General features: G+C 39.1%; 1 protein-coding gene across 2 annotated transcripts; it reads left to right on the top strand.

Annotated features, from left to right (window-relative positions):
* The first annotated feature begins 45,796 nt into the window (after nt 1-45,796).
* On the top strand, nt 45,797-121,654 carry gria1a (glutamate receptor, ionotropic, AMPA 1a). 2 transcript variants are annotated; one of them, XM_058397618.1, is made up of 16 exons: nt 45,797-46,045; nt 46,257-46,391; nt 55,776-56,015; nt 71,769-71,953; nt 75,809-75,862; nt 84,679-84,837; nt 85,268-85,435; nt 86,781-86,885; nt 87,269-87,379; nt 91,221-91,427; nt 92,419-92,843; nt 110,378-110,576; nt 110,799-111,043; nt 114,757-114,871; nt 115,936-116,070; nt 119,572-121,654. In XM_058397618.1, exons 1-16 carry the CDS (start codon nt 45,964-45,966, stop codon nt 119,737-119,739), a joined length of 2,733 nt encoding a protein of 910 aa, XP_058253601.1. In that variant the 5' UTR covers nt 45,797-45,963; the 3' UTR covers nt 119,740-121,654. The 2 variants fall into 2 exon arrangements, with proteins under 2 accessions (XP_058253601.1, XP_058253602.1); XM_058397619.1 differs by lacking the exons at nt 45,797-46,045; nt 55,776-56,015.
* The last annotated feature ends 242 nt before the right edge of the window (nt 121,655-121,896 follow it).

The raw sequence follows: 121,896 nt of genomic DNA on the forward strand, positions 1-121,896 counted from the left end.
CTTGGTGATGTATGGCTTGGATGCAGCTGCTCAGCCATGGAAACCCATTCCATGAAGCTCTCTGTGCACTGTTCTTGAGCTAATCTGAAGGCCACATGAAGTTTGGAGGTCTGTAGCGATTGACACTGCAGAAAGTTGGCGACCTCTTCGCACTATGCGCCTCAGCATCCGCTGACCCCGCTCCGTCAGTTTACGTGGCCTACCACTTCGTGGCTGAGTTGCTGTCGTTCCCAAACACTTCCACGTTCTTATAATACAGCTGACAGTTGACTGTGGAATATTTAGGAGCGTGGAAATTTCACGACTGGATTTGTTGCACAGGTGGCATCCTATCACAGTTCCATGCTGGAATTCACTGAGCTCCTGAGAGCGACCCATTCTTTCACAAATGTTTGTAAAAACAGTCTGCATGCCTAGGTGCTTGATTTTATACACCTGTGGCCATGGAAGTGATTGGAACACCTGATTCTGATTATTTGGATAGGTGAGCGAATACTTTTGGCAATATAGTGTATAACAGCTCTCGGCAACAACAAAAAAATATATATACATCCAGATATGATATTTAACAAGAATATTAACAGGAAATATCATATTAACCGCTGGATGATCTCAAATATGACACGATTTCACAGAGAGCATGCAACGACTCTTCATTGCTCACTGCATGTCATGCAACTTGTCTGAAAACTAGAGTGCATGTGCGTTTCTCCCAGGTATTCCAAAATACAGGTATCCAAAATACAGGTATGCACCGTTTCCTTTTACTTTATAAATCTTGAACAATAAATTACAGTGAAGTAGGAAATTTCACCATGAAAAGAAAGAAATAAACCTCTCCTATTTACCACCTGGTTACATTTTCCCCTGCAACAAGTCAACGCCCTTGATGGCTTACTCAGTTACACATTCAGTATTCATGGCACCCTGTAGTGCTTTCTCAAACAATGCAGTACCAATATTGGTTAAAACCTGAGACACCATATCGGTGCTGACACTTATTGAACGACATGCGGACCTGGGGGTGTTGAAGGGATTTGTGTGAAAACCTGCAGTTGTTTGCTTGCTCCTGCGCACAGCTGGAACTGGTATTTCTCTTTGAACCCTAGGGCACGTTTCACAAGACTCCTGAGACTGAGAACACTCATCTGCAGCCTCAGTGTTAAGACCCTCACCATCAGATCCCGCAGTGTCTCTACCAGTGTCCCCTGTACCTGGCACCAGGTTACCCTCGATGCTGTCACCTCCCAGCTCCAAAGTACCTGGAACCTCTGCATTAATTGGAGTGTCTGTAGCACCTCTCACAGTCGGTTGTACCACCTCCTCCACTACTACCAAACATGGCTCAGAAGTCTCATTCTCACATATGACGACAGACTGGGTATCTGGCTGAGATTTGTCCACACCCCTAGGCCTAGGAGTGGGCACGGCACCTGGACGTAACTCGGATCTTTTGGATGGCCCACCCTCTATGGGTTCCACAGTGCAAGTCATGCCAATTATATCAACTACCTGATAAACGATAGGGCTCCAGGCATCTTGGATCTTATTTCTGCCTTGAGGCCAGTGACACAAATACACAAACTCACCCACACTGACCTGGGGACAGAATGCTCTTTCAGTGAGACAAGTTACCCTCTCCAGTGCTTTCTCCTCCGAGAATTCCCTAGCTTTCTCATGAGCGTGCTGCAGTGTCTCTTGATGTTCAGATAACCAATCCTTCCCCTCAGAGATTTCCCCACCCCCCAACACACTCTGCAGCACTCGTTCATTTAGACACACAGGTAACAACAACTGTCAGCAGTCCTGCCAGCCATCTACTTCTCGGTACAACAGCCCATTATCTTCTTTGATAGAGCTCCACTGCTTCAGAAGACACTTCATTGGCTTGGACAAAGACTTCCTTTCTGAGTGCATCAGTACCCCTGTTAATCATGCTACAAATGGCTACACACCCATCCCAGTCACCATCAGGATCAGATCCAGGCTCCCCTGCAAACTCCTGCCTAGACAGAGCATCGGCTGCAGTGTTACGCTTTCCTGGTCTGTACTTCACCTCAAAATTAAAGACAGACAGTTGAGCTACCCACCTCTGCTTGATCGCTCCTAATTTGGCAGTTTGCAAGTGACAGAGCGGGTTATTATCTGTGATCACCTCAAACCATGACCAAAGCAAGTAACTACGAAACTTCTCGACTACCGCCCACCTAAGGGCCAGTAACTCGAGCTTCATGCTACTGTAATTGTGATCATTTCCCTCAGCATTACGTAACCTTCGACTTGTGTATGCAATAACCCTCCTTTCTTCACCCTGCTTCTGATACAAGATGGCACCTAAACCATTCTGGCTTGCATCTGTCTCAAGAATGAAAGGGTGACCGAAATCTGCAAACCCAAGTACAGGTGCTGTTTTCAGTTTCCCTTTTAACTGGTTAAATGCATAATCACATTCATTAGCCCACAGAGCACTAAAGTGATGACCACTCTTTGCATACCTGCCTCCACTCAAACACACATTCACCAGGTCATGTAAAGGTCCAGCTATCTTTGAGAAGCCCATGATAAACTTTCTATAATAGTTGCAGAAACCCAAAAACAACCTCAGATCCTTCACTGTTTCTGGAGTCTTCCAATCACTAAGTGCAGCAACCTTATCTGGGTCAGAAGAAATCCCCTGCGCTGACACCTGATGGCCCAGGAAACGCACAGAGTCTTGGAGGAAACAACACTTCTCTAGCTTCACCTTCAACCAGTATCTGCCAACCACTTCAGCACCAACTCTAATCTTTCCAGGTGTTCTTCAAATGTTTGTGAAAACAGCAAGATGTCTTCTGTGGGAAATTTTTTTTAAACATTTGCTTTCCATGCACCTAATCATTAAGTACATTTGATTCCTATTCAGTAAGGGTAGGTTAAAATTTACCTTAATCAACTTATAAACTTGATTTCTTTCCTTTAGTCTTTAAGACAAATCTAATTCAGTTTTAATCATTAAATCTAACAAAGAGACATTACTAGGTAAATCGAGACGAAGTGTTTAATCATTAAACTTACTCAGGTATGCTTAATCAAATGATGATTTTAAGGTAATATAACTAAGTTACTTCGATCATTTTTATAAACAATGTTGCCTGTCTAATTATCGTATCTAATCTACGGGTTATTTGATTATCTAATAATCCTTTCAGTATTAAGCACCTTTCATAATCATTAGTCAACAGCTAAACGTATAGCAAACAGATGGAAAAAAGAGAGATGAGCAAAACCGGCTGAGTCAACGTTAGTTAGAATTATTTGAACTTTCTGGCGCCTATGGTTTTGACGTAAACAACATAAGGGCACAAGCTAGCATAATATAGCATATTATGGAGCTGGCTCCACTGAGATCGAAAAAACATGTTGATGAAGATCCAGAATCTTTGGGCTTAGGGAGGAGAACACCATAACAGGTTTATCTGACACATTCGAGAGAGAGTGTAAGGTCAATCTAAAAGTACTTAAAGTTCGTATAAATTGCATATAATGTACAGAAATTATATAGAACATGAAGTAGCTTACCCAGGTAAGTGGAAGAATAGTAAAATTCCTGGTGGCAAAAGTATAGAATAAACTAACAAGTGCCAAGACGGAAGTGTGTTTGGAGAAGATGTTATTGAAATGCCAGGAGAAGCAAGCAAAATATTATTGTAGTGGCTGATGTTAATGTAAACATAGGGAGAAAATGCTGAATAGGTGTAATGGAAATATACAGACTTAAAAACATGAAGCAATGGAAGATTTAGAGAATTAAATTAAACTAGATTAAAATAAACTGGAATCCTAGCCTAAATACATAAATAATAAAATAAAATAAAGTAAATGACTAAATAAATAGTTTAAAGGTAAACTAGGTTAGTTAACCTAAATTAAAAAAAAACTAGACTAACATCACAGAGCCATTTTACCCCTTTTACCTTTACTACTAGCAAAATAAGGGCAGCACCCTTTCCTTAAATAATAATAATCCTTAAATAAAAATCCTCAGGATTCTAAGTAATTGCCAGGCAGTCACCATGAACCACACAGGGACAACAATCAAATACATGGAACATGTGGGTGAATGTTGAATTAAAGGTGTAATGGGTATAATGAAACAAATATGTTTTTGGGTTAAATAAGTTTTCAATAGAAGTTTAGATACATCAACAACTAATATGTGTCAATATTAAAACTTGTGACTCATAGGCTGTATGAAGGCCACAGAAAGGTGGGGCTGTTTTTCAGGGGGGAAAATTAGTGAACGTCAAAACAATCCATAGAAAAATAGAGCCCAGCAAGTTTAGGCAGCTGGGCTAGAAAGTATATATACTGGGGGATTTGTGAAGGGGGGTGTGCTTGACTGCATCGATTCATAAATCTGTGTATTTGAGTGCAAGTTTCGGTGATATTTTTTCTAAATAAAACCGGTTGCTTTTTCTCATCCAAGCCTGAAGGAGTTCTTTTTTCTTTGTTTTTCTTGCAATTTATAATTTGAACTACAAGACTATTGGATTATATTGGTAATTGGAGAAGGCTCTAGGACCACCCTGAAGTGTCCACCCAGAGGGAGGCTCTGGGTTCCAACACTTCCAAATATACTATCAACACCTGGAAGATCAGATCACTCATGACAGCCTGCATGAGTCGCTGAAATGTTGATGGACCATTGCAGACCCCAAACGGCATCCTCCAGTACTCAAATAAACAAAAAGGTATCGTGAAGGCCATCTTGGCTCTGTCCCTGTCATTCACTGGTATCTGATGATACCCAGAGGCCAAGTCCACCGTCGAGAAAAACTTGGCTCCTCTGAGGGCATCGAAGCTCTCATCAGTCCTGGGTAGTGGAAATGCATCATGCCTTTTCTTAGCGTTAAGCTTCCTATAATCTATGTGTAGCCGTGTTTGAAGTGTCTTAATAAGAACAAAACAAGGACTTCACATTAAGGACTTCTTTTATTTCCGACTGCACCCCATGAGAGATGCAGCATTAAAGGTTAGTTGGGTTAACAGAAACAATGTTCTTGTGTATGGACAAACTAGATTAAATAAATCCAATAATTTCAACTGGTATGTGAAAAGGTATTAAATAAAAAACAAAAAACTTTATACTCATCTCTGGGTCTATGCAAATACTTCACGGCTTAATTTCACCTCGCCCCCCTTTTTTTAGTGACCCTCTGAAAATAAGAGGAGAAACAAAGAAATTCACAACATGGGCCAATAACAGGTCACTTACAGCACAGAATTAATAATAACTAATAACTAACTAATTAATATTCATATTAACACATTTATAGCACTTTATGCCATACTCTTGCAGTTTAACATGCATATCTGGTCAACAGTAACTATTAACTTACAATGCTCAGTCATATTCTGTGAAACAATAACATATAAAAAAGGAAGAGCAAATAATCAAAACTCACTTTACTGCAGTATACCAGAACCAAATTCCCACGTGACCCGCAGCTCACATGTGAGTTCACGTGCTTCACGTCTCCCCTCTAGAGATTATATACTATATATCATAAAGTGTATATTACATCTCTCCTTGCAACATTACATTCATACAGATTGCACATCACTATTTTAGTGTTTTATGAACTTTTAGTCTCAAAACTCAACATACTTTCTCACCAAATCGAGGACCATGCGCTACCCGGAGTCACACACACAGCATCGGTGCTCACTCTCTCCGCGCACGCACACAAACCCGTAACTTCTTAAAGGGGCCGCAACACATTACTATAGTGCATGTCATTGATCACTTTTTTTTCCCTCTAAGCAAATGTATAGGGCTCACATAGTACATAAATATACACAGGGGATTAAAAAGGGTTGCATAGTTTCTTTGGTTGTTTTGATTTGACCCAGTTACACTTGCACAGACGTAACGACCCATCGTTTTGCGCACCAATACCACAGGCGAGGCATAAGCACTCACACTCTCCTGGATGACTCCCTAATATAGCAACTTGTGATGTGCTCTATTACCTCTTGGTACTGATTTGGTGGAATGCATCTATAAGACTGATTTACCGGTATGTCATCGGTCAAACAAATCTTGTGCTGAACTCTATCTGTATAACCCAGATCATCATCACCTGAAGTAAACACACCTGAATACTTGCCCAACATGGTTTTTAACTGAACCTGCTCTTCAGGTGTGCCTCCCATGACGATGTGATCCAAAACTGATTGGAGGTGAGATTCAGAGCCCTGACCTACACCCACAGTAACCCACTCTGTGTCGGCAGAGATTCGCTGAAACTTCACTTCGCAGGATGAACCCGCACCATTGTCATCTACCAGGGAGCACATGCCCACACGGGCCCTGGGCTGCAGCCAAAGGTCTTCCTGAGACAGGTTAAGCACTCTTACTGGGCACACAGGCAACTCAGATGTGACCAAGGTAGGCACCACAACTAAACCTCCTGGTAAGGGGGTGCTTACTGGCTCTACTAACCATGCAGAGTCATTCTTTTTACCATGGTCTATCCCCTTGACCAGAACAGTAGCTGACGACCAAACAGGCACATGAGTAGGTGTCTTACTGGTGACACAGGCAAATGAAACTCGTTTGATCAACTCAACTGACTGGGCCTGCTGGAATGCCACCCACCAATTAGAATCAACCACACAAAAAGTGTCGTGTCAAATTCAGCACGCACGATCTGTCAGCACTTACTGATAATGTTCACTCCAATGAGCACAGCCACAGATGATGAACTAGGGGTTTCTTTAATGATCAAAAACCCACACTCAGGCAAAGTCATCCCCATAACCTCCATGTCCAGCTCAATGTAACCTAAATAGGGAATATCTAAACCATTGGCTGCTGTGATCTTTAGCCAACCTGAAGTGGACATCACATCACTGTCATTCCCAAATAAATGCTCTTGGAAGAACCTTTAGGTAATAATGCTAACCTGACTACCAGTGTCAAGTAGACATGACACAAACACGCCTCTAATTTTCAAATCCACCATTGGGCAAGTTCCAACTGCCCATTCAAGAAACCTGTCGCGACTGGTTCCTTCAGGTGGTGGAAGGACCTTGCCTTTCTCGCCCCTCAGCTGTCCTGGTATCACTCTTTGGCCTCCCACCCCGTCTCAAAGTGCAGCGCCTAGCGACATGCCCAGCCTCATTGCATCTGAAACAGATAGGTTCTCCCTCCTGTGTAAACTTAGGAAGAGACTTTGATGAGGACTGCTGTGGAACTGATGCTAACCATTGTGCAGTCAACTCTTTGACAGCCTTAGTGAGCTCTGAAATAGTTTGCTCTTGCTTGCTTATTCACTTGTCCTGCCGGGAAATCACCTGCAAAATATCATTCAACACAATAGATGTGCGAGTTCCAGAACGAGAATTATCTTTGGTTTCACCCAGTATTTCTGAATGGACAGGTCGACTATTTACGACTCTAGTCGGTCTGCTCCCCTCCATAGACCAAAGAAGGGCTTCATTACGAATCTCAAGAAGGGTCAAGTGGGGCTTTTCTCTGATCATATTACGCAACTCTCGTCTTAACTCAGCATCTTGCACACCCTCCACAAACTGATCATGCAAAATCCCCTTCTTGTTAGCCAAGCTGCCTGGGGACTGTTTTGTGATAGAGAGTTTTGTTTTGAGATGTTTCTGGGATGTCCCCTGCCTCTGCAAAACATTCACCACTGCCGTATTGCCTAACCAAACCACACCGCTTGTCAAAACCGAATCAGACTGAATAAACTACCCCACTCCTGGTACCAAAATGTGTGACCAGGGATTTTGATTTACCACCAGGAACACATGGAGCGGTTTCACTTACTGTGTAGTTTATTCAATTATTATTTTCAAAAGCATTTGTTCTGACACTGTTCTCTCAAAAATGTACAAGAAGCAGTGCAGGCTCACAGATTTCACGGTACAGGTAAAAGAGAAGAAAAATAAATAAATAAAAATATTAAGCAAACTTTTGATTTTAGATAAAGAAAATAATTGTGGGCAGAGCTGATACAACTAAAATTTTCACAGCTCTATATTATACAGTTCACATAAAACTACTATGCAAAACAATGTGGTATTACACCATACAATACGGCAGTGGGAACACTGTACAAAGAAAAAACATGATAAGTACATTGTTACATTACTCACTTGCCCATTTCTTAAGGAAATAACACTCACATAACCATGCACTCCTACTATACATCCCACATTCACTTTACAAAAGCTGAAATTTCCAGCATCAAGCAGTACACTGTATAAATAATTACATAAAGTTTAAGGCACATGAAAATACTTGAAACATTTGCAAAATTAAGTGTATACCATTTTGTACATTCACTTCTGAACAGGCCTACACCACATGTGTCAGCATACTATCAGACATCATTGTACACAATATAAATTTACAAATATAACAGCTCTAGGCAACAACAAAAAAATATATATACATCCAGACATGACATTTAACAAGAAAATTAACAGGAAATATCGTATTTACCACTGGATGGTCTCAAATATGACACGATTTCACAGAGAACACAACTCCTCTTCATTGCTCACTAAATGTCACGCAACATGTCTGAAAACTAGAGTGCATGCGCGTTTCTCCCAGGTATTCCAAAATACAGGTATCCGAAATACAAGTATCCAAAATACAGGTATGCACCGTTTCCTTTTACTTTATAAATCTTAAATAACAAATAAGAGTGAAGTAAGAAATTTCACCATGAAAAGAAAGAAATAAACTCCTCCTATTTACCACCCAGTTACATTTCTGCTAAGTCAGATGAGAGACACTAGGTTATTAAGATTGAAGAATGTGTAAAGGACACTAGACAATGGATGCTTACTAACTTCCTTCTGCTTAACTGTGATAAGAAGTGCTCATCCTAGGACCACATACAGCCAGAAGTAAGCTTTCTGATTACAGATTAACTATGAATGGTCTTTCTGTTTCATCATGTTCAGCAGTAAAAGACCTTGGTCTGATTATTGACTCTAGTCTTTCATTTGAAGCTCAGGTAGATAATATCTCTAGGGTAGCCTTCTTTCATCTCAGAAATATTGCTAAGAAAAGAAATATGATGTCACTTTATTTTCCATTATTTACTGTACAGTGTCACCCAAATGAGGATGGGTTACCTTCTGAGCATGGTTCCTTTCAAGGTTTCTTCCTCATATCATTATATCAGTTTTTCCTTGCCACCATTACGTCAGGCTTGCTCAAAAGAAAGAAATGTTAGGGATAAATAGTAACTTAACTTTAAACTTTAGAATGTTTCTATATTTCTGTAAAGCCGCTTCGAGACAAAATCAATGTCTCGAGGTGTTACCTTGTGAGGGGGCAAGCCAGTAACAAAATTCAAGGCAATGGGAGATCAGGAGAGGTTGGGGACAGGCAGTAAGTGCAGCAGGCTAGCCGGCAGGTGGTGCAAGCCTTGGCTTTAGAAGCACTCCAAGCAGACAGTGATGAAGGCCCAGGTATCATGTCAGCAGCCCCAGGGTATTGCTGGATCCCAGATGGCAGATGATCTGGGAGAGTAACCCCAAAGGATGATCTTGGAACACACAGAATCAAGGACAAAGAAACAACCCAGAAGGCCCTTCACCCTCCACGTACTCCAGCATCAGGTCAACCAGATACAGCTGGACTTTGAACACACCAAGGCTGAGGTTACTACTATGGGAAAAGCAGCTTGACCAAGAGCTATGTATGGCAAAGCTGGAGGACAACAATGACATTGAACATTACCTCACAACCTTTGAACTCGTGGAACTGGAGGAAGCCTTTAAATGGCCAAAGGAGGACTGAGTAGGCTGAGGGGACTGTGGTTGATTCAAACTCTCATACCACTAGCCACACCAAGATACTGAAGCCCATCAGAAATAAAACTTGTACTGCTAAGGCCCCACCAGTAGAACAGCTGTCTGACAGAGCCAATGTTGTGTATTTCATTTGTGGAGAACATGGTCACACTAGCATCCTCTGCCCCTTGAAAAAGCCCCAAACCACCAGATATGGGCATTTTGGTTCCCAAGGATGGTAGCCTTCGACACTGAACAGTAAATGATGTAAATAGAAATAAAGTCCTTTCTTCAACAAGAGTTTATAGTCACATGGAACTATGCAACCAAGAGATCTTGAAGAATTAATAGGTCAGTGTAATTTGGGTTCCTCATAGACTTAGCACTAATTCCTTTCTGTGGAAAGCTGACTGATGCATTGGCAGTTCAAAGACGGTGTGATAGTCTCCAAATAGTCCCAGGCTGTCCATGCAGACCTATTCCCTAGCAGCAGTGAACACCTCCAAGCAACAAGACTCCAACCAAAGGTAGAGGGTCTGGATGGATCAGGTAGGTCTGTAAAGAAGAAATGGTCACACTGGGAACTCAGAACACTGGGAAGTGGGATGTATAGCTTGGTAGAGAGAGAGAGAGAGAGAGAGAGTATATTATATAATATTAGGTATGTGATAATTATGTGCAAAGTGCAGACAGGGACTCAGGTAAGACTAGCTATGACAGCATAACTAAAGCCAGAAGATGACATAGAAGAGGACAAGAGGGCTTCCTGTGACATAAAGCATCAAACTCGGTTCTGTAGCGCAAGACCATTATGGATCAGTAAAAGTATTTTATAATCAATGCAGTGTGGATAAGATATGAGTGATGTGTTCAAATATTTTGGTTCTAGTTAGGACTCCGGCTGCTGCAATGTGGACTAACTGGAGCTTGTTTATGGTTTTACTGGAACATCCAGATAGTAAAGCATTACAATAATCCAACCTTGAGTAAAAAAAGCATTGAATTAGTTTTTTTTGCATGATGTAGTGACACCATATTTCTTATCAGAGCAATATTTCTGAGAGGAAAAAAGGCTACCCTAGTGATATTATCTACATGAGCTTCTCAAATGCTAGACCAGAGTCAATCATCCAGATTTACTCTGTAATCAGAAAGCTTACTTCTGGCTGCATACAGTCCTAGTACAAGCACTTCTTAGTAAATATCCACTGTCTTTTGTCCTTTACACATTCTTTAATCTTAATAAGCTAGTGTCTCTCATCTGATTTAGCTGTGTGTCCTCAGCATAACAGTGTAAGCTAATACCATGTTGATGAATATTTGCACCAAGGGGCAGCATATATAAAGAGAAAAGCAGTGGGTCTGAAACTGAACTGTGTGGAACACCAAACATAAGCTAGGTATGCTTAGGGAAGTCAAATAAGACCTGAGCCAGGAGAGAGCTGTTCCATTAACGTCAACAACATTTTCTAGCATATCAAGTAGAATAGTATGGTCAGTGGTGTTAAAAGCTTCACTAAGATCAAGTAACACCAGCCAGTCAGAAGCCAGTGAAAGGTCATTGACCACTTTAACTAATGCTGTCTCTGTCTAAATAAAGGCCTAAATCCCAACTGATACATTTCATGAATGTTTTTCCTATGTAGGGAGCATAATTGCTGTGCTACAATGTTTTCTAGGATCTTGGAGATAAACAGGAGGTTTGATAGTTTGACAGCTGACAGGATGAGGTTGGGATTTTTCAGAGGGTTGATAACCACTAATTTGAAAGATTTAGGCACATAGATAGTGCAAAGGGAAGAAATTACCATTTTTAGAAGGGGTTGAGTAGCTACTGGTATTATCTGTTTAAAGAAATGTGTAGGTAAGGGATCTAGTATGCGGGTTTTGAAAAATAAATTAGTGAAATTAAATCTTAAAGTGAAAATAAGTCTCTTGAAGGGGAGTAAAGAATTCTAAGCACTGATCAGAAATAGTAAAATTATCTGCAAGATTTATTAAATTGTATAGTTTTAAATGAATCATCTGATTTATTGCCTGATTTGATTAATTTTTCCAATTAAATAATTTATGAAGTCATTGCTGCTGCATATTGATGGTGTGCACTTTTTTTTTTTTTACTTTTAGTTAATTTTGCTACTGTACTAAATTAAAATTTAGGATTATCTTTGTTATCTTCAGTTAGGATGGAGAGATATGCTGATCTAGCAGCACTAAGAGATTTTTTGTAGCTCAGAAGACTTTCCACCCATGCTAATTAAAAAATACTGATAATTTAGTTTGACACCATTTATGTTCTAAGGGATCTGATTATGCTGGGTCTATGGTGGCCAAATTTTATTTACTATCTATGTAAGTTTTATTAAAGATTATTGTCAGAGAATGTGATAAGGAGAATGTGATATGGTTCACCTGTCAATGTACCATAGGGAGGTAAGTGTGAGAGTAAGCAGGAGTCAGACTTGAGCAGTAGGTTAGTGGCATGTGTTTTTTAATCGTACTCCCACACAACCCTGAGTGAATTCAAAATGCCTCCTTTCTGTCTTTTAAAGCCAACAAAAATAAACATAACAAATAAAACAATTTCTCTGTGGTATAGTAAATTCCATTGTGACTAGATCAATGTGAAATTTTTTTTTTTGCTTTGCTGGCTATCAAACAATACCAGCAGCAAGTTAGGCTGACCTGTGTCACAATCAACCAGCCACAGGATGCCCAACTTCTCTCCATTGTCCCATTAGCTACTATCTGGACGCTATGGGAACTTGATGCTATTGTAATGCTTCATTTAGGAAGTTGGCCAGAAGCTCTGTGTGTACACATGCCAATTTAAAGGCTCAGATAGGACACGTGGATAGGATATACACACCAAGTCCATATAAGGGCATCTACATCCCATTCCTGCAGCTTCCAATTGTCTAAAGGAAGTGAGAGTGGATGCTCTGTGTGTGGCAAGCAACGCAGCGTCTCGTTCCCTTCACAGGGAACCTTGTTACATATGTAACCCAGCATAGTTCCCTTTCAAGGGAACTCAATGCTGCATCATGGCTTGATGCTATGGGAACGGGAAGATGTCTGTCCTGTAGGGTCGTGAGAGAAGCACGAGCAACTATGGGAGCAGAACACCAACTAACCCTGTAAGACGCAGGATCCCTGAGTGGGATCCATGTCCAGACTCCGAATAGGTCAACAGAGGATGTTATTTCCACTGCTCTTCATCTAGCTCTCACCCACCTGGACAATAACAATAAATACATTCGGATGTTGTTCATTGACTTCAGCTCTGCTTTTAATACAGTCGTCCCTAGTAAACTGATTGCTCAGCTCAGGGTATCTGCACATCCATTTGCAGTTGGATTATGGACTTCTTAACAAATCGACCTCAGTCTGTAAGGTTGGGTAATCACATATCCTCAACCCTCATCCTGAACACCAGCATCCCACAAGGCTGTGTGCTGAGCCCACTGCTCTACTCCCTGTTCACCCATGACTGTGCTGCATGGCATAACTCCAACATCATCATCAAATATGCAGATGATACCACAGTTTTGGTTGAATCAGCAACAACGATGAATTGGCCTACAGGGAGGAGATCCAAAGCCTGTCAGCATGGTGTTTCATGAACAATTCATGTCATTGTGGACTTCCAGAAATCTAAGAGCAGCATCAACATGTCAGAAGTAGAGTGTGTCTCCAGCTTTAAGTGCCTGGGTGTCCACATCTCTGAGGATATGTCTTGCCATCTGAACACCTGAACTCTCGTTCGGAAGGTGCAACAGCGTCTTTACTTCTTGAGATGACTAAAAAAAGTTCACCTATCCCCCAAGATCCTGACCAACTTTTACCACTGCATTATTGAGAGCATCTTAACAGTGTAGTATGGCAGCTCCACAGTGTGTGAAAAGAAATCACTGCAAAGGGTTGTGAAAACTGCCCAACACATCATCGGCACCCAACTTCCTGCCATTGAGTCTCTTCACCACAGTAGATGTCTGCACAGAGCACACAAAATCATCAAGGACTATGTGACAATGACAATAAAGATCTATCTATCCGTCCGTCCGTCCGTATTCCTGCCACATTATTGGTCAAATCACTCCCCTTCGATGATCTGGGTGATATCTCTAACATGAAATCCAGCACTTATCTCACAGTTATTATTCTTAAACTGTGGGATACTCTCAGCCTCAACAAACATAATTAATACTTACCTTACTATTTGGAAAGTGTAATGATGACACTGAGGTGGAAAGATTAGAATCCATTTACAGAGTATAATGGTAAAAATCCCAAGAACAAGCAATCCCAATCAGCAAACAAAAATCAATGTGAAAGAAAATGGCACAGTTCAATAATCCAGCAAGACTGTCCATGAGGCAACAAATCCAAAAATTACAAATCCAAGAAGCACAAACCAGAAATACAAACAAAGCGTGACCTTTTCCCCTCTGGTGGCTAGGAGGAGGAATTGCAGGTGCCGGTGTAATAGAATCCCCCCCCTAAGAACACCTCCAGGTGTTCTCCTTCTTCGGCAACCCTGGGATCTTGGAGCTGATTTGTCTGGGTGTTCAGTATGCAATTCTGCCCTTAGGGAGGGGTTTAAGATTTCATGTGCATCAACTCAGGATCATTCCTCCAGGCTATATCCCTCCCAGTCAACCAGATATTGTAACTGACCTCTTCTCCTTTCAGAATTAAGCATTGCATGGACTGTGTATACCAGGAACCCATCAATGTCCAGTGGCAGAGTGGGGGTGGTGTTTTCAATTTCGGCATTGGGGGAGTGTGGGCAGGTTTTAGGAGTGAGACATGGAAGGAGGTCCTAATTTCAATTCAATTTAATTCAATTTATCTGTATAGCACCTTTTACAATGGACATTGTCTCAAAGCAGCTTTACAAAAGAAGATAAAGAGAGAAAGAAAAGGGGAAAAATAACTAATTAACTAGAAATAAAAATAAATTATTAAATTAAATGATTAAAGTATTTTATCTTTTTTTATTTTATCCCTAATGAGCAAGCCTGCGGCAATGGTGGCAAGGAAAAACTTACTGAGATGATATGAGGAAGAAACCTTGAGAGGAACCAGGCTCAGAAGGGAACCCATCCTCATTTGGGTGATACTAAACAGTAAATAATGTAACTGTAACTGATTAATGTCCTTTCTATAACAGCAATCAATGGCCCATGAGGAACTATTAGGTCAGTGTAGTTTCTGAGGTCATTATAGACACTAATTCCATGCTGTCACAAGCTGACAGATGTAATGGCAGATCTGTGATGGTGTGAAAGTCCCCAAGTGGCTCTGTCCATGGCTATCTCCTGGGTCACAGGCTGTCCACACAAATCCATCCACAGCATCAGTGAGCACCACCAAGAGACGAGACTCCGACCAGGGGTAGAGGCAGTGGTCATACTGGAAACTGGCAAACACTGGCTCAGGAGTGGGGTGTATAGCTCAACAGAGAAAGACAGAGAGAGAAAGAGAAAGATATTAAGTATGCATGTTGTATGACAATGTATATTATGTGTAAAGTGCAGGTCAGGGACTCCGGCAAGACTAGCTATGACAGCATAACTAAAAGGGAGAGCCAGAAGGTGACAGACATGAAGGCTTCCCGCGACATAAAGCGTCCAACCACTTCACAATCAGCAAACCTGAGTGACTTGTGTGGGTGGTAAGATGACAGCATCCAAACATCCCAGTACAGCAAACACTCTATGCCCATGAACCTTCCAGATCTGCTCCTTTACCTAAGAAAACTATACATTAAAAGCTTGACTAAACAAATGTGTCTTCAGCCTAGACTTAAACATTGAGACTGTGTCTGAATCCCGAACACTAATTGAAAGGCTATTCTATAACTGTGGGGCTTTGAAAGAAAAAGCTCTGCCCCCTGCTCTGGCATTTGCTACTTGAGGTAATACCAAATAACCTGCACCCTTTGATTGGATTAGGCATGGCAGATCATAAAAGACTAAAAGATCGCTCAGGTACTGTGGTGCGAGACCATTTAGTGCTTTATAGGTTAGTAACAGGATTTTATAATCAATGCGAAATTTGACTGGGAGCCAATGTAGTGTGGCTAAAATAGGAGTGATGGGTTCATGTCTTCTGGTTCTAGTTAGGACTCTAGCTGCTGCCTTCTGGACTAACTGGAGCTTGTTTATGCTCCTACTGGAACATCCAGACAGTAAGGCATTACAATAATCCAACCTAGAGGTAACAAAAGCATGAACTAGTTTTTGTGCATCATGAAGTGACATCATATTTCTTATCTTGGCAATATTTCTGATATGAAAGAAGGCTACCCTAGTGATATTATCTACGTGAGCTTCAAACGAAAGACCAGAGTCAATAATCACATATTTTACTGCTGGACAAGATGAAACAGAAAGACCATCCACCATTACTCTGTAATCAGAAAGCTTACTTCTAGCTGCATGTGGTCCTAGTACAAGCACCTCTGTCTTGTCAGAGGATTAGTGACCATCCAATGTCTAATGTCCTTTACACATTCTTCTATCTTAATAAGCTGGTGTCTCTCATCTGACTTAGCTGAAACATATAGCTGTGTGTCATCTGCATAACAGTGGAAGCTAATACCATGTTTACAAATAATTGCACCAAGGGGTAGCATATATATATATATAGAGAAAAGCAGTGGGCCTAAAACAGAACCTTGTGGAACATGAACATAACCTTGGTATGCATAGAGAAGTCACCATCTAGCTCTACAAACTGATAACGGTCAGTCAAATAAGACCTGAGCCAGGAGAGGGCTGTTCCTTTAACACCAACAACATGTTCTAGCCTATCAAGTAGAATAGTATGGTCAATGGTGTCAAAAGCTGCACTAAGATCGAGTAACACCAGTATGGAGACACAACCCTGATCAGAAGCCAGTAACAGGTCATTGACCACTTTAACCAGGGCTGTCTCTGTGCTATGATGAGGTCTAAAACCTTAAATGATACATTTCATAAATTATATTTCTATGCGGGTATAAACATAACTGCTGTGCTACTGCCTTTTCTAGTATCTTGGAGATAAAGGGCAGGTTTGATATTGGTCTATAGTTAGACAGCTGACAGGGGTCAAGGTCAGGTTTTTTAATTAGGGGTTTGATAACTGCTAGCTTAAAAGATTTAGGCACATAGCCAGTGCTAAGGGAAGAATTTATAATTTTTAGAAGGGGTTCGGTAGCTACTGGTAATATCTGTTTAAATAAAGACATGGGTAAAGGATCTAGAATGCAGGTTGAAAGTTTTGAGGATGAAATTAGTGAAATTAGATCAGACTCTTGAAGTGGAGTGAAGCATTGTAAGCTCTGATCAGAAATAGTTATATTATCTAAAGGATTATATATCAAATAATTTGGTTTTAAGTTAATAGCCTGAATGTTTTGGCTGATATTGTCAATTTTTTCATTGAAAAAATTCATGAAGTCATTGCTGCTGCATATAGATGGTGTGCGCTTTTCTACAGTGGTTTTACACCAAGTTAGTTTTGCTACAGTTATAAATAAAAAGATGCTTGCTGCACAAAGTGGATAAAATGACACAGCCCTACAAGCTGTCTTCCGCAAAGGACTAAACCCTCTCCTCAGAGCGGAAATGGCCTGTAAAAAGGAAAATCTGTCACTCTCCCATTAAGCTGGATAATCTGTTGTGCCAACAACCACATCCCTTGACGAATCATGGAGGAAACACCAACTAAGTGACTACAGGGATACTGGGACCCTTACGGCGGGGAAAAACCCGTGTTGGAAGAAGAGCATCGACACAGACTTTACCACCAGCTCTGTTTCCACTGCAGCCAAGCAGGACACCACAACACCCTTTGCCCAGAAAAGACTGATCAGCAAGCCTCCGAGGCCAACCTGCACCCTTGCCCCACAGCCTGCCATTGCCTGTCCACCTACGTGTTGCTAATAAGGTCCATCCTTTCTCTGCCTTAGTGGACTCAGGATCTGCTGTGCACCTCCCTCCTGTACTCTGTACCATCCCCTTGAGGATTACAGCATTGTACAATCAGCTCATAGGAGATTTTATTACCAAACAAACCTATTATTACCCAGCAAGAAACAAGCCACCAAACTGCCCCCACACAGACCCTGGGACTGCATATAGACCTGCTTCCAAACACCTCACCACTACAAAAAGAGGATTTATCTGTTGTCTATACCAGAGACCCAGGCCATGGAAAACTATATAGAGAAGGCCCTATCAGCAGGCTTCATTCATCCCTCCACTTCTCCTGCAGCCATGGGATTCTTCTTTTGGAGAAAAAGGACGGAAGACTCAGACCATGCATTGACTATCGACACCTGAACGCCATTACGATCTGATACCACTACCCTCTGCTGCTTGTTTCTCCTGCCTTAGAACAACCCTGGAAGTACAGTTCTTTACAAAATTAGACCTATGGAGAGTCTGTAATGTAATATGGACACAGGAAGGGGATGAGTGGAAAATGGCACTCCATACAACCAGAGGGCACTATGAATATTTGGTTATGCCATATAGACTCACTAATTCAGCTTCTCACAGAAGCTGGCCAGCACAAAAGCCAACTATGATGTAGGGATTAGAGAACTGCTAGCTATCAATCTGGCTTTAGAAGAATGGCAACATTTGTTGGAATTTGTCCATTCCAAGTGATACAGACCACAAAAATCTATATATTAAATATATTTAAAAGCACCAACCCAAGGCAGGCCATGTGGGAAATTATGGGAAACCAGGGGACACAGTTCACTGCAAGAGTATGGAATGCATTTTGGACCTGCTGGTCATTAATGTCAGCTTCACTTCCAGGTACAATCCCCAATCAAATGGCCAGGTGGAATGAGTGAATCAGGAACTCATTACCTCAGGTCCTATTGCAGGCAGAAACAGAATTGCTGGATTAAGCTCCTACCCTGGGCAGAACTCTTATTCCCTCATTCACAGGCATCAACCTCTTTCAATGTGTACTAGGGCATCAACACCCCCTTTTTCCCTGATCTGGAGGGGCTTCCGATATTCCCACATTGTAGCCGTGAAGTTTGGGAGACAAACGGTCCTGGGTCAACACCAATCATGCAATAGACCACTCCCTTATGGCAGAATTCCACCGTGCCCACCAGTGCTTCCAGCTCCAACACCCTAGGGATGACCAAGAAGAACACAACGAGGTGTTATTAGGAGGGGGTTTCTGTAACAAGACCTCCTGTTACTCCCACTCCGACCCACCAGAGTGAACCATCACCAGAGTTTTGATTACTTCCAGGTTAGCATTCTTTCCAGCACTGAAGGACATTTAAACCACACTGACACATTGCACATTGATGTCACAGGTACCCGCGATCCTGAACAAGAACATGTGGAGCTGTGGTCCTCCATGCTGGCATGAATGACATCAGGCTGAGACAGATCCTGAAGAAGGACTTCAAAACAATTTCTTAAGTTTGGGCTTCTCAACATTAGATCCCTTGCACCGAAAACAATTATTGTTAATGAAATGATCTCAGATTATAGTTTTGATGTACTTTGTCTTACCGAAACCTGGCTTAGACCAAATGAATACATTGGTCTGAACGAGTCTACTCCGTCAGGATATTCATATAAGCATGAGCCCCGTCAGACTGGTCGTGGTGGTGGTGTCGCAACCATCTATAACAATTCTCTTACCGTTACTCAGAAAACAGGACCCAGGTTTAGCTCATTTGAAGTGGTTATCCTTAATGTTGCACCCACTGACATACATAAAAATCCCTACTATATCTTGCTCTGGCCACCGTGTATAGACCCCTGGGGCCTTACACTGATTTTCTTAATGAGTTTGCACATTTACTCTCAGATCTTTTGATTAGTTTTGACAAAGTGTTAATTGTAGGAGACTTTAACATTCATGTAGATGATGCTAACGATGCGTTAGGACTCGCATTTATAGATTTACTAAATTCCTTTTGGGTTAAACAAAACATTAATAGACCAACTCATCATTTTAATCATACACTAGACTTAGTTATATCACATGGGACTGATGTTACTGATATAGCCATTCTACCTCAAAGCAATGACATCACAGACCATCACCTCTTAGCGTACACTCTATCTGTAGAAAATATTAGACATGTCTCTCCACATTATCAACTTGGTAGAACTATAACTCCGACCACTAAAGACTTACAAGCAATCTGCCAGATCTGTCTCAACTTCTTACTAGACCCCTAAATGCAGATGATTTATATGAAGTAACTAACAGCATAGACACTATTTTACCAGCACACTAGACACTGTTGCCCCCATCCGTCTAAAAAAGGTCAGAGATAAAACACCTGCACCATGGTACAATAGTCATACTCATGCCCTCAAGAGAGCAACCTGTAACCTCGAGCGAAAGTGGAGAAAAACCAAATTAGAAGTTTTTAGAATTGCATTTAAAGACAGTTTGTCCAGCTATAGACAGGCTTTAAAAGCTGCTAGGGCTGAGCATCTGAGCAAACTGATAGAAATAAACCAAAACAATCCCAGATTCTTATTCAGTACAGTGGCTAGACTAACAAAACATCAGATTTCTGGAGAGAATATTTCAACACAGTTTAGTAGTGAGGACTAATGAAAAAATGTATAGTATCAGGAACAAAATATTGCATGTTCAACCTTTGACAGCATCTGGTGATCTAGACCAGCCTAATGCTCCACATTTAAAGCTACAATGCTTTACCAGTATAGGGCAGGAAGAGCTATTTAAACTTATCACCACGGCTAAATCAACAACGTGTTTGTTAGATCCAATTCCAACTAGATTGCTGAAAGAAGTGATACATGCAGCTGGAAAGTGTCAGGAACAGCTGGACAGTTCCTTGGAAGCCTGCTTCTTTGTGTGTCTTTTGTTACGCCCTTCCTATTGTTCCTATCCTGATTGTGTCACCTGTATCCCATTAGCCCTAATGTCTACCCCTATAAATAGGGATCCTTGTGTTTGTGTCCTTGTCCATGATTGTTATCTGTACCGTGGTTTCTGTTGGGGTTTTGTTTGCTAGGTTCCATGTCCAAGCTAAGGTCTAGGTTTTGTTTTCGTTTTGTTTTGTTTTGTTTAGTTAACCACGCCATGTCTAGTGTTACGTTTGTTTCCCTATGTCGTGTCTTAAATGTAATAAAAGCAGTGCTTCACTGAATCCTGCGCATGGGTCTCATTACACCGTGTGCTGGCGTGCGCACACACACCACGGGCATCTGGGGTCGAGCCCCGCATAGGGCGGGGGTCCCAGATGTTACAGAAAGCCTCTTCTCAATATTATTAACTCCTCGTTATATCTAGGTCATGTCCCAAAATCTCTCAAGTTAGCAGTTATTAAGCCTCTTCTTGAGAAACCGAAACTAGACCCTAATGAAATATCAAATTACAGACCTATTTCAAACCTTCCGTTTATATAAAAAATACTAGAGAAAGTGGTGTCAGCCCAATTATTCTCCTTCCTACAGGAAAACAATATCCTTGAAGAATTTCAGTCAGGTTTTAGGCCCTATCATAGTACAGAACCTGCACTAGTTAAAATCATAAATGACTTGCTTTTAGCTTCGAACTAAGGCTGCATCTCAATTTTAGTCCTGCTTGATCTTAGTGCTGCATTCGACACTATAGATCAAAACACTCTTGTAGATCGCTTACAAAATTACATAGGTATGCAGGGACAGGCATTAAAATGGTTTAGATCCTACCTGTCTGATCAATACCACTTTTTAGATTTAAATGGAGAACTGTCCAGTGTAGTGCCAGTGAAATACGGGGTCCAACAAGGATCAGCTTTAGGACCTCTGCTTTTCTTGGTATACATGCTTCCATTGGGTAACATCATTAGAAGGCATGGGATTCCATTGTTATGCCAATGATACCCAGTTATATATCTCATCAAAACCAGATGAAATATCTAATTTGTCTAGATTAACTAAATATGTTAAAGATATTAAAGACTGGATGACCGATAATTTTCTATTACTAAATTCTGATAAGAAAGAGATATTACTTATTGGTCCAAAAACCAGTACACAGAAGCTCTCGCAATTCAGCTTGCATTTAGAAGGATGTACTATTACTACTAGCTCAACAGTGAAAGACCTGGGTGTAATATTAGACAGCAACTTGTCCTTTGAAAATCATATTTCCAATATTACAAAAACAGCTTTCTTCCATCTTAGAAATATTGCCAAGCTTTTGTCTGTATCTGATGCAGAAAAGTTAGTTCATGCATTCATGACCTCCAGACTGGACTATTGTAATGCACTGCTAGGTGGTTGTCCTGCATCTTCAATAAACAAGCTACAGTTAGTCCAGAATGCAGCCGCCAGAGTTCTTACCAGATCAAGAAAATATGATCATATAACCCCAATATTATCATCCCTGCACTGGCTACCTGTTAAACTTAGAATTTACTATAAATTAGCACTACTTACGTTCAAGGCTCTAAATGGTTTAGTTCCCACATATCTAGCAAGTCTTCTAACACGTTACAATCCACCACGCTCTTTAAGATCAAAAAACTCCAGACTTCTGGTAGTTCCCAGAATATCAAAGTCACAAAAGGGGGTAGAGCATTTTCATATTTAGCTCGTAAACTTTGGAATAACTGTCCTGACAGTGTTTGGGGCTCAGACACAGTCTCCTAGTTTAAATGTAGACTAAAGACTTATCTCTTTAGCCTGGCATACATTTAACACATCCCATAACCTTGTGCTCCAGTTCATCTGATTAAATGCACATTATCATCTAGTGCTGCTAATATTATGAACAGCAGCTATGCTAATTCTGTTCCATTGTTTCCCTTCTTCTACCCATCCCGAGGCATACAGAGACTGTGCCGGCTCCAGTGGCATCCGGAGATGGACCAGCTCCAGCTAGGTTCTGCTTTGTCAACACTGTCACCCTTTTGTGGATGACAACAACCTCCTTATTAATTTACATAATATGCTACACATGCTGTATCGGCTTCACACAATTGACTATGCATAAATGCACAATGTAATCACTTTTTTTTTCCTTGCCACAGTCTCCTCAGTCACCTCAGGCTTGCTCACTTTGGATAACATCTAGGACTGTTTTTCTGTTTATATGTTTGTTGTTTTCTTATGTTGTTTCTTATGTAAAGCTGCTTTGAGACAATGCTCTTTGTTAAAAGCGCTATACAAATAAAGTTGAATTGAATTGAAATAGATTTGGATGTATTGCTGTGCTGTTTTCAATAAAACTCTGCAAAAGGATTTTGTTTGGCTGTCATCAGTGCCTCTGTCACAGGAAGAGAGATTGCAGGAGAATTCTCTCCTTCACCCTAAATTGGTCCTTGTTAGCTCACGCAATCTAAAATTTATTTCATGCATGTTCCTCTTTTCAACCTTTGTCGGATAATTTTTTATCAGTGCTTTTTGCTCACAGTTTTCTATTCTTGCTTTTGCAAGCTTCTGATTATCTCCAAAAGGGGTCATGTGTTGTCACCTCGCTTTTGCTGTAGATCATGGAGTTTTTCCACTTTGCAAAGCCGATAGCTTGTCTGTACTTTTTACTTCATATCACTCTGACACTTATGAAGCTTCAAGAGTATACCTGCTATAGGTTTCTTGTTTAAAATCTATTTTCAGGTCCTCTTTCTTTAATATTCTCCAGTGATAATGGTGTTTGTGAGTTTACTCTATATTGTGTGGTTATCATACTCTGCAGTGATGCACTATGAGACCTTACATGTAAAGGAGTGATGTGTCCTCTCTATTCCTTTTGGCCAAAAATGATCCCATTGTTTCCTTACTGGTTTTGGCTTTTTCCACTGACTGTGGAATCTTAAATTAACTTCCTTTTTGCAGTCCATCTGGGGTAGCTGCCTGTACTATCCTCACTTGATTTTTGCTCATAACTTTTTTGTTCAATGGTTTTCTACTTCTTTAGTTTATAGCAATGTTTGATATTTAAAATTTGATACAAGATCATATCTTTTTTTAGTGTCTCTACACTGGGTTTATGAAAAATAGAGAATAGAATTGTAAACACATGGCACCCATTTACAGTATATTTATGAAATTCATTTATATTCTGTCAGGATTCTGGAATTGTTATGTTGTGTTTTGGCCACTAGAGGCTCTCTCATATGTTTCCTCATGTTGTTTTCCCCTCTAGTGGTTTATTGTTACATTACTACCATGTCTCATTTTCCTGTTTGTTTTTATGTTGCTATGTTCCCCTTAGTCTATGCAAGCATTTGTTGCTGGTTCATTCACAACTTAAACTCTGTGGCAGCCCCACTCTCTGACCTCTCCAAACATAAAAGAGCAGATGTCAAAGGAGTCCAGTATCCAGAACTAATTGTTTGTTTTTGCCCAGGCCTGCTAATTTCCAGGGTCTCCAGTAGCGTCACTCCTCCCAGCTTACATGTCCCCAACCAGCACTCACACCCTTGAGTTGCCTAGAACACAGTTTTGCATCAAAAGAGGATTTCAAGTCATTTTACACTACTCACAAAAAGTTAAGGATATTTGGCTTTTGGGTGAAATTTATGGAAAATGCAAAAAGTTCACGCTACAGTGATATTATATCATGAAAGTAGGGCATTTAAGTAGAAGCATGCAATGGTGATTTCCTCATCTCAAACAATTTATTGAAACAAAAGCCAACAACAGTGGTGGGTACACCACAACAAAAAATGTCAATGTCTCAATAATTTGCCATTTGCCCTTGCTGTTCATGCTGTTCATGAGTCGACTTATTGTCTGCTGAGGCATGGCATTCCACTCATCTTGAAGGGCAGCCCTCAGGTCATTGAGGTTCTGGGGTGCAGGGTTACAAGCCTCTACATGGTGACTCAGCTGATCCCACAGGTTTTCTATGGGATTCAGGTCTAGAGAAAGTGCAGGCCACTCCATTTGAGGTACCCCAGCCTCCAGCAGCCATTCCCTAATGATGCGACCTCAATGAGCTGGAGCATTGTCATCCATGAAGATGAAATTAGGCCTGTGTTGTTCATGCAGGGGCACAATGACTGGATTAGTGATGTTATTCAGGTAGTATTGGCTTGTCACTGTACCATTCACAAGATGTAGGGCAGTTCTGTATTGAGTAGACACACCTGCCCAGACTCGTTGGCGGCCATCATTTCTGCTCAACATGAATTGACTTTCATCAGAGAATAGCACTGAGGCCCACTGGTCCCTTGTCCAGTGTAAATGCTCCCTGGCCCATACAAGATGCCTGGTGGTGTGGTCAGGTACCCTTGCAGGTCGTCTAGCACGCAGACCATGCTGATGTAAACAGTTTCAAATGGTCTGACGTGACACTTGGGTGCCTCTCACCTCCCTTAAATGTGCCTGGAGTTGAGTGGCATTCATCATCTGGTTCCGCAGGGCACTGTTCACAATGAAGCGGTCACCAATGTGGGATGTGGCCAAAGGACGTCCACTTCTATGCCTTTCTGTGACTCTTCCAGTCTCTCTGTATCTCTGTCGCAACCTGCTGATGACACTCTGTGACACTCTAAGCTCAGTGGCCACTTCCCTCTGAGAACATCCTGTTTGAAGCCTCGCAATGGTGAGGTACTGTTGATCAATTGTTAGGTGTTGTCTTGGTCTCATGATGTCAAAATGTGAACAGCATGATGAAGAGGACTGTTTAAATACCGATTCTAATTGAACCAGAAAATTTATTGGTCGATTCATGGATCAAACACCAGTTGTGAATTTTGCCATTAAGCACCTTGTTAGAGAACAGCAAGTTATGCAAAAAGTACTGAAACACTGAACAGTTGGACATGTGCATTCAAAAGTGTAGAGATGGTCAAATTAATTCACCTGTAAAGGTTATAGTGCATTTTAGGTGCATCCTGAAATTTCACCCGAAATCCGAATATCCTTAACTTTTTGTGAGTAGTGTATAATATATTGCCAGCCTCTATGAGATTTGTATCCCCAGGAGAGTCAGAAACATTTCTAAAGTAAAGAAGGCTTTCATCTGAGCTTGATGGTCTTTTAGAGCATGGTCAAGACTTAAGACTCAAGACACACCCTGTAACAGGCTAAGGTAAGCACTGGTCATCCAACTCCTCTTCCTCCTACACCTGTCTTACCAAGATCCCTGGTTTCTTTTCAGGATGAGGAACCCATTCCTTCAAAATATTGATGAGTAGTATTCGTCTTTCAGCCATTTCAGAAGGCTGTGGGTCATAGACCGGAAGATTGGGGTTCAAGCCCCAGTACTGCCAAGCAACTTAATGGGAAGCTTGGGCTTCCATGTCATTGATGTCTGTGAAAGTGTTCACAGAAAAGCTTTACCATGTCGGTTAAATCTTATAGTTAATTGGTTACTATTCTAGAAAAGGCACAGATGCAAGCACAAATTGTCCAAAACCCAATTTGTCTATTTACAGATTAAAGGGGTAAAACCCATTGGGGGGACTGTGGTCAGATAAGTTGTGGTTGGATTGGACCATGGTGTACAGCATATTAGCAGAGGAAACTGGCTAATATGCTGTGCTGAAAAGCCATTAGGCTGCTTTCAGAGATGAGTTGAGGAGCATGTAATGAATCAAAGTGAAACTTTGCTCACAAGCTTAAGGTATATTCATTGAGGTTTAGTTCTTGAGCAGTCCCCAATCTTTTTTGCACCATGGACCTGTTTTAATTTTTTCCATGAACCAGGGGTGCTGTGGGAGGGAATAACATGCATAACAAAATACAATAAAGTACAATAAAGTGCATAATCTTTTTCTTTCGGCTTTTCCCTTCAGGGATCGCCACAGTGAATCATCTCTCTCCACCTATCTGTATCTTCTGCATCCATAACACTTGCACCCACTAGCTTAATATCCTCATTTATTACATCCATATACCTCCTCTTTGGACTTCCTCTTTGCCTCCTGCCTGGCAGCTCCATGTCCAACATTCTCCTACCAATATACTCACTCTCCCTCCTCTGAACATGTCCAAACAATCTTAATCTGGCCTCCCTAACTTTGCAGCCCAAATGTCCATCATGTACTCGTTCCTAATCCTGTCAAACCTGGTCAATCCCAAAGAGAACTTCAACATCTTCAGCTCTGCTACCTCCGTCTCTGCCTTCTGTCTCTTCCTCAGTGACACTCTCTCTAAACCATACAGCATGGCCGGTCTCACCACTGTCTTGTACACCTTCCCCTTGATTCTCACTGATAAATTTTCTATCACACAGAACTCCCGACACCTTTCTCTATCCATTCCAACCTGCCTGCACTCGCTTCTTTATCTCTTTCCCACACTCTCCATTACTCTGCACTGTTGACCCCAAGTACTTAAACTCCTGTACCTTTTCACCCTGTAATTTTACTGTTCCACTTCCCTCCCTTTCATTCACACACATGTACTCTGTGTCTTACTACGACTGACTTTCATTCCTCTTCTCTCCAGTGCAAACCTCCACCTCTCCAGGTTTTCCTCCACCTGCTCCCTGCTCTCACTACAGATCACAATGTCATCTGCAAACATCATTGTCCAAGGAGACTCCTTTCTGACCTCCTCTGACAACTGGTCCATCACCATAGTAAACAGGAAGGGGCTCAGAGCCAATCCCTGATGCAGTCCTACCTCCACTTTAAACTCCTCTGACCTACAGCACACCTCACCACTGTCCTGCACCTCTCATACATTGTCCTGCACACTACATTGTCCTGACATACTTCTCTGCTATTCCTGACTTCCTCATACAGTACCACAGCTCTTCTACTGGCACCCTGTCATACACTTTCTCCAAGTCTACAAACACACAGTGCAACTCTTCCTGACCATCCCTATACTTCTCCATCAAAATTCTCAGAGCAAAAATGGCATCTGTTGTGCTCTTTCTGGGCATGAAGCCATACAGCTGCTCACAAATTTCCACTACCTTCCTTAACCTAGCTTCCACTACTCTTTCTCATAGCAGCACTAATACACTTCTTCTTCATTCCTCAGGCATCTTGTCACTCTCTAAAACCCTGTTAAACAAATTAGTTAAAAGATTTTACTGCTGCCTCTCCTAGATGCTTCCAGACCTCCACCGGGATGTCATCAGGACCAACTTCCTTTCTACTTTTCATCCTCTTCAAAGCCTTCCTGACTTCATCCTTTCTAATCTTATCTTCTTTCTGTTACACAGAGAGTAGTATAAGTAGTATAATAGTAGAAGTTCATCCCTTCTACTATTTTTCCCTCTCATTTTCCTCATTCATCAGCTCTTCAAAGTATTCCTTCCATCTCCTCTGTACACTTTCCTCACTTGTGAGCACCTTTCAATCTCTGTCCTTAATAACTCTAACTTGCTGCACATCCATCCCATCTCGATCCCTCTGCCTAGCTATCCTGTACAAGTCCTTCTCTCTCTAGTGTCTAACCTAGTGTACAACTCGTCATATGCCTTCTGCTTGGCCTTAGACACCTCCCTCTTCACTCTGCGCTGTAACTTCATGTCTATTCTTTTCAGTCCTGTCCATGTCCCACTTCTTCTTGGCTAAACTTTTTCTCTGAATACTATCCTGAACTTCCTCATTCCACCACCAAGTCTCCTTGTCTTCTTTCCTCTTTCCAGATGACACACCCAACACCTTTCTTCCTGTCTCCCTGATCACTTCTGATGTAGTTTCCCAGTCATCTGGCAGCACTACCTGACCACCCAGAGCCTGCCTCAACTAATAAAGTGCATAATATATAAGTTAATTATTACATTCTGTATATAATGTAAATGTAAATATTACATTATATATTATGCACTTTATTTTGACTATGGCCTAATTGGATAGCTGATTGCAACATATACAGACCATGCTTGGAGTTTGAATCACCTGTTGCGATGAACCCATGGTATGATTTTGTTGGCAGTCCTAAAGTCTGCTATCTCAACAAGCTATCCGGCAAAGTTTGTTTTATACTAATTATTGCTAGGATCAGCTTGACAGCTTAATTTATCAAGAAAGAGGAACAGATGGAAGTGGTCATTTTTCAAAATAAAACACACTGCAGACTGTGATAATCAATCTAGCCATGGTGGTCACAGTCCAGTGACTTCTGTGCTGGTCCCAAGCCGGATAAATAGAGAGGATTGCATCAGGAAGGGCATCCAGTGTAAAACATTGCCAAATTTAATCATGAGAATCATCAGTACTTTGAATACTCTCTGTATTCTGTACTCTGAATGGATCGGTCGAGGCCCGGTATAACAATGACCGCCATCAGCGCTGTTGACCTACAGGGGGAGAGTGTGTAGACAGAGAGAAAAGAGAAAAGGTAAGAATGTAGGACTGAGAATAGGGACTCTGAATGTTGGTACTATGACAGGGAAAGGTAGAGAGCTGGCTGGTATGATGGAGAGAAGGAAGGTGGATATACTGTGTGTACAGGAGACCAGGTGGACGGGTAGCAAGGCTCGTAGTATAGGAGCAGGATTCAAGCTGTTTTATTATGGTGTGGATAGTAAGAGAAATGGGGTAGATGTGGTCCTGAAGGAGGAGTTTGTGAGGAATGTTCTGGAGGTGAAGAGATTGTCGGACAGGGTGATGAGTCTGAAGTTAGAGGTTGAAGGGGTGATGTTGAATGTTGTTAGTGGTTATGCCCCACAGGTAGGTTGTGAGTTAGAGGAGAAAGAGAGATTCTGGAGTGAATTAGATGAGGTGATAGAGAGTGTTCTCACGGGTGAGAGAGTGGTGATAGGAGCAGATTTTAATGGACATGTTGGTGAGGGGAACACAGGTGATGAGGAGGTGATGGGCAAGTTTGGAGTTGAGGAAAGGAACCTTGAAGGGCAGATGGTAGTGGACTTTGAGGATGGACATGGCTGTGGTTAACACTTATTTTCAGAAGAGGGAGGAGCATAGAGTGACTTACAAGAGTGGAGGTAGGAGCACACAGGTAGACTACATCCTATGTAGACGAGGCAATCTGAAAGAGATTAGTGACTGTAGAGTGGTAGTGGGAGAGAGTGTAGCCAGGCAGCATAGGATGGTGGTGTGTAGGATGACTTTGATGGTCTGTAAGAAGAGGTCAAAGATAGAGAAGAAAACCAAGTGGTGGAAGCTGAAAAAGGAGGAATGTTGTGAGGAATTTAGACAGAAGTTGAGGCAGGCTCTGGGTGGTCAGGTAGTGCTGCCAGATGACTGGGAAACTACAGCAGAAGTGATCAGGGAGACAGGAAGAAAGATGCTGGGTGTGTCATCTGGAAGGAGGAAAGAAGACAAGGAGACTTGGTGGTGGAATGAGGAAGTTCAGTATAGTATTCAGAGGAAGAGGTTAGCCAAGAAGAAGTGGGACATGGACAGGACTGAAGAAAATAGACAGGAATAATTGTGATAATCCACAAAATAAAATAAAATAATAAAATAAAAAGATGTCATTATTTTTGTGCAGTCTGCTAACAAATGATCCATGGTACTGGTCTGCAGCCCGGTGGTTGTTGAACCCCAATTTAACCTATGGATTCAGTGGAAGTCATCCCGTACCTGTGACAAAGCTATTGGGATTTGCTGATTCAGCCTTTTATGTGCATGAGTTAGTGTGTATGCACTTGTGTTTGTCTGCTTGCTGTCTTGTTTGGTTGCTTGCTTGAGCTCTCACTCTCTCCCCGCCCCCCTTTTTCTGTGCAGCTCTCTGACAGATTGGTGGACTGGGAATCTGTCATTATTGCTAAACCATTTGAGTTTGAATTATATTTCTAAATTTCTACATTTTTTGGGTTTCTGACTTGTGTTCTTGGGGATTCTAGTCTTGGGGTGTCTTGGGGACTTCACCTCACACACCCACAAGACTGGTCTTCACTGGAGCTCATAGGAAGCTGTCCATGACAACTCTCTCGAACACTTCTGCAGCAACTTTGATGAGGGCCAATAAATAAGTATCTACATTATATTAAGAAAGCTCTTCAAATGGCTGATTTTCTTCATAATCATATGTATACATTGTATCAGTCATGGCATTAAAACCACCTGCCCAAAATTGTGTAGGTCCCCTTGTGCCCCCAAAAAGAGCTCTGAACCACTAATCTATGAACTTCACAAGACCTGTGGTATCTGGCACCAAAATGATAGCAGCAGGTATTTTATGTCCTGTAATTTATGAAGTGGGGCCTCCATAGATTGTACTTGTTTCTTCAGCATATTCAGCAGATGCACAATCCGAATGAGATCTGGGAAAAATTAGAGGCAATTCATCAGACCTGGGCACATTCTTCCATTTTCCCATGGTCCAGTTCTGACCATGTGCCCCCTGTAGGTGTTGTTGTAATGAGGTAATAAATGTTTTTCTTATCACCTCTCAGTAGTTCTTATGTTATGGTTAATTGTGTGAATGTGTAACATACCCGAAGTACTTTAAAAAATGTGGAGTTAAAAAAACATTGAGTGGACATATTTGCTTCATCTACTGTAATAGTGCAGGGTATTTATGATCATGAACTTATTAAGTAGTAAGCATTTAATTTTATACACAAAACTGGTTATACTGTTTACTTTTTTATTTGAAATTTTATCTAACAGCAAGCAATAATTAGGAAACCACATCAAACAAAAAACATTAGAAAAACATATTAGTCGTATTTACATTTTTTAAATTGTTTGGCCCACTCTGCTTAATGACACATTTGAATCTCCAGAAGCCGCCAATCAAATCAGAATGCACAGCACTCAATCTATGCCATTTTCTCTACCACAGATATGGTCAAAATTGCTGCATGTGCATCATTCTCCCTAAAAATCCTTCATGGTGCATAGGATATTGGTTACATGCATCTGTGGCCAAGTCCCTGAAGAACTGAAGAAGAGTTTTTAGAATTTGTGGGAATTGTCCTGGACACAAAGAACAGAAGAATGAATCCAAATTGTCTGATCATTATACCAGTGAATATTATCTTCATTACCATCATGCTGTCTTCTACTCTCGGGTGGATTCCTACAAAATGCCATCTTTCCATTTTATTTTCAGCCTTTGTAATGGCAAAAAGGGGAATCAGAGACAGAAGACAGACTAAGCAATAACAATAAAAAGCAAACAGTGGAGAGAAGAAAAGCAATAGAAACATCAGGTGGCCCATACACAGCCCCAAGCCATCTGTGAGGTATCTGATCCCCAACCCACATTTATTGTGAAACATTGAGGAATTAATGAAGATAAAATTTAACTGGTCCTCTGTTTTTGCCTTTCAGTATTTTAACAAGATCCAGCTTGAAGTGGGGTCACAATGAAATGGTCAGTATTGTTTTGACAATGTGTCACACCAAAAACCATTGCCTAATGCCTACTGGTGTATATACTTATCCATACCATTTATTTAAGAAATACAATAAGTATCTGCAGTTTGTTTATGTAGTGTTATTACATTTGTCTATCAAAAGAGCCACTCCTCTATCCACTCATGGCTGTTTTTACTTTTTCTTTGACTTCTCTCTCCCCTTGCAGGTGGATATGTTTATCAGACTCTGAACCATGTGGTCACTTCTTCCCTTGAGACCAGTATGAAATCTGTAATGGTTTCCAATGTGTTGCCACTGTTTCCATAGCAACAAAAATGGAAGCAATTACAGCAATTAGGGGAGAATGAACAGGATCATTGTTTTGTAAATGTTGCTTATTATACCATCAGCAGTTTTATTATGATCTTTCACTTCTATCAAAATTGTTCAGGTAAAGTACAGGCAATTTTATTTAGCAGGTTCTATCCCTCATCATTTTACATACTCTGTCAAAACAGTAAGTTTCAGACATGTTTAAAGCATTAGTGCTTTAATGAACATTTGAATATTGTTTCAGGCCTCATTGGGGAAAAGTAAAAATACATCTCTTGAAAATCAAAGAACATCACTCATTATGATTGATCCACCACCTTCCACCACTGTTGAGATTTCCTTCGATATTATCTGGTAATTCACAACCTGTACTGTTCATTCTCCATCATTGACAAGAATGAAGTCATACTTGCTGATCCTGATGTAAATGACAGTTTGAATGGCCTTGAAGGATTGCTTCATTATTTGTATTTGGTTACAAAAATTAATAGCAGTGTTCAGAATTTAACTTCAATATTTAACTCCTGAATCAGATGCACTCTGGGACTTTCTGGAAAGTCTACTATCTAATGAGACTTTAGAAACTCTAACATTATTTTTTTTTTTACATTTAATTAAATGGTTATTTTGTAACCATTTAATATTTTCACTGAGCACATGGAACACCTGTACACCTACTTATTCATGCAATTATTTAATTAAACAACTATGTGGCAGCAGCACAATGCATAAAATTATGCAAATACGACCCAGGAGCATCAGGTAACATTCATATTAAGCATCCAAATGGAGAAAAATGTCATGGGATTTTGATCATGGCATGGTTGTTGTTACCAGCTGATATTGCTGATTTACATATTTTTATAACTAACAATCTCTAACTAACAGTCTCTAGGGTTACAATAAAGAAAGAAATATGATTAAAAAAAATACAGTCAGTAGCAGTTGCAGTAGCAAACTACTTGTTGATAAGTAGTCAACAGAGAATGTCCAGACTGGTTTGAGCTGACATAAAGGCTGCAGTAACTCAGATAAACATTCTGAATTATTGTGGTGAGCAAAAAACACACAGAATGTGTAATCACAGAATGCACAGCACCTTAAGGAAAATGGGCTATAACAGCAAAAAACCAGTTTCAACCTCTGTCAGACGAGGCTGTAATGGGAAAAGGCTTGCCAATATTGGACAGCTGAATAACACAACAATGGACAGGTGGTGGTGGTGCAGGGGAATGTTTTATTGGCACATCATTTATTTCAATCTGTAAGTGGATTTTTGATTATTACCAAATTACCTAATTATCTAGCACATGCTCACTGAAATTGGCCACTGGGGGTACTTGTGCATGCAGAAACAAACATATTTCATGGAAAATACACTGCATGGTGAAAAGCTGCTGAATTGCTCTTTAGGAATAATTATACATTTTTATTTTAAACTTGTTATTTTTATTCTGTTATTTTTTTTATTCTATTATTATTTTAAGTGTGTCTACTATGTGTCAATCGAATCTAAGGAGGAAGAGTAACCTGAGTTTACTTTAGCACTTTTTGACTGGGGTGTGGTCACTGAATGGGGAAAGAGTTAGGTTCAAATATCTTTGTCTCAGGGACCACCTGAGATGAAATTTGGTGTCGCATCATTATTCTAATCTTTAACTAGATTTGTAATTCTAGTAATCTTAGTAATTCTTTAACTAGAATTCTAACAGCCAGTCATTTGAACAGGCATTGAACATTGAACAGGCATTTCTCTTAATTAGCATTTACCTATCATCACAAAACATATATTTCTTTCCCACTCAGAGTCTCAGTATTTAAACATGGCTCTGATCCAGGCCCTTATGCAGAGACTTGAAACACTTTAAAGCCAAAGCAGATCCTCTGTCCTCTCTCTCCACTAAATGCCAGACTGTGCTCCAACCAATCACTCCTCCAACCATTTCAACAATTTCCACAAAGATTTGTTCACCGTCTTTAGTTACTATCACTAGACAGCTACTGCACACTTGAGATGGGCAGCCATTAGTCAGTAAGATGCTGTCATCCCATGGCCTGCCTGCTACACTGGGTGTGTGGAGCTAGAGAACCAGCTCGAGGAGTAGGCCACAAATACCACACCAGGCAAAAACCTAAAAAGAAAGCAGACTACAGCTCTTCAATTCACAAGCTGGAACATCAGGACCATGTGTCTCAGCTCCACTGCTGACCTGCAGAAGATTGATTATGCTCCCAAAACTGCTGCTCTTCTTGACAGAGAGCTCTCCAGACTGAACATCAACATTGCCTGCCTACAGGAGACTTCCATGAGGACACAAACAAGACCTCATCATCACCAGATGCCTCCTCACCTGCAGCCAACACAGCCCTGACTGTGACATGGATCATTCCCTTGTGGTCAGCAAAGTGCAAGTAGCACTGAAAAAGCTGCATCACATAAAAAGAAGGGACATCCATGCACTAACATCTGCAGCACAAGAAAACCAACAAAGACACAGCAATTCACTAGCAACTTGCAGGAGGCTGTTGCTGAGGAATTATATGACAGTAACAACATTTAGTCCAAATGGTTATACAAGATGACTGTGATTAAGGCAAAAAGAAAAGTCCTCTTGACTTACAAGGCCATCTGTGGGTCCAAAAACTGATTTGCAATGATAATCCTGAAGGGTGCCTATCTTCACATAGGCATCTTGCTAGAGCACAGAAGACGGCTACTAAAAGTGTACTGGTGCCGGGTTCTCCCTTTAGGCCTAGTCTTATTGCTCACCCTCACAAAGTGCATGGTGGCTGCTCTGGCATTATTGCACCCCGGAAAATCCATGTACTCAATTATCCAGATGACCAGCTTATCTTGGTTCAGTCAAGGGAAGTGGTAGTCAGGCATTGATCCTCCTGGAAATCAAGGGCTACTTTTGGTGGCCCCCATCATCAATCATTAGGGCAGTCTGTGTTTGCAAACTCTGTTCAGGTTGGTGCACCTGTTCTGGCCCTATGTAGAAAACGAATTTCTCTTGCTGAGAGTGATTTACACTCCAGAGAACATGATCTGGAAACAGGCTTCCTTCTGTGGCAGTGGCTGAGGCCCAGGGTATGGCATTTCCATCCATTTTTTGACCAGGTGGAAGTGGTTATGTCCTACCATGAGGAGTTGACCCACTGTTCCCTTTGGCTTTCTCTTTTCCCTTTTTGATGGATCTCCTTAGGAGTTTGCCGTGAGGAGCAGCCTCCTCTCTCAGATGCAGGGGGCAGTTCTCCACCCCCACCTTGAGAATTAGAACCTCTGGTCTGGCCCCTGAGGGGGACCAGCTCCTAGACTCCCAACCCAGGCTGTAGAGACTATTTTGAACTTTCACCTCTGATGTAGTCAGCATCGTAAGGATCTATTTCACTGCCCTGTCAGTAAACGAACTAATTGCCCACTTTTATAAGTCAGGCAACTTCTGTGTTGACTATAGAAAAGTCAATGCAGTGTCTAAATTTGATGCATATACAGTGCCTTATATTGATGAACTTCTTGATCGGTTAGGCACAGTCTGATTTTATTTGACACTGGATTTAACATATATTGGCAGATCCCCTTGACTCTTATGTCCCATGAAAAGACAGCCTTTTCAACACTGTTTGGTTTACCATGTGGTATCTGAAACCTTTTCCTGAATTTGCAAGGTGGCCATGAATAGACTTGTTTAAAACATGATTCATCAGAACAGACCACTTTCTTTTATTGGTGCAGTTCTGATGCTTAAATGCCCATTGTAGGTACTTTTGGCAGTGGTCAGATGGTCAGATGGTCAGCATATGCAGCCAGCTACGATAACAGCTTTAACCTTTTCAGCAATTTGTTTTACATTAGCCCCTCTGTGGGATCTGAGCACACAGGCTAGCCTCTGCTCCCCACACACAACAGTGAGCCTTCATTGCCCAGTTCATCAATTTTCTGTTCTTGGTTCACTTTTGGTAGGTACCAAGCACAGCATACAGAAAACACCTTGCTTGACCTGCTGTTTGGAGAGTTTGGAGTTGGTACATCTAATGTGTTGGAAATTCTTTTATTCTCATGATGCATTTTATTCTTATGATGCAGCAGTTCAAGCACCATCTACTTCTAAAAAGGCTTGTCACACTAAGGCTGCTAAAACTGTTATTACCACTACACAGGCTGCTCAAATAGTAGTCTGATACTACTCATGTCTTCTTGCTTTTCCCTACACAAACAGAAACTGAATACCTTTTAAATATCATTAATTCTCCCACAACATCCAGTAACTCAGCTATTTGGACATCTAGGGGAAGTTCATTCCACCACCTTGGTGCCAGAACAGAGTCTAGATGTAGACCTTTTACCCTTAGAGATGGTGGGACCAGTTGAGCAGTGCTAGTAGATCAGAAGGAGCGTACTGCAGTGTGAGGAGTAATAAGAGCTTTGAGGTAAGAGAGAGCTGGTCCATTTTTGTCTTTGTAGGCAAGCATCAGTGTTTTGAATCTGATGCATGGGTATTTAGCAGTATGTCAGTCTTTGCACATAAAAGGCATTACATACTATCCCTGTTCACCAGAAGATGAAGGCAGATGAAGGCAGAGATGTTCCTTCTCAGACAACGGTCTTGCAACATGGTATAATTTACAACCATTAAACAGCATGCTGTAGAAGGGTGCTGGCTAAGTCCTGGTTTGCCAGCTTAGATCTGGGAGAAATGGTGAATGGAATATCTCTGGAGAAATCTGCAACTCCTCATTCCTGAACAATCCCAGGGAAGTGTTATACTAGTGCTAAAACCTGGGAATTATGGAAGATATGCCGTGAGGCCTTGTCACTAGCCAAGAAAGGATGGTTTGGTGCCACCATCTGCCATCACTAGATCTGGTGGTCCAGCTGATGTTTAAACCATTGTGACATTTTTATGTTTTTGGAGCCCTGGAGAAGTTTTAGCAACTCATGTTTCATCCATATGTTTGTGCCACAGACTGCAGATGCAGCATCTGAGGGCTGTCCTGAGCTCATTGGACAGGACACATATTGAATCCAAGAATTGTGTGATTAGATTGGTGAAAGTACAGTATTTGGGCTTCCACTTGGGTCATAGGCATTTGTGTCCCTAAATTGATAAGACAGCAACAACTGCAGCATGCCTGAGACATAAGTCCAAAATGGAGATGAGACAGATGATGGGGCCATCCTGCTGACTGATCTAGGTCCATGTGAACAAGCATTTGCTCAAGTAAAAGCTGCATTCTGCATCATGTACTCCTGACTTCTTGGTACAAGCTAGGGGCTATATTGTCCTAGGTGGTGGATGGGGAGGACTACCCCATGTTGTACATCAGCCTCAAACTTTCTGTGTGAAAGAGTAAGTACAACACAGTAAAGAAAGCATGCCTGGCCATCAAGTGGGCAGTTTTTACCCTCCATGGGTAGAATGGTTGTGTGCTGGTTTGTGAATAAAGCGTGGAGCCAGAAGTGAGTTGTAAGGGTTTACATCTGTACAGGATAACTGTAAAGTGTTTTGCATTGCAGTGAGCTGGAGAAAGGATAAAGTAGGGAGTGAGGAGAGATTAGCACCATGCAAGAGAGAGACCTGAACAGCACAAAGCTGTTAGTGTGTATGTGTGTGGGCAAGTAAAATTAACGAAAAGCAAATTAATTTTTAAATTAATCACAAAATATTAAAAAAAAAATCTCCTTATTACTGGCCAGGGAAGTGTTATACATGCTTAACGTATCAATGCAACTAACAGATTGCCCATGAAAGAAGTTTGTTTGTTTACTGATCACTAAGGCTGATTGTTAATATTGGCTGTGTAACAATTACAACTATGTTAATTCTGTAACAATCCTTTGCCTTATTAGTAACTGCCATTTATAATTTTTCTACACCATCAGTTTTTGGGTATGGCGGGGTGCTATCAAAGTTTATGTAAAAGCTTTTCTACAGTTGCTTCCTTTTGAGGTAACTCAATGCTGTGTCATGGCTGACGCTATGGGAATGCTTCTTTGCAGAAGTTGTGTCTGATGCTCTGTGTGAAATCACTCTGATTTATCAGCTCGAGTAGTTCATGTGACAAAGTGTATTCCTAGCCAAGCATCTGCACCACATGGCTCAAGTCCTGTATCTGTCCTCCACCTCCATGCAGGCATCTCCCATTTTTCCCAGACCTAGGCCACTACTATTCAGAAAGTGTGGGCCTAGATGAATATAGTTTTGTGGCAATGCCTAGGGTTGAAGAGACGCTTCCAAGCAATCTCTTCCCTTCATTAGCCACATGTAGAAAATCTGCAGACTAAAGAAAAAGGCTATAGAATCCAGTTTGCCTCACCCCTCCTTTCACTTTACTGTCCACTGTTGTTGGCACAGATCAAACTTTATTCCTCCAGGAGGAACTCTTGCATCTGAGAAAGGGGCCATAGAGCATATTTCCCTCCTAGATCAAGCCTCTGGGGCTATGCCCAATTTTAGATCTGCATGCTCTGAATTATATGCTGAGTTTGAGATGTTAATGCTCCAGGTCATTGTGTCCAGGTCAGAGGATTGGTTTGCAAAAATAATCCTGAAAGATCTTCACATAGGCATCTTGCCTAAGCATACCAGTTTCAAGTTCTCCCTTTTAGCCTAGTCTCATTGCTCACTATCCTAGACAGTCATGACATTTGGAAGGGCCCCTGTCTCTCATGGCACACAGATTGCCTGAAAATGGGGGCTTTGTTTCTTTTGCTAAAATGCTTCCTACTGGAACTCAAGGGCTACTTTTGGTGGTCCCCATCATGAATCATTAGGGCAGTTCAAATTTCAAATTCAAATTTTATTGGTCACATACGAAATCATACACAGTACGACATGTAGTGAAATGCTTTTTACGACTGTCTTACACAAAAAGAAAGAATAAAAAAAAGAGAAAAATTTAAAATTAAAGTGTGGACAGTGTGGAAAGTCAGTGTCAGATCAGATATGCATATGCAAATATATGTCTATGTATATACACTATATTGCCAAAAGTATTCGCTCACCCATCCAAATAAAATTGAGGGGCTGGTAATTCCTCTCCTGCTTTGTGCTAAAGTCCACTATCAGCTCCTTAATTTTGCTTTTCGTTCAGGAGGAGATTGTTGACCTGGCACCATGTCTCCAGGTTTTTAATCTCCTCTAGGTAGGCCGTCTCGTCGTTATTGGAGATCAGGCCCACTACCACAGTATCGTCTGCAAACTTCATGATGTTGGTGGAGCTGGAAGTGGCCACACAGTCAAAAGTGTACAGTGAGTACAGCGGGGGGCTCAGAACACAACCCTGGGGGGTTCCAGTGCTGAGGGTGAGTGAGGGTGAGACATGGTTGCCAACCCGTACTGCCTGAGGACTGTCTCGCAGGAAGTTGGAGATCCATCGACACAGGGATGGGCTGAGTCCCAGGATCTCCAACTTAGTGGTGAGTATGAAGGGAATTATGGTGTTAAACGCTGAACTGTAGTCAACAAACAGCATTTTGACATAATTCCCCCTTCTGCTGTCCAGATGGCTCAGGGCTGCATGATGGAGGTGTGCGATGGCGTCCTCAGTAGACCAGTTGGGACGGTACGTGAACTGTAGCGGGTCCAAGGTGTCAGGTAGAGAAGAAGTGATGAAGTCTCTGATGAGTCTTTCGAAGCACTTCATCACCACTGAGGTCAGGGCCACTGGGCGGTAGTCATTCAGGCAGTCGGGCTGGGGTTTCTTGGGGACAGGAACAATGGTGGACTGTTTGAAGCAAGTCGGGATTGTAGACTGTTCCAGGGAGAGGTTGAAGATCTCAGTGAACACAGGAGCAAGCTGGTCAGCACAGGCCTTCAGGACCTGACCTGTGTTGCCATCTGGTACTGCTGCCTTCCTGGTATTCACTCTCCTGAATGCCTTTCTCACGTCGTGCTCCGAGATGATGAATGCGCTGTCCTCTCCGGCATGCTCCTTGTGTGTGCTGCCTGTAGCGCTGTTAGCACTGCTAATGCCGTTAGCGCTCTGAGCTGCAGCGTCGAAGCAAGCATAAAAGGTGTTTAGCTCGTCTGCCAGAGAAGTGTCCGCATTCACCGATCTGGAAGATGGTATTTTGTAGCCCGTCATAGTTCTTAGCCCCTGCCACAGACTCCTAGAGCCACTCTGTTGAAATTGTGACTCTAGTTTCTGTCCATAGCGCCGCTTCGCCTCCTTCACCACTCTGCGCACGCTGTAGGATGCAGCTTTATACTCGTCCATGTTACCGCTGGCGAGCCCCATGTTGTACGCAGCGGAGCGGGATCTCAGAGCATCGCGGACGGATTTATCCACCCACGGCTTCTGATTAGGAAACTTTCTGATGATAGTCTTGTGAACTGTGTCATCTGCTAGTTTCCCGATGAATCCCACAACCACTTCCGTAAACATGTTGACGTCGTCAGAGCTGCGCCGGAACATATCCCAGTCTGCGTCCTCCAGAGCGTCCTGTAGAGCGGCCACCGATTGGTCCATCCAGCGTAAGACCTCCCTCTGAGCCGGAACTTCCTGCTTGAGCCTTTGTTTATATTTTGGCATGAGGAAGATGGCGGCGTGGTCGGATTTCCCAAACGGTGGGCAAGATTGTGCCTTGTAGCCGTCTCTGACTGTAGTGTAGCAGTGGTCTAGTGTCCTTTCACCCCTGGTGGGGCAGCTGATGTGTTGGTTAAAGTTCGGCGCTGTGCATTTGAGGTTGGCACTGTTAAAGTCCCCCGCCACAATAAGCACAGTGTCCCGGTGTTGAGTCTGGTGTTGTATGAGTGCTTCATGCAGCTCGCATAAAGCAGTGTCCGTGTCCGGCTGAGGCAGAATATAAATAGCGCTGACTATGACTGATGTAAACTCCTGAGGAAGATAAAAAGGACGACATTTGATGGTCACTAGTTCCAGGTTGGGTGTGCAGGAGTGTGTGAGAGGAACAATGCTCGCACTGTCGCACCAGCTGCACCAGCTGCAGTTCAGGTTGGTGCCGAACAGATTTCTCTTGCTGAGAGCGATTTACACTCCAGAGTGCATGATTGGGAAGCAGGCTTCCTGCGGAGGCAGGGGCTGAGGCATGTCCACCCATAGGCGATTTAATGCATATAACAATTTTTGGACAAATGGAAGTAGCTTTGTTCTCCTCTTGTGGACCTAATTCTCCTTCTGGACAGTGTGATTCCTGGCAGGAGGAACCTCCTCTCTCAGACGCAGGGGGTGATTCTCCACCCCTCCCCAAGATTTGGAACCTCGTGGTCAGTTCCAAGACACCAGTCTCCCAACTGAGATTGTGGAGACTATGTTGAACTTTTGCCTCTGGTGTCATCAGGATCTAGTTCACTGCCCAGTTAGTACAGTGCTAGAGTTCCTTCAGACAAGCCTCTTTGAGGGCCTTTTACCCTCTACATTGAAGTATATGTATTAGCAATTGCTTCGAGTCATGTTCCTATTCTCTGGACTCTCGCTTTCTGCGTTGTGCCAGGCAGTTGTGCAATCCAGTCTGCAAGCAGCGCCTTGTGCTGGGTAGTGATAGCTATCTCCTAGGCCTATTAAGCACACTGTGTGCTTCACCTCTAGAGATTATGGCTCACTCCACTAGGTGTATTGACTTGTCCAGCACTCTGGCTAGGGGCATTCCCCTCCTTGATATTTGTGCTACGGCGGGTTGGTCCTCTCCGCACACCTTTATCAGGTTCCATAACCTGGACCTGGACCCCACTGCTAGGTCCTGGGTCTTACAGGACTAATGGTGCTCTGCTTCTGGCTCGTTTGTGCCCTTTCACGACATCTCCTTGCATGTGGCTGTGTTGGTTTTGGCTTTCCTAAAGTGTCAGCCATGATGCAGTGTCATTATGTATGTTATCTAGTTCTCTGAGAAGGTAAAAAGATGCTGTGTCACTGGCCACACTCTGGGCATCCATTAGCCCCTCCTTCAGATATGTAGAATCTGAAGTAATGTGACATACATAGATGCCCTTCAGACACAACTTCTGCAAAGAAGCGTTCCCATAGCAGACATCTCAGGGAACCAGGTTACATATGTAACCTGGTGTAGTTTTTTATCCCCCACCCAAGCCTTCCCCTATCCAAACTTTTTATTTAAGCAAATTTAAGTATCTAACTAAAATACTAATATATAGCAGGAATCCCAAGCATTGTTATTATCTTTTTATTACAGTTGTTTGAAGTGTTGGTTCCCTAGCCAGCACTGGGTACACAGACAATAACCCACTGCCATTTTTGTCCTGTATGTACAACCAAAATCAAAGGATCATGGTCCATTCTAGTACAAATTATAAAGCAATAAAAAAGCAGAAGAATGGGACTGAAAAGGGTACTATATCATCCCCACATCACTGGCTCGTAGAAAAATTTCACACTGATTATGAAACACTACTAAAAAACAATAAAGCTTTAAATGGTCTTGCACTACAGTACCTAAGTGATCTTTTGGTCTTTTCTGAATCACCTGCTTCAGTTAAAGGTACAGGCTCTTTCTTAGTACCTAGAATAATGAAGACTCTAGTAGGAGTAGAGCTTTATGGCAGTTATGTCAGAATTGCTTCTTTACTGTTTTGTGTTTGCGTAAAAATCAAAACAGATGGAAATCCCTTGCTTAAGATGTTATAGGTACACAATGTATTCTTTGTTTGTTTGTTTGTTTGTTTGTTTGTTTGTTTGTTTCTTTCTTTCTTTCTTTCTTTCTTTCTTTCCTATTTGTCAGTCATACATGTGCCCCAGGATTGGAAGGAAAAATTGGAATGATTGGCAGCTGTGTTACTGGTTTTCATTACAAATCTTGTGCATGCTCTCTACAGTGCCCATCTTCATTTAGCCGGAGCCAGTTATCACTGTCAGTGCTCAATTAGTTTTAATTAATTTTAATGGTAATCAAATAGTTATTTTTATACGTTTGAAAACACCACGATGGTGTGTTTGGTTTGGTAAAGCCTACTGATAAGTCTTGTCACACATTTCATCACCTTTTTTAATCCCCTTTCTCAAGGTGGCTAAAAACATATATACTGAAAGATGTATTTTATTTTAGATGTTGTTTTATTGCCTAACAGGAATGTGTGAGGAATCATTTGGATACAGTTTACTTTAGATGGCTTTGTATTCTCCTTTCCTGCAAATTACTAGGTATCATTCAATTTATAGTTAGTAACAATATTCCCATTTTCCCAGAGAAAAGTCATCATAAGGCCAGTGATCATAATTCACCACCCCAAGATTTATGTGTGGGGGCACCTGATGTGGAACCATGCAAAGTTTCAACTCCATCAATCAGAATAACTGTAGTAACATTCTAAAAGTCCTATATCTCTCTTAAGGCAGCATAATGGAAAGGCAAATATGCAAGGAGCTTGGAGGAAAGTGAGAGAGATGGGATGGGGTTGGGGGTAGTATATAGGAGAGAAGAGCCACTGAATTTGGATCTGCACCAGAGTTGGAGAGCATTTGAATTCCATTAATTTCCATTCCATTCCTTTCTATGCTGCCACCACTAGGTAGTGAAAGCATTATGTTTATGGGTCTGTGCACCTGTCATTGGGTGTGGGCATCTACATGTCCATTTAGTAAAAAATTATTCTTAGTGCAGTATCTCAAAAATAAGTCAATAAATATAGGACTGTATCACTGACCGCCAGATGAACTGATTACATTTTAGCATTGATCCAAAAATATGTTGTAAGGGTTTTTGATAATATTTGAGGTATATGAATCAGAAACAAGAAGAACTAGACTTGATAGTGGAGGCATACATTTTGTACTTGTTTTTAATTACTTTTATTTTGATTTCATTTTTTGGGTTGCCCATGCATCCCATTATGTGTTCTAGTTAACATGATATCTTTTAGTAAGTAGTTGAATAATATGTAGTAAGTATATCAAAATATCCCGATAACCAGCAGACAAAGTAATTTGATTTTGGAATTGATCCAAATTAGTTCAATGTCACAGCAAGTCAAATAATTATCAAATAAAATAGTTCTTCTACAATTTTCCTTCCTGTCATTGAGATGTTATTTACAAACTCATGTTCAGGGCCTCAAGGCCCATTTTCTGGCCATCTAAGATTCTTGCCAACACTCTGTCTGGAAATTCCCATTAATAGGTGTCTCATAAATAAGTTGTTAGATGTAGGACTGTATTTACTTACTCTTGCTACCATAAGAAAAATTTATTCATAGCATAAATATAACATAGTGTAGAACATAGTTTGAAGGTTCTGTAGACATATCTGTGATAAATGATGAGATATCCGGAACCACTACTACATAAATGTCAAAATATACAAGCTTACAAGCAGGAATTGCTGAAGGCCAAAGAGATGTAATGACTTACTATGAATGGTCTAAGGACAACAATACTGGTTTGATGCATACAATGATAAGGAAATCTGCATACTGTCAGACATTTATATAAAATCTACCAATTCAATTCGATCACCAAATTATATAACGTCTGCTGTTATATGATATCTTTGGCTACATTCACACAGTAATTCAAATTCACAAAGCTCATGTCAAATTTGTTGTTATGCTCACATTATCTTGCATCCAGGTCTAAACAGGCCATGGGTCTAAAATGCAAAAAAGAAAGATATTGTCTGTGATTGGGATACATTTTCATCTATCTTATGGATAATGGTTTCATTATGCTTGTTTTGTGATAAAAACAAACAATAAAAAATCTGTATCATGAATATCATGAATACTCAACAGAGATGTTGTTAATTAAACTAACCGATTTGTTATTTTTATAGTTATGTTTTATTTGGCGTGTGGTTTGTTTTATGTTTATGGGCAATTTACATTGCAAAAGCAATCAACATATCTGTAAATTTATTTTGTGATTTTTTCCTTCCTTTAAAAGCAAATGACTAATACATATACAGTTGAAAGCCATGCAAATCAGGACCAACAAGTGATGTACAGGTGGGAAGTGGTAACTCAGTGGACTGTTCTCAGGTTGGAAGTTTGAATCTCAGCATAACCCTTAACTTAATTGATCAGTTGTATAAAATAAGATAAATCTAAGGTGCTTGGTGTAAGGGCGTCTGCCAAATGTTGTAAATGTACATTTTGTTGAAGCATGGATTTATTACCAACAGTAATTTTTACTTCAGCAAATATTTTTGGCTTCTATTTAATATTTTGTTGCATACAGGTTGCATCTCACACATGCAGTTAAGGACTATGTAAAGTAGGTTCTTTTGAAAAAAAAATTGCCATTGCAGTAGATAAGAGGATATTAATGTTCATTTTCACACACTTCAGATATCAAATGTATATTTTGTAAAGAAATAGGCTACCACTTAATGGTGTGATATTGGGGTGGGATACTTCGGATATGGGCTTCAACATTAAACGTTCCTGTAGCTGGGAGGCAGAGCTGTACATAACAGCTCAGTATAAGGGAGCGCGCGCGCGCGCACGGATACACACACACACACACACACACACACACGCACACACACACACACACACACAAAAGACGTCAGTGGCGAGCACGAGCAAGGAGAGCTCGGTCACTCAGTGTTGGTTTTGTTCTTAGAACATCCGGGAAGATTTCATACGGAACCATCGTGCTATACCCATGCTGGGAATTCGGCTTTGTTTCTTTCCGCAAATGCAAAAGGAAAAAATATGCAACGAAGCATCGCTCTGCTCTGCACCAGCGTTATCGGACTCTGCTTTGGTTCGAGTTTTCCAAGTAACATCAACATAGGTGGGTGCACAGAAATAGTCACCTGTAGGTGCCCAAAGTGCTCAAAATGGACAGTTTTTACTGATTAATTTACAAGCTCTTTTTAAAAGATGATCGATTTTACTCCATTCCATGCACACGAACAACACCGTCGATGTGACTTACTGTATAGGCTAGGATTTGACCTATTATGCATGATCGCTTGCATTTTCTCGTCTATTTTCACACACAGGAGGATTATTCCCGGCCGACTCGCACGAATATGAAGTGTTCCGATTTGCGCTTTCGCACCATCAGGACATTCCCAAACTGGTACCTCAAGTAGATATGGTGAAGATGGGCAACAGCTTCTCCATGACTTATGCCTGTGAGTATGAGAATGGAAAAGAAAGACGACTAGACTTAAAATGTTCACTTTTTCTTTATTTCATTCTTTTCCTTTCTTTTAGCGATCAGTTTATGGAAAAATGTAAACACTGCGCTTCAAAAGTTTAGCTTATCTCCCTGTTGCATACGCTCATGTCATCTGTTGTGAGTGTCCTTGCGTAATGTATGGAAACGACTGATCAGTGTGTAGTCTTCAGCTGAAGCTTTAGTATAAGGCGGGTCTAGCGAAATTTACATAAGGACGATGTACGTACGCAAATGTCATCTATGTCCGTTTTGTGTCAGCTTCGAGCGAAGCCTGAGTTTTTTATTAAGCAGATAAAAATCGTGATATATCAGTATTTCAAAAGCCGGTTCTGAAACTACAGTCTAAAAATCGATCAGGTTGCGAATCTGTGTAGAGTTTGCGTGGCACTGTGGAAGGCAGGACTGCAGTCATATATTCATATCGTTTTGGGTAAATGTCGCAATTCGAATTTGGGCGCTTTTGACATGTCGAAGTCAGACTGCAGATGCCACTGCATAATTATCTGGGCTGCGCTCAACGAAGAACGCAAAAATAACGTAGGCCTGTTTTGCATATGGGCTATTAAAATAAAGAACAATATAATAAATCGGACCAGTGACTATTTAGAGAAACATCTAGCTTTTTTTCCCTGTGTTTTAGAAGGCCTAATGAGCCACTTTGCTTGTCCACAAGACATGTTACTAATAATAAATGTTGAGGGTATTTGGGTGTAGATGTTTTTGGCGTGTTTGACATGGTAATCTTCCCACTATAACATATCTGAAACGTGCAGATTCATTTAAGACGTGCATATTCGTTACAGACCTATATCAGCCAACGGTGTATTGGTTACATTGATCATTTACTGGAGAAGCATAGCACAATAAGTCTACAGTTCTGTATACAGTAGCTAGTTACAAAGAATGTATCTTGCTTGTCTTTTATTACCCATGGCTTTTTAAACAACTTTTTAACTGTGAATCAAGCAAACAATAAGTTTATTTTTATTACTACTTATATAGTATAACGTATACTTACACACAAGTATAATCTATCTATCTATCTATCTATCTATCTATCTATCTATCTATCTATCTATAGATAGATAGATAGATAGATAGATAGATAGATAGATAGATGTAGATATATATACATTGTCACAAATTGTGTATTTTGCTGTTTCAGTAAAGTCAAAATGTCACTTTGTGGTCAGAATAAATTATTTTGAGCTTTTTATTTCTTGCTTAAATATAGCATTGTTTTTCTATATAAAAACAAACTAGAAAGACACAAAAAGAGTCAAACAGAATCTCTACCTCTTTCCGATTGTGTGTGTGTGTGTGTGCATGTGTGGGTGTGAGTGAATAAAAATTAGAAGTAGATTCAGCCATCGAAAGCTACTCCAGCCTTAAAAAAGCTAAGAGAATAGCTTTGAACAGGCAGTACAATGCAGTCAGTACCAATGTAGTACTTTCTGTATGTCAGATGTCAGGTGGTGCATTGCACGATGTAGCTACAATCACAGTGCGTCTATAGTTAAGGTGATTTTCACACTGGGCTCGTTTGCTGCTGTTCGAATCTGAGTGTGATTGTTCCCGGCGCCCCAGCAGCCTTGGTCTGGTTTCAGACTCACTTGATTCTGTTGAACATTTGCACTTATCTTATGGCATCAGAAATGCACATGGAAACTGCAACATGACTCACCATTTATATGTTGTAGAAATGCTGAAAAATAATGCCACGAATTTAAACATGAAATAAAAAATCAAAACAGATTTTTCTGACCACAAAGCAGAATTATTTAGTATTTTGGCATTATTTTGCTGCACTGGGAGCCTCATCTCTTCTGTGTCAACACAGCATTCCCCTGCCACTCAGACCTGAGTTGCATTCACATTCACAGGAATCACGGCACAGTTACAGTGCAAGCGAACCCAGGTTACCTCCGACAAGTATTCTTGGTTTCAGTACTCTTAATGTGGTTTATATATGATTTGTTTACTATTTTTTACTTTACAAAATAACAAAATAAAGTGGCTACAGTCATACAAACGTGTGCAATTAAACAGCATTCCATTTTTCTTAAGGTTGACTGATTTTCCAACATGTCAAACATTTCAATTGCCAAAGGGCAGAAAAATTCTGTTTAAAGTTTTGATTTTCTTTGTGATGAAAATTGATTCATGTGATCCTGACATATGGACTATGGCCAGGGTTGGCAGATTTGTGTGACAAATCCCAGTTGACAAACAATAAAAAAAGACATAGTTTTCCTAAATAAATATTAAACTAATCTCATATTATTTTATAATTTGTCATAAATTTAAAATATCTACAAAACTGAATAAAAAAGCTGGCACTGGCAGTTCAAAAGTAGCCAAATTCTGTGGGAAAACATAGTAACATATAATTACTTAAATTTTAGTACATGAATATAAGAAGCTGCACTTTCTAGTTCCTGATCCTTTGTATATTCCAACATCTCACTTTATACTCTGTCTTTCTTCATGTGAATATGCATGAAGGGAGAAGCACGCTTTCTCTGTTGCTATATGCACAGTGCTTAATTTGTGAATTAAGACTTGTATGTCCATTATTTACATTATGCAGTTTTTTTTTTGGTGCAGAATGAGGTCCAATTAGGCATAAAAACAGTGGAAAACTGCCTAGTACATCTCACCCAAAAAGATTTTAATCAGTCTGTCTGTTAAAAAAGCATAGTAGTGCAATGGGTTTATGTGTGTATAAAGTAAACTTGTTTGCCGTGATCTAACATCATTTAAAAAATTACAGTTTTCCTTTTACCCTAACTGAAGCATTAGCTTCTCATTTCTTAAACAATCATGTCAGAACATGTATCCCATGGGTTTGGAAAAGACATTGCTGTGTTTCAGAAGGGGCAAGTTTTTGGCCTGCATCAAACAAAGAGAACAACTCAGGAGATTGCTAAAATCACTGAAATTAGGATAAGACCTGTCCAATACATTAGTAAACCCTGAAATGATATGGGTGAAGAAATGTGGTTCACTTAAAAATCTTGAATGCTTGTGACCATTAAGACCATTGAGTTCATTAAAATGCTTGTTTTAAGTCACATAATAAAAAACAGCAGTAGAAATAAATGTTTTGAAATAAATCAAGAGTAGCAACTAAATGTTGTGATAATGAATAAGGTTGTCGAAGCAATGCCATGGCAAATGCACACTGTAATTAAAGCTAAAGTTGGTGCAATGAAATGATAAAAGAACTGATAAGACAGGGTTGTACTCAAGCGGTTGTGCCTACAGGATTTCATTCCCATCAAGCAGGTGACGCACACCATGTGCAACGAAATACTTGCAGTTCAGCTAATTATCCAAGTTAAACTGGATTTGTTCTTGACAAAAACATGGAGCCAAATGGGCCATTTATGGTTGCCTATGTCCAGTCTAGAGAAGTACTTTATCCACATGAAATCAGAATCAGATTTTCTCTAGATGTTTTTCTCAATTTGTTCTAGTAATTTCAAACACATTTTTAAGGTTACAATGATACTGAACACAGACTTTTCTTCATAGAACATAAAAGCCTTTAAAAAAAACGTTTAATCATAGTGTCTAAATTGCACTTTTATCATTGCATGATGTGTTGTATAGAGAGTATTTATAAAGTATGGGCAATTATATCCTGGAATCTTCTTTAGGTACATGCTGTAGCTCAGATTATTTGTGTTGCTGTTTGATTTTCTAAAATAGATGATGGTTCATATATTTGAATACTTCATAAAAAAATAAATAAATAACAGAATTGTTACATTATCACAATTTACCATTTGTGGTTAAATATTAACAGGTATAATATTTGGAAATATTGAAGCTTGAATAGTGCACCATTGACAAGCAAATGCTGAAAATAATATGTTCAGGGATGCTAGCTGACTAATTGGCTAATTCACTCCATTGTTAGGGTGCTGCATTTGCTTTTGCTATTAGCATGAGAAAAGCAGGATGATTAGGAGAAGCTTGTTTTTTAAACCCTGTAGTCTCTTCTGATTTGAGCTTTTCAGAAATGGGGGTGTGGCCTTGTTTAATTGTTTATTACAGTTCAGTGTAAGGGTTATTTTTATAAGGGCTATTTGTAATATAAGCCTATTCTAATATATATCAATTAATATATCAGTTTGATATATTATTTGATACACTGAGATATAGAATCAAGAAAGTTTTTTTGAATGAAGTGATATAATATGCTGTATTTTTAGGGCCCTAGTGATACAGTCTTATGATATGACAGTATTTTACACAGTGTAATTAGTACTTTTGTCCTTAAGTCTTTTCTCTTTTCTTATGTTATATGCCATTTGATTATATATACCTACCATACACCTTCCTTTGATCACCATTTTATTAGGTACATTTACTATTAACTTTGTAGGTGTGAAAGGACTAACTGTAGCAAAACTGTTTCTATGCAGTTTGTCTATGTTTCTCAACACCACCCATCAGTGTAATGTTGTAGTGGCTGCTGCCTTACATTTGAGCTCAGGTTAATGTGTGAATTTTTCAAATATTTTCCCTGTCTGCAAGGATTTTCACCAGTTTTTGACCTCACAAAGATATGGTGTGTGTGGTTTGGAGACTCTAAATTCCCCCATGTGTGAATGAGTATGTGAATGTGTGTATGACACCCTGCATTAGACTGGTGTCCCCTCCTGAATTCCCTCCTTGTGCTCAGTGTTCCCAGGACAGGCTGTTTCCACTGTTCTTTCATAATTCATCAAAGAAGCTTGATCAGCTGTCTGTAGAATGTCAGATGGGTTTGGCGCATAAAGTTTTCATAGCTGCTGCTTTTGTTACAGCTACAGGCTGAGATGTTGAATCTGTGTGTTTTAAGCATGGGAGAAGAGCTGTCATATTTCTATTTGAAAGGGCTTTTCACCACGTGTTACATTAATGAGAGACAAAAGGGTGTGCTGCTTTTTCCTGTTGTCCCTGCTTGTGCAACATGACAGCTGTAGTTTTTTTGCCTCTGGTGTATTCTTTAATAAAATAAAACACAGCAACAAACAGTTTAAAAGAGGGGAAGAAACCTGCAGGGATTTGCTGCTTGACAACTGCACTGACAGCAAATAATATGTGTAACAGAGCGAAATAGCACCCCCAGTCCTCCACCCCATGCACCATGCACACACACACACACACATATGCACTATTGTACATAAAGTAGAACAAGGTATTTTATCAGTAATTTATACTGGCTCAGCTTCTCTTATCTAGTCCAAAAGACTACTTGACATGGTGCCATGTGAAATCATTCTAGTAGCCCAATTAAGAGCTCATAAAGAGCCTGGCCCACATAGCTTGAGTAGACTCTTCTTCTGATAATGAGGACACGCATTGCTCCTGGCAGCCTTCACTATAGGAAAATATGAGCTTGAGTCTTTAACCTTCAGCACTGTAGATTATGGTACATATGGATTAGTAATTGTGCTTCCTGCTTTCTGTCATACAGAGCTGCTGTCTTCTCTGGTCTTGCGTTGGATTGCAAAGGTGTGTTTTTGTGTGGTCTGATGCTTCAGACTGACAGCAGGATGAGCCTGCTGTGGGTAGCTGATAGGTGCAGTTAGCAGACTGGGGTCTAGCTCTTTAGATTAATTAGCCATTGAGCAGCATTCTTACATTTTGTTATGCTAAGCTATCTCTACTTTCTACTCAGCAATGTATATCCAGCTTTTATTATTAACACACCTGCATCAGTGTGTGCTGCTTTTGCACATAAGTAGGAAATTGTTTCTGTTTTGCTAAGCACAAAGGTAGGCATTGTGTGTTTGTGTGTGTGTGTGAGAGAGAGCGAGAGAGAGAGAGAGAGAGAGAGTGTGTGTGTGTGTGTGTGTGTGTGTGTGTGTGTGTACAACCCAAAAAAACACAAAGTGTAATCCAACCCTAATAGACAGTAAGATAATCACAATATTACAAACAAAATAAAACAAACACCAAACATTCTGACTATATCACCCACATGGCCAAAAAAAGTTACACATTTTAGTCAGTGTTGTTTTAGTAAGCTTATACAATGTCACATTTTTTTTCATCCAGAGTTGTATTCATCTCTCACCAAGATTTTGTATTGATGATTGGAGAGTCGGACCGCTGCGTAATGTCTTCCTAATGATTCTCAATGGGTTAAGGCCACTTCTTTGTGCTGGCCAATCCATATATAAAAATGATGTCTCATGTTTCCTGAATCATTCTTTCACAATTTGAGCCCGATGAATCCTGGTGTTGTCATCTTGGAATATGCTTTTGGAATCAAGTCCACTGATAAATATTTGGTCATTGTATATTCAGGTAGGCAGCTTATTTTTGAACCTTGACCTGACTAACTGAAGCAACCCCACATCACAACACTGTCCCCCACAGGCCACATCAAGCTTACAGTAGTCAATAGGCATAATGGAACATGGTAAATCCATCACTCTGGAACAGGGTAAATCCGGCTTCATCAGACCACATGACCATTTTTTAAAAAAATTTTTCCAGAGTCTAATATTTATGCTCCCAAGCAAATTGAAGCCTTTTTACCAACTGGCCTCACTGAAGTAGTTTTCTTAAGGCTACACAGCTGCTTTATCCCAATCCCTTGATTTATCTTTGCACAGTGCATTTGGAAATCCTTCCCTTTTTTGGGCAGTATAGATATTGATTCTGGATAATCACATTCTTAAATTGTTAAAATGCATGCATAACTCACTTTAAAAACTTACATTAAAACATTAAAACATTACTGCACACATGCACAAAATGTACCATTTTTATGCTATGCATTATGAAATATTACAGATTTTACAACAAAGCTCAATCACATGTAACATTTTTTTTGACCCATGCATCAGGTAAATTGTACAGTGATCATAATTTAGTAGAAATTGTATACACAACCAGAAAGTAATTGCTTCTTGGCACTAGCTGAACCCAAACATGTATTTCTGCATTTTCCCAGAGTGCTTACAGTAATATGCTCCACTGTGCAGTGTAATGACATGCAACTCCCATGAGTGTGTGCGTGTGTGTAGCTAAGTAAGCTGTAGCAAGGCTTCCCATGCATGATTTTTTTTCTATGTGAACAGTTACATCTCTCGCTCTCTCTCTCTCTCTCTCTCTCTCTCTCTCCTTGTGTGTGTGTGTTTGGGGTGGTGTGTGTATACACACCAAGTGTGCAGAAAGGTGATTAGAGAGGTGGAGCCACTTGGCTGCACACCATACAAATCAACTTTATTCAAAGGCAGATACATTTCTCTATCAGCATGAACAACAAAACATCTGATGAGAAACTACCTGGGGCTTCAAACAAATCCCAGCAGTATGGAAATAAAAGAAATGAAAGAAAAATAAAAGAGAGTTAGATGAAGAGAATAGTCAAATCATATTTAATTTCCAAAATCTCCAGAGAGTCTCTTTTTGAAAATCATTGGATTTTTTACAAACTGCCAGCTGAATAGGTTTTTTTTTCTCATGCAGATGAAATGGATCCAATGAAATGCAAAGCAAGAACAGACTGACATATCACAAATGGTAGCTTGGACTCAGGAAATGCAATTTGTTGGAGCAGTACAAACCCTAAACTCAGCATGCATCAATGCCAAACAGACAGCAAATAGAGAGAGGAAGCTAAAGCTCTTGAGATTTGCTGAGCTGTTGAGGAGAATAAGAGTCTGCTCAATGGGCATAACAAGAGATGCCAGCCGGAGCATCACCATGGCAGCTCTGATGGGCTACACAGCACATGTAGCCACAGTCAGCCAAGTTCTAATCGGCTAGACTCAAAAGCTTTAATAATTACCTCTCTGCTGTGTCTCATTAGATCAGAACATGAGAAACCAGGTCAGAGTGACCAAAGAGCCATGGTCTCACATCTATAGATGGAACAACTATTCAGCTTAGAAACATTATCAATAATCTTGATGGTTTGGCAGAAGCTGTGAGGGGACATGACATGCCTTTGCTTTTTAGGGCCAGTGCTGGCAAGGCTGAAGTTATGTACCTGATGGTAGTTTGTCTCATAGCCTCCTGCTACAACAGCTTCCAACCTCACTGTTGTTAAGTCTTGACCCTACGTGGCCAAGCTTTTACTGTCAGTGAAAGAGCATTTAAAATACAGATTTGTAGCCTTATTAGCCATTCAAGAAGTTACATTGCTTAAAGCTCAATCAGTGTCAGATAACACAAGCTAAACATAACATGATATGTACAAGTTGCTAGTTCAAGGTATAAAGCAGTTGCTAGTTTGTGGTAAAAAGTGACCTTACAAGATGGCACAGATGGCTTATAGTAATGCGTGGAAACTGATCTGATGTGCCATATGTCTTCAGTAATAGATAAATCAGAGGGAGGCAGACTCCACCTCTTTTAGTCTCATTCTCTCTCTTTCACCCTAAGTAGAATTATATTGAGAATTGTGATCAGGTACATGTCTAACAGCTTTGTAAAACACTACATATTAAATATTACCTGTGAGGTAATTGTAGCTCCTGTTACCAGCATTTTTTTGCTCATTTTTGTTGTATGGAAAAATATTTATAAAGAAAAAAAATAGCATAGATATTTTAGAAGATAAAACAAATTTATTATGTTACTCTGCCCTTACTGCTGTATGTGTAATATGGCTCAGTTTACTCTGATGTCTGCATCAAATTTAGCGCTCAAGAAGCTCACTGATGGTACCACACATAGGCATTTGCCGGTATCCTAGGCACAGATGCCAACTTTCTCCTGCTTGTGTGCCACATAGTAGTGGCTCAGCCTGTTTGCTGGGTGATAGCCATGCCAGTTTGCCCTGCGCCCCCAGTACTCCCTCAGGCATCTCCTGCTGAACCCTGGGCTTTCAACAGAAAACTGACTTCTATTTCAATCTGTTTGAAATAAGCAGCAAAATATGAGGCAAAGAAATACAGTAAGAAGAAAATCCTAACCAGGACACAGATAGCAGCAAGGAAGGTATTGCCAGATTCTAAATTAACCTAGTGGAGAATCCTGGGAAAATGGAAACAGTTGAAGAAACAGATGGTGGCTATTTTGCTACGCTTGGGAAGCAGGGATTGTGGTATTTAGGATTAGTGGCGTGTATTGATTAGCATTCTTCATGAGCCACCCAGCCCCCATAAGCACTCAGCATGAGGCAATTCGCACTGAAGGAACAGCCACATTTCATGCATTTCTATTTATTTATTCCTATTGCAATGATTTCTGGATATTTGAATGTCATTAACTACCAAAACTCTTTTTATTCATTGCTTTTGCCTTAACAGTGCAAAAAGTTTTAAAGTGTTCTGTTTTTACAATCTGCATACCTTAACATTTATCTTATCTTGTTATGTTGCAGTTTGTTCACAGTTTGCAAAAGGAGTATATGCCATCATTGGTGTGTACGACAGGAAGACGGTGAGCATGCTGATGTCATTTTGTGGTGCACTGCACGTCTGTTTTGTGACACCCAGCTTCCCCATTGAGACCTCCAACCAATTTGTGATTCAACTGCGGCCCGAGTTGCAGGATGCCTTGGTTGGGGTCATTGAACACTACAAGTGGACCAAGTTTGTCTACATGTATAGCTCCGATACAGGTGGGCATGTGGTTGGAATCATTGAGTTTCAAGATTTTAATTTTGTACATAGAAAGATTTGAGTTTAAGGTTCAGATTCAAAATTTGATTAGAAGCTTGCAGAAGTTCCTATGCGTGGCTTACGTGGGAGAGTTGTTTCAATAAATGTGTTTCAGATTGAGATAGAGATAGGCAAGACATATTGCTGGAAAGTGTCATGGAAACCAAGAAAGCTTTATTATGGCTACTAAACACTGTTTTCTAAATAGTACTGTAATGTGATGTAATATTTTATCATAGGCTACTATAACATGCACATTACCATAAATTACAGTGTAATTCCAGTGCTATTACACTGCAACACTTCTTTGCTTGCATAATTTTCTCATGCTTCTTTCAGAATATGCATGTAACAGTAGTTCATGGAACAATTCTCTTAAAATGTTAAGTAGCAAACATATTTTGTGTTTTTGATTGTTCAACCAATACTGGTAAACTAGTTTGACTGTGACAGGTGGACTTGTTCCCTGTGTGTGTTTCTAGCATTCTGTTATAACTTTGAGCCCACTGCTTCCTGCTCTCTGTGCTTGTTATGTTAATTTATCTATTCAGTATAGATATCATATCTTTTGGATGATGATTAAATACCCTTAGTAGAATGCAAAGTGTCTGTCTGAGGTAGCACAAAGCTAGGTACATTTCAGTTTGATTACTTATCAAAATGAATGTTTATTTCCTAACAGATGTTTCTTATGTATGTCACTTGCATGACCATTTGCATGGAAACTTCCTATTGCATCATTACTGCATTGGTATAACATGCTTTAAAAAATACCATTCAAATTTAGTTTAAGAAAAAACCCAAAACAATTCCCAAAACCCCAATTTATATGTTTTCCCATGTTGTGCCTTCCATTTATCCTGCATCACATGCAAACACCTAAAAATAAACACTAAGAACATGAACCAGAAAAACAAGAACTAGGCAAATGTAGGAACACAAGAACATAATGTCATTGTGTCAAGACAAAGAGACAAAATTTAAATAGTAGTGCTTATTAGACATTAATGTAAGTCAGGTGCATGTGATCTGATGTGCAGGGGTAATAGTCCTGACAGAGGTGTTTAATTTGAAGAAAGCCATAACATCTGTGAAACAAGGGGTTGACAGCATCATGCTATGTGGGCATTTGCTGGAAAAGAGATGGGTATCATCATGAGGAAGGCATCACGCAAAAAGTAAAATCTTTCAACTAGGTTTTTCAGCAAGTCTATGCATAACACCAAAGTTGTAACAAAATGCCTTATAAAATTTGTGGACTGAACTGAAAAATCATGTCCAAGCAAGGACGTCAAAAAAACCAGACTGTGTTACACCCATTCTATTAGGAGTATGGGCAAAAAGCTTTTGGACGGCTTTCCCAAGTTTTTTTTGAAGTTAAGCAATTAAAAGGTAAGAAAATACTAACTGTAGAATGGGAGGTGAGGTTAGCCAGGATGCATGTGCGTGATAGCATGTAGTTTATTGTGCAAAACAAAAATAATTGTAAAAGATCAAAGCATTGGTCAATACATGGGCATGCAGCATAAAAAAGGGATCTGTAATCATTCAACAAACGCGCACTACCTGGTCAAACCTAGGAAGTAACTATGAATTCTAGGACAAAAGAAAAAACAGGAAAACAATAATTCAGATAATTCTGACATTGCACTGAATCTAGGACGCACAAGGATATAAATAGGTAAACTGATTAGAAACTAATACAAAACACATGAGTACAATTAAGTCACAAAATGGTAATAAACCAATGAGAAGACAGGCAAGGCCCAAACCAAAACATAATGCAGTGATATAAACAAACATGGGGGTGCTGTTCATGCTGGGAAACATGCCGTATACTAAGTGTTGCAGAGCGTGCAGAGATGAACCCAGAAAAAATCTGAAAAAATCTGATATAGAAATTAATTGCTGAGATAAATATATTTCGTAACTATTATATTGAAATGACATTTGATATAGTTTCTGTGAAGTATAATTTGTACAAGTCTTAAATAAGTCTTGTACAATGTCTTAAATAAAGCTCAGACATAATGCTATATTCAGAATTATACTGATTTGCTGATTGTAGAATTATCTAGCTCTTGTGTCTCTTAATGACTGAGTAAATTCTGAGCCTCACTGCAGATTGTCTTTGCTGTGTTTGCCCATCTAATCTTTGGCCAGTTCTTTGGTCCTCCCAAAGTTAGCCTGTACCTCCATGTATTTTCACCTTTGCCTGCCTTACCAGGTGAAGGTCTGAATTGTGTTACCTGCTTAGTCCTGTATTTGGTCTTGACCATATGTTTTAAGCTCATTTCAAAAATATGTTATTATACCATGCAAAATCTGTATATTAATTGACATTTTAATAATATTTTCACAATTTGGACAGATTATTTATACTAAAAAATGTGTTTTGCTTCTTCACTGCATACTGCGCAGTGCAGCTTGTCTCTGTCCTTGGATTTTAAAACCATACTTTTTGTTTGTCTGTTTTGCAAAAAGGCAATAACAGAAACAGCTGGATAATGACGGTTTCTATAGAAACTCCTACATTAGCTGCATAATTACTACACTCTACCAAAACTGTTATAGACTAACAGTGGTCTTAGTCTTCATCTACTTTTTCCCCATGTTGAAAATAGAAAGTGACAGGTGTCCATTCTCTATGTACTCAGAACTGGCAAAAACAATCTTTTAATTAATTCTTTTTTCCAGTTATGTGCATACTAAGTATAATGTGGTAAAAATGTGATTCATACAATTGGCTTGAATGATTAGACAGACCAATACAGTGGTCTAATTAGTGCAATCCCCTATTCACAACTTAAGTTTGTACCTGCAATTAGTTCCCATTGCTGTTGGATGTGGAAAAAAATTAAGAAAAAAATTATTACCATGATTTTCCTGTCATTTACAACCTCCCAGTAAATGTGTAATGTAAGACATTATGAATAAAAATAAATCTTAGAACAAAGTAAACTTTATGGACAAAGGTTTGTGAACAACTGCCCATATGTGGGCCTGTTACCATATGTGTGGACACATAATTATATAGAATATTGTTGTAGCATTACAATTTCCCTTTACCAGAACTAAGGGCGTAAAATGAAATTTTCAAAAGGCCATGTGGCCTGATCAGCTGATCTACAGTGATGTTAGGGTAAGAAGAGAGGTATGAAGTGATGCCCCTATTATGCCTAGTGTCTGCCGTACAAGACTGTGGTGACAGTGTTATAGTCTGTGGTTGCTAATTACTTGAATATACTGAATAACCAGGTTTTTCCATTAATGGATATTTTGGATATGGATATACCACAGAGATCAGACCATAACTCTATTGAGAATTTTTTAGAAATGCTAGTGAAAACTTAACGCAGCTGTCCAGCTCTCCCATCATCAATACAAGATCTTGGTGAGAAATTAATGCAACTCTGGATGGAAATAAACATTGTGACATTGCATAAGCTTATCAAAATGATGCCATGGCGAATACATACCTTAATCAAAGTAAAAACATGTCTAGCGAAATATTAGTGTATCACATTTTTTGGCCAGGCAGGGAAGTATGCACCACTTCCATGGCCATTTATGTCTGTACTTATGTCTGAGAATAGTAATTGAAAATCTGGGTACTTTTTATTCTCATGTATGTTGTTTTAATCAGCTGTCAGCACCAGGTGTACCACCTTCAGCACCAACATCCAATCAGCTGCATTAGCTCTATAATATAATCACCTGTCACTGGCTTTGAATGTAAAATCAATTTAACTGCATATTGTAGCATATCTTTAAGACAGACAGTGAGAAGTACGAATAAAGAAGCTGCCTCTCTTTCCCTCTTTTTCATCTCTTTCTCTGTCATCTTTTTTATTGCCCTGTCCTCAGGATGAGCTTGTGTGTGTGCTGGGCTATTGTGATGGCTGGGCTTTTGATGTATGTCTCTGTGACTTGCTGATGGTTTTATCTGCTGGAAGCTCTAAGGGGCTAGGGCTGTAGGGCCATTAACTCTCTGTGACTAAGAGGAACCATATTGCAGGAATCCATATTACCAACCTCCTGTTGCCTAGATACAGCCCTGCACCATTCCTGGGTTATTTTAAGCCCTTTAAGGAAATGCTTGTTTGTGGAGAGGTCTGTGTGTGTTTGTATGTGTCACCAATGTGAATTTTGATACCACCTAGAGTATTGCCTTCTGTGTGTCTATCTTACAGTGTAGGCCACTCTTGTTTAGTGCCAGTCAGGAAGAGATGGCTCTATTAAGTTTATTGACTACTACATAATGTTGTACTTGGTACATTAATTTGTACAGATTCTGCAGATTATGGCATTACAAATTTACATACATATATTTGATTAATTTTGATTGTGATTAATTCCATATGTATCTACCAAGCATTGACTCTTAAACTCTTAACCTTTAATGTCTTAAAAGCAATTAATTTTAATAAATGCACCTTTGACTCACACGAGCAATGTAATGGTTGATATCACTCAATTTCTAATCAAGAAGCACACTATCATCAGGTGTAAATATCTGTACACTAAATGTACTCCATGCTTAGAGTTGTGCTCACACTCACGCTTATTAACTTAACACACACTTGATAACTCACACTTTTTGAGACAAACTTTACACAACCTGACTAACCATTTTTGAGATATATTTTTATTATTATTTTGGCTATAGCCATCTCATTTATATAAAACAATATTCTCTGTTGGTGGCCCTAAACCCTACTCATTTAACCTACCACAGTTAAATGAGACAATTGCCCCATGTACACTGCAGGTCTATTCTTTCTATAGCACTTTTAATACTGGTTTAGTGCTGGGTTTTGTTGTTGTTAAATACTGTTAAATTCAAGTGTATTCCCCCCGACAAATGAATAATAGTCTTGAAATGTCCATTAAAACATTTATGAACAACCCTCTACAAATGTCTGCTGAGGCTTATAAGTGTCGGTCCGTTGTCCTTACTTTGCAGCTTAACTGATTGCACAAAAGCAACAAATGAGTACACACTTATATAGACATGTACACTGGCAAAAGGTCAGAAGAAGAGTGAAGGTAGTTCTTTCAGGTCTGGTTCTTTCAAGAGAAGTTAAACAAAGTCATGCCAACTGTCTGAAGGTGTCAGTCTGCTCATTAGATATTGCTAGATCAAGCTCTTAATTAGATAAACTATTGTTACATTACAAATTCTACAAGAAAACTCCTTTGGTAGTATTCATTCATATTTTCTATATACTTTATGACCTATCTATCAAGACAATTTGAGCAAAATCCTGAATTCCTCCAAGCAAGCTAGCTAAATACTGAACATACATGCTCCAGACAGGTAAATTTGCTTAATTTCAAAATGCATGACTGTTTAAAATAAACTTGCACAAGCAAGAGGGGACCCATTTTAGAGGGGTTCCTGGTATAGCGGTGTACATTACCCATCAGAGGTTTTGGGGGAGTTTTGCACAATATCGGCCTTCAGGGGACCCCCTCAAATCTCAGAGCCTAAAGCAATTGCCTGCATTTCCTGCCCTCTAGCAATGCTTCTGGCTCTGATGCATAGAATAATCACTGATTAATGTGAAATATTAAGAAAAAATAATAGATCGAAGACTTCTGAAGTCTATTTCTTCAACATAATGACAGAGCACATTCAGATTGGTCTTTCTCTGGTAGTCAGATTTAGAAACTACTTTTATGCATGATTGAACCCTAGAGGGGCCTTGACTTGAATGGACATTATTCAGTGCTATGCACAACATACCTGAAAACCTTTTTTTTTATGTAGTGCTAAACAGTGAGTTTCAGAAGTAAAATGCCAGTAATTTTTGATAATTAGTAGTAATTATCAAAAATGATGGGGGTTACAGCCATGGGGTCACAGTCCAGTGACTTCTGTGCTGGTCCCAAGCCCAGATAAATAGAGAGGGTTGCATCAGGAAGGGCATCCGGTGTAAAACATATTTAACCATGCGAATCGCCAGTACTAATTTCATACCGGATCGGTCGAGGCCCGGGTTAACAACAACCGCCATCGGCGCCGTTGACCTACAGGGCGCTGGTGGAAATTGGGCTACTGTTGATTGCAGAAGTAGAGGAGGGAGGAGACTGCGTAGACAGAGAGAGAAGAGGAAAGGTAAGAGTGTAGGACTGAGAATAGGAACTCTGAATGTTGGTACTATGACAGGGAAAGGTAGAGAGCTGGCTGGTATGATGGAGAGAAGGAAGGTGGATATACTGTGTGTACAGGAGACCAGGTGGAAGGGTAGCAAGGCTCATAGTATAGGAGCAGGATTCAAGCTGTTTTATTATGGTGTGGATAGTAAGAGAAATAGGGTAGGTGTGGTCCTGAAGGAGGAACTTGTGAGGAATGTTCTAGAGGTGAAGAGAGTGTCGGACAGGGTGATGAGTCTGAAGTTAGAGGTTGAAGGGGTGATGTTGAATGTTGTTAGTGGTTATGCCCCACAGGTAGGTTGTGAGTTAGAGGAGAAAGAGAGATTCTGGAGTGAATTAGATAAGGTGATAGAGAGTGTTCTCACGGGTGAGAGAGTGGTGATAGGAGCAGATTTTAATGGACAAGTTGGTGAGGGGAACACAGGTGATGAGGAGGTGATGGGCAAGTTTGGAGTTAAGGAAAGGAACCTTGAAGGGCAGATGGTAGTGGACTTTGAGGATGGACATGGCTGTGGTTAACACTTATTTTCAGAAGAGGGAGGAGCATAGAGTGACTTACAAGAGTGGAGGTAGGAGCACACAGGTAGACTACATCCTATGTAGAAGAGGCAATCTGAAAGAGATTAGTGACTGTAAAGTGGTAGTGGGAGAGAGTGTAGCCAGACAGTATAGGATGGTGGTGTGTAGGATGACTTTGATGGTCTGTAAGAAGAGGTCAAAGATAGAGAAGAAAACCAAGTGGTGGAAGCTGAAAAAGGAGGAATGTTGTGAGGAATTTAGACAGAAGTTGAGGCAGGCTCTCGGTGGTCAGGTAGTGCTGCCAGATGACTGGGAAACTACAGCAGAAGTGATCAGGGAGACAGGAAGAAAGGTGCTTGGTGTGTCATCTGGAAGGAGGAAAGAAGACAAGGAGACTTGGTGGTGGAATGAGGAAGTTCAGGATAGTATTCAGAGGAAGAGTTTAGCCAAGAAGAAGTGGGACATGGACAGGACTGAAGAGAATAGACAGGAATACAAGGAGTTACAGCGCAGAGTGAAGAGGGAGGTGTCTAAGGCCAAGCAGAAGGCGTATGATGAGTTGTACACTAGGTTAGACACTAGGGATGGAGGGAAAGACTTGTACAGGTTAGCTAGGCAGAGGGATCGAGATAGGAAGGATGTGCAGCAAGTCAGAGTTATTAAGGATAGAGATGGAAAGGTGATCACAAGTGAGGAGAGTGTACATGGAGATGGAAGGAGTACTTTGAAGAGCTGATGAATGAGGAAAATGAGTGGGAAAAAAAGAGTAGATGGGGTGAACTCTGTGGAACAGAAAGTAGATAAGATTAGAAAGGATGAAGTTAGGAAGGCTTTGAAGAAGATGAAAAATGGAAAGGCAGTTGGTCCTGACGACATCCTGGTGGAGGTCTGGAAGTGCCTAGGAGAGGCAGCAGTGGAATTTTTAAGTAGTTTATTTAACAGGGTTTTAGAGAGTGAGAAGAATGGAGAAGACGTGTATTAGTGCCGATCTTTAAGAATAAGGGTGATGTGCAGAGTTGCAGCAACTATAGAGGGATAAAGTTGATGAGCCATACAATGAAGCTATGGGAAAGAGTAGTGGAAGCTAGGTTAAGGAAGGTAGTGGACATTTGTGAGCAGCAGTATGGCTTCATGCCCAGAAAGAGCACAACAGATGCAATTTTTGCTCTGAGAATGTTGATAGAGAAGTATAGGGATGGTCAGAGAGAGTTGCACTGTGTTTGTAGACTTGGAGAAAGCGTATGACAGGGTACCAAGAGAAGAGCTGTGGTACTGTATGAGGAAGTCAGGAGTAGCAGAGAAGTATGTCAGAGTGGTGCAGGACATGTATGAGTGGAGCAGGACAGTGGTGAGGTGTGCTGCAGGGCAGACAGAGGAGTTCAGAGTGGAGGTGGGACTGCATCAGGGATCAGCTCTGAGCCCCTTCCTGTTTGCTATGGTGATGGACCAGTTGTCAGAGGAGGTCAGACAGGAGTCTCCTTGGACAATGATGTTTGCAGATGACATTGTGATCTGGAGTGAGAGCAGGGAGCAGGTGGAGGAAAACCTGGAGAGGTGGAGGTTTGCACTGGAGAGAAGAGGAATGAAACTCAGTCATAGTAAGACTGAGTACATGTGTGTGAATGAAAGAGAGGGAAGTGGAACAGTAAGATTACAGGGTGAAGAGGTGAAGAATGTACAGGAGTTTAAGTACTTGGGGTCAACAGTCCAGAGTAATGGAGAGTGTGGGAAAGAGGTAAAGAAGCAAGTTCAGTCAGGTTGGAATGGGTGGAGAAAGATGTCGGGAGTTCTGTGTGATAGAAAAATTTCAGCAAGAATCAAGGGGAAGGTGTACAAGACAGTGGTGAGACCAGCCATGCTGTATGGTTTAGAGGCAGTGTCACTGAGGAAGAGACAAGAGTCAGAGCTGGAGGTATGGAGCTGGAAATGTTGAGGTTCTCTTTGGGAGTGACAAGGCTGGACAGGATTAGGAACAAGTACATCAGAGGGACAGCTCATGTTGGACGTTTGGGGGACAAAGTTAGGGAGGCCAGATTAAGATGTTTTGGACATGTTTAGAGGGGGGAGAGTGACTATATTGGTAGGAGAATGTTGGACATGGAGTTGCCAGGAAGGAGGCAAAAAGGAGGTATATGGATGGAATGAATGAGGATATGAAGATAGTGGGTGCAAGTGTTGAGGATGCAGAAGATAGGTGGAGAGAAATGATTCGCTGTGGCGACCCCTGAAGGGAAAAGCCGAAAGAAGAAGAAGAGTAGTAATGTGTAAACCTCTCTACCCTATACCCTAATGTGTAAGTCCTATCTACCATGATCTATAGATAAACAATGGCATATATTTATGTAAAATATATTAGTCAGTCAAGTTTCTAATAATAAAAAAATGTGTGTAATTGGTGAAGCAGTATGCTTCAATCAGCATTGCCTCCTCATAGCCCCAGGGTTCAATTCTAATTCAGCATTCAATTACATTACTTATATATATATTTGCATGTTCAACAGCCAATTGCAATTGATTTGTGTCCAGACTGCTAAATGACCATTTTGCTTTGGTTGTCAAAAGGCAGATGCATTTTTATATAGGGCAGACAGATTTGCAGATACTAAATGTTCATAAAAAGTGAGTCATTGGACTTGGACTACTCATGTTATGTCAAAGCAAAATTAGTAGCATGTCAAAACATACAGTGAGGTCACAAACAGATATACCTTGCAATCATTGCAGCATTCCCAAATGCACAAATATTTCTAGCAAACATCCATGCTTGAGCTCTCACTCATTTTCCATCAATATGTTCATGAAAAAAGAATGTGCTATTCACGGGAATGAGCATTTGATTTTAAGAAACAGCATATATGTCTATAGACAGCAATACAATCTGGCTAACCACTAAATAAAAGAAAACTAGCAATAGACATCTAAAATATGGGGTTTTATACTCTCTGTTTAAATTGGCAGATCAAACATGTTTGGCAAATGCTTTGAAGAAGTTAATAAAAAAAATGAGCAGTATGTCTATGGACAAACACTTAAATATATAAATTCTAATATTCACTTTAATTTTAACATCAAACATCAAAATGGTGGAAAATGTGACCTCTGTGACTTTAACTGTGGCATGGTTGTTGGGTATTTCAGAACTTGCTTAGCATATGGAATTTTCAAACACGACAGTCTCTAGAGTTTACACAGAATGGTGTGAAAAACAAAATATATTGAATGAGTGACATTTTGTTGGTGAAAATTCTTTGTTGATAAGAGAGATCAGGGGAAAATGGCCAGATTGGTTCACACTGCCCAGAAAGATATAGTAACTCAAATGTTCATTCCTTACATCCATGGTATATCTTGAAAATGTGCTAAAAGTGCAGAAGACCAAATCTTCTGTCAGCCAAGAACAGGAATCTAAGCCTTTTAAGGTGTAGCTTCACCCCAACTGGACAGTTGAAGATTAGAAAAAAATCTCCTGGTCTTTTTCCAGTTTTCAACTCACTCTCTTGGTCTTGGTTGATAGGTCTTTCAGCCTGCAGATTCTCCACTCACACAATGTTTTTTTTGCACCATTCTTTGTGAACTATAGAGATTGTTGTGTGCGAAATTCCCAAGGGATCAGCAGCTTCTGAAATACCCAAACCAGCCCATTTGGCACCAAAAGCCATGCCATGATTAAAGGTCCACTTTTTCTTCATTTTGATGTTTGATATGGTTATATATAATGTATATACTGTATATATGTAGCTAATTCACATATCCAGACAAGGAACAGCTTTCTAGTCATACTCTTCAACAAAAGCAGAGTTACTATTGGCTTTAATTATGTATTTAGGGACACTGCAACAATGGCAAACTTTATTTGCTGCCATTGTTCACTTTCCTAACAAAAGTTAGGAAATTCTTGTACTTACACATTCGTAACACAGAAGTGAGATAAAGACCTATGATTACAATGCAGTGTTCTCCATCAACAGGTTCATTGCACTCTTCTCAGCTTTAAGCTTTTTTGATAGCCCAAACAAGACAGCATATCCAAACAGAGACCTTTGAGCCTGTGAGCTTAGAAAGCCATGATAAACAACACCTCTGACAATCACCAGTCAAATCTTGTTAGCATAGTGTTGTTACTGAGAGTTGTCTTTCCAGGTAAATGGACTAGGTTGCTAACTAGGCTGTGGGGCAGAGCTGCCACAGTCTGCTCATGGGGTATTTCTGCTCAATAGAAGTGTCCACCCATAAATTCTTTTTCTCAGTAAAAAAAAATAGAGGGAATATTGTCCACTTGGACAGCTGCTGTATCCTACTGGAAACAGTGGTTACTGAGGATGAATAGAGGGTGAAGCAGTAATCGGTGTAAACAGTGAAAACAGTAATCACAGTGCATCTTGTCTTTCTTTTATTTTCTCAGTGATTACAGGACAATCTGAAGTGATGAACCCCACGCAGGGTATTTTAAAGAGGGACCTTACATGGCAGGCATTTGTAGGGTCATTCTAAAGTATTTACTTCAGAGGCATAAAATGCTGCAAGATTCTTCACTGTCTTTATGCTGAATAAAAATTGGCTGTGGAAAAGACATGCTTAAATGTAGGTTGTGCAGCAAATAAGCTGGTGTAGGTGTCATGAATTATTTACATAAAGTTTGGATCCCATGAATGACTATGCCCCTGAGCATAAAGTAAGATCCATAAATAGTTTGCCCAATTAGGTGTTAAAGAACTTGAGTGACCAGTGTTTTATATTGTGAAAGGGTTTCTCTTGAAACAGAAACAAATATTAAAGGCACATACAGAGACAATAGCAAGCATGTTTGTTTTTATCTCTGCTGGTCAAACCCATGCCAACACATTAAGCTTCTGGCAAATTCCTTTATCTACACCTCTCAAATCAATCAGTATTTGCATGATGGTGAGTCCTTCTGAATGAAATTTTATATCACTGACCATCCAGGTTGCTGTGGTAGTTAAGCTCTTTTGCAAGCCATTTGCTTTTCCACATATTGCATGTATCAGCACAGCTACCTTGTTTTTTCATCTGTATTATTTGCTTGAAGGTTCTGTACAGTTCCTTCAATAAACATTGTCCAGTTATATTAAGCTACTACTCTCTGCTGCCATGCTAGCTGTGGCTGCTTTTTCCTTTGGCTCTTTGCTAGTAGCCAAATTTCATCCAAAGCCCTCCTCCAGAGAAAATAAGTCACACAACAGGTGCTGTGTAGGTGCTTCAATAAACAACCTCAATGCAAAACTGAAAATAAATGTGAAGCCAGCAGATTATGAGACAATATTGAGCTGTTTATTTTTACTCATTTCTTTTTTTCATACTGATTATGATTATGTGACATCACCAGGTATGATTAACTCATGGAAGTCCACAATAAAGTCTAACATACAAAAATACACTACAGCCTTCACAGAGCCCTTACTTTAACCTCACTGAACACATCTGGGATGAATAGGAACACCTAATGTGCCCCAGGCCTCATCACCAGACCACAGTGCCTGACCATACTAATGATCTTGTGGCTGAATGGGCTGAAATTCTCAAAGCCATGCTCCAAAAATCTAGTGGAAGGCCTTCCCAGATTATTATTATGGTTATTATAACAACAAACAGGGGACCAACTTAATACATCTGGAATAAGATGTTCGAAAATCACATGAAGTTAAATCAGGTGTTTAAATATGTTTAAGTATGTTATATATATATATATATATATATATATATATATATATATATATATATATATATATATATATACATATACGTATATATATATACGTATATATATATACACTATATATATATATATATATATATATATATATATATATATATATACATATACGTATATATATATACGTATATATACACTATATTGTGCCAAAAGTATTCACTCACCTGCCTTGACTTGCATATGAACTTAAGTGATATCCCATTCCTAATCCATAGGGTTCAATATGACGTCGGTCCACCCTTTGCAGCTATAACAGCTTCAACTCTTCTGGGAAGGCTGTCCACAAGGTTTAGGAGTGTGTTTATGGGAATTTTTGACCATTCTTCCAGAAGCGCATTTGTGAGGTCACACACTGATGTTGCACAAGAAGGCCTGGCTCTCAGTCTCCACTCTAATTCATCCCAAAGGTGTTCTATCGGGTTGAGGTCAGGACTCTGTGCAGGCCAGTCAAGTTCATCCACACCAGACTCTGTCATCCATGTCTTTACGGACCTTGCTTTGTGCACTGGTGCACAGTCATGTTGGAAGAGGAAGGGGCCAGCTTCAAACTGTTCCCACAAAGTTGGGAGCATGGAATTGTCCAAAATGTCTTGGTATGCTGAAGCATTCAGAGTTTCTTTCACTGGAACTAAGGGGCCAAGCCCAGTTCCTGAAAAACAACCCCACACCATAATCCCCCCTCCACCAAACTTTACACTTGGCACAATGCAGTCAGACAAGTACCGTTCTCCTGGCAACCGCCAAACCCAGACTCGTCCATCAGATTGCCAGATGGAGAAGCGCGATTCGTCACTCCAGAGAACGCGTCTCCACTGCTCTAGAGTCCAGTGGCGGCGTGCTTTACACCACTGCATCTGACGCTTTGCATTGCACTTGGTGATGTATGGCTTGGATGCAGCTGCTCGGCCATGGAAACCCATTCCATGAAGCTCTCTGCGCACTGTTCTTGAGCTAATCTGAAGGCCACATGAAGTTTGGAGGTCTGTAGCGATTGACACTGCAGAAAGTTGGCGACCTCTTCGCACTATGCGCCTCAGCATCCGCTGACCCCGCTCCGTCAGTTTAAGTGGCCTACCACTTCGTGGCTGAGTTGCTGTCGTTCCCAAACACTTCCACGTTCTTATAATACAGCTGACAGTTGACTGTGGAATATTTAGGAGCGAGGAAATTTCACGACTGGATTTGTTGCACAGGTGGCATCCTATCACAGTTCCACGCTGGAATTCACTGAGCTCCTGAGAGCGACCCATTCTTTCACAAATGTTTGTAAAAACAGTCTGCATGCCTAGGTGCTTGATTTTATACACCTGTGGCCATGGAAGTGATTGGAACACCTGATTCTGATTATTTGGATAGGTGAGCGAATACTTTTGGCAATATAGTGTATGTATATATATATATATATATATATATATATATATATATATACGTATATATATATACACTATATTGCCAAAAGTATTCGCTCACCTGCCTTAACTCGCATATGAACTTAAGTGACATCCCATTCCTAATCCATAGGGTTCAATATGACGTCAGTCCACCCTTTGCAGCTATAACAGCTTCAACTCTTCTGGGAAGGCTGTCCACAAGGTTTAGGAGTGTGTTTATGGGAATTTTTGACCATTCTTCCAGAAGCGCATTTGTGAGGTCACACACTGATGTTGGACGAGAAGGCCTGGCTCTCAGTCTCCGCTCTAATTCATCCCAAAGGTGTTCTATCGGGTTGAGGTCAGGACACTGTGCAGGCCAGTCAAGTTCATCCACACCAGACTCTGTCATCCATGTCTTTATGGACCTCGCTTTGTGCACTGGTGCACAGTCATGTTGGAAGAGGAAGGGGCCAGCTCCAAACTGTTCCCACAAAGTTGGGAGCATGGAATTGTCCAAAATGTCTTGGTATGCTGAAGCATTCAGAGTTCCTTTCACTGGAACTAAGGGGCCAAGCCCAACCCCTGAAAAACAACCCCACACCATAATCCCCCCTCCACCAAACTTTACACTTGGCACAATACAGTCAGACATGTACCGTTCTCCGGGCAACCACCAAACCCAGACTCGTCCATCAGATTGCCAGATGGAGAAGCGCGATTCGTCACTCCAGAGAACGCGTCTCCACTGCTCTAGAGTCCAGTGGCGGCGTGCTTTACACCACTGCATCCGACGCTTTGCATTGCACTTGGTGATGTATGGCTTGGATGCAGCTGCTCGGCCATGGAAACCCATTCCATGAAGCTCTCTGCGCACTGTTCTTGAGCTAATCTGAAGGCCACATGAAGTATGGAGGTCTGTAGCGATTGACTCTGCAGAAAGTTGGCGACCTCTTCGCACTATGTGCCTCAGCATCCGCTGACCCCGCTCCATCAGTTTACGTGGCCTACCACTTCGTGGCTGAGTTGCTGTTGTTCCCAAACACTTCCATGTTCTTATAATACAGCTGACAGTTGACTGTGGAATATTTAGGAGCGAGGAAATTTCACGACTGGATTTGTTGCACAGGTGGCATCCTATCACAGTTCCACGCTGGAATTCACTGAGCTCCTGACAGCGACCCATTCTTTCACAAATGTTTGTAAAAACAGTCTGCATGCCTAGGTGCTTGATTTTATACACCTGTGGCCATGGAAGTGATTGGAACACCTGATTCTGATTATTTGGATGGGTGAGCGAATACTTTTGGCAATATAGTGTATATATATTACATATAAATCACTTTAGTTATGTGAATATTTTTAATCAAGCATTTTCTATGAAGCAGTTTAAAATAGTATTATATGGTTTGTTAGGTCACTGTAGCTGTAAATTTAGCTGGGCTTAAACAACTAAAAGTAAGGAACATAAAACATGTACAATATAAAACTCTGTGTTGTCTTTTATACAAAACCACAGTGTACAATGCAATTTCAAAGCACTAAAATACAGTACAATACATACAAAAGACACAGTGAGATCAACTGCAGTGCCTGATAAGCAGTTTGCTCCCCCATAAAAAGCAGTAAATACAGACTTGTACCACATTTTTCAGTTTATTTTGCTTTAAAATAATCATCATAATGCAATGACTGTTTGTTTAACTATGTTCTCAAAAGTCTGTAGAAAAAATGAATGGAAAATGTACTTGCAGGACCAAGGCCATTGTTAAAGTGGGTGGGTAGTGTTCGGCTCTATTCCCTTTATATCTTGTTCATTTTTCTTTTATTTTTATGTGATTTTTCTTTCACTGTGATATGTCTCTTTGTTATGCTGTGTTTTTCAATGTGCATTTGTCTCTCTAAAGAATGCTTGCCTCTTGCTGCTTTTAAAGGACTAATCGTTCTGCAGAAGGTTCTGGACACAGCAGCGGAGCGGAACTGGCTGGTAACCTCAGTGAATGTGGAGACTATGACTGAAGCATCCTTCCTCAAAGTCTTTCAGGACCTCGACAAGAGAAAGGAAGGCCAGATCATAATTGACTGTGAGCCGGACCATCTCAGCTCTATCCTAAAGAAGGTAATCATTCATTCTCTCTTCCTGCTAGGACATATGTACCACCTTAGTAACTTGCTGAAACAAGATGATGCTCTTCCTTCATGTGACCAACTGCTTGCCTCACAAGAAAAAACAGGTTAATTTTACTAATAATTTATCATTAAAAAAATCAAAATTGTGTTGTTAAAAAAAGCTTAAATTGCAATCCAATCACTATTATCATCCTCTTGCTGTGCACTGGCAGGCCTAGATACTAATTTAATGTAATGTAATGTAATTCAAAGTGTTCACAAAGAGCCTGTGGCTATGGTTATCAGTTGAGCTCGTCAGATAATGAGCATGCCAGTGACATTTGGAGCTGCCATTCCCCTCATCACCTTTTGTCACCCATTCTGAGGAAGAGTAAGAAGATTCCTGAAACTGTAATTAACAACTACTAACCTTCTGGGGATTTTTATTCTATTCTTTTCCTCTTTCCTCTTTTGTGGTTTAATATGATAGAGCAACCAGTATTCTCTGCCTGGTTATTTGTGTAGTTTCTTTAATTTACTTTTTATAGATTAACACTCTATCAAGGTCATTAGGGAGAAATTTTCCTCTTAAATCAATTGAGTTTCAAGTTGGATTTGGCTTTGTCTGGCCAGGAGGTGGCCTGAAGGGAAAGCTTTCTGCTGAGGTCATTATTAATAAATAATGTTACTGTCTGTTATGCCCTTAAGCTTGCATATGCTCTCATAACGTTATCTTAAAGACAACAAGGTTAGGACTGGTTCAACTTCTATGTATTCATGCATTTATTAATTCATCTTCAGAAACCACTAAATCCCACTCATGGTTGAGGTGGATTCAGCCACCACTATGTGTACACACATTCTTCACCACCAGTGTTGGGCTAATTTTGTTTTTAGTAGCGCTTATTTTTAAGCCAGTTTATATGATCTGTATACATTTTACATATATATGTAAATATATATGTACTCCAATCCAAAAGACGAGCTCTTGCTCAAATTGCTAAAAAAGTTAGTTTTGATAGAAAGGTGTCAGAATACACAGTGCATCACAGTTTGTTGCGTATAGGGCTGCATAGCTGTGGACCAGTCAGGGTGCCCATGCTGACCCTTGTGCACCGCCAAAAGCAGCAACAATGGACACGTAAGCATTCCAACCGGACCATGGAGCAATGGAAAAAGGTGCCCTGGTCTGATGAATCACGTTTTCTTTTACATCACGTGGATGGCCTGGTGCATGTACGTCGCTTACCTGGGGAACACATGGCACCAGGATGAACTATGGGAAGAAGGCAAACCAGCAGAGGCAGTGTCATGCTTTGGGCAATGTTCTGCTGGGAAACCTTGGGTCCTGCCATCCAAGTGGATGTTACTTTGACATGTACCACCATAATCATTGTTGCAGACCATGTACACCCTTTCATGGTAATGTTATTCCGTTATGGCTATGGCCTCTTTCAGCAGGATAATGTACCATGCCACAAAGCAAAAATGGTTTAGGAATGGTTTGATGAGCACAACAACGAGTTTGAGGTGTTGACTTGGACTTCAAATTCCCCAGATCTGTGGGATGTGCTGGACAAACAAGACGAACGATCCATGGAGGCCCCACCTCGCAACTTACAGGACTTAAAGGATCTGCTGCTAACATCTTGGTGCCAGATACCACAGCACACCTTCAGAGATCTAGTGGTGTCATGCCTCGACAGGTCAGGGCTGTTTTGGCAGCAAAAGGGGGACCAACACAATATTAGCCAGGTGGCCCTAATGTTATGGCTGATCGGTATATATATATACATATATATATATATATATATATATATATATATATATATATATATATATATATATATACACAGAGGAATACTCATCACTTAATTAGTAATGCTTTATTAGGAACCTTTTGCTCTCAAAACCCAGATTTTCCATAGAATGGAATACAATGTTGGATTCAGATCTACTAGGGATCCCCAGTAAAGAACATTTAACTTATTGTCATGTTCCAGAAAGCGGTTTGAGGTCATTTTTAATTTGGGGCATGGAACGTTATGCTGCATTATGCTGGAAATGGTTAAATTGTTGATTTTTTGGTATTTACAGGCCCAAATTGTGCTAAGAAAACATTCTCCACACCATTACACCACCATTACAACACCAGCCTGGACTGCAGACACAAGGCAAGTTGGGATTCGTGGCACCAAATTCTGACCCTACAATATGTATTCCTTAACAGAAATCAAGAATTCTCTGACTTCTCTGACTCAAACTACATTTCTCCAGTATTCAGCTATCCAGCGTTGGTGATCCTTTACCAACTGCAACCTCAGCTTTATGTTCTTATCTGACAAAAGTGGAATAAGACATAGAATTTTGCTGGTTTTTTGCTCATCCAGCTCAAGCTTTAATGTGCTGGTCTGAGATGCTTTTCTGCTCACCACAATTGTACAAAATGATTGTCTGATATAGCATAGTCTTTTCTTTTTTAGCTCAAATCAGTCTGGCCATTCTGACCTCATCAACAAGGTGTTTTTTATGTGGAACTGCTGCTCACTGGATGTTTTTTTTATTTATTTTATAATAAATCATAAATTATTATATCATTCTGAGTATACGCTAGAGACTGCTGTGTGAAAATCCCAGGAGATCAACAGTTATGTAGATATTCAAACCAGCCCATCTGGCAACAGCAATCATGCAACAGTCAAAATCACTGTGATCACATTTTCCCCATTCTAATGGTTGATATGAGCATTATCTACATTATTTTATGCACTGCACTACTGCCACATGATTGGATGATTATTTAATGAATGAGTATTTTTACAGGTGTTCCTAATAAAGGTCTGTGAGTATATATGTATGTATGTATTTTTGCTCCCTCATACTACAAGCAAACGCTAATTCTCTCTTCTCCATCTCTCTCTCTCTTTCTCTCTCTCACACACAAGCACACATTCTCTGCTTATCTCTCTCTTTTTTATATACCCACCAGTGCAGTGATACACATTTAAGCATATTATGGATCTGTTGACTTGATTGCCCAGAAAGTGAGTCAGCAAAGCAAACAGGGCAGATTGAAGGGTTCAGAATGTTAATGTGCACCTCCTCCTTTAGGACATGACTCATACTTTTCCAGCACTGATGCCCTCTGTGTTTTTAACTGGCATTGTTACTCTTCCTGGTTCTGTCTAACAATAGAGATCTTTCAATCATTCATGTCCCTTTGTTGTGAAATTGAGTGCATTTCTATAACATGCATTTCTTAAAAAACATTACTGGCTATTGCACTCTAAAAGATGTGACTGGAGATGTAGACCTGGACTAGAAAAGGTACTGTTTTATTGTTGTTTGAATTGAGGTTCTCAAGAGATAGTACAGAGATCTCAAATCCCTTTGTTTTCTTTACATTTTTAATTAAATTTCAATAGAACTGTTATATTTTGAAGGTAGAACTGAAGACAAATTTCTGATTTTGGCTTTCTGTTATATTGTACATGAGCAGATATATGATTTCAGTCATGCATTTTGTATGTTAAATAACTGTGTTTTTATATTAAACTTTGTACTTTGTAATTATATTAAATTATATTAGCCAACCACCATTTCTAAGAATACATTGAAATTCTCACTACCACTATAAAAGCTGTCTGACTTAATTTTCCCTTAGCCCTTACCATTCATCATTTTTTCATACAAGTTCACTTAAAGATCTGTTTTATACATTTGTGATGATCCTGATCTTGATTATTAGACAATAATTGTTTTGTTTACTTAGTCATTTGTTTCATTTATTTAGTTGTTTGCTTAGTCATTCAGTTTGTTTTGTGCATTCAGTGATACCTTTTGAAAACTCTTTTTTCTCTTGTAGATTGTAGAACTGGGAAAAAATGTTAAGAACTATCACTACATACTGGCAAACTTGGTAAGTTTAAAATGCATGCTTGTATATTTACATTTACATTCATCTGGTTGGGTAAAACGCATGTAACTTGACAGGAAATGAACCATAGGTGGCCATAGGTTAACTTATTTTTTTAGTACTTAGCTCTGTGTTGTTTTATGTAGCTCTGTATTTTTATGTAGCACCATGGTCCTGGAGGAACGTTGTTTCATTTCACTATGTACTGCATCAGCTATATATTGTCGAAATGACAATAAAAGCTTCTTGACTTGACTTGAGATCAAACTGGTCGCTAGGCAGTTCTCCCTCCCACTATTCAGGTAAGCAAAATGGTCCTGATTGACTTAATGGTGGGCGCTGTAGTGCAGAGTTTAACATTTTGTTCGATATCTTACAGTTCTTTTTTCCAGTGAATCATTCAGTTCTCCCAAACAAAAAGGCCCTCAAGACATTTAGATCAGGCCACTTTTTTCAAAATATGCAAAAATCTACTTTTGCAAACTCCTGTCTTCAAAACTGAGCAAAGCTGATAGATGACTAAGTGTTCAGTACAAGGAATTAGGTATTCTACATTGACATTCTAATCTGTAACTGGATTTTAAACATTACTTTCACATATTTCATGCAGCTAGCATTAAGCAATCATCACAAAACTTTTGTGAATTTTGGCATGACTTGGCACTGGGGTTGCAAAAAGTGGACAGGGACAGAGAGAGCAAAAGTGGGTGACTTTGTGGCAGCTAAATTACAGTGCCACAGTCTTAACCCAAAGACATGTTTACAAAGGTAAGAATTTGACTTGATCTTGTGTATACATGATATTGCTAGAAGTATCTGGACACCTGACCATTCACACCCATACTGTATGTGCTTGTTAAACTTCCTATTTAAGATTTAGATTGCCCCTTCATCAGCCCCTTGAAGTTATAATAACCTCATTCTTCTGAGACGGCTTTCCACCAGATTTTGGAGCATGTCAGTTGGGATTTGTGCCCATTCCGCCACAATAGCATTAGGTCAGGAACTGAAGATGGGCAAGGAGGCCTTGCATGCAATTTATCCCAAAAGTGTTTAACTGAGTTGAGTTTAGGGGTAGTTGAAGACCATTTGATTTCTTCCACACTAACCTTGGCAAATCATTCCCTCATAGACCTTACTTTCTGCACAGGGACAGTGTAATGCTGGTAAAGGTTTAGGCTATAAGACTTAGTTCCAGTAAAGTGATTCCTTAATGCTACAGCATACAGTAAGACATTCTATCCAGCTAAACTAAACTACAGAACATATTGTCATGGTTTTGGAGTGAATGGACCTAATTCAACTGCTCATAATGCATGAAGAGGAACAGAGACAGGAACATTATTTTTCAGCACAATAAATAATTTTAGAAGATTACCTCTAACTGATTGTCCCAGGAAGGGAAAATATTATGAATCAAAACGTGTCCACAGTGGTAGCTTTTTAAATAAGCAATGCATCATTCTAATCAGTGAGATCTGAAGTGACTCTCAGTTTCTCTTCTAGATTCTCTCCTTTTCTCCAAACCTCCTGGAGTTATGATTTACCATGCAAAATTAGCTGTAGTTCTGTGCTTTTTTGCTTCCTTCTTCTTGAGCCTTGTCAAAGCTGCAGACTTGATAGCTGTCTAATTCTTACATTAATCCTTGCTCTAGTTTCTTTTAAAAATAAGGTGATTAAATTCTACAATATAATGTGAGCAGTGGAGTCTGATGTCTGTGTTCATTGTGGCACGTTTGATGTTTTTTTTTTCTTTCATTTATTTATTTAACATTTTCCCTGGCGATGTGTTAATGAGAAAGGGTGCCTTTGTTGAGCACTAAAAGTTTCTCTCACTGCCCCTTTGTGTCCAGCTTTGTAAACAGCTCATGAGTTCTCAAATCTTCATCTCAGTTAATATGAAAATGTTTCACTTCCCTGAGAGATTCTGCTAGGAGAACAGTGAGGCTTTATGAGTGTAGTGATGTGGAAAGTTTGAACAATGTACTAGGGGGCTTAGGATGTGTTTTACTTACTAAGACTTGCTGCCATTAGTGTGCTTATGTTTGCTTGGGGGCAGTGACAGGGTTGTGTCCAGAGTGTGTGAGTGGATGTGTTAGAGATGTAGTGTGCCTTGTGAAAGTGCATATGTTCCCAGGGACATGATGGCATGCTGCTTCTCCTGGGGAACAACACTTTCAAAGGTCAGAGAGCAAATCACACTCAGTGAGGCTGGCACATTCACTTATAGCTACACACTAAAAATTGATTTGCAGAAATAAACTCTCACTCTTTTTTCCACTGTACCTCTCTGTCTATTTGTCATACTGTCCTGATGAAGTAACTGACGAAGTACTCCTCTGTATTTTTGTCTTGAAAAGCCATGTCAACTTGGGCTAATTCACAGCTTCCTCCAGATGAATTTATGCTACAGTGTCACAAACATGTGTGCATATACATAGGCCCATTTCTGGATATTTGCCACAACTGGTAAACATCTGTAAGCATTTTTTAAGATTTCAGTTTTCTAGGCAATTTTCCAGTGGCATATGCTTTGTCTACTTTTTCTGTGTCAAACAGTTGCCTGACTAATCTGGGAAGACTTGGCAGCACTGCTATGCTAACAAGATTTAATGGGTGATTGTCAGAAGTGTTGAACAGTTAACATAGTAGCTAGCGTTATTTGTGGTTGGGACTAAACTGGAGAGACACCCATTTAGTGTGCTGCCCATGTTGTTTACATCTGCATGTGAATTTGAATATTGCAAATACTTTTTTCGAGAGACACTCTAGGGCAAGAAGTAATCTGAGGCATATCGACATTTGACTGTTCAGTTGGAGATATAAGCTCAATGGGAGGCTTACCTTAATGTTAATCTTCCTCCAGAAATGAGATTATAATTTTATCAAGTGAACAGAATTTTTTGTTTTTGTAGGCCATAACATGCAATATGTCAGAGCTTTACATGACAGTTGGACAGGGATTACAACATCCAACCATTACAAGTGCTCTAACATGCATGGTCACCCTTTTCTGATTCCAAAGCCCCTGGTCTCATTTACACAGTCACAGCCAAATTACTTAAGTGCTCTTAGTTCTTACATTCATTGCAAAGTATATGGTCACTGTTGTACTTTTCAAGTCTATTCATACTATATCAAGCCTTTGTATTTTGATTTATAACTATTCTGCAATGACAAGGTAACCCTTGACTACTTGACATTTTTGACATGTCCATTCACTTTGATGCTCTGTTCAAGGATAGAAAAGTTGCAAAGGCAACCTTCACCCATTCCTGGAAATCCAAGCCATTGAACCCATGCTGCCTGATATAGCTGAACAATGTGGAAAGCCAAAGTTACTGAAAGGAAGAATTATGTTATTACTGCTCTTAATCCTTCTTTCTTGCACAGTGCAGCACATACTTATACCATCTCCACTAACCATCCGACTAAAGAAGGGAGCCAAATTGTTTCACTGGAATCCCTTTGCAGGACAGTCACAAGAAACCATGTGAAAATGCAATCAAAAAAGCCTTCACCACAGAGCCCATGTTAAAAAACACTGACCCCTCCAAATCATTCATGTCACAGGTCATACACCAAGCCAAGACTGAGCACAGTAACACACAATGCAGTTACACTGCATCAGCAAGGTCTCTCCCAGGCAAAGATTTCTAAGCAGACTGCTGTTCAAGCTATTTTGAAGAAGCACAAAGAAACAATGTTGAGGACCATATATGCAGAGGTTGGTCAAGGACACTTAATGCAGCAAATGAAACCATACTTGCTTCCCCTCAACATCAGAAGATGTCCAGCAGTTCCATCAGTAAAGAACTGACGGAAACCAGTGAAACCCAGGTACACCCATCTACTGGTCATAGAAGTCTTGCCAGAAGTGGTCTTCATGGAATAATTGCAGCCAAACAGCCATACCTCCAACGTGGACACAAGGCTAAGAGACTTTATGCACAAAAAATAGGAACTGGGGTGCAGAAAAATGGCAGCAGGTGCTGTTATCTGATGAGTCAAAATTTGAAATATTTGGCTGTAGCAGGAGGCGGATTGTTTGCTGAAGGGCTGTAGAACACTGCAATAATGAGTGTCTGTAGGTAGCACTGAAGCATGGTGGAGGATCCTTGCAAATTTGGGGCTGCATTCCTGCAAATGGAGTTAGAGATTTGGTCAGGTTTAGTGGTGTCCTCAATGCTGAGAAATGCTGGTAGATAATTGTCCATCATGCAATACTGTTAGGGAGCAGTCTGGTTGGTGCCAAATTTATTAAAGTGAACAGGTGTTTTATTTACAACAATCTTAGAAAGAATGCAGGAAGTGAAGGATTTAGTGCAGTTTACTCAAATAGAGTGAAGCAGTGGAGGTGTTGGTGAGCAGTGGCGGCTCTCTCTGAACAGCAGGAGAGCAGATGAGGCAGGACCCAGGTAGCATTGCTATCTCACTGGGAATCTGGAGAGAGACACAAACAGAGACAAATTTATTATTAGGGATTATTGTCCCTAAGAGAACTTGCCTCTTCTTTTCCACAGCACCCAATGAGACTCTCCACTCTTCAGGGTGAGTGCATGTTGCAGCGACACTGATTAGTCTGCCGCTTGCTGTTATTGCCTCGTCCTGCTGCTGTAAGAGCACACCAGGCAGTATTTGTGTGAGGAGCAAAAGATCTCTGTTTGTTGATGGTGGGACAGGCTCTGGTGGTGAATGTGATTGGACCAGGTGGAGGAGTGTCCAGGTAAGCTGCAACATGGGCTTTGGTCAGGCATCAGGGCCCTTTGTCAGGTCAAGTGTGCAGATGAACTGGGCCCTCTTTTTTATTTGTATTTTGCACAGTTGACATGAGCTGTATAATACTTATTAAACAAAATATCCAAATATAAAAAAAATACATAGAGCAAAAATTTACCTGATTATAATATAAGATGAGAATACCCGAAATAGTCAGTGAATAATGGATGATATGTACATAACTACTGGTTTTAGTTAGGACTCTGGCTACTGCATTGTGGACTAACTAGAACTTGTTTATGCACCTACTGGATCACTCAGACAAGTCTTTTACTACCGCACATGATGAAACAGAAAGGCCATCTAGAGTTATTGTGTAATCAGAAAGCTTTTATTTGGCTGCATGTGGTGTTCTCAGAATTAAGTATGAGAAAGTTAATAAGCATAAAAGGATCTAATGACCTTCATACATTCCTCAGCTTTATTAAGCTGGTGCCTCTCGTGGCTTTGGTAAAACATACAATGGTGTATCATCAGCATAACAGTGGAAGCTAATACTATGTTTAGTGTTTACCCAATTAACCGCTACTGAATTGCTGTCCAGGGTCCCTTGATGATCAAAATGAATATTAAATTCCCTAACAATAAACAATTTGTCTAAAGAAACAACAAGGTTTGAGATGAAATCCACAAATTAACAGACTAATTCAGAATATGCCTTTGGGAGTAAATCAGGGGTGTCCAAACCACAAAGGGCCGGTGTGGGTGCAGGTTTTCATTCCAACCGAGCAGAAGACACACCTGATTCTATTGAAAGCCAAGATCAGTTGATTAAACAGGTGGAATCAGGTGTGGCTGCTCTTTGATTGGAATGAAAACCTGCTCCCACACCGGCCCTTTGTGGATAAGATTGGACATCCATGCTGTAAATAATACTTAGGATTATTATGGATTATGGATTATCGTCAAATAATTGCAACACCTCCCCCTTTGCCCATTAGGCAAGGCTAATATATATGATTGCATTTTGGTTTAATTTCTGTTAAACACAGTACATTACTGTGGATCAGTAGTAATTTTATTAACAATAAGTGCTTTGGATGTAAGAAAACTATTGTTTACCCATCCTAGCTTCATATGAAAGTTGCTGGCTTTTTTATTCAATTTGGTCTAATTTTGGTTAGCTCAGGGAATGGACACAGTCTCAGTATTGCGGAATCTCATTGCTGCTCACCAATGTTCAGGTTAACCTGTCTGTCTGCTCCCTGGCCTAGGCTCTGGATTGTCACCAATTAACTAGGCCTATTCTGAGAAATGAGAGCAGCACCTTCCCAAGTGTGATTGGACACCATCCAACCCTTACTGCCCAGCATTGCCCTTAAAATTGCTCCAATTACCTTTAAAGCCCTCATTGTTTCCGGAGCACCACCTGGATATCCAGCAGTTCAGTGCCCCTAATCTTCTATAAGCTACATCATCATGCCACATTATGATAGGGCTATGGTATATTACAAACATTGCCTCTAAAAATTTGCACACCTGTGCAATGTTATGCTTCGTAACCTCGTAACCTGATGAAGGTGTATATAATTAGCTTTCACGTGAAAACTACCTTTGAAAACCTATGCTTGCATAACACCATAAGAATACCTAATTTCTATACACCTAATGAGTGCTGCTGGAACCCCTAAAGGCCTACTTAGTTTCACATGCTGAAAGATGTCTCCTACAACCAGAGTTCTTTAAGGTTCCTCAGTAGGTTCAATGAAGAAAGCATACCATGGGAATAGTGATGTGTAAGTTATTTGTGACACCTACAAATAACAAGTTGTCTTATATTATAAAATTTATACAGTATTTTGTAGATTTTATATTTATTTTGTTATTCTCTGTTATTATTTATAAATCAGTGTGTTAGTTGTTGCACTCTAATGGATTAATGTTACACAAAACATTTACAGTGGAGATCAAATTTAGAGAACAGTTTATTAACACTTTTTCTGAACACTTTTCTTTTTCTGATTTTATTAACACTTTTTTGAAATATTGTTAATCTTCATTGCTCAAAATTTTGAATTAGCAGTGAGTATACCAATGTTCTATTAGGATGTTTTACAAAATAACCAAAGCATTTCAACAAAATGTGAAAAATACTGTGATCAGAATTATAGAACAGTATCCACTGTAGCACAAAAGAAGATTACAACTAAATCTTTGAGGCTACAGCTGTCAAAAATTAGTTGGCAGTGGTTGCAAGGCATCAGTATTTTCTCATCCTTCTCTGATGCGATCTTGGTATACTCTTCTACTCTCTTCCAAAGTGTGGTAGCCAAGGATTTTTCAGAGATTTTCATTCTGGTTTAGGTCAGGATTCTTGGCTGGACATTTAATTATCTCATTTAATTATGTTTTTAGCATCAAGGAACCGCTTTACTCATTTTGCACTGTGACAGCAGGCATTGCCTTGCATAAAAATTGCGGGCTGATTGGGACATGCTTGGTGGAAGGAACTGCATATCATCAGAGGAGGTTGTGATAGACATTTGCATTAACCCTGCCATGTAGCTGTATAAGCAACCTAACTTCTGCTGCAGAAAACATTCAAATGTCAAATTCTATTTTGTGCTTTTTACAACTGTCATTTATCTATAAAAAAGTAGTATAAAACTGTCATAAAAATACCATAAAAATGGAATTAACATGAATATAAGCTAAAAATAGAAATAATCTAAAAAGAATATGTAAGCTTAACAGAGAAAATAAATAGTAATAGAAAATATGGAATATTGAAAGCATATGAAAAAGAGTTATATGTTGATATGAATTAATGAGTATGAGCATAGTATTGTTATATATTGTTATAAAGTGTGCAAAGTAGAGCAAATTGCAAACTGAGATGTATATCCCCCAAACCGTCATGGTTTGGAGTATGCACACTTTCAGCAAAGTTCACTTTTAATTTATTCGGGTTTGATGGGAAACCTTATGTCCAGCATCAAACTGAGCCCAAGACTGAACCCAAATTGTGGAAAGAGGTCAGTGAAAGATGGTTTGTTATGTTTATACCATCACAATAATATGTGGGGCTTCCCCAAACTATTGTCACATAGTTTGCAGCACAGAGCTCATAATTGCCTAGAGTCTTTATATGCTGTAGTATTAAGATTTCCCTGAGCCCTAACCTGCTCCAGCCTGACAATGTCCCTGTGCGCAAATCGAGGTCCATAAAGACATGGTTTTCCAAGGTTTGTATAAAAGTATTTGAGTGGCTAGGTTGTAAGAAATGGCACAGGACATCAATGATGTATATGAAAAACAGCAGGAGAATACTGTTGTGGTATTATGCATTTGCCAAGAGGAAGTCTCAGCAGATGGGAACTCAAATAGTTTTAGACCAAGGTGGTTTAAAAAATGGCTTGAACCCGGATGTGCCACTTAATTCACATTTAGACCACAGACAAACTTTTTGGTCATGCACACCATAAGCAGGGAAACAAGGAGACTGCATACAATGAAGGGCACCCAATATCCAATGTAAAAATCTGAATTATAATCACTGATGCGTTAGAGCTGTTTTGTAGTTCAGGGGCTCTTGTGATAGGTGATGGAATCATAATCCAGGATCTTTTAGTGCAAATTCTGGTTTCCTGTTCCAAGAGGTTTAGACTTGGTCACAGATAGAACTTAAAATGAGACAATAAGACAAACATACATCCAAATCAACATTAAAGGGGTTAAATCAACAAATCTCAGTATCTGTTTTTGAAGTGAAGAGAGACATTTGAAATAACAATTATTTGTTACACATTGCAGCAAGATACTCTTCGGGAACATGTCCTGTTATTCTCCCCAGGGTGTCACAAAATATCTTTGAAATAATAATAATAATAATAATAATAATAATAGTATTTTTCAAAAACAACACCAATAATTCTGGTGAGCACTGCATATGTAACAACTGCAATGAATGTTCATGTTTAGTATTCGAGCTTGCTTTCTTATTCTTCAATTCTTTCAGGCTTGATGATTCACTGACTCTAACTAAATTATTATACACAGATTTAACTATATATATTTTTTTTAACCTTGCTCTCTTCTAGGGCTTTTTGGACATTGACCTGACTGGATTTAAGAAAGGTGAGGCTAATGTGACGGGCTTCCAGCTTGTGAACTATGTGGATCCAGGTGTCAGCAGAATAGTTCAGCAGTGGATGGACTTTGACAATAAAGACTCCAAAGTTACAAAGAAAGGACTCAAGGTAAGCATCCTGTGTGCATATGCCATGTCATACAAATTCCTGCTTCCATTAACAAGGATAGAGAATCTTCCAGATGAGAAGAGTGAATCATTTGTCAAGAGAAATTATGTCAATTACAACAACTCTCCCAGAGAAGAAAGGGGTTATCTCAGAATTCCATTAAGCAATGCCATTTTCTTCTCTTCCACTTTGGTCAAATTATTTATTTAAATACTGAAATAATAGGGAACAAATCTTGAACAGGGAGCAGCCTGTTAACAGCAACATTTAGAATTACTCTAAATAAAATCACAAATATGTAGTTTTAGTCTGGTATTACTGGAGATATTTTCATCTGAAAGATGGCCATCACAACTTTTTATATAATATACACAATCACATACAGGTTTATGCATTATGGTCTGTTATTGTTCTCTTACTATGTTTCCAGTACACTGGAGCTCTCACTTATGATGGCGTTAAAGTGATGTCTACAGCTTTTCAGAATCTCCGCAGGCAGAGGATTGACATATCACGGCGTGGCAATGCTGGTGAATGCCTTGCAAACCCACCAGCCCCCTGGGGTCAAGGCATTGACATTCAGAGAGCTTTGCAGCAGGTACATTACTCCGAGAGGCAAATATTCATGCTTGCTAATATATGCACATACACATACAAAGAGATAAACACATCCAAACTCAGAGACACACAAACTAAGGTAATATTCATGACTGACATAAGTTAAAATATACTCTCAGAGGCTTGAATAAATTATGAAACAACATGCACCTCTATTCTGTCTCATAAAATCCATGTTGATTGGCCAGTAAGCATGTCACAATCAAATGTGACAGAGCAAATAATATACAAATAAAGTTTTTATGTCTGGCATGAAAGCATATGAAAGAGTGATTTACAAATTTACAGCTAAGAGAGAAAATGAACAGCAGGCTCCACTCCTGCTAGCCTACAGATTTATGTGACTATGCTGGAAGTGATTTAAAAATATGCCATATGGCCAAAGGTTTGTGGACAATTTTTCAGATTTACTCATCTCCCCCTTTGCAATAATAATCCCTTTATTATCTTTTTGTTACCCTAATCTCCATTCTCCACTCTAGATTTTGTTACATGGCTGTGGGACATTAAACCTCAAAAGAATTTGTAAGGTTGGGCACTAATGTCAGGCAAAGAGACCTTTTGATTGCGTCAGCATTCTGCATGATCTGAAAAGTGTTCAGGCCACAAGTGGCCACTCAGGTTCTTGTACTCCAATCTTGGCTAACCAGGTCTTCATCAGTTTGTGCTCAGGGGCATTGTCATGCTGGACCTCCTTAGTTCCAGTAAATGTTTCAGTAATCCAGTAATGCTACAGCATAGAAGACAGCCTCTTTTCTCTTAACTTTGTGGCATCAGTTTGGGGAAGACCAATATATTGGTGTGATGATCAGCTGTCCACATTGGCCAGATTGTGTACAGAAACAAAATATATAATTTGGCAGGTATTATGTTACATGGTCTGTAAAGAACGCTTATTTTACTGGGGGAAACAATCTGTAACTCTCTAAGCTCTCTTCATACACAATATAAATTCTATATTGAATTTGCGATCACAGATGTATTTCCTGTCATAAAAAATATATTTTTTTTGTTTGAGAAATTCCCCAGATCTGTGGTGTAATCGAAGTGTTGTAGACAGAGTTAGACTTACAAACTACCCTAAGGCTAGTCACATGTGAGTGCACTAAACTAGACTAAGGGAGTCAGGGCTATCTTCTCAGAACTTCTCAGTCACTGAGCCTAGTGTTCATCTGGGTCAATTAACCCTGTCATTCAGTTTAAAGAATGGACTGTACACATAAAGGAGGAAAATAAGAAAAATAAAAATAATAAGAAAAAGAATAATACTTGTAATGTTTTATATCTTTATCTAACTAAAGCAGGCTCTTGGGTTTCTGCCTTAGGTTCGGATTGAAGGTGTAACAGGACACATCCAGTTTAATGAGAAAGGCAGACGAATCAACTACACCATCAGTGTAATGGAGTTGAAGGCTACAGGGCCAAAGAAAGTAAGTGCAGACATTTTAGAAATAAAATTACTGTAGAACAGATATAACAGACAACAGACATAAAAATGGTCATGTAGTATTTTAAGCTATAGATGTGGCTGTCTTCAGTATAACATGAAATTGTTACAGAATGGAACCGAAATGTATCTGTTATCTAGATACTTGGTTCAAACTAACATTTGCAGAAATATCTTCAGATCTTGTCAACTTGTCTATTTTTAGGAAGCATTCCTAGGGTTACAAGTAATAACATTTTTTTGTCTGTTATCATGTTTGAGACTGTATTACATTAATCACTCAGCACTGCAAAAGTAAATTATTCTCCTGTGGGACATTTTCAAGGATTTGTTATTTCACTCATCATCAATTTTCTTCGGTTTCAGGTAGGATACTTTAATGAGGATGAAAAGTTTGTGAGCACAGCAGCCTACATGTCTGGAAGTAATGACACCTATGGATTTCAGAACCGCACATACATCGTCACAACCATCTTGGTATGGTATTAGTATAGCTCTTTTTCTTGTGCTTAATGTAAATAACAAATTAGAATCTATGGCATAGTGCTATTGATTAAAAATATTCACTTTGAATAAATATTATTTAGTGTTTCTAAGTGTTAATGATGTGTTGCTGTATTGTTCATTAGAAGAATGTTGTTCTGTTATGGTGAAGAATGTTGTTCTGTTATGGAAAAGGATGCTTGGTTTCATTCCTGCAAACACACTTCTACTCTGGATGTGTGAGTGAGACATTACTGCTTTTCCCCCAGCCTGATTATTTTCATCTTATCCTTAAAGGCCAGTCTGGGACTGAATTCCCAGCAGTCCTCAGAAATTAATTTTCCTTCACTGGTCCCTCTGTTTTGCTATCCTTGGTGGAAGTCATGTGGTGTTTTTTAGTAAGGCTTTCTAGGGCTTTTGATCACCTTTACTATTTGGCCTGCAGTGTTTCCCAAAGGGTTTTGTCTGGGGCTTTTTCCCACATAAGAGAATTTTGTTAAGAGCGTAAATCTGTAAAGAACTTGTGCTCTTTTAAAATACATATATATATATATATATATATATATATATATATATATATATATATATATAGTTGTGAAATGCAATCCAATATATATATAGGGCCTATATATATATATATATATAATACTTTTTAATTTTTTTCATTAATAAAAACTACTTTGTCAATATATATTCAATATTCAATATATAATTATTCAATATATATTAGTTGCTATGCACAATCCCACATATGTGTTAGCTAAATTTCATTTGTATAACAATAGATATGGCCAGAGATTCTCTTTTGAGCCTGTTCAGAATTAATTATTCCCTATTCCCCATCTCAGAAAAAATTCCTTCTGGTTTCACACTTCAGTGACTATAATCAATTTAATCAATTTAGGTGTAATCAATTAATAATTGTTAAATGGTAATACCTGCTCTGTAAAGTATAATTAAGGGGGCAAAGCTTTCATTATTCTCAGTCACTGTCACCATGGCCAAAAGAAAGAACTCAGTCATGATCTTCATACACGTGTTGTCTATGCCCATAGTGGAAGCAAAGGATACAAGGCAATTTTGAAAGAACTGGATGTCTCTGTATCAACCGTATAGAGTATCATCAAGAAGTTCAAGATGTTCAACACTGTTAAAAACCTGGATGGGCATGGCAGGAAGTGCAAAGTATCCTCTAGTGTCGCTAGAAAGATCTGCCGTGATGCAAACAACAAATGTATCACCAACAAAGCTCTAATAGACACCCTCACCCAAGCAGGGGAGACGGTATCAAGATCCACCATTCAGTGAATTTTGCATTGAGGCGGTCTCCATGGACATTGCCCCAGAAAGGCACCACTCCTTACCCAGAGACACCGGGATGTGCGCCTGGCCTTTGTGAGGGGTCACCTAGATAGAGAGCCATACTTCTGATCATCCATCCTCTGGTCAGATGAGACTAAACTGGAGCTCTTTGGACATGCTATGGGGATGCTTCTCTGCCAGTGGTACAGGTAATCTTGTTAAGATAGATGGTATCATGAAAAAGGAGGACTATGTCAAGATTCTTGATGAAAACCTGGTGGCGTCAGCACACAAGCTCAACGTGCCAGAGATTTGGACCTACCAGCAGGATAATGGCCCGAAGCATATGGCGCAAGTGGTCAAGCAATGGTTCAGGGACAAAAACATAAATGTTCTGGAGTAGCCAAGTCAGAGCCCTGACCTGAACCCAATAGAGAATTTGTGGAGAGAGTTGAAGATCCGGTTCAGGGCTAGGAACCCTTCCAATCTCCAACAACTGGAGGCTTTTGCGAAGTAAGAGTTGGGAAACATTCCACAGCAGACCTGTGGAAATCTTGTGGAGACCTACAAGAAGCATTTGCAGGCCATCATTAAGAACAAAGGCTTTTCTATTGATTATTGAAACATTGTAATATAAAGGGTAATAATTCTGAACATGGTGATTTTTGAATATTTGTCAGTAAAAAACCATGAAATATCATATTTCTTGAAATATCACATGTTGTTATTTCTTCAGTTGTTTGTCACATATTAAATATATGAAAGTATTATAAAACTCATTCATCACAGAAGACAACTCAAAAACACTATAAAAATACCAAGGGTATGAATAATTTTGAGCACAACTGTATACAGCTCTGGAAAAAAATAAGAGATCACTGCAAATTAACCAGTTTCTTATGTTTTTTTCTTACAGGTGCATGTATTGGTGAAATGAACAGTTTTGTTTCATTTTTTGTGAACTGCTGACAATATTTCTCCTAAATTCAAATATAATTATTGTTATTTAGAGTGTATATTTAAAGGAAATGACAACACATCAAAATAACCCAAGGTCATGCAGTATTTGCAGAGCTTTAATAACTCAAATAAAACAAAATGCTAATAATTTGTAAACAAATTGTGTTAATGCTTTGGCTAAATAACATTTAGAAATCAGTATTTGGTGGAATAACCACGATTTGCATGCGTTTTGGCTCCATGCTCTCATATATATATAGATATACATATACAAGAGGGACATCCAACCTGCTGCTGACTTCCCCCTCTTCCTTGCAGAGAAAGGAATTCAATGTTTGTGGACTGTGGATCATAACAAAATTTAATGGTTTAATGGTTTAGTGCCAGGAAAAGGAAGTGAGGCACTGGCCATCCACTTGATGGCCAGGCACCGCTTCTCTATTGTGCTACTTACTCTGTTGCACAGAGAGCTTGCAGCTGATGTACTGCATGGAGTATTCATTCCCCCCCCCACCACCACTTGAAACAATATGGCTCACAGCCCTCTGTCTAATGTGTCACTCTGCAAAACAAAGGAAAAAGAGCAGAATGTGAAAGTGGTCCACCATACAGTGCAGCTTTTAACTGTGTATAGCCTGTTGACACAGCTCCATTCATTGGACAAGATCTGGTGCTCCTTTTTAACTGAGATTAGTTGGTGGGCTGGAGACATCTGAATAGTTACGTACAAACCCACTATAATCGCCAGCCAGGCCCAGGAACTGTCTTGCCTCGAGTTTGGTCTCGGGTCTTGGGCAAGCCGCAATTGTTGCTGTCTTATAACTTTGGGGACACACCTGCCTATAGCCCAAGCAAAAACTGTATTAGCGCCTGTCCAATCACACACTTCTTTGGATTTGCCATGAGTTCTGCATGTTTTAGCAAAGGCACCTGGCACTACCTCCCTGGCCAATGCTGCACACCCAAACATATCTTTTGCTAATGCTTTAAATCCAGGCCAATATGTCCCCAGGATTTGTGGATGGCCAAGGCGATATGACATGCACCAACACATATTTGTGAATTTTCCTGTGTACACATATCACCTTCACCAAAAGTGCATTTCCCAATGCCTCCCCAAGCATTGGTGAATTGAGGTTTGGTTCATCTTGAATGCAGTCCCAGCTCAACTGGGGAAGGTTGAAGGAGGGAGGATAAATTGGGGTTCTGGACCAAGGCATTTGTCCTGGAAATGCTCAAGTTCCCTTCAACATCAGCAAACCAACCCAGGACATACCCACAGTCTTTTGCCATATAGTAACTTCACACATAACATGTGTGGCTAACATAACATAACCAGGCTGTCTCCTGGCAGAATGTCACTTGTTTCAGCCAGGTCGATTGTTGGCCTTTTTATAAGCCATTAAATCCTGGTTAAGCTGGATCAGCTAAAAATAGTTACTGTTTTCAGTAACATGGGCTCAGCTCTGCTTTTTATTTAATTATATTACTTTGTTAACAATATGGACAATCACACTGATTTGAGCTGTTATGATATGATGGCATTAATGGTACCCATTTTTCTCCTTTACAGGAATCTCCATATGTGATGCTGAAGAAGAATCATGAAAAGCTTGTAGGAAATGATAAGTATGAAGGCTACTGTGTGGAGCTGGCAGCAGAAATAGCCAAACATGTTGGATACGAGTACAAACTCAAGATTGTTGCAGATGGGAAGTATGGAGCCAGGGATCCAGAGACTAAGATGTGGAATGGGATGGTTGGGGAACTGGTTTATGGAGTAAGTATTTCATATTTTTTAGCCACATTTAGCCGCGTTATTGTTAAAATCATATAGTATTTCTCATTACTAATTTACTGCCATTAAATAAGTCATATTCAGCAACATAATTATTAATGTGTTTAGAGGACCATTACACATACCTAATGGCAGAATAATTTATTGCTTGGCCAATAAATTACTTATTTTTTCAATAGCATTGACTCAGTTGAATGAGCTCCCTTTTGAAGTGTTTTGAAGGAGAAAGCTAGAGGAGAGGTTACAAAAGGTTCTCAGAAAAACAGCCTTACAACACTTTCTTTGACTGTATTCTCTGCATCAGTGCATGACTTTATAAAATTTGAGGCTCATAAGAAAAAGATTTAGAATTAAGGACACTTTTTTCATTATGGCTCTATTTTGCATTGAAGGAATACTTTTGCCATAGTTTTTGGGCCATTTACCTTTTTTTTTTAATTAATATAATATTTAATTAAATAAAATAACAATTCTAAAAAAAAGAAGATAATTTCCGTTCTAAAATTTAACTGGTAGAACCACATTTGAAGACATAAAATCCTTATAAAATTGTACGTGTGAGCACATCACAATAAATGAATTCTGTATTCATGAAACAGGTATTTAACTATTAAATGACTGCCATTGCTGTGTTCACAGAATGTCTAAACTTCTGTAAACTTCTGTCCAAATCTCTGTTGTATTGCTTAGCAGCCAAAGCTTTATACTTGCAGGCAACATTGATTGTCAGTAGTCCTGTTTACTAAGCACTTGATTTAATCATATTGTGTTTGTCACCATTTTCTAAAAGTAATAAGCTACTTTATGTCATTCTTAACAGCCCTTATCCCCTGAAAACATCACTGCAATTCACACCCTCTTATGACTTAATTCATAATTTGTCTATGAAAAAAACTGTGAATATGTTATTTTCATTTCAATTCATAATCAGCTTATATTAAGCTACTGAACTGTCTTGTCCTTTTTACCTCAGAAAGCTGATGTTGCAGTGGCACCACTGACCATCACATTGGTAAGAGAGGAAGTCATTGACTTCTCCAAGCCCTTCATGAGCCTGGGCATTTCAATTATGATCAAGAAGCCCACAAAGTCCAAACCAGGAGTTTTCTCTTTTCTTGACCCACTGGCCTATGAGATTTGGATGTGTATCGTCTTTGCCTACATTGGTGTGAGTGTGGTGCTCTTTCTGGTCAGTCGCTTCAGCCCATATGAATGGCATGCTGAGGACTGTGAGGAAAGCAGGGAGACCAATACCAACCAAGCTGGATCCTTGTCAGGCCAAAATGCACAGAATCAGGCCCAACAAAACCAGGAGCAGACCAATGAATTTGGCATCTTCAATAGCCTCTGGTTCTCACTAGGAGCTTTCATGCAGCAAGGCTGTGACATCTCACCCAGGTATGAGGTTTCTGGTAATTACTGTGTGCCAGTATACAGTACCAGTCTGTGTGCATTTAACTGATGGTGAAGTGTTCAAGAATTAATGCATATAAACATATATGATGCTTTGCTGATATTGGGCCCTTATTAATCAATGTTAATAAATGGAAAGCACCCATAAATTATAGTGTGCACAGGTGATTCATGTTTGATGATTACAGCACCAGAAAATAGCAAAACATTGAGAGAATTGTGCTCTATGGAAATGATGGCTTAAATTCTCCATAGTACTGCTAGTCTTTTAGAAGAATTTCAGAAATAAAAGTTGAAAAAGTGTTGTATGAGATACAGAAGAGAGCATGGGAGTGTTTCTTGGCCCTTAAAAGTCACCAATTAAAAATCTAATTAGCATGGGTAAAATTAGCCTCCTGAAGTAAATGGCTCTAGAAGAGCAGAGGGAGTTGTGGTATTGTCAGCATGGCTTTGAAAGAGGAATGCCAGGGCCAAAACACATTAGCCTTTACTAGTAGGGACTAAAAGCATGATCTATGAAGAACCTCAGTTTTTTGTCAGTATTGCCATATGGGGTAGTACAAGGATGGTTTATTATCATTGGTTAATGTTGTTTATAGTTAATTACAGATATCTAATCCACCATGCCATCCAACTATTAGGCAATGTATTTGAGGAAGTGCTTCATAAACTGAGTATCATTTAATCACCAGTGTTTAATATTAAATTTGTTTACTCATATTCTTTAGCAGTCTGTATCCCAAGTAAGTCATTTAGTCAATGTAATATTGATTTCTGTTTTTTGCTTGTGTCAGCCTAATTATGAGAGTAATACATGATCAATGTGTAATGTGATGACAGTTGATCATGCAATTTTGACTGAATCACTCTTCTTTCTCACATGCCTCACTCAGTTTCAGCTTCAATAATTTTGACATTCATATCAGTACATCTTGACACAAAGGAAAAGTAGCCAATATATGCCTCTCTCTTTGGAGGGATCTCTGAGCTGCAATAAGAATTGATTGTGTTGTCTTGCTATTGGAACTGAAATGTCAGCAGTTGGCAGGAGGTGAAGAGGACTTTAATCACATTGTTGTTTTTTCCCTGTTGTGACCTATTTGCCAGCAAGTGGAACCAACTGTTGTGTAGTGATTATGATTTTTTTAGTACAGTGTGTCAGCAATACATGTGTTGTGGCCGACACAGTCTGCTGTTGTGACAACATGTCATCACTTTTTAGCAAGAGTACTGAAGTCCTGGATTAGAGATGGGGAGTATGAACACTCATAGGTTGTGAGGTGAGGGCTACAGTACAATGGTAACACTTGGTCTGGCATCTGCCCTTGCCAGGTGCTATTTATTTGCTCCAAAAGCACTGTTTACCATCAGAGATGCTCAAATGTCAGGGCTGTCAGTTATGCCCTCTTCCCAGCATGCCAAACTCCCCATTTTCCCTTATCAACCCATACATATTCTGTCCTCCTTTACTGGAATCTCAGAATTTACATTTAAACTCAGCTTTTTGCTATTACAAACCGGCCTTTGTGTTATAGGCACAATCCATTTGCACTTACTATTTGTAATTTCTTTTTCTAATATTTTTTTGCTTTCTCCTATGACCAGCATAATGTAATCTTATTATGCTCATCAGCTCCACCCCACGCTCTATTACTTATGATTTGCCTTTATCCTTTATTTGCCTTTGTCTATATATCCTTCAGGTGTTCTCTTTTGCAAAGCTCCCTGCCATCATATTCTCTCTTAAAGCTACTGAACCCTGAGCTGTCAGTGATGCAGTTCTCCCTCTCGTCACAATGCTGTTACATTCATGATACCTGTATTTGGAAATATTTCCATATGTACACAATGTGGTGCATCAAAACCAAAGGACCTTCAAAAACTACCAGGCAGTGCTGACATTGATGAGCTTTTAATATAAAGGATCTCCTTGTTTGTGTGCATGTACTCTATTCTCTCCTGCAACATCTAACCACAAACAATTTACACACAAACACTGCCACTGAAAAAATAAATCACTGTTGACACTTACAGTACAGGTCAAAGAGCCTGCACAACAATTTTACACTTCAGCAGTGAAAGTAATTAAGGCATGTATTACAGTACGTATTTTGTCACATTTTCTCACTTATTCAATTCATAATTTGGGAAATAGTTTCCATTATTATTATTCTAGTAATAGCTATAAACTGTATAGTTTATGTAGGCTCGATAGATAGATAGATAGATAGATAGATAGATAGATAGATAGATAGATAGATAGATAGATAGATAGATAGATAGATAGATAGATAGATAGAACTTTATGGTCATTGCAAAGTACAGGTACATAGCAACGAAGTGCAAATAGTAGAAATTGTGCAAATGAACAAGTGCAGATAAATATGTAAATATGTACAACAATAAATAAGGCTATGTCAGAGTGTACATAAAGAGGTATGTGCAAGTTGTATTTACAGCAGCTAAAGTGTAAAGTATAATTATAAATTGTGCAAAAAATGTGTGCATTATGTACATTGTATGTACAACAGTAACAGATAATATACAGTGTTTATAGTATATAGTATATATAAATATAGTATATATAAATGTATATAAGTAGATAGACAGATAGATAAACTAGGTGTAATCTATGAAGTGGACAATATGTACATTAATTATACTGCAGAGAGAAACATTATATTATAACAGAATGTACAGGGTGGAGCAGAACTGCAAGGTGGTAGGTGTAGTAAGACATGAGTGTCCTAGCGGTGTAATGTAGAGTTCAGTAGATTTATGGTTGAAGGAAAAAAACTGGCCCTAAACCTGCTGGTTCTGGTGCGGATGGACCTATATCTCCTCCTGGATGGAATGAGGGTTGAGGATAAGTGATTACCCAACCTTACATACTGAGGATGATTTGTTAAGAAGTCCATAATCCAACTGCAAATGGATGTGCAGATACCCAGGTCACTGAGCTTAGCGATCAGTTTACTGTTCGCTACAGTTAACAGTTTACTCAGCAGAGCTGAAGTCAATGAACCACATCCGAATGTATGTATTGTTATTGTCCAGGTGGGTGAGAGCTAGAAGAAGAGCAGTGGAAATATCATCCTCTGTTGACCTATTTGGGCGGTAGGCAAACTGGTGTGGGTCCAGTATAGGTGGGAGACATGCTATGAGGTGACTTAGAACCAGCTTCTCAAAGCACTTCATAACAATGGGGGTGAGTTCAACAGGGCGGAAATCGTTCAGGCACTTCGCAGAAGAATGCTTGGGCACTTGTATGATGGTTGTAGTCTTCAAACATATTGGAACAGTGGCCTGGGCCAGTGACAGGTTGAAAATGTCAGTGAAGACTTGCGCCTGTTAGTCAGCTCCTGAGCACACGTCCAGGTATGCCTTCAGGACCAGCTGACTTACGTAGATCTACTCTGCTCAGTGCTGAGTGTACCTCTTGTGGAGAGTGATATTGGAAGATCAGCTGTAGAGGAGTCATCATTTCTTGGGTGTATGACGCCTTGGTCAAAGTGAGCAAAGAAGTGGTTGAGCTCGTCTGGGAGTAAGGCATTGCTGGTAGTTAGAGACTGTATTGTAGGTTTGTGGTTAGTGATGGTCTGGATGCCTTTCCACATGCGTCTGGGGTTAGAGTTGCAGTGGAAGTGCTCCTCGATGTGCAGTTTATGTGCATGCCTGGCTTTCCTAATGCCCCTTTTCAGGTTGGCCCTGGCTCTGCTGTAGTCCTCTGCATCGCCCGGATTTAAAAGCAGCATCTCTACAGCAGAGAAAAAGATACACATTCTTGACCAAGTACATCACCTGTAAGAGGGGGTTTAATCAAATACATTTAGTATTAGCTATACTTTTTTTCAATATAGTATATTATTAGAAATGAATTATTATTATTAATAAAATAATAAATAAACCTTGCATTCCAGTAATATTAGTGATTACCTTCCTTTACTTAATTTTTCACATCAAACATTTTATTTTTATGCTTGTATAATTATTACTATGTTGTCATTTGTACATAGCATACAGTATATACTACATATATTAGTGGGCCTCACATTTTCCATAGGCAAGCAGAAAAAAACTGCATAATCCAAGTCTGATTATTTTACTATTAAGAACTTCTCAGAGCAAACAACTGTTTTAAGTTATTTGAATAGTATAATATTACTACTGGCTAAATAGCAGAGCATGTGTCTGTTTGGATGTGTATGCTGAAAATTATTTGTACTATTTTCTTTTTTCTTTTTTTTGTTTTTGTTTTTTTACATTTGGAACAATGACTTCCATCATGTCACTATTTATCTTTTAATAACTATTAAATTATTTAAGTGTAAGTGCACAGTGAAATCAATAAATAATGACAAATTAGACTAAAAACCTATTAACAATCAGTCATTTTTTAAATATTAGGTGTATGAATCAACATCAATCTTCAGCTCATCTTTAAACAAAAATACTCTTTACATTTCAGCTACATGGTCAATCCCAAAATGCAACCAATTAACTATATATGTTTTAGGGAACAGATTGGAGATCACACTTGTCAGATCAACTCCATCTAATATAAAACTCACTGCAATCGCATCTGTTTCAACCTCATTCTGTGACTGTACAATATGTATTGTATGTAGTGCAGGCATTTTGAGATACAGCTTTAGCAAAATAAATCAGTGGTAAGAATATAACAAGCTAAATGTACATTTTCCCTCAAAAAATGTACTAAGCTAAGAGCAAAAACATGCTTGTGGCTACACACACTGTTCACCATTACACCTTATTTCGGGGTGCTGTTTGTAGGTATACAATTACTTTACAGTCAGTGGCGTTCAAAGACCTAATCTCTTGTTGCATTCCCCTTTTCAGTGGGAATGATTTATCTGTCCTATCTTTACTCAACAGCACTCTCACTCCTCAGAGTGAGAACAGGTTCATTTTTAAAGCAGGAACTTCAGTCTCTCTCGGGCAAAGGGGCCGTAGAAACTGTACCTTTCCTGAGAGCTTCTATAGCTAGTACCATGTTGGGTCTCAGCCGAAGTTATTCCACTGGTTCTACTAAACACAAGATCATTCCAGATCTGGCTCAAGAACCACCTGTCGAGGGTCATAAAGGTTGTGGCATAAGGGTTATGACCCTGGGCTTTGTACCCTTCTTTTGTGGAAAAGAACTTGATTTCAGCTCTTGGGTCCCAACCTTGGAGCATGCTGCCATTGCAAACACTTATTATGGACACCACTCTCAAGGGCTGGGGTGTGATTCTCAGTGGCCTCATTCTAAATATTTACTTGGCCGCACTTCTAGCATTGAAACACTCCCTCCCACAACTGAAGGGCTACCATGTTTTGGTCAGCATGGATAACACTACAGTGGTCTCTTAAATAAACTACCCTGGCAGGATACGTCTGTGCCCCCTTTTCAAGCAGGCACAGCAGATCCTGCTTTGGCAGAAACCTCTCTTTAAGGGCAGTTTACATGTAGGGGCATGCAAACTTGGGAGAAGACATCCACACCTTTCCTCCGATAGCTCTGTTCCTGTTCTCTTTGGGGAGGTATCCCCTGGTTTCTCACTTTTTCTGCGGAGTTCCTCCTTGGGACCTTTCCACGGTCCTGGAAGGATTATCTGAGGTTCCTTTTGAGCTCTTATGAATAAAGTGAGCTCTTTTGATTAAAGTGTGACCTTAATCAAAAGGCAGGCAGACAAATCCAAAAATATAAGGCAAGAACAAGGCAAAACATGAACACCAGGAAGCTAGCAAAAGCCCAAACCTGGAACAGCACACACAGGATTATAAGACTAGGAAAAGCCAGATGTACAACAATTTGTTGATGTACAACAACACTGGCTGTCATAGTTGTAGGCTCTGGTGAGTTATGGGAAACTGAATTCAATGACTGTAATAGCAAAAGGATATGTATAAAGGCATTTAACATTAAGAAACCTTCCAGTATAGATCTGTTACAGATACTTCTGTTTTAAATCTAAATCTGAAAACATACCTGTATTGTGAACAATAAACAGATACAGATACAGAAAAAGCAGTGTTTACAACTATACAATACTGATAGTTTGACAAAAGAGGGCCATTATAAGGCATTTTGACTAATGACAGACCTAAAATATAAGCCCTTTATTGAATGGCTTGGTAGCTGTACTTCCTCACACTAATTTTCTAATCACTATATCAAAAGATTGCATTCCACAGCAGCAGCAGTCAAGTAGAGATATTTCTCTTAGTACTGTATAAAACAGAGTGTGTCTTAGCAAGCTTTGGGTTAAGGATTCACATGAGGAGTGTATCAACAATACAGTGATCCAACACTGCTCAGGAGACTACAATGGGAAGAGCAAACATTTGGTTTTCTGTAGTTTGTAGTGGTTGAGAGCAGCTCAGGCCAAAACCCTCTACTCACTGCTGATCAGCACTGCTGCTGCCATGGCAACACAGGAAGACACAGGTATTTCCTCTTGAGTGGCACAGTGTGAAAGCACTGCTGACTGAGTACCATTACCAGCCCTACTGAGTATGTGAGTGTATGGAATAAGTTGCACAGGTTTAATGCAAGTGTACAAAGGGACGAATGCTGAATTTAACTTACCATGGAAATGGGATGTCTGAGTTCAGAATTTATTAACTTCAGTGTATTCAAGCTACCAAGTGGAAAAAATATGTATGCCTCCATATTTGCTTATTTGTATATATGATTACTGCTGCTGTGTGCAGCCATATTGCTTTTCTGTTTTTTTCCTAGTTGCAGGGCAGAGATTATGAGTTATAACCTTTAGTCATTTTTAGGGAGTACTAGAGATAAAGTGTGGGTTTATGCAGGCAAGATGAATAAATGTGTAATATAGTCACTTATGTATTAGGTGAGAATACAGCAGGGAGGTTAATGGGTGTGTCATTATAATTGTATCTGTGATTTAATTATGAACTATGTACTAAATGGGATCATTTCTGTTTCTGAATATTATTCAGTGTATTGTTTCATGTTATTTTAAACAGTGGTTTCTGTCACATCTACTTATATCTTCTTTTTTTAATTGCTATACTGTAGCATAAAAGTACACAAACCTGTTGTTCCCATTGTGCCTCAAATCCTTCTGTATCTTCATGTAACCCATGACAAACTTGATGTTGGGATCAGGGCTTTGTGGGGCCAAACGATCATATCCAGGACTCCTTGTTCTTCTCTACACTGAAGTTAGTTCTTAATACCATTGGCTGTATGCTTGGGGTCGTGTCCTGCTGCAAAATAAATTTGGCACCAATCAAACATGTCCTCAGTGGTATTACATGATGAATAATTATTTGCCTGTATTTCTCAGCATTGAGGACACCATTAATCCTGACCAAATTTCCAACTCTATTTACAGAAATGCAGCCCCAAACTTGCAAGGAACCACCAATATGCTTCACTGTTGCCTGCACTCATTATTGTAGCACTCTCCAGCCCTTCGGCAAACAATCTGCCTTCTGCTACAGCTAAATATTTTCAAATTTTACTCATCAGTCCAGAGCACCTGCTGCCATTTTTCTGCACCCTAGTTCCTATTTTATTGTGTGTAGTTGAGTTTTTTAGCCTCGTTTCCAAGTCAGAGGTATGGCTGTTTGGCTGCAATTATTCCATGAAGACCACTTCTGGCCAGACTTCTATGGCCAGTAGATGGGTGTACCTGGGTCCCACTGGTTTCCAAAAGTTCTTTGCTGATGGCACTGCTGGACATCTTCCAATATCACTGTAAAGTAATTATGATGTGCCTTTCATCTGCTGCAGTAAGTTTCCTTGGCTGACCACTTTGTCTTTGGTGCTTAACACTGCCCATTTCTTTAAAATAGCTTGAACTATACATCATTGCTGATGAAGTGTAACTATCTTGTGTCTTGTTGCTGTGCTCAGTCTTTTCATGGTGTATGACATATGACATGGAACTGTCTTCCACAATCTTGCCTTAGTAACAGAGATTGGCTGTTCCACACCCAGTTTTAAGCCTCCTACACAGCTGTTTTTGTCTCAGTTTGTGATGTGCATATGAAATTGATGATCATTGGCACCTGCTTAGTATAACTCGTTAATCATACACCTACTCTAATCCTACAAAATCCCTGACTTTGTGTAACTGTACAAAGTGTGCAAGTGTAAGAATTGATGCCGGTTTGAAAACAAAGAGTAATCACACTAAATATTGATTTGATTTTAATTTTTCTTCATTTTGCTTTTTTAAATTGATAATAAAAAATTAAAATATATATTTTTGGAATCGTTCTTACTTTACAGCACTTCTTTACATCTGAAACTCTTAGCTCACCTTTTTGCCCTGAGAAATTGTCAGCTTATTATAAAAGGACAGGCATATACTTTTGTGGCATTTGGCAGATGTCCTGACCAGAGCAACTTACAATTTATCTCATTTTATACAACTGAGCAATTGAGGGTTAAGGGGCCCAGCAAACTCACAACCTTTAGATCATAGTCCAAAACCTTAACCACTGAGCTACCACATCCCTTAGTGGTTTTTGCACAAGTATACATACTTAATCGATACCTGTTTATTGTTTATTGAATCAAATATTCCACACTCTTAGATGTGAACATTCCAATCTTATTTAGAATTGTAATGGGAGATATTTGAGTTACATTAACTATTATAATACACTAGTTTTTGACTATGAATCAATATACACTAACTGTCCACTTTATTAGGAACACATGTACACCTGCACATTCATGCATTTATCTAAACAGGCAATCATATGAAAGCAGTGCAATGCAAAAAATTATGCAGATATAGGTCAAGAGATTCAGTTAATGTTCACATCAACCATTAGAATTGAGGAAAAAGTGTGATCTTTGTGGCTTTAACCATAGCATTGCTTGTTCCTTCCTCATGGGCTGGTTTGAGTATTTCAGACACTGTTGATCTCCTAAGAATTTCACAGACAATAGTCTGTAGAGTTTACATAGTATATGGCGACAGTTGTAGCTAGAGAAAATTGCCAGATTGGTTTGCACTTCCAGGAATCATTAAGTAATGCAAATACTGTATAAGTAATACAAATTACTCTTTACAACTATGGTGAGCAGAAAACCTTCTCAGCAAAATAGTGGGCTATAGCTACTAGCAGGTTTTGTCCATGTTTTGTTGTAATTGCCACAATTTACAAGCAAAATTTGCAAAACTGAAATTGGGACTGTGTTTAAGACTAATGGGTTTCAGCTGTAACGATGACCATTATAAAATTGAAATATATTTATATAAAAATTCATACATATTATCTCTGTTGAACAGCGGCTGAGATACTTATAGTGACATAATGCTTTTTTATTTATTTATTTATTTATTTATTTTACACTTCAGTGGGGTGTGAGTGGAGACATTTGCAGTTTTATATGTTTGGCAAGCAGGACAAGGGAATCTAAGCTGCATCAGAGAAAGCTGTTTTTTTACTCTATGTCAGTCATCATTAGGGTTTTAAGGTTAGTATAGGACTACAAAATAGGAAGAAAAGAAACGCATCTGAGATACAACAGAAATAAGGTTTGTCAACCTTAAAGCATGATGAACATTTAAATCTCCTTAAAACTGATAACCATTATGGTAGATAAAGTGTTAGTATCTCTCTGTGGTCTGTGATTTCTGATAGAATTGTCAGTCATTGCAAACCTAATGTATGGTAAAATGTGCATTTATTTATTTATTTATTTATTTTATGAAAGAGATTTTTTCCTATTTCAGTTCTGAAATTTACAGGTTGTATACAGGAACAAATACACAATAAAACATTTAGAGATACTTTCTGATAAAAAACACTCTGCTGTATGTTACAATGGAACTTTAAGGGCTGGACAAACGATAAATATATAAAAAAAATCACTAGAGCAAGTTTGGGATACACATTTATTATACATAAATATGGTGAGCATGACTTGTTGCCTCTGCAGTGCTGTGTTTCATAAGTGAATCATTATATAAATATTAAAAGTACAGTATTTCAAGAGAACAAGAGAACACACAACGAGGGAAGAATTTCATTAGGTTTAATTAGATTTGAATAGTACTTTGTGATATGTAGTATGTTGTTGACGATTATGTTCCTGCTAGTTTTTCTTTTTAATGCTGTCTTCAAAAAAATAAGTCAGAAGAGCAGCCAAACTTCACAGCAGTGCTTCAGGAGTAAAGCCAAAGTGTGAAAAATGGTCTGTGTGGCACAAATCAGTTACATAAAGGGCCATGAAAGGAATGATAAAGTAACAGTGGTGGCTTATTGAAGGGGAATGGATGTAGCGTGTATACAGAATTTCTCATTTACAAATAGCTGTTGCCTGGGTCTAAATGGAGCCTGCTTCATGCTGTTATACTCCACCCAATACAGGCTCCAGCAGAGAGTAGACACAGCAGCAGCAGTATCCCCTCAGTATTTTTAAGTTGTTCTCATATATCTATCTGAATTGCATGGGTGTCATGGGATTAGATTAGGGATCTCTGACACAGGTCTGATTGAAAAAGATTTTTGATTGGCAGCCTAATTGTTGTTGTCCTGGGAAGCGTAAAGTGTGCTTCTCTACATTGCTTTTCACCCTTTGAAAGCAAATGTGCAATCAACAACTTGGATTTTTTCTTATTCTCTCTTTTGGCAAACACACGTACTGTGGACACCTACACACAAATATTCATGCACAAAGCAGATGTGCTTGATGAAGAAAAAGTTCCCAGGGGATTTAGGCACAAATCAATGATCTCCTTGCACAACTTTTAATGACAGTGGAAGCTAAGCATTCCTATTGAATCCAAAAAAAAATTAATATGCACATTTTTATTAAATATACAACAAACATACTGATGTAGTTGTGAGTAGTCTCATTGTGAATAGTCTTATCTTTACTAAAATCCTTGTTGTGAGGGCAGTGAATGGGGCAGACAAAAAGCATGTCAAACATTTGTGTAAATGGGAAGGAGTTTGCCTAAAAATAAGCATATCATAGATTCTAGATGTCGAGTCAAATCTGGGTAAGGAAACATACCTTAAATTGGTCATAGAGGTAAGAAGACCAAGCAGACCAATCACCCTAAAAGAGTCCTAAACGTGGGTAAGGGAAGCCTTGAAGAAAACCTTCTCTAGAGCACATTCAAACTCAGACTGGTGCGACAGTAGACCTTTCAACATGATAATGAGCTTACGTATACAGATAGTAGTTCACAGATGCTTTTTCATCCATTCTGAAGGAGCTTGCGAGGAACAACAGGATAAACTGCCAAAATCCAGGTGTGAAAAGCTTGTAGAGACATATCCAAGAAGACTTCTAGCTGTAATTGTTGGCAAATCAGCTTCTACAAAGTATTGAACAAACTGTTTGAATATTTTTTCAGTTGAGATCTCAGTTTTGGATTTTTAATTAATTTTGAAAAATCTCTGAAAACATGTTTCTGCTTCATTATTATGGCTAATTAAATGTAGATTAATGGCTAAAATGGCAATTATATCCATTATATCCATAACACAATAAAATGTGCAGCAAGAAAAGGGTATGAATACTGTAGTTCAAGCCTAACTGAAAGCTTGATGTAACCATAGACTATGTCATGCTGGAAATTTTTGATTTGGCTATTATACACTCATTGACATTTCAGGTCAATATTAAATACACAAAAATGCCACAATTAATTAGCATTTCACAGTCCCTTGCATAATTTTTTTTTTTTTCTGCACAGAGGCCAAATCTCTGTCTTGCTTGGTCAAATGAACAGAAACATTACTTTATTAATTCAACTACTCGAAGAGAATTTAAAGTGTGTTAAAATATCCACAAACACATTACATAACTTACGTAAGTTCATGATCTCAGTTAATAACTATACATTCAATTGTGCACACAATTAATAGACAAAAATTTGTTTTATTTATTAAGATTTGCCTTGCTTTGATGTTACATGAATACATGTTATAAAAAAATATCACATTTTTCAGTAGAAATTTTTATTTTTTGCCTTCCATGGTTCAGGAAAAAGGCTATAGTTTGTACATTATTTCAGAGAAGTGTTTTAACAATTTGGGGTTGTCAGTGCTGGATTGTCTTGCTATGTCAGGTTGTTTGAGAATGCTGTTTTGTCTATATATACCATCAGGGCTTCTCTATCAGCAAGAGTAAGTTTCATTTTATCAATTAGCTTAATGTTTACCTAATACCTAACCCTTGTAACCCTTTAGCTACAAGCCCTACAAATTTCTTCACCATCAGCACCACTGATGGCTGACCTTAACTCAAACATATACCCAGTACTGTCCTTGTTATAGCTGGCATGAAGTTTGTGAAGTTGGGACGAGAAAACCTCCCCATTTGAAAATGCACTTATTACACAACGTGTATTACTCTGACTTCCTGTCCATGTGCTTGTCTTTAAAACAGTGTCTAGACACTATTAAAACCTCTTTTGTACAAATCTACAATCTGGCAGCTTCAGAGAACTCCATGCAGGTGTTTTCAGTCTGAATGAGATTAATAAGCATTAACTGCTTCAGCAATTTGAGCAAGAGTAGCTCATCTGTAGCACCACTGTTACTTCTTTGCACTTTTGATAGATACTGACCACTGCAGTCCAGGAACATTCCTCAAGAGCTGCAGTATTTCGAGATGATCTGATCCTGCTCTGACCCATGCTCTGAGGTGCCATGTTGAGGAGATAATCTAGCTAGCTAGCTAGCTATTTCTAGTGTCTGAAAGATGTTTGGGCCACATTCAAAGTTGGTGTCTTAAATTCAGAATGTAAAGTGGTTATGCAGGGAGTGTTAACAGTATTCAGATGAATCTTATGCAAATGTTTAAGTTACATTTCTGGGCAGCACCTTCAGATTATTGAATTTACTGTTTCCAAGGTCTCTCTTGTGTGCTCATCATCAAATATTTGCCTTAAGGGGGCTACTAAAGCAGATCTCTTCTTAGTTATCATTGGAAAAATGATAGCTTAAACTAATATTATTAATATAACAGTACAATAAAAAGCAACGATACACATAACTATCTATGGTCCAACTAATGATTGGCTTCAGATCAGATCTGTTTTCCATAAATTTTTCTCAATTGTTTTAATTTAGGATTCACTTACATGGGTTTCACACACATACCTTTTTTAAATTAACTGTAATTAGCATTGTGGCAGCAAATGGTAGAAGAAAGCCTGAAGGCAAGGTGCACTGTAAACCAATTGAACAATAAATGCACTTAACTGTATTTAAAATATTCTGCATTCGGGAACTCTTGTAACTATAATTACAAATTTATGTATTTAATTAAAAAATGTGTGGATGCCTGAGAAACCATGTACCTGGAGAAACTTTAACATTTTCTACTGTTTCATTTTAGACTCTTAATCACAATTAAGGTTGTAACATTTTAAGTTCAGTTCAGTTGAATTTTATTTATATAGCACTTTTAAGAATAGACATTGTCACAAAGCAGCTTTATGGGATTCCACTTACAGATTTAGATCTCTAATGAGCAATCCAAAAATGACACTGGCAAGGAAGACATGAGGAAGATACTTTGTGAGGAACCACACTCAAATAGGATACCAGCCTCTGCTGGATGACATTCGATAGTCTGATTATAAATCATCAATGCTGATCAATTCTAACTTGTCAGGCTTCATGCTACTTGTGATAAAATACAGCAGTGGCTCATAACCACAGACAAGTTAAGAGGTAATGACACTTGAATTAATGCTATATGCTACTATGTAATATATTAATTAGTGTAACATCAACAATACAGTCAAGCAGCTTGTTTTGAGCAGTTTTAGAAGTCAATTTGTTATACAGTGTTTGAGGTAAAAAACCACACAAATGGCAGAACCACACAAAATGTTTATATAGTAAATATTTTCTCAGCCTTTGTATGGTAGAAAAGTATTTCACACATATTTATTCTGTACGAATATTTTCTACTCCTTACTGTAATTCCCTGCTCCTTCTTGCAATCTGTGCAATGTACAGCATGTTATATAGAAATGACTCTTTGTGAAGTTTGTGTTGAAGGTTGTGAATAAGTGTTTGATGAACATATTTGTTGAATAGGTGACGTTAAATGAGAGTCTTAGCATAACCTGCCCCTATGGACAAATTGCCACAGATAAGATAGCTAACTACACTACAAGCTACTAATATAAAGTAGCCAACTATACTGAAGCTACTTTGTCAAACTTAAGCTAACCCATTTTCGCTGTGACAGGCACAATTGTACATTAGAAATATAAATGTGACATGCTAACTGGCAGCCAATTTATGCAGGTGCAACCAAAGACAGCCAACGTTCTGGCAGTGTCAGAAAATATGGTTAAAATGATGATTGGTTGAAAGTGAGTGCTGCTACGATACTCGTCTAAAATCAACCAGTAGGAGGACTAAATGTGATTACACAAAACAGGGGCCTGCTACAAACAGTAATGGGAATGGTAAAAAATGGTAAATATATGGGATTTAAAAGAAAAGAATTCTTATTGGGATCATCTCTTACAATGTGGCAGAAAAATAATTGTGTAAGACCTATGGAATTGTACACTGTGTAAATCTGTCTTTAGAAGAAATAACTGTGGCATATTCATTTTATTATGGAGCAGAATTTTTGCACAAAATTAAAAATTAACCTTACTTAACTGTGAAATAATAATAATAAAAAGAAAATTTATACCATTCAACACTATGCTTTGGTCAGCAAAATGCTGTTCCTATAGGACCATGGTGCAATATTACACAGGACAATAAATACATAAAAAAGTGAATACAAAAGACAACAGAATAGTGTTTTGCAGGAAACTTACTGCACAATGAACTGTAATCTATTTTGTAGTATAGCAGCAATAAATGTAGCAGTGATATTACCAGCAAACAATTCTCATAAATAAAAAGTGGCTTGTGCAGGTGTGTAAAGGGATAGTGAGTGGCTCTCTTCAGCCTCCACAGGAAGTGGAGGCACTGCTGGGTCTTCTTGGCTAGGCAGGTGTTGATATTCCAGGAGATGTCGTCTGTCATGTGTACACCATGAAATATGGAGCTTTTATTTTCACCATATTTGTTCCATTGATGTGCAGTAGTGAGTGGTCTACTCGGGTCATCCTGAAGTCAACATTAATCTCTCTAAGTGATCGAATGTTGTCTCTACACCATTCTACGAGCTGATTCATCTCCTCCCTGTGTACTGACTCATCACTGTTGCTGATGAGGCCCATAGCTGCAGTGTCACTGTAGTTAAGTGTGATGATATGATGTGTGAACTGTACATTGCAGCACAGTCATGATTCAGCAGGGTAAACAGCAGTGGACTGAGCTTAATGTCCTGAAGAGCACCAGTGTTCACTGCAGAGATGCTGATCCTGATGGACTGGGGCCGCCAGACAAAAGTCTAAGATCTAGTTGTAGAGGGGTAGTCAAAGCCTAGCAGGCTCAGCTTTTCAGTTAGTTTTGTAGAATGATTGTGTTTAATGCTGAACAATGAACACAATCCTTACATAATTGTCATTTTTGTCCAACTGAGTCAGAAAAAGGTGGATGCTGGCAGATATGGCGGCCTCTGAAATGGCAGGCATACTGAAATGGGTCCAGTGTAGTGGGAAGACTGCTCTTTTTGTGTTATATTACTAACCGCTCACTTCATGATGATAGGTGGGTTCAATGGACCTGTAGTCATTCAGGTAGGACAAAGATGATTTCTTCGGCACAAGGATGATAATGGTCATTTTTGAAGCAATCATTGACAACTGCTTGGCTCCTTAAGTTTTTGAAGATATCTGTGATGACATCCTTCAACACCTGGCCAGGTGCATTGTAAAGACCTGCAACATACTCTGGACAGAGTATTCCTGATTTCTATAGCAGACAGACAAAGTAGATGGTCTGTGGGTATTGTGGTCTTTCCTGCCAGCATGTTGTGCTGTGCTTCACATCTTGCATAGAAGTCATTTAGTGGGAGCCAGGAGCAAGGCATTATCATCACAGACAAGAAATATATTTTTTTAGTACTTGATGGCCTGTATGCCTTCTGACATGTGTCCTTGGTTTTTAGGAAGTGGCCATAGATACTTCACCTTCCTGATAACCCAGTATGGACTGTTGCTTATTGTGCACATTGGTCTGCCTTACTCAGCATATAATGCTATAACTTCTGATCACCCTCTTCTCCAGCTTTGTAATCAGTAACAATAAAAAACATGACCTACCTTTAATTGTGTTCTTAAATTGGTGCTGAATATTTTGAATGTTGACAGAATTCTCATTTTCCAAGGGCACAGGCTACAGACAAATAAGTATCAACTGCCATGTGAATCTTTCAAGCTCATAAACAATAATAAATGTCATGTTTTCTTTACCAGAAAATGCATCCTAGCTGTACAGTGCTGTTACTCTGCAGGAAGATGCATATAATACACATATATGTGCTGTTGATCTTGGTTCATTTCAGATACAACAGATTATTTTATTCAGAATACAGAGTGTATTACATTGATAGCTTGCTACAAGAAAAATTACATCAGACATCATACTCATTGCTATTTGCAGCTACAGTAGCTACTTCCTGGAACTATAGATCATTACAGTCCAAATGGCAGCATTAAATTAGGGATGTGTCTGCTATAATAATTGAGTATTGAGTTGTTATATTATGTATAATATTGAAAATTTAATGTTGATTTATACTACTAACATTTACTGCATGTTCCATTGACTGGAGTACCATTTGAATAGATCTCTGCACATCTAAAAATTTATAAAAGTGCAGTAAATGCTAATTTAATTTAATTTAATTTAATGCCTTGATTTAGTAGGCGTCTTTTAAAATTAGTTTCTAGGTAATGTCAAGAGTATCATTTTAAATACTTTAGATGACATACACAATCTCAGTATGTCTGTTCACAAAGCAGACACATTTAGCCTTTTTGTCTGCTGCATTTAGCCTTTATGTCTGAATTTTCATGATTAACTAGGCCTGTCAGTCTGATTAAAGTCTGATTACCTCCAGAATGAAAAGCGAGAAAATTGCATTATAAGATTCTGATCCTTTAAAGATTCCACTCTAGTTACACTGAAAGATGCCACCACACTGATTGTATTGATTTCATTTACATTTATTATGTAAAGATTAAAACATTAAATTAAACATGTAACTAAGATTTTAAAAAATGTGGAACTATTATTATTTATTTATATCATAAATTATTTTATGAGTCATTCCTGAGTCTTTATATTATTTACTTGTAATTATCTTGACCAGATTTAATTATCTTAAAGTGATAGGGTAAAGTAAACAAATGCCTTGACCACCTCTTAGTTTACATTTGTAAACTAAACTTATGTGAAATCAGTACAATAATGACAGTTCATAATACAATAAAATTAATTCTTATAAAGGTTGTGATGAGGTCTGTCTCATGACCTGCTTGCTTTAAGCAGTTCTGACAAAGGCCCCTGTATTGACATTTTGATACAAGGTTCTAACTAAGAAAAGCATATTTGTGTTGTGCCTGTTTCATTTGTAGATCTCTCTCTGGCCGGATTGTGGGTGGTGTCTGGTGGTTCTTCACCCTCATCATCATTTCGTCCTACACAGCTAACCTGGCAGCCTTCCTCACTGTGGAGAGGATGGTCTCCCCTATCGAGAGTGCTGAAGACTTGGCCAAGCAGACTGAGATTGCTTATGGTACACTTGATGCTGGCTCGACCAAAGAGTTCTTTAGGGTAAGGAAATAAATTTCATTTACAATTCATATGTTTCAGCAAATGAACCCTGAAAGATATAATACTCTATGTTTGTGACAACAATGGATCTTTCCTTAAATGTTTAATTCATTGTTCGTTGTATCACTGTATTCTTTATGTTATTTGTGGCCATTTATATTTTTCTACACAATATAATCTTACATGTGAAAATCCTTCTTAGTCACATTATTTTTTCTGCAGAGGTCAAAGATCGCTGTGTTTGAAAAGATGTGGTCCTATATGAAGTCAGCCCCATCTGTGTTTGTGAAAACCACTGATGAAGGAGTGATTAAAGTTAGGAAGTCTAAAGGAAAGTATGCCTATCTGCTGGAGTCCACCATGAATGAATATATTGAACAGCGCAAGCCCTGTGATACCATGAAGGTGGGAGGGAATTTGGACTCTAAGGGTTATGGTGTTGCTACACCAAAAGGATCACCACTCAGGTAAAACACAGCACCATCTCATCTTGCAAGCAAACTGTGTGGACTTAGTCCATGACCTAGTTAACCAGAATTAATGTATTCATTGGTAAAAGACACAGTCACTATAGATAAGGGCATCTGCCAAATACCATAAATGTAAATGTATTAGCAGTAATAGTACTTGTAGTATGATAATGAAACAGGCAGGTAATCCTGAAGACCTTTCTTTAATTAGTCCATGATTAGTAGTAATATTAATACAATTGATCATCATACTACTACTACTACTCATTTGATTTAGATTGCTGTAATTTGCGGACTGTAAATGAAATTGTAAATGTACTTGGTATTGTGCTGTACACTTTTATTGATTTCATTTACATTTAGGACATAAGGTTTGAAATATTATACAGTGCAAATAAGATTAAAATTATAAATGTAACCTTGACAACTATGTCTATGTGTCTCAAAGGAAAAGCAGTTGCACATTTTATTTTAAAGGCACTGGCCAACAAATCCAGAGCATGAATCAGGAGATGTAAGAAGTAAACAGTGAGAAGTCAGGCAATCAGCAAATAACTGTAGCAGGGACAATCCAAAACACAGAGTACCAGGAAACAGTATAGGATCAAAATCATAAAGGAAAAAAATACACTGTGTTACTTTGGGGTGTGTGTGAGAAAGAGAGAGAGAGAGGGAGAGAGACCTGGCACTAAATCTTCACACCTGTCTTCACACAGCCCTTAATAGAATTAAAATAGTTATTAAAACATGTTGTGCTTTCAAGTGCCTTGAATTCTGTCTTCAAATGTCTCCTGTGTACAAGTCTTCCACAATTTAACTGTAAAGGTACTTTTGGCCTTTTGTTCATGTTAATGTTCTTAGCAATTTATTTGATAGTATACAAGTGGCAAAATTATTTTCCATTTTCTTAGCACATTATGAGACTGCAGCATGTAGCTTCGATCTCCATGCCGCACAGTGGCTTGTGTGGGCGGATGGTAGATGTGTGTGGGTTTTTGTGTGCGTGTGTGTGTGTGTGTGTGCATGAATCAGCCCAGAATGCATGCAACTCTCACCAAGAGCTGAGGTTTTTGAGAATTTATCTCAAGTACTTGCATAAGAAAGGGTGGCATACTGTTCAGAAAGCACTTTGGCACCCTGGCAATCAACACTAGTGTCCTGTATTTATGCACTAAACCTGCATCACTCAGTGCAAGCTCATAGTTGGCTTAGATTTAGTGATTAAAAATATTTTTCCCTTCATTATACTTTTTTAAATCATATGTGTTTTCATTTGAATCTTATGTATGTTATGAATGACATTAAGATATTGGTACAGTATACTGCATATTTACAGACTATAATAACATCAGTGTCCCAGTGTCTTTCATTTTTTAGCATGACCTCATGCCACTAAGACATTACTGCAGATCGGATATATCCAGTTCAGTGCAAAAGGGGCTCAGAAGGGCAATTTAGAGCTGCTAAAATAACTTCAATAAACTCTACCTCCCTCTAATAAGAAAGGCTCCTTGGGGGAATGACCTCTTAGCGATTGTACTGTTATATTTAGGTCACCTTATAGAACATGGAGTGAGAGACAAGAGATGAAATGACAATGGCTACAGGATGTCAAAAAAAAGACCTGTTTTCAGCATGCCATGCAATACAAAAGTTAAATTTTATTCAGTATTTGACAGTCATCACTGCTTCAGCAAGAAGTACAGAGTCTAATAAATGAATATGCACTTGTCTGCCTCCACATAGTGCTGTGATGGATGGAGAGACATTTAGCATGCTCCTTTTAGGGCCATTTTTGTCTGAACTATGGGCTGTGTGAGATGCACTCTGCCAGGTCTTTGTTCTTCTGTGATAAACTAAAAAGGTTTATTTTTGGTTGAACTGTTTAGACCTAAAATGACGTGCAAAAAGATGTGTAACTACTATTTTACTAGTATACAATCAAAGTTGGTGACGTAACTTCAAAAGGTACATTATTATTTAAGTCAGTATTCTAGGCACCACATTCATTCATCTTCTATACCTGCTTTATTCCTAATTAGGGTCACGGGGATCTGCTGGAGCCTATCCCAACACACATTGGGCGAAAGCCTGGACAGGTCGCCAGTCCATCACAGGGCCACATATAGACAGACAACCACACACACTCACCCCTATAGGCAATTTAGAATTACCAGTCAACCTAATGTACATGTTTTTGGACTGTGGGAGGAAACCGGAATACCCGGAGGAAACCCACGCAAGCACAGGGAGAACATGCAAACTCCACACAGAAAGGCCCCTGCCTGTTTGAACCTTGGATTCGAATTCCAATTTTCTTGAGTAGTGGTATCCAAGATGGGGTTTTTCAATAGCATCTTGTCCACGTCCTTAAACCATAAGCACTTAACTGTAAAGCTGAAAAATTATAACTGGGGATACAAAATGTGCACTTTAAGCAGCAGTATACTTTTCTTGCCGTCACATGTAATACATAAACCCTGAACCAAAAATGTGAAGTGCTAGGTTGTATTTTGACTTATCACATTATTTTGATTTAATAATATCAAATTGTTTTGAATTCATAATGATTATTTTAATATATTATTTCAGTATTTTCAAATTAATATCTCATTATGTAAACATAATATGGTATTTTGGCATTGTTTTAAATTTAGAATTTGTTAGTTATTATTTATCTATTTATTCATGATGAGACAAATTCTTGCTTACATCAAAACACTTATGGCATCAAAGCCTACTTGTTTGCACTGTTCCTTATATTAAATTTCATTTTATTCATAACTAACATTGTTATACTAATGTTTTCATGTACATTATGGAGTGTTGGGCAGTAGCATCAGCACAAATATTTAAGTAGTTATACGTTAACAACACAGTGCATTTTGATTGCCCTTGCACATTTTAATTGTCTATTTTCAGTATTGTACTGTGGGCCACAAACAAGGTAAACTAACTCCAAATGATCGATATGTCTCTGCCCTTTTATCCTTATCAACCAGCTCCTTTTCTCACTACACTCAATAGGGTCAGTAAAATCATCTCAATTAAACCACAGCAAACTGTCATCAAACTGAATGCAAACTTATATTCCTCTCTTTGATATTCTGTCTGGCATTTCTCGCTTTAGGAAGAATGTGCTGTGTTTTACTGAGTGACACAATCACTTCCTACAGACACAGGCATAGACCATGTTTGTTTGCATTGCTGAAAACCTTACTATACACTGTGCTATGAAATGTCAGTCTGTGCCTTTGAAATGTGATTTGTGTGAAGCACAGAGATGAAGAGGTGCGCAACATAAATATTGAAGAAATGTTTGTTGAATTACTTGTATTTTGCCTTTAATCGTACTATGAATTGCAGAGATAATATTAAGTTATAATATTTGACCCAAAGCTATTACTATACTATACTATACTATACTATACTATACTATACTATACTATACTATACTATACTATACTACTATATCTGAGCTTAACCTAACCATAAGTACTTTTTAACAAATGTCATTAGTTGTCCAGATAACCATATTTGGCTGTGCTAATATATTGGATTTGTCTCATGTCTCATCTTTTACAAAACATCACTATCAAGAATATTGTTGTCTATAATTTTAATACATTAATTAATATGCCAATGTCTTGCTGAACAGTGGGTGATGATTCTACCTATAACTCTTCTTGTTATTGTCTTATTGTTTCAAGAAACCGAGTAAACTTGGCAGTGTTAAAACTGAACGAGCAGGGCCTGTTGGACAAATTGAAAAACAAATGGTGGTACGACAAGGGCGAGTGCGGCAGCGGAGGAGGTGATTCCAAGGTCAGTCCCAATGTGCTAAACCCAGATAGATAGATAGCAGAAGCAAATGCTACACAGCGACTGTTTAAAAACAAAAAATCAACATAAACAAAAGAAAAAAAAAATGTGAATTTACATTTATTATTTATTCTTCTATGGGCTTTAAAGTGATGCATTAAATCATGAGCTTATAAATGATGAGATTCATAAACCTAATGCAGTAGCCTCAGGGAGCACATTTATGCATTCTTTTCCACAGATTTATGCTAATTGTCTTAGGTTTTAATTAGCAGCACATAATAAACTGCATTCAGAAGTTCGGTTTGCACTGCACAAGCAGTGAATTTAGTGGCAGTATTCACGTCTACACATTCCTCTTACTTATATATATATTACTTATATGTTTTTGTCTGTAGTTTAAATTAAAGAAGTAAATAAATATAATGGTCTAATTCTTAACTGTCAGCATGAATCCCACTGTATCACTACAGTGCTGTCTAAACAGGACTAGTGGACTAAATGCAATTATGGAGCATATGGAAAAGTGGCATAAATTTTTAAGGTCCCTGGTCACGTCTCACCACGTACCTGCATGGCACACACTGCCTCCTATTATTATACTGAACAAGCCACAGAGCAAGCATGAACTAATCCCCTTTTCCCTTTTGATTGAAAGATGGCTGTTAGGCAGAAATCCCATTATGGTTTTTTTGCCCCTAATAATAGTCACTCTAATAAGCCCTAAAAAGATTCAATTATAACTCAATTTCACCATTTACAACCAGACCTTATTCCAAGTTGTATACTGACCATCGTTAATATCCAGCACTGTAATTACTAGCTGAATATAATTATATATAAACAACCAAATTCATCTGTGTTAGTGTTAAACATCAAAATAAGAAGACAATAATTAAAGGCTAACAAATTCTTAAATTTGCTGAAGTATTCTTCTCATTCATATATTCATATCTATTCAGTTATGGTTTGTGTATGTAGGTAAATACTGTCTTTACCTTTTGTGTCTGTGTGTATATATATGTATATACAGTATATATAAAATGTGACTGTATCTCCTCCTGTAGGACAAGACAAGCGCATTGAGTCTCAGTAATGTGGCCGGAGTTTTTTACATTCTAATAGGGGGCCTGGGCCTGGCAATGCTGGTGGCACTGGTGGAATTCTGCTACAAGTCTAGGACTGAGTCTCGCAGGATGAAGGTGTCTGCTCTGCCTGCTTTGGAGGCCACTTACACTGACCCACACTGTTACAACATATACAGTGCCCACACAGTTCAGATTTAAAACCCATAAAGCACACACCCTCTCCACCATCTCTTTTACATTTTTTCGGTAGTTTGTGTGTCTCTCCTCTCCACCTTTTATATTCTCTTCTGTCTCTCTGATGTTTCCATCTGCCCTTGCATTCACTTGTTTTCTCACTATCTTTGCTGTGGTTCTCTTTTTCCTTTCACTTCCTAATTCTCTTTCCATTAGTGTTTTGGTTATCCTGGGTTCCATCTTTCTCACCTCTCTGTGCTCTAACTAGCCTGGCTGTACAAAGCAGTCATGTTAGTGCACATAACACAGCCTTTGTTCGCTTCCAAATAAAGAACAGAGGCAATAATGCCATGTGTTCAACTCTCTCTGAACAAAAAATATGTTTCCACCTAGACTAATGACTGCTTATTATTCAAAAAGAGACAGCATGTCTGCCTTCTCATAATTTGGCACTCATAGACTTGCTAAATATGGCATCCACTCAGAATCTCTCTTTAAATATGTAATCTGCTTTCTCTGAAATCTTATCAAGATCTAATCTGTAACTATCTGAAATCTGATTTAAACTGTGCTGATTTTAATTGATCTTAATCGACTGAGGAGCAGTCATTAAATAACAAATGCAAATCTTCATCCCCTCACTTCATCATCTTCAGATACCTTATTCTACTTTATCATGACCACTCATTCTATTAATGGCAATTACTCAATATAACACCCCTGTGATAGTTAGAAAGAAATTACACACTATAATAGAATAGGTTTAAATGTTTTTTTGCTTGTTTATTTGATTACAGGATTCACATTTCATATTTCATATTGACAAAGATTATGAATTTCTTTGAGCAAGCAAATTAGTCTGCAGCAGGTAGGTAACTTAATCCTCCAGTGCAGTGAAATGTATTATGATTAAATCATTTCCAGATTGGAGATATACAATCACACAATGTGCTAGTTGGCATCAAGCCCTTTAGGTTTGCTTAAAGTGAACTGGCAGCACCATAAAAGCAATAAAAATACACCACTTCTTACATTAGCCTTTATTCATCACAGATAGGTCAGTTCTAATAAATCTGGCTCAGGCAGTAGTGCTATTCAAATACACAAAGAGATCATCACATGGAAACTCATTCATTTATAGGAACTTGTATGGTAAAAGCTCCACAGAATTGGAGACTAATAATAACAACAACAATAATAATAATAATAATAAAAAGATTAACATTAACATTATATAATGTTTAACCTATAATCATTGATATGGTGACAACTTTTGTTAGGAAGTATTTATTGGAAGGAGTCTCAGTTGCAGCACTTTGTAACAGTCACAGTCTTTGCGAAGTTTATCACCACAGGAAAGTATTCAGAAGAGTAGTTTATGCTTTCCAGTTTTTCTGAGAGAGAGAGAAAGAGAGAGAGAGAGAGAGAGAGAGAGAGAGAGAGAGAGGTTGGTGAGGATAGAGTTGAAAACAGGAAATAACATATTTCTTCCCCAAATGTTCTACAAAATTTAACTGTAAAGCATTAAAATGCAGGACATGTCATTTATTCATAAATGAAACCTGTAATCAATGGCAAATCCCTGTGATATGCACTGAATAACACAATCAAGTGGCAGCAGCACAAATCATAACATAATGCAGATACATTACAGTTAACGTTCACAACAAAGATCAGAATGGATGAAAAGTCTGTCTCTTTAAGCTTAACTGTGGCATGGATGTTGGTGCCAAACTGGCTCCAAACCTTGAAGTGGATGGGACACAACAGCAGAAGACAACTTCATATTTCACTCCTGTCAGCCAGAAACAAAAATCTGAGGTGGTCATGCTGTGGACTGGACAAAGACCAGGTGAAATTTTTCTAATCACCTGTCCAGTTTTGTAAGCCTTTGCTTAAGATTCCTGTTCTTGGCTGACAGGAGTGGAACCCAATGTGGTCATCTTCTGTAGCTGCTGAAGCTTATCCAGCTCAAGGTTTAATGTTTTATACATACTTTTGTGTTCACCACAGTTGTAAATAGTTAATATATGAGTCACTGTATAGTTCCTGACTGGAACTATTTGAGCAGTCTGGTCATTTTACTCCTAACTCTCTTATCAAAATAATATTTCCACCCAACTTATTCAGTGTTTTTTGTTTTTCACACCATTCTGAGTAAACTCTAGAGACTGTTGTTTGTGAAATTCCAAGGAGATCAGTAGTGTATGAAAAAAGCAGAGATCCCATGTTTTTATTCATTCTGATGCATTTGCATGATAATTTGCATTTTTTTTGCATTTGATAATTTGGGCTGCTGCCACAGGATTGCATAATTAAATAAGTGCATGAATAGCTAGGTATACATGTGTTCCTAATAAAGTGAACACAATGAGTGTATTTTTTACCCTCTTCATTTTTACTTCTTTCCTCATATCATCATCAGACTACACATTCCTGAATGTTCTCATTTTATTGGCTCACATTCGGACAACCTGCATAAATTTGGGTGTGGTGTTTTATGTAAATCTGAAAGGGAAATGAAGCATTCCATATGACATGTAATGATTAGTGGGCAGAGGCTTGTTCAGCTGAAGCTGATTCATTATTTGCAAATTCACCTTTTATGTTGATGTCGTAAAGCATGAATCAAACACAGATTCCTTCATACGTTATTCCATGCAGTCAAATCTGCATTCATTTCTAAGCTGCTTTGCTTAATGTGATGATTCCTCTCAGTTGTGGAAAATTGGGAAATACTTCATGCTCATCAGCAGTATCTAAGCTCAGTATCTGTTCATACGTATCAGTGCCATGTCAGTCTGAGTTTTTTGTGAATAAAGTCAGGCAAATAAAAAAAAGTATTTTGTTTGCAAAATTCCCCTCAAATAAATTTAACAGTATAAGTATAGAAAACCATATAAAATAGAACAAAAATGTTTCATGTGAAGGTGAAAGCTCAAGTGAACAAGAGAAGGTGAAAGCTCCTGGTGAATGAAAACATTAATTATCATTATGCTGTGCTGTAGTAATTCCAGCATTAGTCTTAACACAAAAAAATGTCTAAAATTCATTCAAGGTCATTCGTCAGATTGTCAGTTATTATTATAACATTATGAGATAAATAACCACATGAATTTCTGTCAACTCCAGAAAAAAAGCCACATAATTTTTCACTGTTGCCTTAGCTTTATGCTTTCTGTATGATGTTTTAAATATATGAAGTTTAATGTAATTGCAGGGCTGTGAATGCACAAAAAATAGAGCACAAGTATGAGCTCTGAATTTTATTGTGTTAAAAAAAACCCTGTTTCATCATTAGCCGTATCTGTTTCTCTTGCTTATGTGCGTATGTTGCATAGTGCAATTGACAGCTTATATCATCTTTTAGCATCTTTTTCTAAACCAGCATTTATGCAACACTTCCATACTGTGTCTAACTCTACCCATGTCTTCATCCAGCAATCCATCAATGATGCCATGCGCTGCACCACACTGACCCGGATGAGTGGCAATGGCAGCGGTGGGGAGAATGGTCGCATCATGGCTCATGACTTCCCAAAAGCTGTGCAGACATTACCGTGCATGAGCCACACAGCCGCTATGGGCCTTGGAGCCTCAGGCATGTGACTGATTCTACACAGACACAGCCCCCCAACTGACCAGGGATGCTCTGTACTGCCAAAATGAACTCTCAGACTGCTCTCTGCCTACCTATGAAACATTTTTCTTATATAAGAAAAAAGATCCCAAACGTTTTGATGGTGAGAAAAGAATACAGAGGAAGATTTGCTGTGCAATATGATGCTGAGGGGACACTTTTTGGTAATGTTCATTTACAAAAAAAAAAAAAAAGTTGTGTCGGTGCCATGCCAGTGTCACAGAGCTGTTTACTTCTGTCTTTAAACGTGCAATATTTTGGTTTATACCGCTGTTCTATAATGTTGTCTCCTACCTTATTTCCACCAGGAAAAAGGATCACATAAAATGTGTTATTTTGCACAGATTTATTATATGGCTTATATGTTTTAATGACTACAGAGAGTCTGTTGTATGGACTAAAGTTTAAAAAAAAAATGCACATAGAACCTAGAACTAGTGGACAATGTCCTGCCATGATTAACTTTGCTTAGCCTAATTTTAACAAACATATCAGATTATCTGTTAATAGTGTAAATAGTCTGATGTAAATCTTAACCTGGGCAATGGGAGAACATTTGTTGTTGATCAGTAGAGCATAGCATACTGAACATGTTGATTATCTTGCTGTGTATTTTTTTTTTCACCTCAACAACCTTGCATTGCTGCTACGCCTCATTTAAGGTGCCATACCTCATTTGTGCCAGGATTGACTTGGAAGTGTGTTCAGTGTTTGAATCTGCAGTTTCATCAAGAGCATTTGCAGAAGGGCATTGGCAAAAATGTTACAAGCTACTGTGGATAAAAAGCTTTTTTTTTTTTTTTTAATTATTTTACCCATCTCATTTAATGTAATTTTTCTGCCCTTCAAATATAGTATGATCATTCATTTATACTGTGCACAGAGCCAAAGCTAAGCCTTTTTGAAGTGTTGCTACAGTATAGATGTCCTTTTGATACAATATTCTTTTTACATCAGTCTATTGCAAATGAACATTCCTCAACTGCCTTGTACTTCTGAAAAAAAAAATTGATGTAGGAGTGACCTGAAAGAGAGTTTCATTTTAGAGTCCAAAGTCTATCATTTTCTAAGTTCTGAGACTTTGTATGGAGCAAATGCTGATGGATGTGGGCCTGCCTTTAAATTCTCTCTCTGCACTCATGCTTTAAGAATGGCTCATTGATGACTCCTGTTTTTAACCAATTTTTAACTTGTAGAGAAAAAGCTCGCCACTGACAGTGGAAATTAGCTCAAGATCTGTGTTTAACTCATTTTTGGGAAACCAGCTCTCAGAGTGAGCTCGATTCTGATGCATTGAATTTGAAATAAAGGAGCTTCCCAGGAGTACTATGCTTTTTCACGCCACACATTGTGCTTTGTCCTCTGTGTAAACAAAGAGTGCTTTGTACTCCACTCGTTCTCTGTTTCTAGCTTCTTTTATGTCTTTTATGAAGGCACAGGAGTTTGGGCTGCTTTGTGGCCTCATGTTCTGAACATATTTTATACACAGTAATAGATTTGTAATGGCTGACAAAGACAATGAATAATAGTATAGTAAGGATTTTTGAGTGCTGTAAGATTTGCTGTTTTTCATATGAACTGGTATGTTAAGGCAATGCAAAGAGATGTGGTTATTACAGAGATAAGAATTATTGAGAAGTTAGTTGAGATACTTTGTTTCTGGTTAACAGTTTTACTCTTTTTTGTGGTTGTGATGCAGAAACGATCTTCTGTGCTTACCCTTCATGATGATGTGATTTGTTTATTTATGTTTGTTTGTTTGTTTGGCTTATGTTGATCATAATGAAGAGGTATGGTTGCATACAAATGGTATGGATGGAAACCATATTAAATCAATAATGAGTAAAACATTTAAAATAAAAAGAAAACTCTTTTGTAACCAAAGTCAGATGTTGGTTGACGTTTTTTGTGTATAAACAGGAAACATTTTGCTGGGATTTTTTTGTCATTTTGTTTCTCTGACCACTGTATTTTAGGCTCCATTTGGGACTGTTGTTGACACACAAAAAAGCTCATTAGGATCCCTGCAAGTCCCCATTAGGAAAATCCAGTGATGCTTTCATCCAAAGCATCTTACAGCTGTGACAAACTCCATCCTAATTATAGAGTTGAGGGATGAAAGCATT

This window comes from Hemibagrus wyckioides, linkage group LG08, assembly GCF_019097595.1.
Source record: "Hemibagrus wyckioides isolate EC202008001 linkage group LG08, SWU_Hwy_1.0, whole genome shotgun sequence".
Classification (NCBI taxonomy): Eukaryota; Metazoa; Chordata; class Actinopteri; order Siluriformes; family Bagridae; genus Hemibagrus; species Hemibagrus wyckioides.

Bases quoted from the DNA above. Each gene is read 5' to 3' on its own strand.
- gria1a (XM_058397618.1), top strand. From the start codon at position 45,964: ATGCAACGAAGCATCGCTCTGCTCTGCACCAGCGTTATCGGACTCTGC. The intron at 46,392-55,775 runs GTGAGTATGAGA...GTTATGTTGCAG, and splicing joins CTTCTCCATGACTTATGCCT to TTTGTTCACAGTTTGCAAAA. The intron at 114,872-115,935 runs GTCAGTCCCAAT...CTCCTCCTGTAG, and splicing joins GCGGAGGAGGTGATTCCAAG to GACAAGACAAGCGCATTGAG.